This window comes from Ylistrum balloti, unplaced genomic scaffold (genome assembly GCF_031769215.1).
Source record: "Ylistrum balloti isolate Yb309-2 unplaced genomic scaffold, AGI_CSIRO_Ybal_v1 Utg370948, whole genome shotgun sequence".
Classification (NCBI taxonomy): Eukaryota; Metazoa; Mollusca; class Bivalvia; order Pectinida; family Pectinidae; genus Ylistrum; species Ylistrum balloti.
The window spans coordinates 402,472-546,650 of record NW_026782534.1 but is presented as its reverse complement, the minus strand read 5'-3'; the positions used below and the strand labels follow the sequence as shown (position 1 = coordinate 546,650).

Below are 144,179 nucleotides of genomic sequence, written 5' to 3'. Positions count from 1 at the left end.
TCAAAAACTTCGCCTGTAAGATTCCGTACCTACATTTTAAAAAATCGGCTGTAAGATTCCGTACCTACATTTTAAAAAATCGGCTGTAAGATTCCGTATCTTCATCAAAAACCTCGGCTGTAAGATTCTGTACCTGCATCTAAAACTTCGTCTGTAAGATTCTGTACCTACATCAAACACCACGGCTGTAAGATTCTGTACCTACATCAAACACCTCGCTTGTCCATAACAAAGCGATACGTAGCTCCGCCTTCAATAAACACTCACTCACTTAAAATTATTAATCCGAACGCAGAAATGTCGTTTTTCGAAACGTGTTTACAATTTACACAGTTCAACATTTGCGTGTTCACGGACGATATCGTCACAATGAAAAAAAAAAAAAAAACACCAGAGGCTTTGATATATAATCGTGCTGGAACTGAACATATGTAAGATTTTATACAAATTAGTCTGAATTCCAGATGGTACTCTAAATTCTCTGATGAAATCTCAGGTGATGAGTCTAAAAAACGAGGCGTCAGAGCATGGTGTTTAAATATTCCGGACGATTAATGTAATTATTTCGATTAATCAAACTAATTCTCTCTGACGTGTAGTCAAGTAAATGTTTATCGTCAAAAAATTAAAAGATGAACTTTTTCCTCAAGTCTCAATATTACACTAAGACCAAAAATACCTACAGCTGATCTGATATGGTTTTCTCAAATTTGATTGCAATGGAACATTAATTTAATATACAGCCACAAGAGAAGTCACTTTTGAAGATAGCGATGTTAGAGATACAGAAATAGAGTTTGAAATGGAGAATGAAAAATTGAAAAGGCCAAATAGAATATATTGTATATTCTCATCCAGAGGCATTCTCAGTCAGGAAGTTTGTAACGGTCAGCCTTTTAGGGCAATGTACGAGTAACGGTCTACCGCCTTCTAGGGCAATGTACGAGTAACGGTCAGCCGCCTTCTAGGGCAATGTACGTGTAACGGTCAGCCGCCTTCTAGGGCAATGTACGAGAAACGGTCAGCCGCCTTCTAGGGCAATGTACGTGTAACGGTCCACCGCCTTCTAGGGCAATGTACGTGTAACGGTCAGCCACCTACTGGGGCAATGTACGTGTAACGGTCAGCCACCTACTGGGGCAATGTACGTGTAACGGTCAGCCACCTACTGGGGCAATGTACGTGTAACGGTCCACCGCCTTCTAGGGCAATGTACGTGTAACAGTCAGCCACCTACTGGGGCAATGTACGTGTAACGGTCAGCCACCTACTGGGGCAATGTACGTGTAACGGTCAGCCACCTACTGGGGCAATGTACGTGTAACGGCCAGCCACCTACTAGGGCAATGTACGTGTAACGGTCAGCCGCCTTCTAGGGCAATGTACGTGTAACGGTCAGCCACCTACTAGGGCAATGTACGTGTAACGGTCAGCCGCCTTCTAGGGCAATGTACGTGTAACGGTCAGCCACCTATTAGGGCAATGTACGTGTAACGGTCAGCCACCTACTAGGGCAATGTACGTGTAACGGTCAGCCACCTACTAGGGCAATGTACGTGTAACGGTCAGCCACCTACTAGGGCAATGTACGTGTAACGGTCAGCCGCCTTCTAGGAAAATGTACGTGTAACGGTCAGCCACCTACTAGGGCAATGTACGTGTAACGGTCAGACACCTACTAGGGCAATGTATGTGCAGTTGCTATATAAAATTTATGATGATTATGTGATATTAACATGGCATTCTTAACTGAAATGTATTGACTTATGTTTGAAGGGATACTTCCTGTACATATTATTCAAAAAGTGGGGAAAACGTTGGAGAGAGAAAAGAAAAAACATATTTATATGCAACTGCATGCATATGATGTACTTTTACAACATGAAATGTCAACATGACCAACTCCAACTAACAAATGAATATTTTAGACCTGTTTATAAACCTGGTTATAGAGCCGCTAACTATCGGACTTCTGGGTCAGCTGACCTGTATTTCTGAGAGTGCAACTCCACAGTCCATAACTGAACAAACAAAGCTTTTAAACTACAGAATCCAGGTTTATTAATCCTTATCGGCCTGATATATAGCCGGAAGTAAAGAATATGTTACTAGTACACGAAAGTTTGACAAACATGACGATTTGCTTGTGTCAATAGCTGAAAAGGTAAAACATTAGAGATTTCCAGGTGACCAGTGCATATGTTGAGAGTTTAGAATATTTTTTTAAAAAAGTGTTTGACTTATGAGTTAAAGAGGGTGTGTATTGTGGTGAACAAGAATTCTATATTTGCTGAATATTATGAAGATTACGCAGAGACGATGAGACGATTCATTATTGAGGAAAATCACCACTGGAAACTTGTTATAGCAACATTTGTGATAGGGTTAAATGTACCAAGAAAATTCGGAACACCTCGCTATCAGCACTGTCCAGATACCGACATCTAAAGACTAAAAACAGCGAGTTCGAGCCAATTAATATATAGCTTTGTCATGTTGTCATAAAATATTGGTTCAGATATCAATATCTGTCGCATGAAATCTAATCAGTTTGAAATAATATTTACCGCCGGAAGATAAAAATCTTAAAAATATGGCCTCATCTATTTTACACATTTTCGCTAAAGAATAGGACATTAAAAGGTGATTAAGTTATTTATAGAATATACAGAGACGTACACCAAACCGTATACGGATTTAGAATCCCAAAAAGCCGGCTATAATGCAAGTAAATTGATTAGATATCTACGGTTCAGAAGTTCTTTTCGTGGATTTTTCTGTTATTCTCTCAGTATGTTAGCTACTACCATCAGGCTTCTATTTTCTTCACCAATACATATTAATTGTAAAATGTTTGACTCCATCCAAACCGTCCCTCCTCCTTAATATAACCTCTACGAGTGTCTGGCGACAATATTGTCTATTAAAAATATTTAACGCTCTAATCTGACATTTTTTATCGTAAAAGAATAAACTCATCAACTTTGAAAAATACATTTGTAGCATTACTCGTCATAACTGACCCCCCCTCTTCTCCCTCCCATTCTCCCAACCCCCACATAAAAAAGGAAAAAGAAACCTGACAAATTAGCTCGTCATTGTCCTGTTAAAACGTACACCCCAACAAGGAGATCACTGAAGGATATTGACATTATTATAAAAAACAATTCTTGTTGCAGACGATGTGATATTTGTTTTTCTAAACCGGATGTAGATTCCCTTCCATTATTTCCTACCGGAAGTCATACAATGGGATACGTCAATGTAATTTTATTAAGTTGGTGCATGTTCTAGTCTTGCAGATCATTGATTATCGGCAGATAGAACCGAGCAAACGTGCTTGTTAAAAGACTCCAGGCCGGGAACGAACCGGAAATAGCTTTTGTTAATTACTGACACTGGATCAGAATAATTTGTAATCATGTTTGCCTGAGGAAAAATTTGTAACTGGACTGTAAAAGTGTCTAAATATTCATATTTTCAAGAAATGGCGATATATATGTATAAATGTATATATAGATATATTAGTTTCGTGATTTACATTTACATAATCACACATTTTAAAGAAATACTTTTTATTCAACTGAAATTGCGCATTTAGTATGGTACCATGGATGTCCTTCGGTTAGACCACATTACGATGACTTTAAAGACAAATAAACTAAAAGCTCATCACTAAGTATATGTCTTTTATTTCACATATCTACTTAAAAAGACAAACCCGTTAGCGCTAATGGAACCGACTGTGTGTGAGACACGTACCACTGCATGTTTTACGAGGCACAGCATGGGGATGGAGCTAATCTCGAGTCCCTGGCTCCTGTTTATCACGACAGGTGAAGAAGTTTATTTTCACCAGACAACAGTGTAATGTGTTTTTAAGAAAATTCCATATCTGGGAAAGCATTACTCTCCCCTAGAGACTCGAAAATCGCGAAAATCTCCAAGAATTGTGGCGAGAACGTGATAGTTTATAAAGATATGAAACGCGATGCCATTTATTTCTGTAGAATTGGATACCACTGTTTTCTCTCTGACGTGCGGGTTCCGGGACACGGAGTATAGCGCGTGATTCTGCTGACCTGTCGGCAAGTCTGTATTATGCGGGCTTAGTATTTGTTGCGGAATGAAATCAACATTTCCATGTTTTTTTTTTAAATATTAGTACTAGTTTCCTCTTTATTGTGATAATTATAGAACGTTTTGATGTAAGGCATGTCAATAAGGCATGTGATGGAGACACAGACCGAGATTTGTCCGAGACCGTGGAGGAGACATCTCCAGACCGAGACTTGTCCGAGACCGTGAAGGAGACATCTCCAGACCGAGATTTGTCCGAGACCATGGAAGAGACAACTTTGAGGTATATTTGATGGAGACACAGACCGAGATATGTCCTAGTCCGTGGAGGAGACAGCTTTGAGGTATATTTGATGGAGACACAGATCGAGATTTGTCCGAGACCGTGGAGGAGACAAGTCTGTTTTACATGGATATATAAAACATTATCACTTGCTATAAAAATTCCAAACCTGAGGTAATACTTGTAATCACGGAGAGCAGTAAAACTCCGACAGATACGGTAATGTTATATCTATATATCATTTGATACCAACACGCTATCGGCAGTTGACTTTATTGTCGAGCAAGTAACCAGATTTAGCAGGGTTATTATCACAAATAGCAGCATGTTGCCCTCAGCGCTACTAAAACAAATTTTAAAACTGAACAGACGTTAGACTTTCCGTCAATAAAACTAAAACTGATGAGTAGCTATTTAACGTAACAGAACATGCAGGAGATTTTTTTTTAAAAAAGGCACAAAAATCGATTCAACACCAAATCAAAGACAGCACCAACACAATATATCAATATCAGACGGAACCTCCACATAGACAAAGATGTTTATCATCTTAGGAATTTTTGAAAATATTTGATTGATAGTTCAACTCACAGGTCAACTGTGAATAAGATCAGATATAGTCGGTAGTTTTAAATATCCGAGCTGATAGAAAGTATCAAGTCATATATACTGTACGATGTATAGAGAATGATGTCTGTCATCACGGTGTGTTGTACTGTACGATGTATAGAGACTGATGTCTGACATCACGGAGTGTTGTACTGTGCGATGTCTGACATCACGGTGTGTTGTACTGTACGATGTATAGAGACTGATGTCTGACATCACTGTGTGTTGTACTGTACGATATCTGACATCACGGTGTGTTGTACTGTACGATGTATAGAGAATGATGTCTGACATCACTGTGTGTTGTACTGTACGATGTATAGAGACTGATGTCTGACATCACTGTGTGTGTTGTGTGTTGTACTGTACGGTGTGTTGTACTGTACGATGTATAGAGAATGATGTCTGACATCACGGTGTGTTGTACTGTACGATGTCTGACATCACGGTGTGTTGTACTGTACGATGTATAGAGAATGATGTCTGACATCACGGTGTGTTGTACTGAACGATGTCTGACATCACGGTGTGTTATACTGTGCGATGTCTGACATCACGGTGTGTTGTACTGTATGATGTATAGAGAATGATGTCTGACATCACGATGTGTTGTACTGTACGATGTCTGACATCACTGTGTGTTGTACTGTACGATGTATAGAGAATGATGTCTGAAATCATGTTGTGCTGTACTGTACGATGTCTGACATCACGATGTGTTGCACTGTACGATGTCTGACATCACGGTGTGTTGTACTGTACGGTGTCTGACATCACGGTGTGTTGTACTGTACGATGTATAGAATGAAGTGTAAATGTATTGGACGAGATTACTTGAGACTGTCGATACAAACCCCGGTAATAATAATATTGAAAGCAGAAAACTAATGTTTAAGTCGTCATCCATGTAGATTTACATGATGTGTACATTGTCAGCGGTTTGTACTCGTTAGTTTGGTATTCATGCACGCCAGTCATATCCAAAGTGATATCCTTAATCACCAGAAAGGCATTCATGCATGCAATGTACTCAGGCGCAAAATTACACGTGTAACAAAAGACCACTAGCTAATAACTTCTCTCCCGAATATTAAACCAACTTTACAATAGAGAAGCTAGCGATGCAATTTCAGTGCAACACTCACAAACGATTTACGGCGATAAAAAACAATCACTTGACAAATAATTTCTCAATGTTGCAATTTCCATCATGGACAAACGGTCGATAACTCCCGAGGGTTTCCTTTTATCCAAGCTTTTCTTAGAGACCTCCCGATGGTAGCTCTATCAAATAACTAACTAGGGAGATTAAGTCTAGCGTTAATTCGGTATGATTAGATATATTGAGATGGGATTAGAACCACGCCCTCCCGTCGTGTACGGTTGTCATGACAAGTGTTGCTGTGTAATCATATTAATTCTTGGATATCCTTGTGACGTCAAAGAACGATTACATATTTTCATAAAAACATCTATATTTTAAAAAATAATACTAAGCAGACATAAATATGTATTGACTTTACGTTGTCCTTAACATACTCTTGTGAGGATTTAAAAACTTATTTTGTGCATGTTCAATTTTAGTATGACATTATGTGAGTTTTCAAAAAAAGATATGAACTAATCACGGGGTAAAATACAGTCCCTACTGACATGACGTGACGGTTCTGAGATCCAGTGATGTTTTTACGTTCGTTTACAGTTAATATCACCATTTCGAACAAGACAAACATTTTCAATGTAAAGTTAATCAGAACGCCCTCTTGTTCCAACATATCCAAAGGTCGACACCAAGAGTAGCGAAAAGATGAACACTTTATAGGAAAAAAATAAAAATTAAAGTCTCACTTTACTCCCGAGTATATGTTGATTTGTCTGGGAAGACAACCGAAGCGATCCCTTCCAAAAACATCCACAGCCCCGTCACGACAACTGCCGAATGTATGTTGATTTGTGTGGAAAAGCTCGCACTTCCGAGGACACCCTCAGTCACTACCCCCGTACTCCCAAGTGTGTGTTGGTCTGCCTGGGAAGACAACCAAAGAACATCCTTCCGAGGACATTTTCAGGTCCCTCAACCCAGCTTCCGAATAAATGTTAAATTGGCTGGAAAGACAAGCAAAGTGAGACCTTCCGAGGACACTCACCCACAGTTTCCACGAGTATAAGGAAAAGTGAATTGGGAAATAATAGGGAAAGTGATGACCATTACACACACTAGCTTCAATAATTTGAGAATACGGAAGAAGATATACAACGACCCCGTATCCATCACAAAACATGTTTCATAAACAAGTAACGTCGAAACTTTGTCCCCACAACCCATATAGTGACGCCACAATAATCGCACCACCAATACACACCGAGTAACGTCGAAACTTTGTCCCCACCACCCATATAGTGACGTCACACTCATCGCACTACCAATACACACCAAGTAATGTCGAAACTTTGTCCCCACAACCCATATAGTGACGCCACAATAATCGCACCACCAATACACACCGAGTAACGTCGAAACTTTGTCCCCACCACCCATATAGTGACGTCACACTCATCGCACTACCAATACACACCAAGTAATGTCGAAACTTTGTTCACACAACCCATATACAGATGCCACACCAATCGCACCACCAATACACGCCGAGTAATGTCGAAACTTTGTCCCCACCACCCATATAGTGACGTCACACTCATCGCACCACCAATACACACCAAGTAATGTCGAAACTTTGTCCCCACCACCGATATAGTGACGTCACACCCATCGCATCACCAATACACACCAAGAAACGTCGAAACTTTGTTCCTACAACACATATAGTGACGTCACACCCATCGTACCACGTACACACAACAAGTAACGTCGAAACTTTGTCCCCACAATTCATATAGTGACGTCACACCCATCGCATCACCAATATACATCGAATAACGTCGAAATTTTGTCCCCGCAACCCACATAATGACGCCACACCCATCGCAAAACTATAAACATTTAAATTGACGCTGAATTTTTGTTCGTTGGAACCTTGAACCCATATAACCAGTAACGCCGAACCATTTTCCACCCCATACTGTCGTACATACTGTGAATGCGCCATTGTAGTTGTTTACCTTCCGTTAGAGACCTCAGAACAACGTTATTGATATCTGTCTAATCAAATACCATCAAAGTTCTTAGTTGATTGAAAAGAAACATAAGCACTAAAAATGGAGAGTCTTAATTGTTTGGTTATCGTAAAACATTATAAATACTGGCGTTTCATTAGCAATATAAGCCGAGCAGTTAAAGGTTTCTTCAGAACCAGGCACGCTTAACCTATCGAGTGCTTTATTCTATTGTAAAAAACAGTGTGTATCAAGAAAATATCGTCTTACATGGTAGAATGAAAAAATCCAATTCCACGACCCGACAAGCAGAACAACGTCCAAGTGGTAGTAATCTTAGCAACCGGCTGGAAATTAATTATCGCACAATGACTACCATTTCTACTGGAGAAAGCAATTTCCTTTGGTCGTGTAGACTGATTAGAGTGCTATACAACAGGTTTATTCCGTAGCAGGAAGAACTTAAACTTCCATCTCATTCAACATAATATTCGGAAAATTAGAAATTGATTAGAATAGAATTAATTATCTCAAAATATGAACCTGCAGTTGTACTTATCTGACAAGCCGTGGCCTATTCACTGTCGTGAAGGCGTGGATACAATCAGACAACCAGGGGCCGTAACTCTGATCAATGGTGTTACGTAAACTATACTAAGAGCTACCGGGTTTAGTTTCATAATCACCGCATAACACACTTCAGACCGTTGCGTCCTTCACGTTATTAAGTTCCGCTGTCAAATTGGTCGACCAGCGTTCTCAGGGTTAAGATGAAATGAGAACGACTTCTTACGCTATACAACTGTGTGAGAGTAGCAAAGCCTATACAGGAAGGTTTCTGGAGGGATGAAATAGCTGTATAATCAGTTTAATTAATTCATTATTTGGCTACACTGTACCCAATAATTTGGTATAAGCCACTGAGAGCGCTCTTCCCCGTTTTTGACTTGCTCTAACGTATTTATAAATATCAGAGGTATTAAATTTATCGCTTTGTTTTATTTTACACACTGAAAGGATTCTTAACAATGTTGTTCCTCTGTGTGTGATTAAAAAAACAACATGCTTAAGGATATTATTTTTTTAAATCAAGGGTTCAGTTTTGTAAAATGGTAATTAGAAAAACGATGTAAGAATCTCATATTTCGAAAAGTATTAAGTTCATAACGAAAGTCAAAGTAACCTTATGTAACAGTGTAATATTTTGTAAATCACCTATTACATTGTAGGTAAAAAATTATGATTTAATAAAAAAAAATCTGTATATAACTGAATAAACTAGATATAGGTATCCCTGTAATATCCTTTGCTTCTTCAAATCAAAGGATAAATTTCCATGTGCAAGGTGACGGCCAAACATGCATACGTATTATACCAACGGCTATAAATTAACGACCACTTCGCTGAATGACAGCTAACAACGTTACCGTCAACATCAGGGACTAATAATCTACCAGTTTCAATGTTACGGTCAACTACAAGGATACGACCAACAAGGAAGGTGACATTCACCAAGCTACATTGTTACGGCCAACCTCGGGGACTGATAGTCCACCAGCTACATTGTTACGGCCAACATCGAGGACTGATAGTCCATTAGCTACAAGGTTACGACAAACCTCGAGGACTGAGAGTCCACCAGCTACCAGGTCACGGCCAACCGCGGAGACTGATAGTCCACCAGCTACAAGGTCACGGCCAACCTCGGGGACTGATAGTTCACCAGCTACAAGGTCACGGCCAACCTCGGGGACTGATAGTCCATTAGCTACAAGGTTACAACAAACCTCGGGGACTGATAGTCCATTAGCTACAAGGTTACGACAAACCTCGGGGACTGATAGTCCATTAACTACAAGGTTACGGCCAACCTCGGGGACTGATAGTCCATTAGCTACAAGGTTACGGCCAACCTCGGGGACTGATAGTCCATTAGCTACAAGGTTACGACAAACCTCGGGGACTGATAGTCCACCAGATACAAGGTTACGATCAACCTCCTTGACTGAAAGTCCATTAACTATAATGTTATGGCCAACATCGAGGACTGATAGTCCACCAGCTACATTGTTACGGCCAACCTCGGGGACTGATAGATAGTCCTACAGCTACATTGTTACGGCCAACCTCGGGGACTGATAGTCCTTTAGCTACAAGGTTATGGACAATCTCGTGGACTTCAAGTCCACCAACTAAATGTGTGTATTAACTGATACTCTGCTAACTACAATGCCACTAGCTATCAACAACTTGGGGAACGGATTGCCTTACAGCTACAAGTGATGAACAACTACGGGTATTGAAAGTTCACCTGCTTCAAAGTCACAGCCAGCCTTATTGACCATTATACACTGTAAAACGTATTCGTTGATTTCTATGGCAAGACCGCACTTAACGACTAACATAGTAAAAGGTCGTTTTCATCCTTTTCTATAAATATAATTACATTTCCTTAATACAAAATAAATAGAACTGGACTTACCCGTATGCATTTCTGTGCATTATAAAATCTATTCGAAGACGGACTTCAATAAGAAAATAATTCGGATCGCTGGTAAAGATACGGACCTTCCTCATTTACATTAGATTTATATACTTCCCAAAAAGCCATATCAACAGCATTTTATTGCTCACTCGTCTAGTTGTTCACATAAGCCTTTATCCATTCAATAATTACCGTTTAATATGCTTAAATCAGGTTTACGGTCTTACTGTAATAATGTTCCTTCGAGAGTAGAATTAGAGGAATATTGGCTTTAAAGAACGCTCAGGAACTTCCTACCAATTTTGGACATATTTTCTTTCAAATCAATTTTTTAAATGATTTATTCCCGGCTTTGTCACTAACATATCCGATTCCAAATGGAACGTCTTCATTTTCTGGTTGTGAGAATAGTCTTCGTTTAACAAAGGTATACAGAGGTGTACAGTTGTGAACTATACCGAAACTGGAGCACAGTGTATCTAGTTGTGAAATAAACCGGGACTTATTTCGTGAAAAGTTCATGTGTCTAAAGCCAAGAAGAAATAGATTGGAGATGAAATCGTGAAAATGAGCGATTTCTGCTTGACAATATTTTCATTGGGTTTGGTGGTAGGATCTTCTAGCAAAGTATTGGCATAACAATTGGAAGAAACTGTGCTCCTCTCTTGTTCAAATTTTCACATAAGACTGATTTTTAGAAAAAGTTTTCAAAACAAATACCTCACCAAGTCTGAACTTTTAGATATCTCGATGATGATTTGTTTTGAAATAACAACGAAAACATTTATTGGCTATGTCCATCGTGCACGCCTACCAGAATTAGAAATCAAGTTCACGATAGACTTTTCATCATCCACCGCTTACCTATAGACCTTTATCAACAAACCGCGAGTTACAGCTTTCTACCGAGCTGTATAACACAAGGATTCGAGAGCTGCAGGTTGATAAAAACTATCGATAATGATATATTTTTATTTCTTTCTTAGATTTGTTTTAGGTCCATAAGTATACTTCCTTCGTTGTTGTTAAGTTTGAGCTCATTTGAGAACGTAACATTGCAGAAAGAAAATGTGTTTAGATTGATTTACATGATGGGTGACGTCAATGAAGAAAGAAAACATTTACTCTTCCGCAATATCTAATTTTCTCTGCCTGTACTTTCCAAGTGTCGCCTATTGGATATTTGTTGTGTTCGTATAATGACAGCCTGGTATCGATTTTGAGTTCACACTTGAAATACCAGAGGTTACAATCATCGTTAGTAATCATAACAATCCTCGGAATTTTGAGGATACTTCGATGGACGACATCTTTATGACTGGAAGAAGGGAGACAACTCTCACGGATTTTATTTCAGTTGAAACATCATATCCGCTTTCGTTTATCTGGTCATAACGGCACGCAGGTGGCACGGTTTCGTTTCGCATAAAAGAATATGCTCGAACCGCCTATTCATTCCAATATAGCGACCAATGACAAACTCTACCAGACATTTCACTTTAGATATTTATATTTTGGAAGATTCCTAGTCTCTGATACACTGTCTTTAAACATCGACAATAATGATGACTTTGTAACAACATCACTTTGTTATGAACTACAAAAAGACACTAAATCTATTGCAGATTTTACACATTTTCATCAAGTGATAAAAATGTTCATTTGCAGACTGTTTTCTATATCATAAACTCGCCTGCAAATTTAAAACAAGGTGAGGAAATTTGATAAAGTAAATAATAGATAAGGATAAAAGGCCAGTATTCATATTCTGATTCAGTTATAAATCATCATAGTGTGCAAATGTTTTTATTTTAGTTAATTATCAACTAATGATTTAAATATTAAAACAAACCATTCCAATGTTCATTGAAAAATTCATATTCTGCAAATACTTCGAGGAATTTGTCAGTTAATTTTAAAATTATTTGTTAATCATGCAAATACCTAAATCAACGACCATGATTTTTTTTTGAGTTTGATATAAGAAACTTGTGTATTACATTTTCAATCTTTCGATTTTTCATAGTGTATGACAAAACAGATAATAGTAGTAAAATAGCAAAGATGAAAATGCTTACATTTTTTCAGTTTTTCAGAAAAATTATTGAAAAATGATGTTTCCAATTAATGCAAGAACATGTTACTTTTGGTAGACAAGATTCTATCAATTGATAATCATGTATTTTATATGAAGCCAAGATTATTTATTTTATAAAATTTGTTCTTATTGTTATTTCTACATTTATTTGTTTTATATCAGAAATATTTTTTCTATTTAACTAACCTCTTTTATCTGTGTCCTATTCTATTTTCTTTTCTCCTGACCATAATAGTATGTCATATGAATTGTGGTTGATGGAAGACATCACTAATGAGAAATGAAAAATTGAATTCAATTTTATAAAAAAAAATCTTATTAAGTGGTATATAATCACAATGTGTGTTTTGGTAAAATGCTGTAATTTCTATTAATTTTGTTAATTATTTTCATTCGTTTATGAAATAAGTTTCTTTAATATATACAGTACACAGCTTCTACTTCTACCAAAGTGTATAATCTATTTATCAGAGAAAATGCCTAACCTCTCAGTTTCCATTTCCTTCATCTCACTTTACGCTAAAAACGTGATTGAGATACTTTTTTCATTTCACAGCATAAAATTAAAGAGAAGTTTTGTATCAATCATTTATGAGTGTAGCTGAATTAATGGTTAAATTACTCTTTAAAAATAGATGCTGCAGGAACCATCATTTCTTGTCCAAGCTCTATAAGAATATGGCCAAGCATATCATTATGATTTACTCAACTTAATACAACATAGTACTCGACAAAACTGGCTGGTTCCTTTATTGGTTCAACCGGTTTGTCCGTTACAACTGCATAAATGAAAGGACCCAATGTATTCTTGTTGGTGGTTGGATCTGTTCATCTGCTCGAGCTTCATACCTACTGACTTACAGATAAAGGTTATGTAGTACGTGATCAACTGATTGTTAGATTCACAGACCATCATTCTCCATAGTCTTGATGATGAAGACATAATTATATCTAAGAAGAATATTCAAACTTCATTTATAAGAGAGCAAATACAATGAAAACGAAAGGAAAAAAACAAGTTTTTGAAAACCTGATGAAGATCAACCAATGGAGGGCGCCAAGATCCCTTGGGAATCTGTCCCGCCCCCTTTGAAAATGGATTTCAATTGTTTTGTAACATAAGAATTTAAATGTTGTAAATAGATATTACCCTACCCTTCTGGCTCACGGGTGTATCGAGTTGGTACAAATGTATATTAAGACTGTTGGGAAGAAATAGATGACATTTCATAGCCTACATGATAATGACAGTTTGTCTTACAAGTGCACGCAATTAAGAACTGTAAATAGGTTTGGTAAATATATTACAGGATACCTAAAATCCGATCAAATGGAGAGCAATTTGAACGCTGTCCCCACTGAATACTTACTTCCTGTCACGCACTGATGATATCCTCGTCATAGAAACATCAAAACACAGATCTTCTGCTATTGAATTACACTATCTAATCTTGTCTCGTTCACAATGCCACAGATAACACCACAAAAAATGGCGAATCATGTGATTCCCTTCTGGAAATAAAATTTTTATTTGATATTGAAATTACATATGTAATCCTTCATTGAAAAACCATAATATTTCGCTCATCTAAACAACCGGTTGTCATCTTTAATAAATTTAGCGGTAAATGTCACCAATGGCTGACCATTTCCTGTTAAATATTTGAATTAAAAACATAGGTTATGATATTCTTCAGTCTTGTTTTCCAATCATCATAACATGTGTTTGTGAATGAATTTGTAAAGTTTAAAACTCATTAGTGTGACGTGTTACATGGTAGGCAATAAATCCAATCGACAGGATTACGCGAGGACTAAGATGTCTGCGCACTGCCGGAAGACGATAGGAATGGTGTTAGTGTTGTAGACGACCTCTAGGACGAAGACGGGGCTCTCACTGAGCTGAAGGTCACTGGGGATGAAAATATCCGCCGTGTACAAGGACAGAGAGGGCGCATCAGTGTCAGGTATGGTCGCCAATGTTCGGGTATAAAAGGAGATGTCGGTGTTATGGTGGAGGGATACAACGAAGGACCCGGGGTCGGTACTGTTATGATGGTCCAAGTTCTTTTGTAGGACAACTGTGTAGTTCATTCCACGTTTGAAGAAAGCCATGTTGTTAGAATCGCTCATTCTGCCGCCACACTCGCCCGTTGTCAGGTAGCAGTCGTCGGCAGCCGCTTTGTTGTACCCAGTCAGAGAGCCTCGTTGTCGAGGATTCAGAAGACACAAATGGGCAGAACAGATACCCACTAAACATATCGAAAGTCCGAGAAACAACGAAGTCTTCATGACTGCTACCTAACCCGGGACCGTTGAATAAACGAGTGTCATAGATGTTACCTCTGTGATTGGTTATATAGGACATGGGGTCTGTCTACGGATAAGGAATCCTGTTGGAGAGATATGGCATGCCGAACTTGGGCAAAATATCCACGTAATATAGGCAGGCTGGGTGTGAATTCTGCAGATTAGTCCACGTCAGGATATGAAGCGACTAAATTAATTGGCAAGTGTTTGGAACGACGAATATAATGAGAAATAAATTCAGATCAAAGACAAGAAAATACCGACACGTCAAAAGACTCTTTATTCAAAGGAGGCGAAAATGTTTTGATGACTTTTTTTTCAGGGGTATTGGTATAAAAATAACACGGATGTTATTTTGCTATAGTCAGTCATTTTATGTAAGTTCAGATGCATATTGCACATTTGACAGCTACATCGGAAACCAGGTGAAAACTCATAGGAGCCTGAATAAAAATGTATTTCCGTCAAAGAATGACCGTGCGTACGGATCGCAAATAATGAAACGCAACTACGGCTATTTCGTATGTACTGAAACGCGAGTAGTTCTCTGCTGAAATTTCTGCAAAGTTATATTGGTATATAATATTTACTTTGTTCAGAAACGATATTAACAGATGATAAGCCCTGAACAAATGAAACTTGAGTACTATAACGTTATACTGAAACACGAGGAGTTCCGGCGGAGATTTCTTCGGTGTTATGTAAAATCCATTATGATCACTTTGTTTGGTAGTATTATCGGCATGATGCTGAACTGTGAAACAAACAACTTAAAAAGTCTAGCATACACTAACATTTTAAACGAAATTCTTCTTAAATGTGTGAGACTCGTGTAACTCGCGTCCTATAACAATGTATTTAGTTTTTGGCTGTATAATACATAGATAGCGGATGATTCTCAGGGTTAGTTTATGATACAAAAGTGGATATCCTTCATTACATAACTATCAAATAGTGACGTAGCTTGATTTACAAAGTGATGTCGAAATTGGTATCGAGTGTGACTTGGTTCCATATAAAGGTCTCTCACGACCTTCCCATGACAGGTTAACACATACACAAGTGTAGAGGTTCATTACAGACCGTTAAGAGGACCATATGAATGGTCACACGAAACAAGAATGCTTAATCATGTAGATAGAAGGTCGTGAACTTCTCTAACGTGATATAACTTGTCCACTATCAATCCTATGTAAAACAAATTAAGCTATTTTCCCGTTAGGTTTCTTAAACAGGTTTTGTATCTTATCGCGATAATCGGTTGCACGTTTTGGAGAAAATTGCGATGATTTTATGAAAGTATTGTGATGGTCTGTCGTTAGTCACCGAGAGTTGACAATAACTGCTGATTAGTAGGGTTACATCTTTTTCTGAGTGCACGTACACCAGCCAATCTCTCTATACCTTTATGATTGAGTTCTCCTAACATAGCCTGAACCCCCCATTTAATATCTCAAGTGACGACTTTTCTAATTGCAAACATCTCCCGACTCGGATATTTATTACATTAAAACTTATTCATATGTCAGCATACCAACACAAACATCCGCTTAATATACAAGATGTCAGCATATCAACACAGACGTCTGCTTAATATACAAAATATCAGCACACCAACACAAACGTCCGCTTAATATACAAAATATCAGCACACCAACACAAACGTCCGCTTAATATACAAAATATCAGCATACCAACACAAACGTCCGCTTAATATACAAGATATCAGCATACCAACACAAACATCCGCTTAATATACAAGATATCAGCATACCAACACAAACATCCGCTTAATATACAAGATATTAGCATACCAACACAAACATCCGCTTAATATTCAAGATATTAGCATACCAACACAAACATCCGCTTAATATACAAAATATCAGCACACCAACACAAATGTCCGCTTAATATACAAAATATCAGCATACCAACACAAACGTCCGCTTTATATCAAGTTTTTTTTTTTTTTTTTTTTACTGTTCCGATTTTGTATAGACATTGTGAATAGTTAATTGTGTATACAAAAAAAGATGCCACTCGGGGTGGTCGGATGGCGCACCGCCTTTCACCTAGCCGTCGGGGGTTCGATTCCCCGAACGGACATGAAAAGGTATAGGGTCACCTGCCCGACAACGTGGGTTTTTTCCGTGTATTCCGATTTCCTGCCACAATAAGACCCCTCAAGCGCTTACATCCAGGTCAAAAAGAGTGATTAGTATAAGATGAAATAACATGTTTTGCAATTGTTGTAAAATGAATAAAGTTTATATTATATCGTATTATGATAGAAAATAACCATTAATGATAACTTTTAAATTAGACGCAGTGAAGTTTATGTCGACCTAATCAAGTGTTATATAAAAAGGGCACTGTCAAACTCTCATTCCGATACACCATAACGACATCACTAACTTTCCCCAGGTTTGGTCGAATGGAGTCTATAAGTTATGAGCAGGCAGCCGCGCTGTGGAAGGTTTTAGCCACGTTGACTAACAGGTATGTGATGATACCGCCCGACAATGAGCCAACCTGTGTCATAGCTCCACACCAAAGAAGGGCTCTTTTCCCTTGTTTCCTAAAGAGCGTTGCCAGGGAGACCTTGGAGAACACCATAAGGAAAGTCATCAAAATCCACGTCGTTACCTGGAATCGATATAATGGTTTGTGTGTTGAGTATAGCTATATTCATTGTCAATCAAGAATATGGAAGTCTGTCCGAGACTCGCATTTAAGAGGACGCGAATCATTTCAAATTAGCGCGTGATGTTAAATTAGCACGTGACATTTTCTTGATTGATGTAACTGTTAATTAATGAGTGAATAAAAGTTTGAAAACAGTACGTCTGGATTATTCTATAGATCTCATTATTGGTTCACTCGTATCAAATATACAAGGATATGTATGGATGCTGCTGGAGTTTTCTTTAGCAAAACAAGTCTGGAATACATACGTGACGTTTTGAACATTTTGTCAGTTTCTTCAGAAAATTGATCGGCAAAGTGTTAAGATGATAAAACGACCAATGTCGCGGCAATAGAGGAGAGATGCTGAACACGTTAAGTATAACCAAGGAACAAATCTGATCTGGCCTAGAAAAAAGAGGATATTCCAGAGAATGAGCCACGAAACCGCACAAATGCAAGGACAATTTCTATGGGAGAAAGTGGAGGAATTAGACATCCGAATTGGATAACCTGGGATATGTATATATTGGAGAGACTGGATGCGGCGATTTGGAGTCATACTTTGCAAACATCAGAAATAGGTGGACATAGCCGAAAATAAATCGTTGGAGAATGTTTCTGGGTCGAGATTATAGAATCCATCGACTCTCGGTGGTATCAAACAAAGCGAAGCCAAATAAAACCTCCGAAACATAACGAATAAAGTACTTACTGGTTGTGCTTTGTGGAACTCTACTCAAAGATATACTTCCTGAAGGGAATGTATCGCAATTAACATTGGAGAAATAGGATACATTATACACTTACCACAATATACGGTCCTGCCGGGTCATCATACATCAGGATACATTATACACTTACAACAATATACGGTCCTGCCGGGTCGTCATACATCAGGATACATTATACACTTACAACAATATACGGTCCTGCCGGGTCGTCATACATAACAGGAAACGGACTTTGGACAGCAGTGGTCACTATGAAGATCGACAAACATGTTCCAACTAAGGTAAGTAAGCTGATAACGAGGCTGGTAGGAACCGGAAGTATTAAAGCCACAATACACGCCGAAGGATTGGCAATGTTAGCAAGTGTCATTGCCAAATGGTAGGCATCGTAGCCATACGGGAGACACGAGTAGGTCTGAAGGGACGGGAGGACGCCATTTGTGAGGGCATTGATCCACACTACCAGACACAACAAGTACACGAATGTTTTGGTACTCAGCGAACCCTGCGCTGACGACACCTTCAACTTTACAAAGCTTTCTTTGTCATGTAGAAGCGATTCCACGGTTTCGTAGTTATTGACTTTTTGCTGGTTCTGCAGTTCCAAGTTTCCTTTGTTGCATTTTCTGCTCCGCTCATCCGAATTATTCAATGTGACGTGTTCCTTTTTAAAATACGGTAAGTAATTCAATAAAGAAAATGCCGTTCCACATAATACCATCATCGCACACAGGAATAAAAAGAAGTGCTCTACCGGGAAATAGGGATCTTTGTAGACAGTTTGGATTTCAAACGAGGAAAGATTTGTAGATGTGTCTAAAACAGAGACATTTTCACATGATATCTTACCTACACCTTGTCCCAGGGCGACCAAGCTCGGGATCAGCCCACTCATCCCTTCTCCTATAAAATAGCCAGTCATATACTCAACTTTGAACAACGACATGAACGGCAAGAAAAGCACGGATGATGTGCAGTCTACAATAGACAGGAAGAAATGTAATGTCAACAGAGCCGTGCTGCGTTCCTCGCCAGCCACGAATGAGGTGTTCTTCCAGAAGAGCGACAGCAGCAGACACGCGAGTGTTCCAATGGTGAGAATAATGTATATAACAACCTTCTCGTTTAGAGTGTCCTTGGTACGGACGTACGCCAGCGTGACGACAATGGGTCCGATATTCGCCGGTTGTATTATCATGATTAGGTAGGAGGGCAGTGTCCAGCCCTCGGGCAGGTGTGGAACTATCACAGGTAGCTCTATCAGTAAACCGTTGACCGCTACCCATGAACCAATTCCAAATATAATAACTGTTATATACAGCAAGATGTTGATTTCTCCATACCGACACCATCTCTCTCGGATCATGATGGCAGACTGGTGTGCAGTTCGGGTTGGCTTTAAAATGTAGAAAAAATCTGTTCAAAAACCTTCAATAATAAGCAGCTAAAAATACAAACATAAAACATCAGGTCCTATTTATCTTTGCTGTATCTTACATGTCCTGTCCCACAGATCACATCATTCCCCCCATACTTACAGCCGGTGCCATTTTGCTTTGCTGTATCTTATATGTCCTGTCCCACTGATCACATCATTTCCCACCATACTTACAACCGGTGCCATTTTTCTTTGCTGTATCTTATATGTCCTGTCCCTCTGATCACATCATTTCCCACCATACTTACAGCAGGCCTATTTCTCTTTGCTGTATCTTACATGTCCTGTCCCACAGATCACATCATTTCCCACCATACTTACAGCAGGCCTATTTCTCTTTGCTGTATCTTATATGTCCTGTCCCACTGATCACATCATTTCCCACCATACTTACAGCAGGCCTATTTCTCTTTGCTGTATCTTACATGTCCTGTCCCACAGATCACATCATTCCCCCCATACTTACAGCCGGTGCCATTTTGCTTTGCTGTATCTTATATGTCCTGTCCCACTGATCACATCATTTCCCCCATACTTACAACCGGTGCCATTTTTCTTTGCTGTATCTTATATGTCCTGTCCCTCTGATCACATCATTTCCCCCATACTTACAGCCGGTCCCATTTCTCTTTGCTGTATCTTATATGTCCTGTCCCACTGATCACATCATTTCCCACCATACTTACAGCAGGCCTATTTCTCTTTGCTGTATCTTATATGTCCTGTCCTACTGATCACATCATTTTCCCCATACTTACAGACGGTCCCATTTCTCTTTGCTGTATCTTATATGTCCTGTCCAACTGATCACATCCTTTCCCCCATACTTACAGCCGGTCCTATTTATCTTTACTGTATCTTATATGTCCTGTCCCTCTGATCACATCATTCCCCAATACTTACAGCAGGTCCCATTTCTCTTTCCTGTATCTTACATGTCATGTCCAACTGATCACATCATTTCCCCCATACTTACAGCCGGTCCTATTTCTCTTTGCTGTATCTTACATGTCCTGTCCCACTGATCACATCATTTCCCCCATACTTACAGCCGGTCCTATTTCTCTTTGCTGTATCTTACATGTCCTGTCCCACTGATCACATCATTTCCCCCATACTTACAGCCGGTGCCATTTCTCTTTGCTGTATCTTATATGTCCTATCCCTCTGATCACATCATTTCCCCCATACTTACAGCCGGTGTCATTTCTCTTTGCTGTATCTTATATGTCCTGTCCTACTGATCACATCATTTTCCCCCATACTTACAGCCGGTGCCATTTCTCTTTGCTGTATCTTACATGTCCTGTCCCACTGATCACATCCTTTCCCCCATACTTACAGCAGGTCCCATTTCCCTTTGCTGTATCTTATATGTCCTGTCCCACTGATCACATCATTCCCCACCATACTTACAGCCGGTCCCATTTCTCTTTGCTGTATCTTATATGTCCTGTCCGACTGATCACATAATTTTCCCCCATACTTACAGCCGGTCCTATTTCTCTTTGCTGTATCTTACATGTCCTGTCCCACTGATCTAATCATTTCCCCCATAATTACAGCCGGTCCTATTTCTCTTTGCTGTATCTTATATGTCCTGTCCCTCTGATCACATCATTTCCCCCCATACTTACAGCCGGTGCCATTTCTCTTTGCTGATCACATCATTCCCCAATGCTTAAACCCGGCCCGAATTATCTTTGCTGTATCTTACATGTCCTGTCCTACTGATCACATCATTCCATCATACTTACAGCCGGTGCCATTACTCACTTATCGATATCAGTATTTTATCTATTTGCGAGCGTTTGGCAAATTCAAATGTAAATGTTTGTGACATAATTTATCACATTATCAGAAAAAAACACGGCAATAATGTTATAAGGTGTTGGTAAGGGGTACATTGTAATATTCTGTTTGATATATCCTGGCGTAGAAAATGTATAGTATGTCATAAAGCAACATTTAACTAGTGTAGTTAATGTAATGGCTAATGTAGTTAACATTGTAATAACTAATGTAGTTAACGTTGTAATAACTAATGTAGTTAGTGCTGTAATAACTAATGTAGTTAGTGTTGTAATAACTGATGTAGTTAGTGTTGTAATAACTAATGTAGTTAGTGCTGTAATAACTAATGTAGTTAGCGTTGTAATAACTGATGTAGTTAGTGTTGTAATAACTGATGTAGTTAGTGTTGTAATAACTGATGTAGTTAGTGTTGTAATAACTAATATAGTTAGTGTTGTAGTAACTAATGTAGTTAGCGTTGTAATAACTAATGTAGTTAGTGTTGTAATAACTAATGTAGTTAGTGCTGTAATAACTAATGTAGTTAGTGTTGTAATAACTGATGTAGTTAGTGTTGTAATAACTAATGTAATTTATGTTGTAATAACTAGGGTAGTTAGAGTTGTAATAATTAATGTAGTTTATGTTGTAATAACTAATGAAGATTATCTTGTAATAACTAATGCAGTTAGCGTTGTACTAACTAATTACATTTATCTTGTAGTAAATTATGAAGGTGATGAACATACAAGAGAATAATCAATTATACAAATCCCAAATAAGGAATTAAACCACATCATAAAGGTGTCTCGTCCTTCTAGGACTAGTGTCTGGTGCTAAGGGTATAAATTTTGAAGAAGCCTATGAGGCATGTAGTTAACGTTATAATAACTGATATAAGCGATGTTGTAATAAACAATGTAATTAATGTAATGATAGTTTATGAAGTAAACATCAATAAACAATGACTTAGTGGTGAGGTGTGATATAAAAGTTTCTTACCTGTCACGTACGTAAACAGTACTTTCTTTGACAGTCGTTATTCTAGCTACCAGATGCCAGTCGAGTCTAATCACGTGAACAAATGGAATAAGTAAATGTCAATAAAAAATGTTTTTTACGATCCAGCTGTTCTACGGGTCCTTTTTAATGTCTCCACGCACTTTAATTATTATTTGTTTTTCGTTTTGATTTGTTTTCCTCTATTTTCTGTTGTTAAAGATCTCCACTGTTCTTTTCATTTCTGTGTTTCCCGTCCTCATTTTTCTTTCAGTTTCTGTATCAGCACGATTTCCTGATGTAAAGTCCCTCCACTAATCTTTACTGTTGGTTGTGGAGTTCTTACTGTTTGTATCAGTGTCTCCTTGATTTATGTTGCTTGTTTGTTGTGTCTGGAGTTCTTACTGTTTGTGTCAGTGTCTCCTTGGTTTATGTTGCTTGGTGCCTCCTAATTTCGTATCGTCTGGTATCTCCTCAGTTCGTGTAGTTTGGTTGTCTCCTCGACTTGTGTTGTTCTCTTTCTCGTCAGTTCGTGTTGTTTGGCGTCTCCTCAGTTCGTGTTGTTTGGTTGTCTCCTCGACTTATATAAATATAAACCTTATTTATTTTACAACAATTGCAAAACATGTTATTTCATCTTATACTAATCACTCTTGTTGGCCCGGATGTAAGCGCGCGAGGGGTCTTATTGTGGCAGGAAACCGGAGTACCCGGGGAAAACCCACGTGGTCGGGTAGGTGACCCCTTACCTTTTCACGTCCGTTCCGGGATTCGAACCCCGGTCGGCTAGGTGAAAGGCGAGTGCGTTACCACTGCGCCACCCGACCACCCTCGACTTGTGTTGTTTGGTTTCTCGTCATTTCATGTTGTGTGGCGTCTCCTCAGTTCGCGTTGTTGAGTGTCTTTTCAGTTCGTGTTGTTTGGTGTCTCATCGGTTTTATGTTGTTTGGTATCTCCTCAGTTCTCGTTGTTGAGGGTATCCTTGGGTTGTTTGGTGTGTCTTTAGTTCGTGTTGTTTGGTGTGTCCTTAGTTCGTGTTGTTTGGAACTCCTCAGTTTATGTTGTTTGGTATCTCCTCAGTTCTCGTTGTTGAGGGTCTCCTTGGGTTGTTTGGTGTGTCTTTAGTTCATGTTGTTTGTTGTCTCCTCAGTTCGTGTTGTTTGATGTGTCCTTAGTTCGTGTTGTTTGGAACTCCTCAGTTCGTGTTGTTTGTTGTCTCGTCAGTTCGTGTTGTTTGGCGTGTCCTCAGTTTGTGTTGTTTGGTGTGTCCTTAGTTCGTGTTATTTGTTGTCTCGTCAGTTCGTGTTGTTTGTTGTCTCGTCAGTTCGTGTTGTTTGTTGTCTCCTCAGTTCGTGTTGTTTGGCGTCTCCTCAGTTTGTGTTGTTTGGTGTGTCCTTAGTTCGTGTTGTTTGGCGTCTCCTCAGTTCGTGTTGTTTGGTGTGTCCTTAGTTTGTGTTGTTTGTTGTCTCCTTAGTTCGTGTTGTTTGTTGTCTCCTCAGTTCGTGTTGTTTGGTGTGTCTTTAGTTCATGTTGTTTGTTGTCTCCTCAGTTCGTGTTGTTTGGTGTGTCCTTAGTTTGTGTTGTTTGTTGTCTCCTCAGTTCGTGTTGTTTGGCGTCTCCTCAGTTTGTGTTGTTTGGTGTGTCTTTAGTTCATGTTGTTTGTTGTCTCCTCAGTTCGTGATGTTTGTTGTCTCCTCAGTTCGTGTTGTTTGTTGTCTCCTCAGTTTGTGTTGTTTGTTGTCTCCTCAGTTCGTGTTGTCTCCTCAGTTTGTGTTGTTTGTTGTCTCCTTAGTTCGTGTTGTTTGTTGTCTCCTTAGTTCGTGTTGTTTGTTGTCTCCTCAGTTCGTGTTGTTTGGCGTGTCCTTAGTTCGTGTTGTTTGGCGTCTCTTCAGTTTGTGTTGTTGGGTGTCTCCACAGTTCATGTTACTTGATTTCTCTTCAGTTTGTGAGGTTTGGTGTCTCTTCAATTTGTGTTGCTTCTATATCATATTATTGGTGTCTCCCTGGTTCTTCCCGTCTCACTCTTTTGAATTGTTTCTGTGTATCGTCATCATTTTAGAGCTTGTTTCATTACTTCTTTGACATTATGCGTTTTTTACTATCAAACGTTAGAATATTTGTTCATAATGCTAAACTTCAACATTCCAAACGAATAATAAGTAGCTACATATTTATTCTGAAAAATCAGTTGTTTCTAATGTTGATAACAGGTATTTTCCATCTGTTCACATGTCCATAAAGTGCACTTATCAAAGGCAAATGAAATATACAATGATGTGGTTTTACTCTCAGTCAAACGGAATGGGATGAAACGAAATCTCGAAATCGTATATAAATTCGATAGAGAAATTGGTTGTCGATTTCATCACACTCGTCAAATATCATACCTCCATTTTCCTCCAGGCTTTGGTAAAACGGTGTGAATTTAAACTTAAAACATCAACAACATTTAAAGGCTTCACACTTATGTTCAAGTGAAACACACACTTGCGATTCTAATTTCACTCTATTTAAGTTTTCTACCAGGACATCAGAAGAGATATATTTAAGCCCTTTACCGGTATATCAGACGAGACCTATTAAAAATCTCTATCGGAATATCAGACGGGATTTATCAAAGTCATCTACCGGAACATCAGACAGGGTCTATCACAGTCATCTACCGGAACATCAGATAGGGTCTATCAAAGTCCTCTACCGGAACATCAGACATGGTCTATCAAAGTCATCTACCAGAACATCAGACAGGGTCTATCAAAGTCCTCTTCCGGAACATCAGACATGGTCTATCAAAGTCATCTACCAGAACATCAGACGGGATTTATCAAAGTCATCTACCGGAACATCAGACGGGGTCTATCAAAGTCCTCTACCAGAACATCAGACAGGGTCTATCAAAGTCCTCTACCGGAACACTAGACGGGGTATATCAAAGTCATCTACCGGATCATCAGACGGGGTCTATCAAAGTCATCTACCGGAACATCAGAAGGGTCTAACAAAGTCATCTACCGGAACATCAGACGGGGTCTATCAAAGTCATCTACCGGAACATCAGACGGGGTCTATCAAAGTCATTTACCGAAACATCAGATAGGGTCTATCAAAGTCCTCTACCGGAACTTCAGACGGGGTATATCAAAGTCATCTACCGGATCATCAGACGGGGTCTATCAAAGTCATCTACCGGAACATCAGGTGGGGTAATATCAAAGTCCTCTACCGGAACATCAGACGAGGTCTATCAAAGTCCTCTACCGGAACATCAGGCGGGGTCTATCAAAGTCATCTACCGGAACATTAGATAGGGTCTATCAAAGTCCTCTACCGGAACATCAGGCGGGGTCTATCAAAGTCCTCTACCAGAACATCAGATAGGGTCTATCAAAGTCCTCTACCGGAACATCAGACAGGGTCTATCAAAGTCCTCTACCGGAACACTAGACGGGGTATATCAAAGTCATATACCGGAACATCAGACATGGTCTAACAAAGTCTTCTACCGGAACAACAGACGGGGTATATCAAAGTCATCTACCGGAACATCAGATGGGGTAATATCAAAGTCCTCTACCGGAACATCAGATAGGGTCTATCAAAGTCCTCTACCGGAACATCAGGTGGGGTATATCAAAGTCCTCTACCGGAACATCAGATAGGGTCTATCAAAGTCATCTACCGGAACATCAGGTGTGGTATATCAAAGTCATCTACCGGAACATCAGACAGGGTCTATCAAAGTCCTCTACCGGAACATCAGACGGGGTCTATCAAAGTCATCTACCGGAACATCAGATAGGGTCTATCAAAGTCCTCTACCGGAACATCAGACGGGGTCTATCAAAGTCCTCTACCAGAACAGCAGATAGGGTCTATCTAAGTCCTCTACCGGAACAACAGATTGGGTCTATCAAAGTCATCTACCGGAACTTCAGACGGGGTCTATCAAAGTCATCTACCGGAACAGCAGACAGGGTCTCAAAGTCATCTACCAGAACATCAGACGGGATTTATCAAAGTCATCTACCGGAACATCAGACGGGGTCTATCAAAGTCATCTACTGGAACATCAGACGGGGTCTATCAAAGTCATCTACCGGAACATCAGAAGGGGTCTATCAAAGTCCTCTACGAGAACATCAGACGGGGTCTAACAAAGTCCTCTACCGGAACACCAGACGGGGTTTATCAAAGTCATCTACCGGATCATCAGATAGGGTCTATCAAAGTCCTCTACCGGAACATCAGAAGGGGTCTATCAAAGTCATCTACCGGAACATCAGACAGGGTATATCAAAGTCCTCTACCGGAACATCAGATTGGTCTAACAAAGTCCTCTACCGGAACATCAGACGGGGTATATCAAAGTCATCTACCGGAACATCAAGTGGGGTCTATCAAAGTCATCTACCGGAACATCAGAAGGGGTCTATCAAAGTCCTCTACCGGAACATCAGATTGGTCTAACAAAGTCCGCTACCGGAACATCAGGTGGGGTATATCAAAGTCCTCTACCGGAACATCAGACAGGGTCTACCAAAGTGATTTACCGGAACATTCGACATGGTCTATCAAAGTCATCTACCGGAACGTCAGACGGGGTATACCAAAGTCCTCTACCGGAACATCAGACGGGGTATATCAAAGTCATCTACCGGAACATCAGGTGGGGTACATCAAAGTCCTCTACCGGAACATCAGATAGGGTCTATCAAAGTCCTCTACCGGAACATCAGATAGGGTTTATCAAAGTCCTCTACCGGAACATCAGATAGGGTTTATCAAAGTCCTCTACCGGAACATCAGGCGGGGTACATCAAAGTCCTCTACCGGAACATCAGATAGGGTCTATCAAAGTCCTCTACCGGAACATCAGATAGGGTTTATCAAAGTCCTCTACCGGAACATCAGGCATGGTTTATCAAAGTCCTCTACCGGAACATCAGGCATGGTTTATCAAAGTCCTCTACCGGAACATCAGGCATGGTCTATCAAAGTCATCTACCGGAACATCAGACGGGGTATATCAAAGTCATCTACCGGAACATCAGACAGGGTATATCAAAGTCCTCTACCGGAACATCAGACTGGGTCTCAAAGTCATCTACCAGAACATCAGACGGGATTTATCAAAGTCATCTACCGGAACATCAGACAGGGTATATCAAAGTCCTCTACCGGAACATCAGATTGGTCTAACAAAGTCCTCTACCGGAACATCAGGTGGGGTATATCAAAGTCATCTACCGGAATATCAGACAGGGTCTACCAAAGTGATTTACCGGAACATTCGACATGGTCTATCAAAGTCATCTACCGGAACGTCAGACGGGGTATACCAAAGTCCTCTACCGGAACATCAGACGGGGTATATCAAAGTCATCTACCGGAACATCAGGTGGGGTACATCAAAGTCCTCTACCGGAACATCAGATAGGGTCTATCAAAGTCCTCTACCGGAACATCAGATAGGGTATATCAAAGTCCTCTACCGGAACATCAGATAGGGTTTATCAAAGTCCTCTACCGGAACATCAGGCGGGGTCTATCAAAGTGATTTACCGGAACATTCGACATGGTTTATCAAAGTCATCTACCGGAACACTAGACGGGGTATACCAAAGTCATCTACCGGAACATCAGACGGGGTATATAAAGTCATCTACCGGAACATCAGACAAGGTCTATCAAAGTCAACTACCGGAACGTCAGACGGGGTCTATCAAAGTTATCTTCCGGAACATCAGACGGGGTCTATCAAAGTCATCTACCAGAACATCAGACGGGGTCTATCAAAGTCATCTACTGGAACATCAGACGGGGTCTATCAAAGTCATTTACCGGAACATCAGACGAGGTCTATCAAAGTCATCTACCAGAAATCAGACGGGATTTATCAAAGTCATCTAACGGAACATCTAAAATGGTCTATTAAAGTCATCTACCGGAACATCAGACGAGGTCTATCAAAGTCCTCTACCAGGACATCGGGCGGGGTCTATCAAAGTCATCTACCGGAACATCAGATAGGGTCTATCAAAGTCATCTACCGGAACATCAGACATGGTCTATCAAAGTCATCTACCGGAACATCAGACAGGGTCTATCAAAGTCATCTACCATCTATCTGGGGTTTATCAAAGTCAAAATCCTATCGAAATCGAAAATCAATTCATTCATGGCAACTATGTGAGGTGTGATAATTTTTGCACTTTTCAAATTTAGAATCTGTCAGTCATGAAATGATTTATCCTCCTTATACGTACCATCATTTTATATTTAAAAAATCTCATTCACGTCCACAAGTATCTGTGTTCTTCCATCTTATCAACCATTCATCACCAAAGTTCACTCCCGCCATTGTTTATATCTCTATTTTGATCTACTATATGACTCGGGTTGACAATGACATATCACGTGACTCACGGAAGATTGGACCAATAGGACAGTATAAAAACTTAAACATAACTTGCTTCCATTTGTATCGTGACAAGCAATCGGCATGGAAGTTCTGGCGTTTCTTCTCCTCTTTGGGTGCGTTGCGAACGTCGCTGCTCATCTATGCCTTTTGAACCCAAGACAGCGTGGTTCTATGACCGGTATCAACAGCCCTAATGCGACTGACTGTCGTTTATTCACACGCATGGGTGAATGTGGAGGTAGGGTGAAATCATCTAACCACGTGTCAATCTTAAGGCGAGGAATGAACTACACTGTAATATTTCAGAAGAACTTGGATCATCACAATACCACACATCTTGGATCGTACGACGTCTCCCTGTACCTGGAGAATACTGGTGGACACTTCAGAATTGTCCTGGCATCAGTTATGGACACGGCTGCCCCCTCCCTTACATTGTACCAGGTCGACGTACTTATCCCACTGTTCCTGACTGTCGACATAAGTCCCGAGTATGTCTTGGAAGTCACCTACAACTCCAACACAGTTCCTGTCACATTCATTCAGTGTGCTGATATTCTACTCATCTAAAGCGTGACACACGTAGGTTAATTAAGTGTTAACTGGCATATTAATGAGTAGTATACAGCTGTTTTAAACAATCCTAAATTCTCTCCAAAGACCAGAATATCTTATTTTTTGCGGTACGTGTGTGAGAGAGGACATAACGATGGATGTCATCACAGTCAAGTTTGAATTTTAATTGCCATCATCATTGAAATCAGAAAGTGTACATAGAGACATAAAGAGCTTCAAATGTGTGATGTGTGTAAACTTACTGAAAAACGAGATCCGAGACAAGAGCATCAGCAGTCCTATACTACTATCTTATTGAGTGTTCGACGGATCCTGAAGATGTACTACACTTTTGACATATGTAACTGCACCAAAAAATTTGGAATTGTTTTGTTCACGTGTAAAAAATGATATAAGTCATTCTAACATGATAGCATCTACACAGGATATCATACATCGGGGTTATATTTGATGTTTGTACTAATATGTAAAGTTTTCAGTAATAAAACATGTAATTAATACACGTACGAACAAAGCTGTATCCTGTTATTGTCCTCATTCCGTGCAATATGACATTGATAACAGCAGGTAGTTGTGGGATGCTGTTAAGTGTAAATAAGGCAGGAGAAGTGGGGTGCCAACAATTCAGTTTAGATATACTGCTAACGTATGCCATCCAATCGACGACCGGAAGCTATATTGCTGAAGAGCCGAAAGTCTTTAGCAGGAAATTCACTCAAAGGAAAATGAGAACACGGGCTTCGTATTCCTTGGTGATATGAAAAGGATGTATCTTTTTTATCTTGACAAGTTAGTTTATAAATACAACTTTTACAATATACGTCTTCCTTATTTTCTTCTTTGTTAACATGTATTGTTTAGTTGTTCGTTACCGGCATATCATGCTTTGTTGTTCTTGGTCATTATGTCTACTTTGTTGTTCTTGGTCAATAAAACTTGCTTTGCCTTTTTTGGTCAGTATGTCGTTCTTTGTTGTTCTTTTTCAGTATGTCTTTCTTTGTTGTTCTTTGTCAGTATGTCGTTCTTTGTTGTTCTTTGTCAATATGTCTTTCTTTGTTGTTCTTTGTCAATATGTCTTTCTTTGTTGTTCTTTGTCAATATGTCTTTCTTTGTTGTTCTTTCTCAATATGTCTTTCTTTGTTGTTCTTTGTCAATATGTCTTTCTTTGTTGTTCTTTGTCAATATGTCTTTCTTTGTTGTTCTTGGTCAATATGTCTTTCTTTGTTGTTCTTTGTCAGTATGTCGTTCTTTGTTGTTCTTTGTCAGTATGTCGTTCTTTGTTGTTCTTTATCAATATGTCTTTCTTTGTTATTCTTTATCAATATGTCGTTCTTTGTTGCTCTTGGTCAATATGTCTTTCTTTGTTGTTCTTTGTCAGTATGTCTTTCTTTGTTGTTCTTTGTCAGTATGTCGTTCTTTGTTGCTCTTTGTCAGTATGTCGTTATTTGTTATTCTTTATCAATATGTCTTTCTTTGTTGTTCTTTGTCAATATGTCTTTCTTTGTTGTTCTTTGTCAGTATGTCGTTCTTTGTTATTCTTTGTCAGTATGTCGTTCTTTGTTATTCTTTATCAATATGTCTTTCTTTGTTGTTCTTTGTCAATATGTCTTTCTTTGTTGTTCTTTGTCAGTATGTCGTTCTTTGTTGTTCTTTGTCAGTATGTCGTTCTTTGTTGTTCTTTATCAATATGTCGTTCTTTGTTGTTCTTTATCAATATGTCGTTCTTTGTTGTTCTTGGTCAATATGTCTTTCTTTGTTGTTCTTTGTCAGTATGTCGTTCTTTGTTGTTCTTTGTCAGTATGTCTTTCTTTGTTGGTCTTGGTCAGTATGTCGTTCTTTGTTATTCTTTGTCAGTATGTCTTTCTTTGTTGTTCTTTGTCAGTATGTCGTTCTTTGTTGTTCTTTATCAATATGTCGTTCTTTGTTGTTCTTTGTCAGTATGTCGTTCTTTGTTATTCTTTATCAATATGTCTTTCTTTGCTGTTCTTTGTCAGTATGTCTTTCTTTGTTGTTCTAGGTCAATATGTCTTTCTTTGTTGTTCTTTGTCAGTATGTCGTTCTTTGTTGTTCTTGGTCAATATGTCTTTCTTTGTTATTCTTTATCAATATGTCTTTCTTTGTTGTTCTTTGTCAGTATGTCTTTCTTTGTTGTTCTTTATCAATATGTCTTTCTTTGCTGTTCTTTGTCAGTATGTCTTTCTTTGTTGTTCTAGGTCAATATGTGTTTCTTTGTTGTTCTTTGTCAGTATGTCGTTCTTTGTTATTCTTTATCAATATGTCTTTCTTTGTTGTTCTTTGTAAGTATGTCTTTCTTTGTTGTTCTTTGTCAGTATGTCTTTCTTTGTTGTTCTTTGTCAGTATGTCTTTCTTTGTTGTTCTTTGTCAGTATGTCTTTCTTTGTTGTTCTTTGTCAGTATGTCGTTCTTTGTTGTTCTTTGTCAATATGTCTTTCTTTGTTGTTCTTTGTCAGTATGTCTTTCTTTGTTGTTTTTGTCAGTATGTCTTTGTTGTTCTTTATCAGTATGTCTTTCTTTGTTGTTCTTTGTCAGTATGTCTTTCTTTGTTGTTCTTTGTCAGTATGTCTTTCTTTGTTGTTCTTTGTCAGTATGTCTTTCTTTGTTGTTCTTGGTCAGTATGTCTTTCTTTGTTGTTCTTTGTCAGTATGTCTTTCTTTGTTGTTCTTGGTCAGTATGTCTTTCTTTGTTGTTCTTTGTCAGTATGTCTTTCTTTGTTGTTCTTTGTCAATATGTCTTTCTTTGTTGTTCTTTATCAATATGTCGTTCTTTGTTGTTCTTGGTCAGTATGTCGTTCTTTGTTGCTCTTTGTCAGTATGTCTTTCGTTGTTGTTCTTTATCAATATGTCGTTCCTTGTTGTTCTTGGTCAATATGTCGTTCTTTGTTGTTCTTGGTCAGTATGTCTTTCTTTGTTGTTCTTTGTCAGTATGTCTTTCTTTGTTGTTCTTTGTCAGTATGTCTTTCTTTGTTGTTCTTTGTCAGTATGTCTTTCTTTGTTGTTCTTTGTCAGTATGTCTTTCTTTGTTGTTCTTTGTCAGTATGTCTTTCTTTGTTGTTCTTTATCAGTATGTCTTTCTTTGTTGTTCTTTGTCAGTATGTCGTTCTTTGTTGTTCTTTGTCAGTATGTCGTTCTTTGTTGTTCTTTATCAATATGTCTTTCTTTGTTGTTCTTTATCAGTATGTCTTTCTTTGTTGTTCTTTGTCAGTATGTCGTTCTTTGTTGTTCTTTATCAATATGTCTTTCTTTGTTGTTCTTTATCAGTATGTCTTTCTTTGTTGTTCTTTATCAGTATGTCTTTCTTTGTTGTTCTTTGTCAGTATGTCTTTCTTTGTTGTTCTTTATCAGTATGTCTTTCTTTGTTGTTCTTTGTCAGTATGTCTTTCTTTGTTGTTCTTTGTCAGTATGTCGTTCTTTGTTGTTCTTTGTCAGTATGTCTTTCTTTGTTGTTCTTTGTCAGTATGTCTTTCTTTGTTGTTCTTTGTCAGTATGTCTTTCTTTGTTGTTCTTTGTCAGTATGTCGTTCTTTGTTGTTCTTTGTCAATATGTCTTTCTTTGTTGTTCTTTGTCAGTATGTCTTTCTTTGTTGTTCTTTGTCAGTATGTCGTTCTTTGTTGTTCTTTGTCAATATGTCTTTCTTTGTTGTTCTTATATTTTGGAGACTGTAGATTTCACAAAATATATGTACTATACCTGGGAGACAGTAGATTTCACAAAATATCTGCACTATGTCTGGGAGACTGTAGATTTCACAAAATATATGTACTTTACCTGGGAGACTAGATTTCACAAAATCTCAGTACTATACCTGGGAGACTGTAGATATCACAAAATATCTGTACTATATCTGGGAGACATTAGATATTACAAAATGACTGCAAAAACATGAGTATTCTTTGAACAGATCAGTTTTGCTGAAGTGCAATATAAAAAGACAAAAGATAGAAAAAGCAAAACTGTATGAAATATTCGGGTCTCAAGTTTAATGTGAGCAAATTAAATAGGGTTTGTAATGATTAAATGTGTCTCTTTCATACACCAACTATACAACCTAATGTTAAATATTTAATTTCAATTTGTTTACTACAAAACTCTTTTTACTCATTCTTCCCTGTGTGCCTAGAATTCATGGTAGTAAACAAACAGCTGTGTAATTTAATTTGGCATTACTGGGACAGAAACATACATATAACATAATTATACTTGTAAATACATACGTGTAAAAATACATTCAGATCCATAAATATGATATCATTAGTATGCCTTGTTAGCATTTATATTTCATAGTAAATACTTTGGAGAGATCAAACACAAAACAGGCAATAAACCTCCACATCTGTTTCACTGTAACAACATTTGAAGTATGAAGTCAATTCTACCTCAAAACAAACAAATGTTTTACTATTTGAACGTTGATGTCAGATGTGATGAGGTGATGAGAGATCTTGGTGATCACCATTGATTTTATCATTATATGTTCTTTGAAAGTTAGATCTTTTCGTTTTTTCCTCTTCTGGTTTTGATTTTAATTATAAGAAATTTGAATATTCTTTTGAAGATATAGTGATGATGATCTTTAACTGACAAGTTTAGGATGGTAATCTGAAAACCATTTTTTCCTCATCAGTCCAAAAACGGGCACAACTAGATATCAAAGGGACCTACACATCAATGTTTGAGAGAGATCATCAATCAGTACTTTATAAGAAATAAGGATAACAATCTTTACTAGGCGAAATCCAAGAAGATTGCCTGTCGGCCATTTCATTTTTTTTTTATCAACCCCGAAATCAAACAGGCACAACTAGGGACCAAGAGGAACCAATACAAGAAATTTGAGAAGGATCTATGCAGTATTTCTCAAGAAATAGCGATAACAAACTTTTAAAGTCAAAATCCAAGATGGCCACCGGTAAGCCATTTATTTTTGTGATCAGTCCCAAAATTCAAAAAGGCACAACTAGGGACATACATATGAAATATGCAAGATCTATTGAGTACTTCTCAAGAAAAAGTGATAACAATCTTTCAAAGTCAAAATCAAAGATGGCCTTCTGTCGGCCATTTTGTTTTTCTGATTAGTCCCAAAATTGAATGTGAACAACTAGAGACCAAGCGGAACCTACATATAAAATTTGAGAAAGATTCCTCTCTTTTGAAGAAATAGCAATAACAAACTTCATTGAAAAAATCCAAGATGTCCACCTGTCAGCCATTTTGTCTTCTGATCAGTCCCGAAAACATACGTCCACAACCAGGGACCAATAGGAACCTACGCATGAAATTTGAGAAAATACATCCAGCACTTCTCAATTAAAAAAGCCCACCATCTGATGATGGTTGGCTAAAAATGTCACTCAACACTACCGATGTATGTCAATAGGTATTTTTTAAATGAAATTGTTATGTAATTTGACAATAATTGTAGAGAAAATACAAGTGATCTCAGAAGGATCTTGGAATCCACCATTGTTTCTTTATTTCTTCTTTAAAATACACCATATGTTTCTCAAGAAATAGTGATGAATATTTTTATTGAAATTAATTCAGCCATCTTGTCAAGTTCTTTTTTTTTTTGACTGATCATCCCAAAATAAAATGGGCTCAACTCGGGACTAAGGTGAATCTATATATGAATTTTGAGCAAGATATATCTAGTGCTTCTAAAGAAATAGTGAAAACAATCTTTCGTTGTTGAAATCCAATATGGCTGCCTGTAGGCCATTTTGTTTTACTGATCAGTCTCAAAACCGAAAAGATACAACTAGCACCCAAGTTTTTTCTAGAAATTTTATTGTGAACTTGTACTCCTCTTCTAATAACTTATCCTGTTTGTAAACACTTCTAGAATGTTAAAGGAATGTGAAAATTTCCCCTTTTTGGTCCCAAAACCTAGCCCTAATTGGGCCATATACTAAATTTGGTCATCAGGGAATCCACCTTGCCAAAGCCATAAAATAAAACATTAAACATTATGTTTATAAACGTGGAAGATATCAAGTTATTTGTTCAGTAGCAATACAAACTACATTAAATTTAATCTCCTCCAACAGGAAACCCATGCAAATGAACTGATATTTAATCCTTATCATCTAATTGACATGTCATTACTTCTATCATTTTTCATAATGGCAAGAGAAGAATATGAAAAGTTCCTCGATAAAGCAGTTTGAGCTTCAACACCTAAAGGAATCAGAACATTGATTAAACAATTTTGTTTCCTTTCCCTGAATATATCAGGTAAAGTATGCTTCAATTTCATTCAGTGGCTATTTACATCGTGTAAACACTCTCCAAAAGGCTGAAATTATGTATTGTCTCTAGCAAAGTAACAACAAATATCAATCACATTCTTATAACATTTACAAGGTTGCACCCCTTGATGTTAATCTCCTGTGTGGCTGATAATTTCATGAAATTCATACCCAGTGTACTGGTGGATATGGGAAACAATATCATTTTAGGCATGATTTGTCAAAGGTCAAGATTGTGGATGAAACTAATAATAAGAAAAAATTGTTTTGGCTTAAATTCCTGAGTGAAAAGCTTGGATCATAATCACACAAAATCCAAAATTAGTATTTGGATTGCTATACACCACACACATGATGGCCTGAAAGTTCAAGTTATTATTTCTTTCTTTGAAATTAAGTCTGGATGTCATATATAAATAAAACAGTAAACAAAATTCAGACTAAATGGATAAGTTCCTTAAGGAGCCTACAGTAAAATCATGGATTGGGTAAATCAGTCGTCACATTCTGATTTATCAGAGTTTCGTTAGTACTAAATATTTACAGAAATAAAACGAACCCACAATGTATTTCCATATTTTTATTTTAGACATTGAATGTTCCATCATGTTTCTATATTTCTCACACATAAAACCTGTGAATGGTACATGAATACATGACTTTACAGTTCAGTGCAACTTCTCCAAACAGATCCTTCTCAGGACTGATCACCCCTTGAAAATGAACAAAAAGGTGATGTTTGGAATTATTTTTATTACATAAATAAAATTCCCAATACATATCCCTCTAAATTCTGATTACAGAAATGGTTTTGTAGCCGATATGTGTGAAATATACTGAAAATTACTTCTGTAAACTGGCCTCACCTGAGAGATCAAGACCAAAGGTCCGACCAGCGGACTGTGAAATCAAACCTGTGACCACAGTCATAAGCTTTGAGCCCAATGCATATCGGTCTTAGGTAGGCTTTGTACATAATACCTATCCTGATCAGGAGAATTATAATAAACATTATACATTATTATCACAAATGACAAAATGAAGGAGTTGTTTCCCCAAATCAGAGCTACATAAAAAAGCAAATAAATAATTAAACAGAGCTAGACACCAGTTTGGCATCTTATTTACAGGTGATGGAATATGTTACCAGGTACGTTAATATGTACAAAATGGAAACAATGGAATGGAATATTGTTTTAAAACACAATATTGCTACACTGGTTAATGAAACACCTATTCATTAAATATTTTGGTTGTAAACACTTTCAGACAAACCAACCAAGATAAGTTGATTCTGGACATGTGTTTTGCTTAGTTTAAGTTAGGCCAAGTTCTGTGCAATGCCAGGAAATATGCAGCTTTTTTATGAATGAAAGTCATATATTCTACACAAGTATCATTGTTTATTTTTCACTTCATCAAAATATCTTTATACTATGAAGTTTTTTAACCTTTAAATAGACATGTACTGAAATGTTCTGAGCTATATTTAGAGTCCAGAACGGTATATTTTGTTCAATGCTGCAAGCCGAACCCTCCTAAACCAGCCAAACATTCATGTCCTATGTATGAACAGTTTGGAGAAATTGCACTATACAAAAACAGTTCCAAACACAGTGAAAATGATCTTACTTTTGTACTAAAACAGTTCCAAACACTGAAAATGATCTTCTTGTCAAACTAAAACAGTTCTAACATGACAAACACTGTGAAAATTATCTTCCTGTCATAAAATCTACCAAAGTACAAATTCTAATGAAGAATTTACAATTGATATTTACCAAAGGTTGCATCTAGGTTACTGTATGGTATTTACATGAAATAGTTTTGTTGTATACATCACGAGGTTAATCAATAACCAGAATGTCTTTACAGGACATCTGCATTTCTATATTTTTTTGTCAAAAGAAAACAGATTTTCATTAAAACAGAGTAAAACTAAACATAAATTTTTCTATCAGAATTTCTATGACACAGTATTAAGATTAATATTGTAAGTTTTTAATTGGTAGAAAGAACTTTTTCACCTCTACACTCAATTTCAGAAAATTGTTTTGAATGAAGTCTTCATTTTTCATATCTTAAAACAATGATTTCTAACAAAGAAACCAATAACTTGTTAATAGACTGTTTTTGTGCATGTTAACTTAAATAAAGATGACTTTGTTCATCTGTGACTTACACTGCTGACAAGTACACTAGATACAGTGTATTACTGATCTACATCCGTCACCTATCTGATATATGTAGTGATGACAATAAACAGTTACCATTATAACATCATAATGAACCAACATTTCACATGCATTCATCAAGCTCCATCTTAAACTGCCAACTTAATTAAAGTGAGAAAAACATGGAACAGTCCTCAAACAGCTTATATGACATCATCAGTTTTCCTATAGAGTATGTGATCCCATCAAACCGCCAGCACATCTGTTTGAATTTCATGACTTAGCTGTGTTTGTAAGTCACTGAGCTTCTTCTTTAACACACCAAGTCCTGAGAACACAATGTTTTCTGGTCGTAATGACCCACAAGCCTCCACATTTAAGAAGAATTTGTTTGGTTTTCCAGTCTGATTGAAGGGAGCTTCATCTACATAAATGAAAGAGATTCTATTTCAGACAATGGTCCAATAATAATAGCTGGGATGTGGCTAAGCTAACCACAAGTAATGACTCAGTTTTTTCATCATTCCTGAACATATCTCCTTTTTTCTCGAATATATTCTTATGAAAGTATAGAATTCTTACAACTCTTACAATTACAATCAAGAATGATCAAGTTGGTGTAAACAATTTGTTTCTAATTAAATGTGCCTTTTTATTAAATGAAACAGTTTGAACAGTAGTAGTAGTAGTAATAGTAGTAGAAGAAAGAATAGGAGGAGGAGACTTACGTGTGTCTTCATCTAGTTCTGAGAATTCACTCTTGGGCCTGCAATATTCAAAAGATACATATGTATTTGATATTTAAATTGAAAGTGAAAATTGTTTAGAAAGCCATTTAACATCCCAAAATGGTGATCATACAAAACCATTAAATACAGCAGTTTTTACTCCACAATAACCATCCAAAATTTTCCTCTTAACAGCGGAGTTCATGTCCAAAATGCTCATCCTCAGTACAACCAGTTAACACTTCAAGTTTGACTCCCAACCTTAAACCATATCCAAAGAGACTTCCAACTGCAAACACCACCAAATAGACTCCCAGAACTAAACACAATAAACAGATTTCCCAACTACAAACACCATCAAATAGACTCGCAAATCTCAACACAATAGAACAGATTCCCAATTACAAACACCATCAAATAGACTCGCAAATCTCAACACAATAAACAGATGTCCAACTACAAACACCATCAAATAGACTTCCAAAACTAACCACAATAAACAGATGTCCAACTACAAACACCATCAAATAGACTCCCAAATCTAAACACAACAAAACAGACTTCCAACTGCAAATACCTTCGAATAGACTCCCAACTTTAAATACCACCAAATAGACTCCAAACTTCAAACACCATCAAATACACTTCAAACATTAAACACTATGGGGTTATTACAAATTAAGGACAAATCACTAAAGTATAAAGAAATGTTTTCATTATCTAAAAACTCTGTAATGCAATATAAATTATGATTTACCATTCTTCTGGTTTGGGGAAAGTTGTGTGGCGCAATGAATTGTCTGGATCATATTCGAAGGAAACTCCAGCAGTGGGGTTCCATTTAGCATGCTCTTTGGCAAATCCTTTTCTCGCAAATGCTTTCACTTTCAGTTCCTGGCCTTTCCTCAGTTTGACAATCAGAATATCTACAAAAAAATGCATTGAAGCCGTTTCAGAACAAGAAAGCTTGTCTATTGATGACAGTTTCAATCATGTGGATACCAACTGATATTAACAGATGCATATACTGGTACACCTATCAAAATTCTTATCACTCAACACCATGAAGATTTGATCATATATAACTTCACCTGAAAAAATAAAGATCTAATGTTTAAATAGAAAAAAAAATGAAAATTTCACTTTTTGAATGAACATTTCCCAATTTCACTCTGCTTATTGGTGCATGTAACCAATATCTACTCTCATATGCTAACTATCAACATCCTAGTATACATACTTAATATATACATGTACTTGCATTTTATCACTTGCAACAGAAAGTTTACCTCCAAAAATATGCCAAAATTCTAATTTCAAAAACAAGTGTTCCCATTTTTATATGCTTCCAAGTATCAGCATCTTTGTTCACTATTCAGTTATAAACTTGACCATTTCCTTGCAACAAAACTTTAAACTAAATGACAACATAGATGTCAGGCTGATTCTATAAGCCGCTGATTTCTTTACAACACATTTGCACCTGCCAACTAAATATGGCTACTCAATCCATTTGAGTTATATCATGCAGCTACAAGTGATTTTTCACACATCTATTTATTGTACAGATATGAAGTATATAAATTCCAGATAAATCAACTGAGAGTAATTGGCTTCTTTCCAGTTCACTTACAATGGTACTACTGCTTTGATCAGACAAAACTTCTAATTTCGTTTTCAAAATCATCATGTGATAAATGTGCTATTCACTGTATTAACACAAGCTAATTTCGAACTGGCTAAGAGTATTTCCATCAATTTTGTTTGTCCAAACTGACCACAGGAAGATATTTTGGTGCTGGCTTGGTACAGAACATCCAGACATCTGGCATTTGTCTGAAATATCCCTTGTAGAAATTATATTCCTTGAAATAGTTACAAACATTTTTTACTTGTTAATTTTTGAAGATAAAACACATGTTTGGAAATAAAGTACAATAACATTCTGATGTTCAATACCTTTGCTGGTAATCATTCTGTATGAAAGGCTTTGTTCAGTCAAGACCTGAAATATGTCAACATGATAATGGACTTACCGTCTGTGTCTTCATATTCACTGGCTTCTTCTTTATGTCTCGATGTCACCTGAAAATGATATTACCAGGTCTTAACAACAGAGAATAACATGTCAATAGATTATCTACTGGTCTCAATATCAAAGAATTCTAAAACCTTGTTTCTAAAAATAGTTCATATATGGGCAACAAAGGAGAGTAACTTTTTACTGACAATAGCATCAACAGGACTTGACAAATATCAGACAGTAGTGAGCCATGTTACTTACTGGAACAACTTTGGGGTTACTTGAAATCAGATCAGCACTGGTCACATGACATGTTCGGTCATCTGTACATTTTACCTCCAAGTTAAACTCCACAGAACAATCAGGACAAAATTCCTCACAGGTACAGTCCTGCAATAATGATTCAAACCTACTTAGTAATATAATTATCTCTCAATATTCATACATGTATGCTATATCAACCACACCATTCCCATTCCATCCTTATTCATTATTATTGATAACAGTGATCTATTACATCAAATATTTTTCTCTCTTGATCAAGGTACACAACATTGAAATATAAATCGTGTTTTGATATAAATGTGTTTCAGTACTACAATAGCTGACTCTTGTAATAGTCTAGATATACTGCATATCACTTGGACACTAAATTGGTTCTGTCATCAATGTAGTTACCCTAGAGTACTGCATTCTGTCAACCATCTCATCACTGGTCAGTGGGATAAGACCAATACGATGGGCAATGAACTCATCAAACAGGACTGTAGAGTTGGCTTCTATCTGTACCCAGTCTATGGCTGTAACAGACAATGGACATGATTAACTTCATCAAATGATTAGCTTCATCAATAAGAGGACTGGTGGACATGATTCATAAATGAACTAGGTCAAAAAGAGGCCCAATAGACATGTTTCACACATTCACTAGGTCAACAAGAGGCCTTATGGACATGTATCACATGTTAATTAACTTTGAAAACAGGAGATCTGATGGACCTATATCACACATTACCTCAGTATACAGGAGGCCCAATGGACCTGTATTACATTGTGGTCTCTGAAAGAGGTATCAATACCCTCTCCAGTATTGTGTTTTGGTTTTTTTGTTTACTACTTTCCAGATGATAAATGCAGGTGATCATTCATCAGTGTTACATGTTTCACATGTGTAGTACCAGACCAGAGAAACATTCTCTTATGGCAGTTCTTCTGTTTGGAAACAGACTTACATTTAGATGAACATAAATAAAGAGAATATTAAATAAAAAAATATAATGGTGAATTCTTTTAATATCACTTTGTTTCTGATACAGATCACATCAGCATACCCAATATAATTAATCACTTTTCCACTATTTGTGGAAATCATTACATTGTGTTTAGGTCATTTGTGATCATTCAAAGGTAAAAGAAACAAAGAATAATTAAGGTTTTGATAAAACAAGTGAAAAAATATAATTTCTATATCAATGTTTGTTAACAGTTAACAATATAAAACAAACAAAAGAAAAGCCTACAGAGAAGTCTCAATCAATGGTTGGTAGTTTCAACACATCAAACATCAAATGTCTGTATAATCACATCACCAGTACTCAAGATAGAATTCCCTGTATTTACAGATTGTTTTCTATCACAAAACAAGAGTATTTATCTATAGTGCCCTCAACTATGGATGCTCTGGATAAAAGAAAAAGAAAATACAGAGACTTGTAACATAGTTCAGGGTTAAATAAAGTTTGGGTTTCATCTTTGATCTGGTGACCTTCACCTGAAGTCAGGCAAGTTCTTATTTGATTCCAACTAATCATTATTTAGTATTTCTATACTAAAATACAGTCTGAAGTTTTCTATACAAACCTATTGTGGGTACCTCTGCTATGCATACTCTTCTTATACCATTGCAAACACTGAAACAAAAAGAGCAATGAAATTAATATTGTCTAAGAAATTTTTTATCTGTAGCTTGGAAGCACTATAGTACAATCGAGTATACCCTGGTAGAACAACACATATCTTTGGTCTATTTAAAGAACAACTTCATGAGCTATGTCAGACGTACATGCCACTCGCATTAAGTACAGGATATACATGTATCCTTCACATACATCTCTATTCTAACCTCCCAGTGATGTTCCAAACTGCGGGTTCACATCTATAGATTATTTAGCTCTACATTAACATTTCTATATCAAGTAATCATTTGAAAACTTTCAGGATTTCATTGAAATAAGTTGTAATGTATTTCTGAAAATGTGCATAGAGAATAATAAATGGGAAGGATCAGAAGGAGAAACAAATAGGTTTCAAATTTGGGAAATAGGTTGCTTAGCTTGAAGAACCTACAATAAGAGATCCTACAACAAGAGTTAATTCATCTTGCTATTTAGTCATTAAATAAAGAATTTTTAAAGGAAGAATAATATCTGAAATAATTTCCTTAATAGAACCTTGGCTGGTGATCAGTTCCATTGTTTATACAAAATTGAGTCTCATTCTACAAGAAACTTGGGCAATATCCTTATACAGAAGAAGAATTTCTAAGCACTTGCTACATTTCCCTTATTCTGCCAAACACTTCTTGGGACTCCTGGATTACACAAAATTGTGTTTCTTTCATCCAGATATGCTTCTGATCAAATTGTGACAGTATCCTGGCATTCCAACAAAAGGAGAAGGAATTTAACAAATTTTCTCTATTTCACCTATATAGCCCTGACCCTCTTGTCCAAAGGGATCAAACCCATTGATTATTCAAAACTGATTACCCTTCAAACAAGGATGCATCAGACCAAATTGAGACAGAATCCTGAAAATTCTACAGAAGAATTTCAAATAATTTGAAGAATTTACTCTATTTCCTGTATTGTGCCCCACTTTTCAAGGACCCATGGGGGCTGAGACCCATCATTTATACAAAATTGAGCACTTACACACCTGTCGATCCATGTGCACTATGCATGTGAAATTCTTTCAACAATTCTCTTTTGATTGCTAACCCTAAAGGGAGTTTCTTATTCACCTTATTCTAAATAGAAACAGAATTCTCACATTCTCAAGTTATTTTTGTTCTTTTGAAGAACAGCAGATATCTATTAAAACTTAATTAGTTTGGAGACAACAAAAGTAGCATATTGATAGCCACATTCATTCAATATATTGATTTTCAGTCTTTTCATCATCTTGCTAATCTGAAAGTTTGTTGTATTGGCTTTTCAGGAATAATGCATTGAAATGAAACCAGAGAAAATCCTTAAGAATCAACATTATTGAGTTGATTCAATGAAATTTTACCAGATATATATTGGTACCTGACATATATACCAGAAGGTTATTCCAGAGCACCACTATCATATCACAATGTTTTCTCGACTGAAAGTGAAAATAGGATGTCAGCACATGGTCGTATTTATCAGTATATACAAAGAAAAATAATTGGCATAGACTGAATACATGTGTTAACATATTCAACCTGAGATCTGTATCTTCTATGACAAATTTGATATTCTCATCCGTTAGTTGAGATATCTGCACAGTGGGCTGATTTGCGTAAGGCATATTTCAGCGTTCTCCTTGTTTCGAATCTTGCACAAGTCTGCATTACACGGCTTCCGCTTGACACCAGATGGCGTTATTTGGATTATTGTAATATTTACTCTAGGAAGAACAGGCTAGATCGAGTGGTAAAGTTTCTAATTTTTAATGAGAACTTGGAGCAATATCATCTAGGTAATGTTTGTAAAGTCGTTTGTCTTCAGCGTTATTGAAAAGATAACAAATTCCTTTTTTATAATTGAAAAAAAGAAAACATTTGATATTGTGAACCCCCATAATACGACTTAGAATTGTCCGTGACATATCCGGTTGGGAGAAGTTAGTTTTCAACACAATCATAACATATGGAAAGATGTCGTCCTTTTCGGATAGCAGCCTTAGCAAGAAGTTAAACGAACTAAACAACACTCAACAGAGTATCCAGACGTTGTCACTGTGGCTGATTCATCACAGGAAGCATTCAAAAACCATTGTGCAAGTATGGCAAAGAGAAATGCAAAAAGGTTCGTACACTTTTACACCTGTCTGCTCACCACTGTACATGAAACAGGTGCAAGTTCACTATTAGTGTATAACATGTACAACTACCGTTCACTGAACAGGTCAAGTACATTTTAAGCCGTGACATACATTGTGTATATATAACAATAATCATAAGCCTAAGTCTCTTGCTGCCGAATGTTAACATATGTAAAATATTTAGAAACAACATGTAACAAAATAACATGCAAACAAAAACAAAACTAGTTTGGTACTGGTAAATTAAATCGAAAACAAAAATCAAACATATCAGTGACTACACACAATGCAACACAGACTGATAACGGCAGTGATGATATAAAACATCAGACATACATAAACCTTGGTTAGTTGAAATACATGCATAACTCAAATAACATCAGTAGAATAAATATCAGCAATAATATTACAGGTGTTACTAATCTACTAAATACAGTAAGGGAAAGGATGGTGCATCAACAGCATGGGTTCTGTTATGATGAAATCTAATGAATGAAGCAATATCGTGCAATTGTAATTATTTAAAATAAAACTTACATAAGGCATGAGATAAAGTAAGCATGAATGAGATCACATCATTGGGAGGCTACATATCTGCATTAAAGTTTTTCCATTCTGCTGTCTGATCATAGTTCATCAAAAGAGTAATTTTGCACATGAGGTAAAGTATGGAATTCCAAACACTTGCATCAAATAAATAAGCCTTAAGAGATAATTCATAGAATGCTGACTTTCTGTCAATAAAAATATGATACTAAATAGGCAAAGCCTGAGAAAAGTATATCTTTATATTTTCCTAAACTGATGAATCAGACTTACACAAGGCTTATTAACAGCAAATGTATAGGCATATATAGTGTACTGTATCTATCAAAATTCATTTGTGAATATATATGCAACTATAAAGCAGAAGCAATGCTGTGTTCATAATAATCTAAAAGTTGTTTTTAGTATGGATTTTTATATTGTGTTTTCATCTGCATTATTTTGTTGTGGTGTTTGTGTAGTTCTAGTGACATAAAATCATGTGCCAAATTCCTCCTCTGATAATAGAATATTTGCATGGTCAAATCATTTCACAACAAATTATAATTTTTTTCTGCAAAATATACTAAAATATTCTTTGAATGAATAAAGTATGTATTCTTGCATCAGTGAATGAAATTGTAAAATGCTGTAATCAAGTAGAAGTGGAATGCTGCGTTCATCACAGCACCATTTGTGGTACAGTCATACAAGAAAGGAGACTCTTAATTTCATTCACCCAGCCACTAGATCACTTTTTATAAAATTTTCAAGTGATGGTTTCAGCAAGACTGTTTCTGTACTGGAGCACTGTTTCAGGTTTAAGGGCCAACAATTATCATTTGTAACACATATAGGAAGGTAGGCAACTCTATTTAGTATACCTTTTCCCAGACGTTAGAGCTAAATGTATACTTGGCTGGCATACGATAGCTGAGCTCTTTTAATAATACCTGTAAAAATAGATACTACATTCCCATTGATAGAATGTCAAACTCCTGTTGATAAATAAGCTATTCAATACTGTAAATATGTAAATGCTGAAAATTTTGTTGCTTGCAGATCTTCTCAGTGGCAAACTTTTGATTTTACAATCTTGTCACAACTCACTGAAATTTTGCAAAATTATGCTAATGATACCTTATACCAAAGCAGGTCAGTTAAACATATATATACCAGGAATGTAATTGTGGTGACTGTTAATGAGCTCTGCATGAATTCATTAAAGTGTTAATAAAACAAAGTAAGGTAAGCTGGCAAACATATTAAAAAGGTCCTCACATTGTTATATCTTTTCTAAATGTGGAAGAGCTTGCATGTAGATAAGTCCTCATTACAATAAGAACAGGGAAGGGAGCAATACCAGGAACACATCTGTAGCAAACACACACCCAAACACTGGCCAGATAACACATTTGTATAACAATGCCAGGAACACACATGTAGCAAACCCTCACACCCAAACACTGGCCAGGTAATACATTTATGTTACAATACCTGGAACACATCTGTAGCAAACACACATTCAAACACTGGCCAGGTAACACATTTGTATAACAATGCCAGGAACACACATGTAGCAAACCCTCACACCCAAACACTGACCAGGTAATATATTTGTAAAACAATGCCAGGAACACACTTGTTACAAACCCTCACACCCAAACACTGGCCAGGTAATACATTTGTATAACAATGCCAGGAACACATCTGTAGCAAACCCTCACACCCAAACACTGACCAGGTAATACATTTGTATAACAATGCCAGGAACACACATGTAGCAAACCCTCACACCCAAACACTGACCAGGTAATACATTTGTATAACAATGCCAGGAACACATCTGTAGCAAACCCTCACACCCAAACACTGACCAGGTAATACATTTGTATAACAATGCCAGGAACACACCTGTAGCAAACCCTCACACCAAAACACTGACCAGGTAATACATTTATGTTACAATACCAGGAACACACCTGTAGCAAACCCTCACACCAAAACACTGACCAGGTAATACATTTTTATATCAATAAGAGGAACACACCTGTAGCAAATACACACTCAAACACTGACCAGGTAACACATTTTTATAACAATAACAAGAACACCTGTTGTTTATCTCATCTTATTAATCCTACTACATTTTGTAATTGTGAACATATACAAGTCACAGATGACAAAGTTAATTCCTCTCAGACTGTTAGTACAAGGAAGTATAGTTGTATGGCTATATCAAATTGTTGTTTAACTGCTAGTCAGTAGGTCAAGATGTTACAACATCTCACCTTCAGGGCTGATTAATAGGCATCATAAAGCATGCACCAGGTATGTACTGGTATGAGCCAAAATTTGGCAAAATGGCTCACAGGTGTAGAACAAACAAATTACTATACAGTACTCTACTTTTGTTGACATTCTGTATGGGAGTGAAACATTTGCTAGTGTTTTTTTTCCACTTTTTTTTGGTAAACATTTTACTCTCACCCAATCTTAAAGCCCCAATATACGTAAAAATCACTATAAAAAAGCAAACTCTATCTTATTTTCCCCGTAATATATGTAACAAAACAAATACTTTTCTTTGATTAAAGAAAATAAAACTGACTGTTTTCAATTTAAATAAAAATTGAAAAAATCGGAAAATAAACAATGTGGGACCCACAATAATTCATACATTATCGCTCGTAGTGATGACATTGCACATTTGCATATTCTGCGTGTGTAAACATGGCAGACACAGTACAGACGTTCACCAGTCGCTTCCTTTTTTTCCGATCATACATCAGGCCAGTTCTGAATTCTTACGTTATAATTGTGCGTTGTATCGTTTCTAAACTAATTATTCCTTCTAATAATTTCCCAAAAACTGAATGTTTATCACAGGAATACCTCAAGTCTACGACAAGACTTTGCAAACAATGTTTGTAAACAAAAACTTACCGTAGACATATCTGCATTTGCTTCCTCTATAAGTAGAAACCTCAACTCTCGCGAGATCAGGTCATGAACTTTCCGACGTGGTTTGGCAACAATCGTAATTTTGATGGTGGTGTGTTTAAAATGGAGGTGTGTTTACAAATAGCGAGTTTCAACTGCTCATATATCAATTTTTTATGCACAAAGTCATGGTAACTATTGTTTGAATAACTTAATTTTAACTACATCTTAGAGAATATCTCAATAATTATGTGTGATTCTACACTAAATTCTTGGTGAATGTTACGTATATTGGGGCTTTAAGTAACTATTTCAGACTGCTTTCTACTGAGTGACCTTTAGTCTAAGTGGATAGGTTAATAAGATTACCTGTGGCCTAAGTGGATTGGTGAATGAGGAGGTGACCTGTAGCCTAAGAGTGTGTGTTGATGTTACCTGTGACATGAGTGAATTGGTTTTCAGTATTTGTCAATTGCATTTGTATTTTTTCCATCTGCAGTGAAGTCCGCTGTGCGATTGACCTTTATGTACCTGGCAAATGACGTCATACAGAATAGCAAGAAGAAAGGTCCAGAACTGACCCGGGACTTTGCTACAGTGTTACCAGATGCATACGCAGTGGCAGCAAAGTTAGTCTTAATATCAAGTATCTTTACTTAAACCTTATAAAATATGACCTACATTTAAAGATGAGATACCTAGTGTCTTATTGTTTTAAAGTAATGAAAACATTAGTCCAATCAGTCTTGGGAAATTTCAATGTAGCATTGGTTAAATCTAAAAAAAAAAAACTTTATTTAATCCATGACACTAGGGTAAAATGAATTCTAGGAATGAAGTATACACATGAACTAATCTTCATTGTATTTAGTGAATTTAGTTACAGTATTTTATCTATAAATCTACTCTCTGATGGTCATTAAAGAAAAATCTTCGATGGGAGCTTCAAGAATTCTCCAAGAACCAACATCCAATAAGCATATGTGTATGTTGTAGTTCATATACTAGGTTTCAGGAGTGTTATGTAGAGCTTTCTTCAAAGGAATAGATAAAGTAGAAAAGTAGAAGAGTAACACCTGAAGCTGGTTTCCATACAGCATCTTCTATTATCTACTGTAAAACCTGTCTCAGAGGCCACTTATACAAAGGCAACCTGTCCATAAAGACCACTCTTTTGGTTTCATATGGAATGCTATTCATAGGAATTGAACCGGTATATAAAGGTCACCTGTGTATGAAGGCCACTTTTTTAATCTCCCTTGATTGGCCTCTATAGACAGATTTGACTTCACTGTGCCTGCATCCTGGAAATTCTAGGGATTATGATCACTATTGATCCTGAGGTCGAAAGTGATTATATATAAAATGATTACCCCTGAAAGTTTCAAGGATGCTGTGCCAGTAGCCAACATGTTTCTGTAATATATAAATTTGAAGATATAAAATGTATAATGTTTTTTCTTTATCTTTACAGAGATTCAGATGAAAAGACCAAGAAGTCATTAGAAAGAATTTTAAATATTTGGCAAGAAAGAGGAGTATATGACAAGACTTTTGTGTCCAAAATAAAACAAGAAACAGGCAAGTAATATGTGATGAATGACTATTAATTTTCCTAGAATTTCAGTTTTGTCCATACCTTATTCTAGAATTGATGGATAACTGCCTTAGAAAAAAGATTACAATGGTAATCAGTGACCCTGGTATTGAGTTACAATGATTTATATTTACTGTGGCAAAAGATAACCCTGATAATTGGTATCCTAGAAATATACCAGTGATTAAGCAACAGGTATATATATAATTATGTATGACGTCATAATGTCGTTACTAAGACATCATAATAAATGTATCGCCTGAAGATGGCCGTTAGGCCCGAAAACCTTAGTGGAATACATTTGTCGTGTTGATTAGATTTTTTTCAACTATTTATATACATATCAATGCTGGATAAGAATTTACTCTGATAATGAGATGATAAAGAGTTATTATGATACAGGAATACCCTATAAAAAGTTGTCCATATGAAATTTTTATCCTGAAAACAGAGAATTAACTTATATCAGATGCCTCACTGACAAACATGAGTACAAGCACTTGTTGGATGTATTTTTGTGGGAGTGATTCCAGGGTCCTGTGATCAAAAGCTAAAGTCATTTACTATCAGCAGAAAATTGGTTTCTACAAATATCTTCTGTTCTGTGTGGATGATTCTTCACAGGAAGTCAATTGCTTCAGAGGTCAAATGTCAGGGTCACCATTACCATGAATAGAAATGGGAATATACTGCAAAATTTATATCATATATGAATGCTCCTGGTAAATATTTACTTAGGACATAATGAATCATAATTGATTGAAATCACATGAGAAGTCATTAGACCATAGGTCATTGTCATCAGGTCAAAGTTCTAGGTCAGGGTTGGTGTCCTTAAACATGTGTTAAAGTTGCTATTAAAGTGTATTTTTTTATTCAGAGCACATAATTATGTCAGTGCTCTAGTTTCAATATTTAACTTTTATCTTAATTTTGATGTTGTGCTTTTTCTATTATTATATTTGTGATTTAAATTTCTATTCTTTAGATTTAGGAAAGAGTAATTCTCAGACAACTGAAAAGACGAAAAAGAGAGTTGATGAATATGTTGCAACCAAACCTAAACATCATAAGTCTAAGAGTAAACAACGGGAGCGGGAAGCTGGTAAGCTACATCAGTAAATCTGTCTCTTTATATCATATCTAGATCCTGTCTCATTAATACAGTAGTAACAGGAGACAGGGGAGCTACATCAGTAAATCTGTCTACTGATATCATGTCTAGATCCTGTGTCATGAATACAGTAGTAACGTGAGACAGGTAAGCTACATCAGTAATTCTGTCTACTGATATCATGTCTAGCTCCTGTCTCATGAATACAGTAGTAACAGGAGACAGGGGAGCTACATCAGTAAATCTGTCTACTGATATCATATCTAGATCCTGTCTCATAAATACAGTAGTAACGAAAGACAGGTAAGCTACATCAGTAAACCTGTAAATTTTGTATGAGGGTTCCCCTTGGTACCTACTTGTGCTCTTTTGATTATGACTAAAAGAGAAACAATATGCCTGACCAGCGATCATCGTGGATTTTGACACTGAAAATTTGTCATCCCTATTCCATAGAAAGTACGGGAGATATTTTTCACAGATTTTGCATATAGATTCCCCTTGACCACATGTCATCCCATTTTTCTTTTTTAGGGGGGACTGATTAAAAGAACAAAATCTTGGATTTGACCAATTATATCACTAATTCTTTAGAGGAACATTAAAATTTCATATAATTAAGAGGAAAAACAGAGGGAAGAAGAGAAAAGATTTAAATCTTTTCTTTTAAAGAAGATCAAATTATGGTGGGTCCAAGATCTCTTTGGGATCTGATGGATATTTGATACAAGTATAAGTTCAAAGAGAGTTACTTCAGATGTTTCATACAAGCATACAAGAAATAATTAAAAACTTATCTCTAATAATCTTTTCTATTTTTAGTTAAGCATGTATCGGAACCAGTGGCACCCGTTGCTGTTGTACCAGCCAAAAAGAAAAAGAAAGAAGATGATCTTAGCCTTATAGAGGAAATAGAAGCGATGCCTAACGATCCCTCAAGTAATGCTGGTGATGTAAGTTCGATGAAGCTTTTTGTTACACTGGTAATGTGAGTTCTTATAATGCCTGTGTTCTAATTTTGATGTAATGTCTAGTAAAGTACTGTAATGCTGGTGATGTAAGTACCTTCAGGAATGTAAATGCCTGATAACCTCCCCTGCTAATAGAAGGTTACCTAGCCGAAATTTTAACTTCTATCATGTTGTTCTTATATTGTTTCCTGTGAAAAATAAACAAATTTTTATCTATACCATTTACTCCAAGTATTCTAATTTCCAACTGCCTTATATCAAGGTTTATAGAACAACAAAAGAATAATATAATAAAAAAAACATATTATACACCTATCTGTTTCAGTCAGAGGCATTGGTCAAGAGGCTGGCTGATCTAGAACACTCTGCATCCAGTGATGCTGCAGTACGAGAGAAGATAGCTGCACTTCCACCAGAGGTGTCAGACATACAGCACTTGTCTAAGGTTCAAGGTTTGTACCATATCTATGTAACATAAAGTAGGACAAATGGCCATAGAAATAATGTTTTGATGTTCCACTCAGTTCCATGGAGAGTCAAATTGAGATAGTAACAGCAGTAAACAACCAATAATGTTTTTCTTCTCTGTACAATCGCTAGGTGATTGAAAAAGGATTAACAGCGGTAGTAAACAAACCATGTTTTTCTTCTCCAACCATCACTTTGAGAGTCAGTATTTGCAATTAACCATCAAAATTGTTTTTCTTCTCCGTGCCATTACTAGGAGAGATAAATTTGATAAATAGACCTGATGGAATGAATGGTTGCAGTAAATGGCATTTCTTTTAATTACAAAAAATACACAAGCTTTAGTGAGTGTTTTCATAACTTTTGAGAAATATTTAATAAGGTTGAAAGAAATACTCATATGACTACCACAAGTTCACCTAGTTCTACCACAGTGATAAAGCTATTCTAAAGGTTAACTGACCTGTTCAGTACCTTCGGATGTATTGTTTATGTTGTCAGTTGAAGAAAGACTTTCAGTTAAATGACACTAACCAGTATCCAAAACTGATAATTTCAGAAATACATGAGATATTGTTACTTAGTACAAAATATAACCAGAAATGCATCGGTTTGTTATCTTCATAGCAAAAGAGGAAGAAAGTCAAACCAAAAATAGTAAAACAATTGTGTACTACTTATTATGCAGTCTAATTTCCATGAGTAGGTGAAGTGCCCTTTCAGTCAGAGTTCATCTTCTCATCCAATAAAAACCTACTGAAGTGTTGCAACAAATGTGGTATAACATTTATGTTTATACAGTAACTGGTTGTAGTAGCAATTGACAATCAGTTAAAATAATGTTCTTTGTGGGATAGGGGGTATATAATGATGAGAAATAGAGGGCTTTTCTACATGAACCCATATGTCATTTGCTGATGGTTAGGGATGAGGGAGTTTATGTGTGTGTGAGCTCCATTAAGTTAAAGGTAATGAATGAGTGTGGTGGTGGGCAAGTCCACACAAACCCAAATGTTGCTTGCTAATAATGAGGGATGGGGAAGTTTATCTGCATTACCCCCATTGTCATTTGCTAATGGTGAGAGATGGATATGAGAGGGTGTGTATCTATATAAGCCACTGCTCACTTTGTTTTTATCCTTCAGATAAGGAAGCTGCAGTAAAATTAGCTAGTCAAGTGGAGGAGGCCTGTATTCTGTTGTCAGAGTACAACTTCAGACTTAATGCTGAGTTAGAGGAGAGGAAAGCAGTGGGCAAGATGTTACGGGACTTTATTGTGTGTCAGAGGGAACAGCTCAGGGAAGCGGAAAGTAAAGTGGAGGTAAAAGAAAGTGGTGTACTGTAGTGAAAAGACACATTTTTTCTGAAAATGCAAAAAGAACTGTCTCCCCTTGTCTATGGTGAATAGGTCTCTATGCCTTTTTTTAAAAATCAATATTAAAAGTTTGTTGAATATTTCTTTCCCTTTTAAAAATTGATGCACATGTTTAGTACCATTGGGATTATAAATCACAAAGATTTCATGGATACTTTATTTTGTGAACACTTGTCGAGAAATTACTTAGAATTCATGAATGATAAACTATTACAGATATGAAATGATAAAACAGATATTTTGCATGTTCTAAACTCTGTTATTGTAAATATTCTAACACCTTTCCAACACAAAAATAATATCAGAGATTTACAATTATATGTATTTTTGCACACTTGCTTGACCTTTAACCTCTGAACTACACTTGTTTATTTGGATAACACCATTTTGTGAAGTTCTGCATTCAACACCAAGGGGATGCTATTTGTTAGTACAGAGTTCTAAGGATGTTTGATTTGAAAGTAATATATGTCTAGCAGATTTTTTTCTGATGATGTGATAAGTTATGTGTAAATACAATAGAAGTGTAAACATAAGTAAAAGTAAGTTGATGACAGAATAACAACGATGTCATCAATAGATTGGTACAAATAATTGCAAGAGATTTCAATTGGTGATTTGATCTCCTTTTGTATTAATGAGAAAATAAATACCATGCAAAATAAAAATGATAAACAGTAGCTAATTTGTGATTTATATCTCAGATATATTCAGCATAGATTGGTACAAATAATTGCAAGAGATTTCAATTGGTGATTTGATCTCCTTTTGTATTAATGAGAAAATAAATACCATGCAAAATAAAAATGATAAACAGTAGCTAATTTGTGATTTATATCTCAGATATATTCAGCAAACTGTTTTACACTGGCAATTTATGTTTTAGGATTACAAATCCCGACTTGAGAAAGTTACCAGTGTGCGAACAGAACTTTCCTCACACATCCAAAACCTGCCAGATCTAACTTTGCTACCTGATGTCACGGGAGGGTTAGCTCCCCTTCCATCGGCTGGAGATCTTTTTTCACTGGATCAGAGACATTGATATTGGTGTGTATGTAATGTTTAGAATACTCTGTCAAATGTAGCCCTTTCCTAGACAGTTTTCCTGTTCTCTGTCTTAATCAGCTTTCTTACCTAACTCAGATTACTCTTTATAAGTTTCTTAGGGCCATGTCACAACACTGATAGATACCCGATATGCTAAGGCTGTAATCTAACACTTAATTAGTTTATGGTCTACTGGAGAATTCTGTTTGATATACAAGATATACTGACCATGAACTATTGCTTATATTTATGATCCTTCACATTTTTGGGTCATAACATTAGCCATCTTTAATTAAGTTTTTTAATGCTGATGTAAGTTCATCATATTTGACTTAGCTGGAACAATATTTCTAATGCTAAATATTAACATAAGAGTTTGTGTTTCTTTTTAGGGTCATTCCAGAATGTTTGTGATGGTATAATTCTGCATGGATGAGTAAATGTGTGATGACTAGAACCTTATGAATATTTTGAAAGTGTGTGGTGACTGTGAAATTCTAGATGCCAAGCAACCAGTGCTATTAGACTGGACCAGTCACAAGTCCAGGACAACCCTGATGTTGGACATTTCATCTGTCCTGGACAACCTGGATACTGGACAATGCATTGGTTCAGGAAAAGTCTGATGCTGGAAAGTCTGTTTAGGAAGTTGGATACTGAACAACTCCTATGTCCAGGACAACTTGGATACTGCACAATTCACCAGTCCAGGGCGACCCTGATGCTGGACTCTTGAGCTGTCCAGGACAACTTGGATACTGCACAATTCACCAGTCCAGGGTGACCCTGATGCTGAACTCTTGAGCTGTCCAGGACAACTTGGATACTGCACAATTCACCAGTCCAGGGTGACCCTGATGCTGGACTCTTGAGCTGTCCAGGACAACTTGGATACTGCACAATTCACCAGTTCAGGGTGACCCTGATGCTGGACTCTTGAGCTGTCCAGGACAACTTGGATACTGCACAATTCACCAGTCCAGGGTGACGCTGATGCTGGACTCTTGAGCTGTCCAGGACAACTTGGATACTGCACAATTCACCAGTGCAAAACGACTCTGACGCTGGACTCTAACGCTGGGCAGGACAATTTGAATGCATTATTTCTATATTTCTTCTGTAACTGTTGATCAGTATGAAATTGTTCACTTCTCTATCCAAATGGTATTCAGAGCTCATACTATCTTAATCTGATAATTTCATTTTGAATTTATATTGAATATATAAATGTCTTGGCTAAGATTGGACATGATAAAATATTGTAGCAGGTGATAGAGATCTAAAACAATAATGAACACTGCTTATTATTATAGAATACTTACATTGCATTGCTGTTGAAAAGTACCAAATCCCAATAGTAAGCCTTCAAAAAAGTTCATTAGTATTTTAAAACAAGAGCCTAGATAAAGTTGGTACCATTTTTGTGGTGACAAAATAATAATATATTGTTCTGTCAAAGTTGGGTATTAATTTTTTCGGGATTAAAATTAATTTACTGTCCATTTTATTAATTTCTTACTAGAAGACTTTGAATGAATTACTGAGATGATGAGTGTTTTACATTTTTTAAATCCTGAATTCCAGATGCCAAACAGATAATATGTAGTGAATATGATTAACATACTGGATAATTACAGATTAAAAAATCTGGATATTCTTTTGACACGACCAATAAAATCAAACTTACTGAGGTAAGAGGTCTTAACAAGTTTGATAGACAAATTGATAAAGCCTCATCCTTGTCTTTTGGTTGTATTGAAGATTTCACTTACTGTGGACTACCATTATTTTCAAATTTTTTTAAAATTTAGTTGCAGTAGCTTCTTTACTTGCCAGTTGTTTCTTACCTTTTCATCATTTTGAAATTTTCTAGGCATTACCTGTGGGATATTAGCTTAAACCACACAATTTAATTGTTATTTATCTTTGCTAACCAGAGCTTAAGCACTTGTACATTGTTGTTGTCTCAATCAAGAATCTGTTTGGACGTTTTTCCTGATGTATTGGCCAAACTTTACTGTAATGGTTATGTTTGACAAAGGCTTATAGTTCATTTGTGGTGATTTAAATTTGTTTATATAGAAACTTATAAACATAAATTGGGCAACTTGTAGAGATCATATTCAACTAAAGTAATTTCCAGTTGCAGCTTTCAGAATTCTGAATTAATTTATATACCAGTACATGAAAATTCTGATTAATTTTCTTTAATGAGCTGGATCTATCACAGAGATGATAACATTGAACTCTGGTGACTCAGAAGAACCATATTCTCACTATATTAATCTCCTGTGAGTGATATTTGACCCCATTGTACTTGTTGAATATTTCATCACATTAACAAACCTACGTCTCATTAGAATAATAAATGTGACTAAAATTTTATACAATAACTTTGGAAACTTTTCTTCACGTAACCAGAAAATTAGTGTGACATTGTAATGATTTACACTGTTACTTTCATCAGACAAATCACATGTATGAATCAGATTTGCTCGGAGGTATACAGTGCATGAGTTGGTAATATATTTAAGGGACTTTTTGATTGTATGACACTAAGATAATTATGATCATCTATACCTCCTTCCATTTAATCATGTAAAAATATTTAAAAAACTTTCAGAGCTTTGAAATGATAGGTTCCAGTGCTAATTTTGTGTGGATCAGAAGCTCAATTTTGTAATTACATGTTATGTTATATTTGGGATAAGCAGTTTTTAACTTGTCATTTTATTCTAATGAAATATTTCACTTTGTAAGCATTGTGGGTATTTTGTTTGAAAAGATCAGTGTTTTTGTCCTATAATTTTAGTAAGTTGTAATGAACTTTACTTTCGTCTCATACTTATTTCATCAGATTTGTTAAAAAACAAGTTTTCTCAGTGTTTTGTTTTCATTGTAAGCAATGATATAGTTGTTTTACTTTGCCTGTCACCTTTTGTACAATAGCAGCCTAATTTTCTCTCTTGTGTCTGTATACATTGGCAATAAAACACTTTAAATGAATCCTTGGTCAGTGTGGTAACGTACCGGACATACACCATACTTCACAATGCATCTTATCCAAGAAAATTAAATTAGTGTTAGAGACCTTTTTTTTTTAAAAAAAGTATGCTGCTGTCTGGTTTGAAATTATGTTTCATAAATTTTGATATCAGATGTTTGCATGGGTTGTTCATCTGCAATGTAAAAGTAATACATTTTAACTTAATCAAATGATTTATTTTTTTCATTTGAATGTGCTATTTCATCTGAAAATATGTCTCATAAAGCATTTGTAAACACCAGTTATACATATGGCCTAGGCTGTACATATTTGTCCTGTGTAAAAAACCAAGTTGCCTATGGGTAATATAAGCAATTAATCATAAAAAATAGTAATATGAATATGAATGAGAATTTATTAGTGATTTATGTTTTTATGTTTGATGAATGATAAATAGACCTGATAATCAGACATCTCTGATGATGAACCAGAAATAGACGTGATAGTCAAATATCTCTGATGATGAACCAGGAATAGACCTGATAGTCCGATATCCCTCTTCATGAAATAGGAATAGACCTGATAGTCAGACATCTCTGATGATGAACCAGAAATAGACCTGACAGTCAGATATCTCTGATGATGAACCAGGAATAGACCTGATAGTCAAATATCTCTGATGATGAACCAGGAATAGACCTGATAGTCCGATATCCCTCTTCATGAAATAGGAATAGACCTGATAGTCAGACATCTCTGATGATGAACCAGAAATAGACCTGACAGTCAGATATCTCTGATGATGAACCAGGAATAGACCTGATAGTCAAATATCTCTGATGATGAACCAGGAATAGACCTGATAGTCCGATATCCCTCTTCATGAAATAGGAATAGACCTGATAGTCAGACATCTCTGATGATGAACCAGAAATAGACCTGATAATCAGACATCACTGATGATGAACCAGAAATAGACCTGATAGTCAGATATCTCTGATGATGAACCAGAAATAGACCTGATAATCAGACATCACTTATGATGAACCAGAAATAGACCTGATAGTAAGATATCTCTGATGATGAACCAGAATTAGACCTGATAGTAAGATATCTCCGATGATGAACCAGAAATAGACCTGATAATCAGACATCCCTGATGATGAACCAGAAACAGACCTGATAGTCAGATATCTCTGATGATGAACCAGAAATAGACCTGATAATCAGACATCACTGATGATGAACCAGAAATAGACCTGATAGTCAGACATCTCTGATGATGAACCAGAAATAGACCTGATAGTCAGACATCACTGATGATGAACCAGAAATATACCTGATAGTAAGATATTTCCGATGATGAACCAGAAATAGACCTGATAGTAAGATATTTCCGATGATGTACCAGAAATAGACCTGATAGTCAGATATCTGTAATGATAAACCAGAAATAGACCTGATAGTCAGATATCACTGATGATACTCTTACAAGTATAAGGTGCACAAGTGATCGTTGGTTTTTAAAATCTATTTGAGGTGGTCACCAACCACTTAATTTTAATGCAGGCAAACTTTCAATTTTCCCATAGAAATAAGTAGACCTGTATTACTGGTTTTTTTTAGTGTATTGTACAATTGAGTGCCCAGCTTAAACAGGAAAATGTTTTTCTATAAATAGTCATTCTCAAGCTTTATTTGTAACAGCGATAATTGGTATGGCAAAAGAGGCTACATCAACAAAACAAATTGTGGAACAGTAGTGACAGTGTGAGTTTGATTCAAACATTATCATAAATATCTGCTTACAACCTTGATAGCAAGATGTTTCTTATAAGTATAAATCTGCAGGGTAGATTTGAAGTAATTGGGACTATTTTATCATACAAAGATAATCTAGATTCTTTTCTTTGTCGCAGATTCCGTTGTTTTCTTTTGGCCATGTTGTCTTCATCATTACATGTGTTATGCACAAAGCTGTATGGGATTCACAGGCTAGACATAGTTGCCTAATATAGATTTTATCTAGTCAGGTTGACAAGTTTGGTTGGATAAGGATTTCCATCATTAGATATGTAATTATGCATTGTCAGAACTCAGTGGAATATAGTATTGTATTAGGGATATAGACAGGGAAAAGTACAGAAGCATACAGGTTCTTGGTTAAGGTTTTTAATGAAATAAGACAAGAAGCACCTGTTTTAATGAATCTTATCACCTGAGACTTGTTTAGGTAGTACATTTTGGTTGTATTGTAGCATTCCCTACTGTATTATCTACTCTGTAATAGTATTATCAGCTTCCATGGTGACTGATGACACTTGGTCACAGAAACACTGTGTACACAATTCATTTGTACATGAAGAAGAATCAATAATCAAATATTTGAACTGATTCAGATACATTGTGTATAGTATTTAATTTGTAAATACAGAGGAATTAGCTAAGATATTTTAAAGGGACATTGGAAGATTGATCTTGTTGATGTGCTGGAAAGAATCTATGCTCTTGTGTGGATTACCTAAGCTACAAGTTCTGGAATTCAGCGACTTGTGAATTTGTTGAATTTTACATTTTCTGTTAGCCAGCCTAATATATCATTTCAGTGTTTCGTTTTAATGGTGTAAATACAAGAAAATCATTGGGTAGATATGGATAAGCAGTAATTAATGTGTTTGAAATATTTAAATCATAGTCAGAGTACATGTTTTAACAGTATGTTTACATAATTGATAATCATTTAATAATACTTACAGTTGCTCAAGTAAAGACTGTTCCAAATTAAATTGACTGTGAAAAAAATTGTTTGGGAGAGTGTACAATATTCTAAGGTACAGAATAAAAATTGTTGCAAATTTTCAAAAGTGTGATGTTTTAATGTTGTCAGTAATTGTTTGTTGTTTGTTGTTATTATTCTATTGGGTTTATAGACCTGTGTTGCGTCCATCGTTATCCACCGTGTGCCGTCTGTCGTTCATAAACTTTTGACATTTCAAACATCTTATCAAGTTCCATCAGTGGGATTGAGCTCAAACTTGCTTGAAATGATCCTGATATGAACCTGACAAAGTGTTGTTATTTTTTGGGTATTTCTGAAATCCAAGATGGCCGCCATGACCACCATCTTGAAAAACATATTTTAAACTTCCTCTCCAGTTCCAATGCTGCCATTGAGCTAACAATTGGTGGGAATGTTAAGGAAAGTAGCCAACAAAGTGTTGTTATTTTCTGACCTTGTCAAAACCTTGATATGGCAGCCAGGGAGACCATTTTGTAACAGGATTGCTCAATCATAGTTTTCTTGTGCAACACCTATTTTAGACTTCTTCTCAAGTTTCAACAGTGGGATTGAGATCCAACTTTATTGTCAAAAAATATGCAACACTTGTTACAGTTACATACTCCTCACTAAAACTACCATCTGCATCATGTAAAAGAGCTTCTTAGTAAGATTTCATTCAAAGTAGAAAAAATACCCTCCTCCCTGCTGGAAGTTTTTGTGGTCAGATGACCGTTAAGGCCCATGGGCCTCTTATTTTATCAATACCTGTAACATCTTGTATAGTAGCTTCACCACTGTTTAAAAATGCATAGCCAGACCTGGGTTTTGAACTGGGGACCCTCTGAACTCTTGAGACGTATGCTCTATTAATTAACTAAATGCTCATTGTTGATAAAGTTTACATCCTCCTTCCATTTTCGAAGTTTTTGCCTCAAAAGATACCACTTTTGCTAACTTCAAGCAGAGTCAATAATAATTTCAAGCATCAATATTAATTATTGTAATAGGAGCAGAAAAAATGCAGGGCCAGACCAGGGATGGAACAGTTGTACTTCTGCCAGCTACCTCATCACCAACTGTTGACCAAGTACAGTTTGCACTTCACCACAAATGAGTGTTCTGGCACTAAGATAGAAAATGCCATGTAGAATTATGGAGATATTTTCCTGAGATACACGAATATTTATAATTTCAAAATGTTATATGCATGGAATTAATCATTAGAAATGCTTGTCACCATAGATAGCGAATTGCATATGAAAATTGTAGAGGTGCAAGCTACCCATTACAATTTATTTTTATTAAAAATAAGAATTTAAATGATTTAAGATAGTATAAATGCTCGACTGACCTATGGTTTTATTTACAAAATGTGAGGTTTGATGGAAATCTGGTATAGTTTTATCCCTATTTTTTTTTTAAATTGTAACTTTTCTTATTTCTATGGCATTGTGATATGAAGATAGCTGCATGGTGTACATGAATATGTGTGCTTATTTATAGCTACATTTACTTTATGATAATAACATTTATTATAAATGTTTCCTTTTTATGTAAAAAAACAGTTGTTTGAAGAATTTTTTAGAAACAAAACAGTAAATGAAATACAGAACCATCTAAGAACTTTTACTGTGTCGCTACCTTTAATTATGGTTGTAAACATCCATGTGATGAAGATCGATCACCATTGCGCAAGCGTGTTGAACCTCGACCTTTCACTCCCACGAAAGAGAAAGAAAGATGGATTTGACAGGGTAAGTACTGTGAGCGCTAATGATTGCATCCTATTTATTTATATTAGTTGATTAACCAATCATCAAAAACAAAATTGGATGCGGACATTCATTTACCACATTGAGTGAAATGGGGGTAAAACTGGCTAGTGATAGTATGAGAGGTAACGTCGATAGTTGACAGCACCGGTTTTCAGTCTCCAGCCAAGATTGTAAAATTTGAAGTTGTAAGGTTTGGTGTGTGTATTTCGGTATAAAATATGTTAACCAGGTATTCTTTTACTGGAAAACATTCCAACAAGTGGATATTGAAAACATAGTGTTCTGATCGGACGAATTTTTTGTTGAAATACCTTAATTATCTCTTGTCGATATGTACGGGTTTGAAATATGACAAATAGTTAATTACGTTTTATTTTGTTAGACCTGTTGATGAAGCAGAGATTAACAACACAGTTAATATTATATTTGTCTTTCAGTTGAGTATTGGTTCTTTCATATACATTTTTTTTTCAAATTTATCATGCCTAAATAATAATTATGAAGATTTTGATGCAAACTTCTGTTGTTAAAAATTAGAATGCTGGATCAAAATTTTGTGTCCAGATATATTCTGGTCGCTAAATAACTAATTTAGACACTGTAAAAACTTTGGTATTAACTAAGCACTAACTAACTAACAAAACAAAAAAAACAAAACAAAAAAAAACAAAAAAACAAAAAACAGACATCTTAAATAAATCTCTTCAATAATATTGCACCAATACTTAAAACTAAACAAATAAATGTAAAACACCATCTGCTTCAAAATGTGATAGATATTGTACATAGAGCTTGAGTGATAGATGGTCAGCTGGTATTTGGTTCTCTGTACTGCATGTATGTGCCATACCAATAAAATATTAGTGCCACATGATAAACAAATGTATGGGACACAATAGAAACCATGTATACTATTCCCCAAAGTAACAGACATATTTATACATAGATAATATAGTGTTGGCTGACTTTGATGGAATAGATACTAGCACTGAATATTTATTTATACTTTACACTGTGTAACTGCCATGATACACTTGAGAGAAGTGCTCTGTATAACTAGCTACTGTCCAACTGTGTGTATATCATGTGTTTGTACTGACAGAGAAGGTGAAGCCATATCACCTGTAGCTTCGCTGATAAGTATCACTTTTTGTTTCCATTACCTTAACTCCTAAATGATGACTAAGATTGTGAATAGAAAGGATATTTATAGATTTATTCTGTACTAGATTTTGATTTCTTAGGAAAAGAACAATTTAACATAGTAGAAATAAAGAAAAAAAAAGGACTTATCTGATACAAATTTACAATTATATTACACTGGCAGGAATAGGTATAACAGCGAAAACAGCTTCATGTATTTTTTTCAGACTGTTGATCAACAGAAAACTTACAATATAAATTAGGTTGTTAGCAACTCATAATACAAGGGATTTATGCTTCTAGAAGGTTGATAAAATTTTCGCTTTGTATCGGAAATAATTGAAATGGTTTAGAACCTTTTTTGAACTTGCCATGTATTAGATATTGCCCAGTTGTGGACTCCCCTTTCCCCAGGAGTACTGTACATGGAAGCAGAACTTGCCATATATTAGACATTGCCCTGTTATGAACTTCCTCCCCCATCCCCTGGAGTACCCTACACAGTAGCAGGCATTGACCTTCCTTCCACTCAATGCCCAGGACAGTGGTATACCAAGTACTGTAGGGAGAGTGAACAGCACCCTGCCATTATCACCCTAACAACATGGGTCATGTTACCTTTGACATCTGGTGTCAGGTTAACCCATCAAAATACCACACCAGGAGATTGATGTATAACATTTCTTGCTTACGTCTAATAATACCAACCACCTAAATGTTTTCACAGTATATTCATGAATCAGATAAAAAATGAAAATGTTAGACTAAGAAAATATGATGTGAATGTTTGCTGTTTGAATTCTACCCTTTATTTGTACTGTTCAACTCTTGTGAATACTTTATAGTAGATACTTATTACTGACTTTTTGATCAGTGTGAAAAAAAGAAAAACAAGTCTGAAAGACTTACAATTATCTAATAAGGGGCTATAAATGATTTGGATCTTACTTATGATGTCATTTGTTTATAGGTTTTGGGACATGAATTGATGTTTCTATATGTCATACCATTGTATATTAGACTTGCCTTTAAAATCTGAATTGAGGAAGTCAATTTTGTTTACTAGTCTCAATTTTAGGCATGAATTGATGGTTCTAGTTCTAAAGTCATTCTTTTGTTTATTTGTTTATTAGAATCAATGTTGGGATGTTATTAAGCCATACTCTTGTTTACTTGACTTTATTTTAGGGTCTAGATTTGTTTCTAGTTTTGTCAAACTCTTGTTTACTGTATGCGGTTTTAGGGCCTGTGTTGATGACTGTACTATAATGATGTCATATACTTGTTGACGATACTCAGTTTTAAGGTCTGAGTTGATTTTAGATATGATGTCACACTCTTGTTTACAAGACACCATTTTAGGACCTGAATTGATGATTCTAGTAAAGGTGTCATGCCCTTGAACTATATATAGACACTTCATAGATCTTCAAGTTTCAGATTGTTGGTAGTAGATTTACTGAGTTATGAGGTCGCTGGTGAGTGATCTCATTTATCATCAGAATTGTGTTATTTATAGAGAAAATGAAACATTTCACATACTTTGATTGAAAAGAAAGCAGTATGTAACACATTATGATTAAAAACAATGTACATTCTTACCATGTGTATCTGGGTACACAAAAATTAATATCCTGGTTCAGAGTGGACCTTAAGTAATTTTATCGGACCTATAAAGCTAGTGCACTACAGTTTGTAAACAGGTGCATATTGTTCTTTTAAAAATATTGTAGCCAGAAATTATTAAAATGTAAGGTATCAAGGACAAGATCATTTTAAGCTGCTTTATGTCAGTACATTGCTGGTCAATGCCAAAATCTATGTATACATATCAATTAATTTTTGATTTACAGAAAGTATTGATTAAATCAAAAGTACTATACAGGTATTTATGTTCTTGTTATTGCATGACAGCATTAAACACAGTCTGGAAATGCCAAGGATTAATTTTATTGTTCTCTCTGCACCAAACTATATTATTGATAGCTTCAACATGATAGAGCTATCTCAATAGAATTCCAAGTTTATTGATATACCAGATATATATATATATACACAGATGTGTGAGCAGATAAGTGAATGGTAGATGTAAATGTGTTAGGGAGTAAATTTAGTAGCTGTGGGTGTGAATATCTGAGTAAGTATATATAGTAACTTTGGATTTAAATATGTGTTGGGAAATGTAGTAACTGTGATTGTAAATGTGTGAGTGGGTAAGTGTAATAAAGTGTGGTAGGTGTAAATACACAAGTGGGTAAGTAACCCTAACAACATAAGTCATGTTACTTTTGACATCTGGTGTCAGGTTAACCAATTAAAATACCACACCAATAGATTGGTGTATTACACTTTTTACTTATATTTTATAATACCAACCACCTAAATGTTTTCACAGCATATTCATGAATCAGATAAAAAATGAAAATGTTAGACTAAGGTAATATGATGTGAATGTTTGCTGTTTGAATTCTACCCTTTATTTGTACTGTTCAGCTCTTGTGAATACTTTATAAAGATACTTATTAAGTGTGGGTATGTGTAGTAAGTGTTGTTGTAAATGTAGAAGTGGATAACTGTAATAACTGGGGGTTCAGGGTATGTAGTTGGTGGAGTTTTCTTTTTGAGGATGACAACATGATTAGTCATCAGTTATAACAGACGTTACAGTCCACCCACCTGTAGTGGAATGCTAAGTTTTATCTGTTTACCTCACAAAGGTGATACTTTTCATCATAGCTGTGATTTGTCCCAGGTTTCAGGTGAAAAACTTGGATTTTGATGGTGAATATAATACAATATCTATACTATACTTTATCACCAGGTTGATACATGAACCATGTTGTTTATTTTTGTATATTTATCATGTTACTTACTTCTGTAAATTTCTTGTGAACAAATTAAATGAACATTTTTTTGAGATTTAAATACACCTACATATATAAATTATCATAAAATCTTAAGTTTATATGTGTAACACAGCATGATGAATAATATTATGAACAAAAGTTGTATAAGGATATAATACATTTTTATCATTGATACAATGCGATAAGAAATGTTAAAGATTACATGATACCTGTGTAATGGAGATCACATACAAACAGTTTCATAATACACTATTGGTGACTTGCATGTAATATATAACTACCTCCCATTAGTTTGGGACTTATGATATTGAATTTAGTTATAATAAAGGTGATCTTTTTTCACTTCAGTTTAAAGACTACTGAAATTTTGAAGAAAACAATGGTGTACGTACAGTTTCTTTCTGTGTGTATGTGTAGACTAGAGTAACCTCCTATATTAGCTTGGTCTGTTCCCTATTAAGATTGGTATTAAGATCCTTATGGTTTGTCAAGCTTGTATGTGTGTAGGCAGATGAATGGATGCTGGAGATAGTCTTGTGTTTGTTATCTTGGACTTTGAAAAGTGGTGCTCGGCTGTGAGGGTCCAAACCTCAAGCATGTCTCTCGTTCTGTACAGTACACAGTTAAGTGTAAGGTCATTACTTACCTCTTTGACTGTTTCTAGGACATGTTGTTTTCCTGTCTATTTGTGTTGCTGTATTTTAGACTTAACTTTGTTGTGGTTTAAAATAATTGATTTCACATGAGTTACAACTCTGAGCATGTTACATCATATTAACATCATATCAACTCATTCAAGTTTGAGGAAGTCTATATTTGAGAATCCTAGAATTTGTTGAAGTCAGCACCAGAGAATCACTCCAGTGTTGAGGCATATGTACTTTAAACTATGGAGAATTAGATCTGTTAATAGTGTGCTGAAGTATTTAATACACATCCATATATAACAATTCAGAAATTGTTAGAGTGGTTATATTCTAGTATAAAGCAAAACAACACTTGGATGAGAGGTATGTTTACTCCTTTAATAGTTTAATGTGTATGATAAATATACAAGCTGAAGTGCCTTGATCCCTTTAACCACTTCAGTGACTAATTCTGTTTGGGTATATGTACATACAGACTAGCTAATTGTATAACCACTCCTAAATACTGCATCTTTTGAATGTTTTATTGGAATTCTAGGATGTTTCAGGAGTTACTGTCTAGTTACAAACATGTCTCATGGTCACATGTAAGACACACTGGTCTTCTGTAGGAATTACTGTATAGTTACAAACATGTCTCATGGTCACATGTAAGACACACAGGTCTTCTGTAGGAGTTACTGTATAGTTACAAGCATGTCACATGGTCACATGTAAGACACACAGGTCTTTTGTAGGAGTTACTGTATAGTTACAAACATGTCTCATGGTCACATGTAAGACACACAGGTCTTCTGTAGGAGTTACTGTATAGTTACAAGCATGTCACATGGTCACATGTAAGACACACAGGTCTTCTGTAGGAGTTACTGTATAGTTACAAGCATGTCACATGGTCACATGTAAGACACACAGGTCTTCTGTAGGAGTTACTGTATAGTTACAAGCATGTCACATGGTCACATGTAAGACACACAGGTCTTCTGTAGGAGTTACTGTATTAGTTGCAAGCATGTCTCATGGTAACAGGTAAGATAGATTATATGCATAAAAGTTCAGGTTTGGTGTAGTTTTGACCTCCAGTAAAAACAACTAGCATTACAGGTACATATTTATACTAAAAGAAACTGAAAAGTTTCTGATAAGTCATAGATGACAGAACATACATAAGAATTGTATACTGTATGTAATTATAGCCTCTACCTGTAACTCTACTGTTACTATTAATGGAGGTCAATGTATACCAGATATAATTGTCATAAATAAGAAAAAAAACATGCTGACATGTTTACTAGTAATAGGTACTGTATATATACAGCTTCTTTTCTCATAACACAGTACTACTAGTGGTAGTTATCTATAAGCTCCATGTCTGAGGTGTGTTGCTCTAGGCCTTTAATGTGCATGTCTGAGGTGTGTTGCTCTAGGCCTTTAATGTGCATGTGTCAATATTTATGTAGCTGCTATATTGCTTGTTTATTTGGTACATATAGAAACAATAAAAATAACAAGCTTCTTTTCCAAAGCAGATGTGTAACTGTTGATTGGATTAAGATCTTTCTTGTCATCAGCCGACCTTGTAACTCCTGATCATGATCTGTTTTGTATCTTTACACAGGTATGTCAATGTAAGCTGGCCTTGAGGAGCACAGACTGTTGAATCATTGACCCAAGAGGACACTGAGAGTGACCTAATTACTTACCCAGCATTGATCTGTAGACATAATCCGCTGGTATAAGCCCCAATACACAGGGATTAACTCAGACAACTGAACCCGGGCAGGAAAAGCTGGGGTAGAATGATAAGTAGACATGCTGAACAACAACAAATAAATGTAACAATATGGAGGATATGTATGAATGGGTAAATCTGTTGAGGGTGTAAGCGAACACAGTAATCACGACAACCGGCCGCAGTCTGCACTGAGAGGACAGAATGACAGACATGTCTTTAACATAATATGGACATCTATCCTATCTATCGTCATGTATGGAAATGTATTTCTTTTCATAAATTAGATACGTTTATATCCAAATAGATTACAATGCCTGTGTTTAACAAATTGTTATCCTAACTGGTTTTAATCCCTACACATTTCTCTGTGTTTATATTGACTAAGATGGGTGCTGTGAACAGTTGTTGCATCCCTCACCACACAGGGAGTGACTGTGGTGAAAACCATACCAAGACACCAAAGGGTAAAGGTCACAGGCGCAATTTAAGTGCGACCTTCAACCTGAGCTTGGTAGAAGAAGATCCACTTCAAACTCTGATCAATATTAATTTCGCTACAGAGGAAGAGCTTATGACACTGCCTGGAATTAATAGGACAACATCACAGAGTATTATAGAGTATCGAAGGCAAATTGGAGGCTTTAAAAAAGTAGAAGATTTAGCTCTGGTGTCTGGAGTAGGTGCTACAAAATTAAATGTCATCAGGAATGAAATTTGTGTGTCAAAAAAATCAACAAATACAAGTGGAACAAGTTCATCACGTGGAAGTTCACTGAGCAGCAGTAAACAGGACCTGTCAGTAGCACATTTAAACAAGGAACAACCAAAAAAGGCAACAGGTGTTCTTACCCAAGTAAATATCAATTCTTCCAATGTTTTCCAATTAATGAAAATAAAAGGTGTTGGACAATCCTTAGCTGAGAATATTGTGGCTTACCGTGACAAAAAAGGTCCGTTTTCAACAGTCGAGGATCTAGTCAAGGTCAAGGGTATTGGCCCATCATTGTTAAGTGCAATAAGGTATCTAGTAACTGTTGAAGATAACTCCCTTCCTTCAGAGGAGCGGTATGAACCTGTGTCAGAATTAAATGGGGATTTGGCAAATAGAGTCTCTCCCCCTGAAACACGAGGTACAGGGTTAGACAATAGTCAACCACGGCTATTGACTGCTTCGGTAGAAAACATCTTGGATATTATAAAGCCAATTGTGAAAAATTCTAAAAGGCCAAATGTAACACCATTTTTATTCAAGAGAAAAAAGCGGCATGCTGTGCGATTAGCATCTTGGAATATTGAACGATTTTCATCAGAAAAAGCAGATAACATTGGTGTGAAAGAAGTTGTTTGTCTGACAATTTTGGAGAATGGGTAAGTATTAAAAACAACACATTGCATTAGATATAAAATTTCATTCAGAATTCCTGGACAAGTACATACAGATTTTGCTTTGATTGCAGTTGCATGTGTTTCTGGATTGCCATGTTTGTGTAGTAAGTCAACAGTTAGACATCAATAGCAAAATGTCAGTGTGTTAACATAGAGAGCTAAAAAGGTTTTGAACAAAATTAAAGACATAAGTTCTTAGTATGAGTTAAATGGTAGAAGATTTAGATTGCTGAAAAATTTGTTTTTAAAAATGGGGGAAAAATATATACCTGGGGTAAGTTCTGCTGAGATCAAACACCATTTAATAGAAAAAGAAACTTGAGAATGCAAGGGTTAAAAAAACAAAAACACATTAAATGTAGGAATTAATTTCAACAAATTTTCTATATAACTTAGGCTTGCATAGTCGTCCTCTCAGTTAACTCAGCTGGTATTTTGAAAAAGCAGATAACATTGGTTTTCCCTTATTTAGTATATAAAAACAGTTTTGTAAACAAAGTTCTTACCAGATAATGACCTAAATTCTAAACTGGAAGAAAATAATGAAGAGCAGCTTATACAAAATGGCATTATCTTGTTGTTAGGGTGTCATTGACAGAATATGCCATTTCTCTAATTTTTGCTAACACTGTTTTATTTTATGTTTTGTTTGTATTTTTTCTTTATTTGTTTTTACTTTAATAATATAATGAAAAGGAAATGTAATTGTTTCCTGTGGCAGAATAAATCTATTGTTTACTTATACTCTGCATTTGTGAAAAATATAGATATACTGTATATTGTCTTGTAAAAAATATTTATGACATTTAACGGGAAAACATTAAATTTCCTCTATATAATAATCATTACGTAATAAGGATACAGTTAAAGAAGGTTTTATTTCTGGTAACTTCTTCCTGGCTCTAACAGGTATGCAGCACATACTAGCTAAAATAACACTTTAATGTCCTGAAGTCTAGCCTTGCTAAGTTTGATCACGTGTTACACAATACACCCATGTTTATGTTGATAGTGTTTAATAGATAATCTATATTAGGTATATATATATTCCTCAGTTAATTGACTGACATGCCTTTCAGGATAACTATTGAACTCAGTAACACTTTACAAAAAAATTAATACCACATGTTAAGGACATGCACAATGGTAAACAGAAGTTTAAAGTAGACATCTTTGTCTGTTGATTCTATCCAACATGTCATCACATTGACTATGCTTTGTAGGTGGTACAGTAGTATGTTTACATCTAGCCTTCGGGTAGTACAAGGTTCAATATTAACCAAACATCCTCTGTAAAAGCTGGTGATGGAGTAACTGTATCAAAGAGGGTATGCTCACAAAGACTGGGCTATTACACTTCAAAATTTTAAACTAACCATAATTTGAGAGTGTCATTAGAGGCCAACAGAAATGTAATTGCCTGTGACCAAGGTTACAGAAGTGTTGTCGCTTGTGACAGAGGTTATAGAAGTGTAGTAGTTGCCTATGCTGGAGGTGACTGAAATGTTGTTGCCTGTGACAGAAATATGATTGCATGTGACTTAGATGAATAAGATATTGCCTGTGACAGATGTGACGGAAATTATATTGCCTGTGACAGACGTGACAGAAATGCTGTAAATAGTGGTTACAGCTGTGACAGAGTTAACATTAGAAGTTGTAAATGTTGTTTTCTGACACAGGCCTACATCAACACATATATTTATCAATTAAAACCTTGTACATGTTATCGGTTAGGTTTAACAGATGAACCAGAATCTGTATGGTGTTTGATACAGGTCATCACTGCTTGGTACAAGGTTCAGAATACAATACTAGTTATCACCTGATTCAGCATCTGTTATGTATACAAACATTATAACCCCAAACATGGATGTTGAATTTGCACTGTGCAATACCATTCTAATAGGCCATGGTCCTGTTTCCCATCTTAATAAACTGACTATACAGTGGTAAACTGTACAAATAATTTGAACCATTTGACCAGTTGGAATTAGGTTGAAATTATTTTCTTTTATGTTATGCGTTGCCAATAGGTGGCATGATGGTCTGAGATTTGCATATGCAAACTCATACGACAAGTTTACCTGTACATGCCATTCAGGCGACACAGGTAGCAGCAGACAGACGTTTCCCATCTTAATAAACTTGGGCTATATCATGGTAAATTGTTAATGCTTCTACATACTTCTTATTATGCATCTTTGCTAAACGTTTCACCTTAGATTGCCGTGAATAATAGCATGTGTATCAAACTTTTCCTTCCATGCTTCAGTGACTTAACATGCATCAGTTATTACAACATATTATATTGTTCTTATCTGGGTAATGTTTGAAAGTTATCATTGTTGAACTGGATAAACGGTTTTTCCTGTTTTAATCAATACTAGAATTTGATGAGTAATTTTCCTGTTTTTATCATTGTTGGAACTTTATGAATATTTTCCTGTCAACTCTTTTTTTTGTCCAATGACCTATTTTGAATTGGAGGGGTGTCTCAGTAACGGGCTGCAGGATTTTCTATCAATAACATGTAACAGGAAGGTTATAATATTCCTTACCAAGTCTACTAACAGATTGCATGGTCTGTATAATGCAAGAAATAGGGTGGGAAAAATGTGTTCAAATTAAGTGAGTGTATGTCCACATTCAACGTCACAGGGTTAATTGTAACCTATTTACTTTTAGACAAGAATTAAAAATAATATACTAAAGGGGGAAAGGACGGATTTTCCTTAGAAAAACTTACCAATATTTGAAAGGCCTTTTTAAGCATTCAAAGGGTATGAAGAAATGGGATACATTTTAAGCCAAGGGACCCTTTTTTAAGTCTGAAGTGTTGAATAGGTAATCTGAGTGACTTACCATCATAAAGCATTCATAGGGTATAAAGGGATTGGATGTATTTTGAGCCAAGTGACTTGGTGTTAAGTCTACAGTGTTGAATAGGTGATCTGAGTGATATAGTATCATTATTGTTATCCTAGATTTTACTGAGAGTTTTAGTGTAATAAAGCTTTGTCAGTGGACACATGCATGTGTAGAATATAAAACAAGAAAGAAAAACTGACATGTGAACAGAAGGTAAATTGTACCACAAACTGGCAAAATAAAAACAAAAGAAAGATTGGCACAGAGAAAAAGTACAAGGATAATAAGACCAGGTGATCTGTCTTCTCCTTCATACAACAATAGAAATGTAAATGTTGTCAATACTAATGTTAGTCATGTTCCCAACTTAGAACAAGGTAGAAAGTCATAACTGCCAGGCATACTTAACACTTAGATAGGCAATGCTTTTGTGAAGAATAGTACCCTTTAAGTGCTGGATGGTGACCTCACACATCTAATAAATCTCAGTGCTATGGTGTGATTGCCCAATAAATACGTACATCTATATATTATTAAAGCTGGTGTTAGACATGAAACAAATACTATTGATGGACAAATACCGGACTGTCCTACCTAGAGCACTGTCATAAATTTGCTGAAGATTGTGTATGGTTTAGTACACCTGTGTTCTGTTTGTTAAAAGTACAGGTGAGAATGTACATGTTTAGAGCTGGTGTCTCAGTCATCACAGCTAGGACATAAGTACTGATTTCAGGAAGAAGAAAGATTTTTTTTTATAATTTTGCCAAAAACTGATCAGTTTTGGTATCTTCCATGGCCATCTTGTGTAATTTCTGTAGCTTCCATATCCGTGAATCAAGTATGTAAGCTGGCAGTCTGAATACATGATAATTAGATCTGTTTGTCCAGCCGAAAAATCCCAGTGGGCCTATTGTTTGGATGAGGTCATTCCATTCAGTAATTAATATTCTGCTCTCTGATGTAGAAAATTATTCTTACTGCTGATGAAATGTCAGGTCTTATAGGTCTGAATTTCCTACAAGTTTTAACAGGCAACATATACCAAAAATATTCATGTTTCTTAGAAACCTCTTTGGCAGTATCTCTGTTAGAGCATCTGTTTGAAATTAGATGGTTCTTGGTATGTTTGGTTCTTTCTCTTGTCACTTTTTGAAAAGAACTAGAATTCTAACTTACTGGTTAGGAGACCTGCACACAATACAACAAAGAGTTCCACTATTTGGTTCATGTCTTCTAATACATAGATAGACATACTATACAAATGATTAGTGATTGTTTAGGATGGTATTGAGGGAAGGATACCTGCAGATCTTTTTTAGGTATAAATGGTTACTCTGTACAAGTAATCTGTATACAGCTATAATTCTTTGTCAATACTGTTGCAGGTATATACACTTAAAAACCTTCATTAGTCACAATTGAAATTGTTTTAAGTAAACACTTTAATCAATCACCTCTTGACCTTTGAACTTTAACTGTAGATATAAATAATGAATTGTCCTAATTTTATAATAGAATATTTAATCAGAAAATGTCGGCCTTATCATAATCAGCTGACCACTATTACAAATGTTTTAATTGGTACTATATATGTGATGTAGGTTATCTGAGGTAAAATGCTAAGGGACTCCAGGCCTAACACATGTCTGTAACCAGAGTAGTATTTCTCACTAAACAGTACTAGGTTTGATGGTCATGGGTGGACTATCACAGAACAGGTTTAATGGTCATGGGTGGACTATCACATATTTAGGTCTTTTTGTCGTATAGATATACCATACAAATAATGCAGTTTGCAAATATCATCTAAATGTGCTGATAATTAATGTTAATTATGTATAAGTACAGGAGTATATAATCATGTTGTACATGTATGATTTCTGTAGCATGTCATAGATTGTTCATTTTATGTATGACAGGATCCAGATTTTTGATATATGAATTATGTACAATTCTAATTTTGAGAGAAGCTTTTGGTCTGACATTTAACATGCACGTTGTACACATTAATTAAGAAACAACTTCAGACAGAGGATTTGGCGTCTGTATATTGATTCCACTGCATTTCTCCAGCCATTACTTTTTCAACCTCAATTTTGTTGGGTGATGTGATTGATTTGAGTCTGATAAATAATCACCATGGTAATCTAAGTCACCCTGGTATCCTGACTGTTTAGGGTTGTGATTCTGACTAAATAATCACCATGGTAATCTAAGTCACCCTGGTATCCTGACTGTTTAGGGTTGTGATTCTGACTAAATAATCACCATGGTAATCTAAGTCACCCTGGTATCCTGACTGTTTAGGGTTGTGATTCTGACTAAATAATCACCATGGTAATCTAAGTCACCCTGGTATCCTGACTGTTTAGGGTTGTGATTCTGACTAAATAATCACCATGGTAATATAAGTGACCTTAGTAACATGACTGTATCACCATGGTAATCTAAGTCACACTGGTCACATGACTGTATCACCATGGTAATCTGTCACACTGGTCACATGACTGTATCACCATGGTAATCTAAGTGACACTGGTATTCAGACTGTTGTGGGTTGTGAGTCTGTGAGTCTGTTTAAAAAAGATGAATTAGGTTTAGTTTTCATGTGATGGTTTTGCCACCAGAGGTATTTCATTATAGTTCTGGATTGTCTGTGTGTAATTTAGTATGATTATTTACTTAACCCAATGTACTATGGTTTACCTCAACACCAATGTGTTAGAATTGAGAGGAGTTTTATCCTCTGATATGAGACAGAGAATGTGTTGGGAGTTGAGAGGAGTTTTATCCTCTGATATGAGACAGAGAATGTGTTGGGAGTTGAGAGGAGTTTTATCCTTTGAGATGAGACAGAGAATGTGTTGGGAGTTGAGAGGAGTTTTATCCTTTGAGATGAGACAGAGAATGTGTTGGGAGTTGAGAGGAGTTTTATCCTTTGAGATGAGACAGAGAATGTGTTGGGAGTTGAGAGGAGTTTTATCCTTTGAGATGAGACAGAGAATGTGTTGGGAGTTGAGAGGAGTTTTATCCTTTGAGATGAGACAGAGGATGTGTTGGGAGTTGAGAGGAGTTTTATCCTTTGAGATGAGACAGAGGATGTGTTGGGAGTTGAGAGGAGTTTTATCCTTTGAGATGAGACAGAGGATGTGTTGGGAGTTGAGAGGAGTTTTATCCTCTGAGATGAGACAGAGGATGTGTTGGGAGTTGAGAGGAGTTTTATCCTCTAAGCTGAGACAGAGGATGTGTTGGAGTTGAGAGGTGTTTTATTCTCTAAGCTTAGACAGAGGATGTGTTGTGAGTTGAGAGGAGTTTTATCCTCTAAGCTGAGACAGAGGATGTGTTGGGAGTTGAGAGGAGTTTCGCCCTCTTATCTGAGACAGAGGATGTGTTGGAGTTGAGAGGAGTTTTATCCTCTAAGCTGAGATAGAGGATGTGTTGGGAGTTGAGAGGAGTTTCGCCCTCTTATCTGAGACAGAGGATGTGTTGGGAGTTGAGAGGAGTTTTATCCTCTGATATGAGACAGAGAATGTGTTGGGAGTTGAGAGGAGTTTTATCCTTTGAGATGAGACAGAGAATGTGTTGGGAGTTGAGAGGAGTTTTATCCTCTGAGATGAGACAGAGAATGTGTTGGGAGTTGAGAGGAGTTTTATCCTTTGAGATGAGACAGAGAATGTGTTGGGAGTTGAGAGGAGTTTTATCCTTTGAGATGAGACAGAGAATGTGTTGGGAGTTGAGAGGAGTTTTATCCTTTGTGATGAGACAGAGAATGTGTTGGGAGTTGAGAGGTGTTTTATCCTTTGAGATGAGACAGAGAATGTGTTGGGAGTTGTTGGGAGAGGAGTTTTATCCTTTGAGATGAGACAGAGAATGTGTTGGGAGTTGAGAGGAGTTTTATCCTTTGAGATGAGACAGAGAATGTGTTGGGAGTTGAGAGGAGTTTTATCCTTTGAGATGAGACAGAGAATGTGTTGGGAGTTGAGAGGAGTTTTATCCTTTGAGATGAGACAGAGAATGTGTTGGGAGTTGAGAGGAGTTTTATCCTCTGAGATGAGACAGAGGATGTGTTGGGAGTTGAGAGGAGTTTTATCCTCTAAGCTGAGACAGAGGATGTGTTGGAGTTGAGAGGTGTTTTATTCTCTAAGCTTAGACAGAGGATGTGTTGTGAGTTGAGAGGAGTTTTATCCTCTAAGCTGAGACAGAGGATGTGTTGGGAGTTGAGAGGAGTTTCGCCCTCTTATCTGAGACAGAGGATGTGTTGGAGTTGAGAGGAGTTTTATCCTCTAAGCTGAGATAGAGGATGTGTTGGGAGTTGAGAGGAGTTTCGCCCTCTTATCTGAGACAGAGGATGTGTTGGGAGTTGAGAGGAGTTTCGCCCTCTTATCTGAGACAGAGGATGTGTTGGGAGTTGAGAGGAGTTTTATCCTCTGATATGAGACAGAGAATGTGTTGGGAGTTGAGAGGAGTTTTATCCTTTGAGATGAGACAGAGAATGTGTTGGGAGTTGAGAGGAGTTTTATCCTCTGAGATGAGACAGAGAATGTGTTGGGAGTTGAGAGGAGTTTTATCCTTTGAGATGAGACAGAGAATGTGTTGGGAGTTGAGAGGAGTTTTATCCTTTGAGATGAGACAGAGAATGTGTTGGGAGTTGAGAGGAGTTTTATCCTTTGTGATGAGACAGAGAATGTGTTGGGAGTTGAGAGGTGTTTTATCCTTTGAGATGAGACAGAGAATGTGTTGGGAGTTGAGAGGAGTTTTATCCTTTGAGATGAGACAGAGAATGTGTTGGGAGTTGAGAGGAGTTTTATCCTTTGAGATGAGACAGAGAATGTGTTGGGAGTTGAGAGGAGTTTTATCCTTTGAGATGAGACAGAGAATGTGTTGGGAGTTGAGAGGAGTTTTATCCTTTGAGATGAGACAGAGAATGTGTTGGGAGTTGAGAGGAGTTTTATCCTCTGAGATGAGACAGAGGATGTGTTGGGAGTTGAGAGGAGTTTTATCCTCTAAGCTGAGACAGAGGATGTGTTGGAGTTGAGAGGTGTTTTATTCTCTAAGCTTAGACAGAGGATGTGTTGTGAGTTGAGAGGAGTTTTATCCTCTAAGCTGAGACAGAGGATGTGTTGGGAGTTGAGAGGAGTTTCGCCCTCTTATCTGAGACAGAGGATGTGTTGGAGTTGAGAGGAGTTTTATCCTCTAAGCTGAGATAGAGGATGTGTTGGGAGTTGAGAGGAGTTTCGCCCTCTTATCTGAGACAGAGGATGTGTTGGGAGTTGAGAGGAGTTTCGCCCTCTTATCTGAGACAGAGGATGTGTTGGAGTTGAGAGGAGTTTTATCCTCTAAGCTGAGATAGAGGATGTGTTGGGAGTTGAGAGGAGTTTCGCCCTCTTATCTGAGACAGAGGATGTGTTGGGAGTTGAGAGGAGTTTTATCCTCTGATATGAGACAGAGAATGTGTTGGGAGTTGAGAGGAGTTTTATCCTTTAGATGAGACAGAGAATGTGTTGGGAGTTGAGAGGAGTTTATCCTCTGAGATGAGACAGAGAATGTGTTGGGAGTTGAGAGGAGTTTTAATCCTGTGTTAGTTGAGAGGAGTTTTATCCTTTGAATGTGTTGGGTGTTGAGAGGAGTTTTATCCTTTGTGATGATACAGAGAATGTGTTGGGAGTTGAGAGGAGTTTTATCCTCTTGTGTTGGGATAGAGACAGATGAGAAGAGAATGTGTTGGGGGTTGAGAGGAGTTTTATCCTTTGAGATTGATATAAATGTGTTGGGAGTTGAGAGGAGTTTTATCCTTTGAGATGAGACAGAGAATGTGTTGGGAGTTGAGAGGAGTTTTATCCTTTGAATGAACAGAGAATGTGTTGGGATTCTTTTATCCTTTGAGATGAGACAGAGAATGTGTTGTAGAGGAGTTTTATCCATAATAGACTTCATTACTTGTTTTCTTGATCCCTTTTATGTAAGCTGACTTCCAGATAGTGAAATAAGTTATGTAGCATATTCAGAGGATGTGTTGTGAGTTGAGTATATTTCAATCTCTAACAGTTTTCTGCCTCTTTTTTGTTATGAATAAGACTGCAGTCAGATTCTGTGCACAGACTGTGGACGTACAGTCAGACACGTCAATTAACATTGTTTCTTCAATTTTGGTTGCTATTTTCTTTCCATTTTCCCCATTGACTGATGATTCTGATTAAGATATTTTGTTTGAGTCGTTCTCTCCTCCATTATAACTGTTTCTCATTGTTTTTCAGTCTGAGTTTGGTAGCATTCCAAGAACTGGCTGACGAAGAGGCGCTTACAAAGGTGAGTATGGCCACGGCAATCAGTAGCCATGACAACAAGGAGTCAGTGATCGTTATTGGTGCTCACACGATGGCAGTGTGTAGTGGGCTGTTATTGTGTTTATACCTGAGTGGAGGTACAAAGGTGGGAGGATATAGCTTTTAAAATGTTTTCATTACTTATCCCAACTGTTCATTCCTATCACAACACCAGTACAACTTCTCAGTCAAGTCTTTTATGTGTGTATGTATGGTTGTTTAGCATCTACAGTTTGATGAAGTGATTGTCTATTGTGAAAGTTTCTGTTGGTGATGTACATAACCAGAGAATGCTGAAATCTTAATTGTGTTAAGGGTAGAGGAGCAGTTTTGATTGTCTGAAGGGCAGGGAAGCACTCTTGATTGTCATTGTTTTTCTCTTAAGGTTTCAAATTGTTTTTTTTATTTCCCAGTAGAAAATCATAATTGTTTAAGAGAAGTACTCTTAATCGTCTAAAGTGTAGCATAGCATTCTTAATTAATTATCTTAAGTGTAGGGTATCACTCTTAATTGTCTTAAGAGTAGGGAAGCACTCTTAATTGTCTGAAGGGTAGGGTATAGCGAAGCCTCTCTCAATCCATCTTATGGGTAGCTTTGATTATTTGTTGTAATTGATATAACCATCCCGTCCGTAGGCATTAACTCAATGAATATTTAATCCTATTTAAAAAATGTAAACATTCTTTATAACATGATGTGTAAAGGCTTAAACCTTATTCTCATAAACAACATAATAAAATTCATTACTTGTTTTTTTATGATCCCTTTTACCTGGTACTTCCAGATAGTGAAATAAGTTATGTAGCATATTCCAGTATATTTCAATCTCTAACAGTTTTCTGCCTCTTTTTTGTTATGAATAAGACTGCAGTCAGATTCTGTGCACAGACTGTGGGTATCACGTCAATTAACATTGTTTCTTCAATTTTGGTTGCTATTTTCTTTCCATTTTCCCCATTGACTGATGATTCTGATTAAGATATTTTGTTTGAGACGTTCTCTCCTCCATTATAACTGTTTCTCATTGTTTTTTCAGTAGTTTGGTAGCATTCAAGAACTGGCTGATTACAAAGGTGAGTATGGCCACGGCAATCAGTAGCCATGACAACAAGGAGTCAGTGATCGTTATTGGTGCTCACACGTGGCAGTGTGTAGTGGGCTGTTATTGTGTTTATACCTGAAGGTGGGAGGATATAGCTTTTAAAATGTTTTCACTTATCTGTTCATTCCTATTGTCTCAGTCAAGTCTTTTATGTGTGTATGTATGGTTGTTTAGGTTTGATGAAGTGATTGTCTATTGTGAAAGTTTCTGTTGGTGATGTACATAACCAGAGAATGCTGAAATCTTAATTGTGTTAAGGGTAGAGGAGCAGTTTTGATTGTCTGAAGGGCAGGGAAGCACTCTTAATTGTCTGAAGGGTAGGGTATCACTCTTAATTGTCTGAAGGGTAGGGTATCACTCTTAATTGTCTGAAGGGTAGGGTATCACTCTTAATTGTCTGAAGGGTAGGGTATCACTCTTAATTGTCTGAAGGGTAGGGTATCACTCTTAATTGTCTGAAGGGTAGGGTATCACTCTTAATTGTCTGAAGAGTAGGGAAGCACTCTTAATTGTCTGAAGGGTAGGGTATCACTCTTAATTGTCTGAAGAGTAGGGAAGCACTCTTAATTGTCTGAAGGGTAGGGTATCACTCTTAATTGTCTGAAGAGTAGGGAAGCACTCTTAATTGTCTGAAGGGTAGGGTATCACTCTTAATTGTCTGAAAGGTAGGGTATCACTCTTAATTGTCTGGTAGTAGGGAAGCACTCTTAATTGTCTGAAGGGTAGGGTATCACTCTTAATTGTCTGAAGAGTAGGGTATCACTCTTAATTGTCTGAAGAGTAGGGAAGCACTCTTAATTGTCTGAAAGGTAGGGTATCACTCTTAATTGTCTTAAGGGTAGGGTATCACTCTTAATTGTCTGAAGGGTAGGGTATCACTCTTAATTGTCTGAAGGGTAGGGTATCACTCTTAATTGTCTGAAAGGTAGGGTATCACTCTTAATTGTCTGAAGGGTAGGGTATCACTCTTAATTGTCTGAAGGGTAGGGTATCACTCTTAATTGTCTGAAGGGTAGGGTATCACTCTTAAATGTCTGAAGGGTAGGGTATCACTCTTAATTGTCTGAAGGGTAGGGTATCACTCTTAAATGTCTTCAGAGTAGGGTATCACTCTTAAATGTCTTCAGAGTAGGGTATCACTCTTAAATGTCTAAAATGTAGGGTATCACTCTTAAATGTCTAAAGTGTAGGGTATCACTCTTAAATGTCTAAAGTGTAGGGTATCACTCTTAATTGTCTGAAGGGTAGGGAAGCACTCTTAATTGTCTGAAGGGTAGGGAAGCACTCTTAATTGTCTGAAGGGTAGGGAAGCACTCTTAATTGTCTGAAAGGTAGGGTATCACTCTTAATTGTCTTAAGGGTAGGAAACCACTTGTCTAAAGTGTAGGGAAGCAATCTTCATTTTCTAAAGTGTAGGGTAGCACTCTTAATTGTTTTAGGGAAGCACTCTTAACAGAGATGCAACCTTTCGCAAATTGTCAAGATGACTTTGACAGATGACCTTCTCATATTTGTGAATAGGTTTTAGTCTTGGCTAAATGATTTAAATACTATACCACAGTACAAAAGAGCCTTTACCTCACCTGTACCAAGTGAACCTTAAGCACTGGCCCATCATTTATTCAGCCTGATCTATCACTGTCCTCAAACTTTCCTGTAAAACGAAAGGCCCTAGAAAGGTTGAACTACCAAATTGTTGATAATATATGTTAGTACCATTGTGTGTGAAATATTCCTGGAACAAGTTTCATGGGTATTGAAGTGAATGAATTTACCTGGGTACCCATAGATTGAGAGTGGCCATATATCACTTGCTGAAAATTCCCACTGCTAGTCATAGATAATCATTCAAGTTTGGCTCAATTAAATTGATAATTTTTTTTAGTACAGAAATTCAGAGAAAAATTTTTTTTTTTAATTCATTTGTTTCAATATTGATACTTCGGTTCATCAAATGAAAAAAAAAATTGATTGATTTAACAGATTATAAATAGATTTTTGGTGGTATAGATTGATGAATGTACGGAATTGATTTATTCTTCCTCCAGTTTTGAGATATTTATGAGTCGGTGGCCATGCAGTGGTTAGGGGTCATTAGGATGCTATAGGGCACACTTGGGAGGCAAACAGAGGATTATTGTAGGAGAGGAAAACAAAACAGGTAGTGATAAGGCTTCCAGTAGGGATACTTTTGATGATCTGATGGCTAGACAAGATAGCTTTCCTACGTATACTTTATAGGTGTATCGTTAGTGTTTGTTTAGTCTGGTTTATGTTGACAAATTAACGGTAGTGTGGACTTCTTCATTAAAGAAAAATCCATGTACTACTCTGATGAAATTCAGAAGTGGAAATAAGGGGTGGGGATTAGAAGAGAAGCAGGAATAGGAGGTGTGATGATGGGAAGGTAGAGGGTGAAGGTATAAGGAAAGGAAAGGCAATGAGGGACAAAGTGGGAAGGGAGAGGAGGGGAACAGAGGGTGTGATGATGGGAAGGTAGAGGGTGAAGGTATAAGGAAAGGAAAGGCAATGAGGGACAAAGTGGGAAGGGAGAGGAGGGGAACAGAGGGTGTGATGATGGGAAGGTAGAGGGTGAAGGTATAAGGAAAGGAAAGGCAATGAGGGACAAAGTGGGAAGGGAGAGGAGGGGAACAGAGGGTGTGATGATGGGAAGGTAGAGGGTGAAGGTATAAGGAAAGGAAAGGCAATGAGGGACAAAGTGGGAAGGGAGAGGAGGGGAACAGAGGGTGTGATGATGGGAAGGTAGAGGGTGAAGGTATAAGGAAAGGAAAGGCAATGAGGGACAAAGTGGGAAGGGAGAGGAGGGGAACAGAGGGTGTGATGATGGGAAGGTAGAGGGTGAAGGTATAAGGAAAGGAAAGGCAATGAGGGACAAAGTGGGAAGGGAGAGGAGGGGAACAGAGGGTGTGATGATGGGAAGGTAGAGGGTGAAGGTATAAGGAAAGGAAAGGCAATGAGGGACAAAGTGGGAAGGGAGAGGAGGGGAACAGAGGGTGTGATGATGGGAAGGTAGAGGGTGAAGGTATAAGGAAAGGAAAGGCAATGAGGGACAAAGTGGGAAGGGAGAGGAGGGGAACAGAGGGTGTGATGATGGGGAGGTGGAGGGTGAAGGTATAAGGAAAGGAAAGGCAATGAGGGACAAAGTGGGAAGGGAGAGGAGGGGAACAGAGGGTGTGATGATGGGAAGGTAGAGGGTGAAGGTATAAGGAAAGGAAAGGCAATGAGGGACAAAGTGGAAAGGGAGAGGAGGGGAACAGAGGGTGTGATGATGGGAAGGTGGAGGGTGAAGGTATAAGGAAAGGAAAGGCAATGAGGGACAAAGTGGGAAGGGAGAGGAGGGGAACAGAGGGTGTGAAAATGGGGAGGTGGAGGGTGAAGGTATAAGGAAAGGAAAGGCAATGAGGGACAAAGTGGGAAGGGAGAGGAGGGGAACAGAGGGTGTGATGAAGGGAAGGTAGAGGGTGAAGGTATAAGGAAAGGAAAGGCAATGAGGGACAAAGTGGGAAGGGAGAGGAAGGGAACAGAGGGTGTGAAAATGGGGAGGTGGAGGGTGAAGGTATGAGGAAAGGGAATGAGGGACAAAGTGGGAAGGGAGAGGAGGGGAACAGAGGGTGTGAAAATGGGGAGGTGGAGGGTGAAGGTATGAGGAAAGGGAATGAGGGACAAAGTGGGAAGGGAGAGGAGGGGAACAGAGGGGGTGAAAATGGGGAGGTGGAGGGTGAAGGTATGAGGAAAGGAAAGGCAATGAGGGACAAATTGGGAAGGGAGAGGAGGGGAACAGAGGGTGTGAAAATGGGGAGGTGGAGGGTGAAGGTATGAGGAAAGAAAAGGGAATGAGGGACAAAGTGGGAAGGGAGAAAAGGGGAACAGAGGGTGTGATGATAGGGATGTAGAGGGAGATGGTAAAGGGAGATTATGGGACAGGAAGGGAAGAAGTATATGAAAGTAGTTAAGAGGGAGGTCTGTAGGGAAGTTATGTACAATATTTACCACTTACACCAGCCTTTGGTAACTATGATTCATAACAGCTGCTGATGACTGTGTGTAACAGGTGCTACTGAACTACGGGTGTAGTCTCCATAGGAGGGGCCCATCATTTTTGTGTTATTGTTGTATTGTGTTGGTGTGAATCCAGGTCAGGTTCGACTTCAAGGTGTTACCAACTTTTTAGTCACTGCTGGTTTTCACCAACATGACCACACAGCACTGAATTACACACTTCCAGGTCCCATGATACCTTGTAGTTGATGGTGGTGGCGATGATGGTTGTAAAACAATTTAAGTAAAGAGAAAAAAAAATGAGATTGCTGCAACTGGTTGTCTGCAGATGTTTATCAAAACAACAACACTGTCTGCTATATTTAACATGCATGTTTTGGTGCCCTAACCCAGACTTGTGGCGTTTGCTCCAGACACTGTGATTTATTTCTGAGTTTCTTTGTGGCAGTAAGCCTCAGTATAACTGTACTTGGATTATCTGATTATGTAAAAGAAAAACAGCATTTCATGTTTCACTTTGTTATAATAAGGAACAAATAGACACATGCTACTTGTTTAAGTAATTTTTGTTCTGTTTAGAAGAATCAACCACATTGAAGAATAGACTTGAATGTACATAAGAAGTTTTTAAATGTACATTGTTCCTGTCGAATAGGAGCAGTATAAACTAAGTGTTGGTCTGGAGAGGTTGAAAATGTGGCTAATCTATAGATAAGATTTATAGTCAATGTGTATTTTCTTATTCCTATCAATAACTCAATCTTTTTCCAACACCTATTTCTTTCATCAAGGGAGCAGTACATTTAGGAAATATCTTACATAATGACTAGGGCTCATGGCATAGTGAAATTGTAAACTCCCTGTCATCAACTGCTTGTCTTCTACGCAAGGTATTCAGCAGTCCAGAGAAAGCAAGTTAACATGAATATGAAATGATAACAAAAGGCTGTAAAATAAGGATGGTTCTTCTGGGATTTCATCTCCTCTGGTCATGTTATTGATTAATATGAGACTAATGAAATGCGAACTTGTAAGGGTGTTTTGGGTCAGGACAGAAGGGAGAAGTAGTAGTGCTGTCATAAGGTTAACTGATAGTGGACGATGATTATAGTAGTCTCACTAATCAAGGTGTGTGTGTTCCTACAGTTCCTCAGGGACTGTGCTGGGTAAGGGAAAGGCAGATGGGGTTCCTATACCTCCTCAGGGACTGTGCTGGGTAAGGGAAAGGCAGATGGGGTTCATATACCTCCTCAGGGACTGTGCTGGGTAAGGGAAAGGCAGATGGGGTTCATATACCTCCTCAGGGACTGTGCTGGGTAAGGGAAAGGCAGATGGGGTTCATATACCTCCTCAGGGACTGTGCTGGGTAAGGGAAAGGCAGATGGGGTTCCTATACCTCCTCAGGGACTGTGCTGGGTAAGGGAAAGGCAGATGGGGTTCCTATACCTCCTCAGGGACTGTGCTGGGTAAGGGGCAGAGGGATAGGGTTCCTATACCTCCTCAGGGACTGTGCTGGGTAAGGGAAAGGCAGATGGGGTTCATATACCTCCTCAGGGACTGTGCTGGGTAAGGGAAAGGCAGATGGGGTTCCTATACCTCCTCAGGGACTGTGCTGGGTAAGGGAAAGGCAGATGGGGTTCATATACCTCCTCAGGGACTGTGCTGGGTAAGGGAAAGGCAGATGGGGTTCCTATACCTCCTCAGGGACTGTGCTGGGTAAGGGAAAGGCAGATGGGGTTCCTATACCTCCTCAGGGACTGTGCTGGGTAAGGGAAAGGCAGATGGGGTTCCTATACCTCCTCAGGGACTGTGCTGGGTAAGGGAAAGGCAGATGGTGTTCATATACCTCCTCAGGGACTGTGCTGGGTAAGGGAAAGGCAGATGGGGTTCCTATACCTCCTCAGGGACTGTGCTGGGTAAGGGAAAGGCAGATGGGGTTCATATACCTCCTCAGGGACTGTGCTGGGTAAGGGAAAGGCAGATGGGGTTCATATACCTCCTCAGGGACTGTGCTGGGTAAGGGAAAGGCAGATGGGGTTCCTATACCTCCTCAGGGACTGTGTGGGGTAGGGGGCAGAGGGATAGGGTTCCTATACCTCCTCAGGGACTGTGCTGGGTAAGGGAAAGGCAGATGGGGTTCCTATACCTCCTCAGGGACTGTGCTGGGTAAGGGGCAGAGGGATAGGGTTCCTATACCTCCTCAGGGACTGTGCGGGGTAGGGGGCAGAGGGATGGGGTTCCTATACCTCCTCAGGGACTGTGCTGGGTAAGGGAAAGGCAGATGGGGTTCCTTCACCTCCTCAGGGACTGTGCGGGGTAGGGGGCAGAGGGATAGGGTTCCTACACCTCCTCAGGGACTGTGCGTGGTAGGGAAATGGCAGATGGGATTTTTACACCTCAGGGACTGTGCTGAATCATTTTAAATATTGTACACACAGAGCCATAAAATAAATCAAATATTGTGTATGCCTTGACCTATACAAAGGTTTAAGTCTACCTTACTATTATCATATAATGATCAGTCATTTCGGTTTATCAGTCAACTTCAAAATTCTAACAATTCAGATAACAAATCATTTGTAATTTATCGTTGATCTAATTTCATTTAGAACAAAATTGAAGTTCTTCCATTGAAGGAACTCGCAGGTAAAGAAGTTTCCAGATGTGATAGTTTATATCGTTGAACAAATTTATTCTCTAATAGCCATTGTACATACTCACTATTTTCTTGCTATTATGTGTCAGACCTCAAAATGCTTTAAGATCTTTTTTGATTATTCATTTTTGTTTTATATCGCATTGCTTTTGATGTACAAATGTTTATCTTGTCTTGTTTTGCACTTTAAGTTTTGAAAGTAATATGGACTTAATGAGCTTAGTGACATAGATTTTTTTATCTCTTTTTATGAATTTCAGATTTGTAAAGAATTAAACAATCCTAGCATTCCAGGGGTGAAAAAGTTTCAAGGTCATCGAGGTGTTTGGAAATGTGTAGTATCCAAGGCAGCTGGCCGAATGTACCAGGTAAGTATCAAAGGGAAGTAACTGATGAATCTTCCAAGTAAGTGTGTGTCAAAGGCAGATTACAGAAAAATCTACTTGGCCAATTATTTCAGGGGGGAAGTATTGAGGAACATACCAGACAAGAGGTTCAGTTAAGGTGAAAAAGGAAGAAAGTGCTAGGTAAGTGGGTATATAAGGGAGGTAACTGAGGGCAGAACGTACAAGTAAGTTAGTATTCAGGGGAGTTAACTGATATTGGAAAGTAACACGTAAGTAGGTATTCAAAAACTGATAGTGAAAAGTCCAATGTAAGTGAGTACATTGTAGTTTTGTAGTGTTGAGAGATTGTAAGAAACACTTTGCATGAATTGGATGATATTATTTGTATCAATCTGAGGTCATATGATTATGGTATTGTTTGTGTGTTAACAGCATGAGAGATGTGGTTGACAGTGTCAAGATGGTGTTAACAGAAGAGATAGGAAAATATAGCAGAAACAGCATTCTAAAATTTTCATTAAAAGTAGATACCTTAAATGTTAAATATTAAGGGTTCATATTTACCAGGACATAAACTGTACTTCTTCCTTCATTTCAGAAGGCAGTTGCAGAAAAAATATCATTAATATGTTAAATTTATAATGATTTGAGATTTAAAGAATTTAATGTTTGTTTCCATGGGAACAGTTTAATTAATGCTTCGTTGTGACTCATTTCTGTAGTCCAGTTCTGATTGTTTAATTACAATGGTTCCATGTGACAGTTTTAAATCTAATTAGTACTCTTGTCGCTAATGATTTGCTATTAAATCAGTGTTTATTGGTTCAGGCATCCTCTCCTTCTTGTTATATCACTGTCTGTACAAATCTACTTCTGATCAGACTAACATCCTCTCCTTCTTGTTATATCACTGTCTGTACAAATCTACTTCTGATCAGACTAACATCCTCTCCTCCTTGTTATATCACTGTCTGTACAAATCTACTTCAGAACAGACTAACATCCTCTCCTTGTTATACCACTGTCTGTACAAATCTACTTCAGAACAGACTAACATCCTCTCCTTGTTATACCACTGTCTGTACAAATCTACTTCTGATCAGACTAACATCCTCTCCTTCTTGTTATATCACTGTCTGTACAAATCTACTTCAGATCAGACTAACATCCTCTCCTCCTTGTTATATCACTGTCTGTACAAATCTACTTCAGATCAGACTAACATCCTCTCCTCCTTGTTATATCACTGTCTGTACAAATCTACTTCAGAACAGACTAACATCCTCTCCTTGTTATATCACTGTCTGTACAAATCTACTTCAGAACAGACTAACATCCTCTCCTTGTTATACCACTGTCTGTACAAATCTACTTCTGATCAGACTAACATCCTCTCCTTGTTATATCACTGTCTGTACAAATCTACTTCAGAACAGACTAACATCCTCTCCTCCTTGTTATATCACTGTCTGTACAAGTCTACTTCAGATCAGACTAACATCCTCTCCTCCTTGTTATATCACTGTCTGTACAAATCTACTTCAGAACAGACTAACATCCTCTCCTCCTTGTTATATCACTGTCTGTACAAGTCTACTTCAGATCAGACTAACATCCTCTCCTCCTTGTTATATCACTGTCTGTACAAGTCTACTTCAGATCAGACTAACATCCTCTCCTTGTTATACCACTGTCTGTACAAGTCTACTTCAGATCAGACTAACATCCTCTCCTTGTTATACCACTGTCTGTACAAGTCTACTTCAGATCAGACTAACATCCTCTCCTTGTTATACCACTGTCTGTACAAATCTACTTCAGATCAGACTAACATCCTCTCCTTGTTATATCACTCTCTGTACAAATCTACTTCAGATCAGACTAACATCCTCTCCTTGTTATATCACTGTCTGTACAAGTCTACTTCTGATCAGACTAACTTTGTAGATAGAATCTCACAGGAGTTTTCATTTGATTTTGTAATTTAATAAAACAAGTCTTCAGAGTTTTTCATTTTAATGAGCCTTGGGCTTTTATATTGTTGAGGCATTGGACATTGTAACTTAGTATACAGAGTGACACATAGACAGGTAGAACATGTAGGAAATACCTTTGGAGGACTTGGTGACACATTAGATTGTGTAACTTAGTATACAGAGTGACACATAGACAGGAAGAACATGTAGGAAATACCTTTGGAGGACTTGGTGACACATTAGATTGTGTAACTTAGTATACAGAGTGACACATAGACAGGAAGAACATGTAGGAAATACCTTTGGAGGACTTGGTGACACATTAGATTGTGTAACTTAGTGTACAGAGTGACACATAGACAGGTAGAACATGTAGGAAATACCTTTGGAGGACTTGGTGACACATTAGATTGTGTAACTTAGTATACAGAGTGACACATAGACAGGAAGAACATGTAGGAAATACCTTTGGAGGACTTGGTGACACATTAGATTGTGTAACTTAGTGTACAGAGTGACACATAGACAGGAAGAACATGTAGGAAATACCTTTGGAGGACTTGGTGACACATTAGATTGTGTAACTTAGTGTACAGAGTGACACATAGACAGGTAGAACATGTAGGAAATACCTTTGGAGGACTTGGTGACACATTAGATTGTGTAACTTAGTATACAGAGTGACACATAGACAGGAAGAACATGTAGGAAATACCTTTGGAGGACTTGGTGACACATTAGATTGTGTAACTTAGTATACAGAGTGACACATAGACAGGAAGAACATGTAGGAAATACCTTTGGAGGACTTGGTGACACATTAGATTGTGTAACTTAGTGTACAGAGTGACACATAGACAGGAAGAACATGTAGGAAATACCTTTGGAGGACTTGGTGACACATTAGATTGTGTAACTTAGTGTACAGAGTGACACATAGACAGGAAGAACATGTAGGAAATACCTTTGGAGGACTTGGTGACACATTAGATTGTGTAACTTAGTATACAGAGTGACACATAGACAGGAAGAACATGTAGGAAATACCTTTGGAGGACTTGGTGACACATTAGATTGTGTAACTTAGTGTACAGAGTGACACATAGACAGGAAGAACATGTAGGAAATACCTTTGGAGGACTTGGTGACACATTAGATTGTGTAACTTAGTATACAGAGTGACACATAGACAGGAAGAACATGTAGGAAATACCTTTGGAGGACTTGGTGACACATTAGATTGTGTAACTTAGTATACAGAGTGACACATAGACAGGAAGAACATGTAGGAAATACCTTTGGAGGACTTGGTGACACATTAGATTGTGTAACTTAGTGTACAGAGTGACACATAGACAGGAAGAACATGTAGGAAATACCTTTGGAGGACTTGGTGACACATTAGATTGTGTAACTTAGTGTACAGAGTGACACATAGACAGGTAGAACATGTAGGAAATACCTTTGGAGGACTTGGTGACACATTAGATTGTGTAACTTAGTATACAGAGTGACACATAGACAGGAAGAACATGTAGGAAATACCTTTGGAGGACTTGGTGACACATTAGATTGTGTAACTTAGTGTACAGAGTGACACATAGACAGGAAGAACATGTAGGAAATACCTTTGGAGGACTTGGTGACACATTAGATTGTGTAACTTAGTATACAGAGTGACACATAGACAGGAAGAACATGTAGGAAATACCTTTGGAGGACTTGGTGACACATTAGATTGTGTAACTTAGTATACAGAGTGACACATAGACAGGAAGAACATGTAGGAAATACCTTTGGAGGACTTGGTGACACATTAGATTGTGTAACTTAGTGTACAGAGTGACACATAGACAGGTAGAACATGTAGGAAATACCTTTGGAGGACTTGGTGACACATTAGATTGTGTAACTTAGTGTACAGAATGACACATAGACAGGTAAAACATGTAGGAAATACCTTTGGAGGACTTGGTGACACATTAGATTGTGTAGCTTAGTGTACAGAATGACACATAGACAGGTAGAACATGTAGGAAATACCTTTGGAGGACTTGGTGACACATTAGATTGTGTAACTTAGTGTACAGAGTGACACATAGACAGGTAGAACATGTAGGAAATACCTTTGGAGGACTTGGTGACACATTAGATTGTGTAGCTTAGTATACAGAATGACACATAGACAGGTAAAACATGTAGGAAATACCTTTGGAGGACTTGGTGACACATTAGATTGTGTAGCTTAGTATACAGAATGACACATAGACAGGTAGAACATGTAGGAACAACCTAGGGGGGACTTGGTAATGCAGGGTGACACATCAACTGGTTTGACTTCCCAAATTTGTTATTATATTGTTTAGCTTTTTTTCAGAGGGTTTAAATGTTCATTAATAGCATTTTCTTGGAGAACATTAAATAGATAACACTAACCCAGGAGTAATATAAATAGTGGTACTGGTGTTTATGTATAGGTATACATATAATATTCATCAGCACAGAAATACAGTGTGTCTAGCTATTACTTGGTGCATCAGAGTGCTTGTAATATATGTAACAATAGTGTCTTGTAATATGTTCTGTCTCTGTTCTTCTGTTGGTGAGACTTATATGTGGGTTACTTAAACTCTTCAAAGTGAACCAGGGCATTTATATTTACAAACTTTTTTGTTTTGATTTATTTAGTATTGTCTAATCTGTTATGAAAAGTCTGGAAGGCGAAATTGTGAGGTTACTTTTCTGCTGTCAACACTGGCTAAAGCAGTGTCTGCATCAACATTGATATTTTAAATGAAGGTTTTGCACTTAGATCTCTTGCTGAAAAAAATATAAGTTCTACTTTAACTAAACTTGATGTATAGCTGGATCACCTACTGAGCCCCTAAACACATCCATCACTTACAAAATAGCTTTCAGATTTTGAGTCTCAGCTACTCTGGAAAATTAGGTACATGTATGCTAAGAACATGGATTTGCATGAAGACATCTTAGCAATGACTACAAAGTCCGTAAGACTTATTCTATTTAATTCAGATTTAGGTGAGATACATAAAATTATAGTAAAACTATTCGTACAAATGAACTATAAGCTAAATATTCCTTTCAATCCTCAGGAAGAGTGATATTTCAGGGATATAAAATTCACAAAATTTCCATTTCATGTTTTACAATACATTAATATTATATAGGAGAATTACACATTTGTGGTGTTTACATATATTATTAGATCAAATTATTGACTTGGACATTTGAGGGATAGGATGTGTGGGAGTATTCTGGAATTCGCTTAGAAATTACCTCACTAAACAGGTTTGGACAGAATGGCAAAAAATTGTGAAAAATTGCCATAGATTAAAGACTGTAAAGGTGATTATTTTAAGCAGGTATTTTACATAGTGTAACATCCTAAGGTGGAAGTCATTATGTACTAAAACCACAAGAAAGGTCACCCTGGTATTAGCAGATCTATACATAAATCCTATCTCATTGCTGACTTGCACATCAACAAGTAAATTTGAGAAATGAATTTGTTTGCCCTCTTGGAATTTTGGTAGGTTTATCTCTGACTTTATTAAATTCCTGGAGTATTAATTTCAATACTAGGGCTGTCAGATCTCTCTGATTATATCAGAGGTAGGGAGAGATAGATAGGATTAGTAGAGGTGGGGGAGGGGGACTGTATAGGGAGGGAAAAGGAGGGAAGTGTTTGGTAAATGGGAAGTGGAGGGAGTGGGAGGGGTGACAATTAGAGGGTGAAATCTAGACGCTGCACACATAAAATGCTTACCATAACATTTTACAGGTGAGGTCAGTGTAATATACCTGTACAGGTGTTTATGTAACCTTGTCAGGTAATACATCAACATAAACAGGTAACTTAGTGTCTATCAGGTACTTAACTAGTGATTGACCTATCATTGTCCTATATACCGATGCCTGTACATTCTTTAACCTTTGTAACCACAGTGTGTAAACTGACCACCAAGCGTATGTTCATCCTTATTAAAAATGTTTTGTATATTTTTACTGTGCCTACATCATTAAGAATATTCCTGACTTTGTCTTGATAAGGTGTTAATACCTTAGTGCAACATCTATTTCTAATTGTGAAAAAGGTCTTACAGTCACTGATAAATTGTCAGGCGTCGTGAGTTTGACTCTACCAATATTCTGTTATCTCAGGGTTCTGATATATAAGGTGGGAGACCTTGAAATGATTAGAGACTTATAAGGAAACTGCTGACATTTCTATCATTTCTTAACATATCTGTCATTGACTTACATTACAGGATGGAATATACAAGGACCTCACTATTATAGCCTCATACATCCAAAACCATTGTCCAATAAATAAACTCTCACAACTACACTGATATGGTCTCATACATACATAGCCTTCACATCTACAGTCTGATACATACACAGCCCTCACATCTACAGTCTTATACATACACAGCCCTCACATCTACAGTCTGATACATACACAACCCTCACATCTACAGTCTGATACATACACAGCCCTCACATCTACAGTCTGATACATACACAGTCCTCACATCTACAGTCTGATACATACACAACCCTCACATCTACAGTCTGATACATACACAGCCCTCCCATCTACAGTGTGATACATACACAGCCCTCACATCTACAGTGTGATACATACACAGCCCTCACATCTACAGTCTGATGCATACACAGCCCTCACATCTACAGTCTGATACATACACAGTCCTCACATCTACAGTCTGATACATACACAACCCTCACATCTGCAGTCTGATGCATACACAGCCCTCACATCTATAGTCTGATACATACACAGCCCTCCCATCTACAGTGTGATACATACACAGCCCTCACATCTACAGTCTGATATATACACAGCCCTCACATCTACAGTCTGATACATACACAACCCTCACATCTACAGTCTGATGCATACACAGCCCTCACATCTACAGTGTGATACATACACAGCCCTCACATCTACAGTCTGATACATACACAGCCCTCACATCTACAGTCTGATGCATACACAGCCCTCACATCTACAGTCTGATGCATACACAGCCCTCACATCTACAGTGTGATACATACACAGCCCTCACATCTACAGTCTGATACATACACAGCCCTCACATCTACAGTCTGATACATACACAGCCCTCACATCTACAGTCTGATACATACACAGCCCTCACATCTACAGTCTGATACATACACAGCCCTCACATCTACAGTCTGATACATACACAGCCCTCACATCTACAGTCTGATACATACACAGCCTTTACATCTACAGTCTCATACATACACAACCCTCACAACTGAAGCCAGATACATACAAAACCCTCACAATTACAATCGCATACATAATAAAGTTATTCAGCTTAGTGATACTTAATACATCAATTATACATAAACCTAATAGAAAACAAGTCTTTTTTATGTTGTAAGAGATAGAATTTTGAAGTGTTTTGATATGTCAAATGGAAAGTTCTATAGAAGCAATTTTACAGATTTAATTAGGTCCTGTTGTTGTTTATCAGTGAAAACAAAGATAAAATATAGTGTGATTAGCTCCGTGGTCTCTGACCGGTAACTAAATAGTGCATAGTCTGATTCACTAGTGACTAGGGCAAGGTTCAAAGTTACCTGGGGTCTGTAACAACTTTTCTGGGGGATGAGGGTATGGTATACTATAATTTAGTCTTTCCCCAGAAACATTGTTCCAGATCGCTGTGGTTACCTGGAGTGAAATTTGGGCCAAAGTAATATTCAAGCTGTCTTGACAATTTATCTCTACTGATTGGAACGACTGAAAGATTTTTGATTTTCATTCATAAATTGAACATATGTATTTACAGATTTAAATGTAGATAAAATGACATTGGATAATAGAGGTGTCTATGTTAAACCTGTTACAGTATCTTCTTATTAGTCTGCATTGTTTAAACTCTTTTATGACCAGAAGAGCGTCTCTTTTCTTTAATTCAGAGTATATAACCATTTCTGTGTGTTACGAGTAATTCAGATGGTGTTATTGTAGTGTAGATTACACAGAAGTGATATGATTGTCATCGGGTAAAAATAAAACAAACAGGATGTCATTGATTCAACTGAAATGTAATTCATATTAAAACTGTTGTAGGAAACTGTTTAATGTTAGTTGTTTTAAACGGAAATTCTCTTCATTTAGCTTCATTGTAATAGCAGTAGCAAGAAGTTTGAATTATTGATAACAGGACAATAAATGTGTTGTTATCTGTAATCCTTTATAGCTGCAGCCAGGAAGTTCTCTGAGGAGTGCTCGAAACATACAGCTATAGTTATATTGTAACTGTAGTAACACAGTCAGTGGTTACTGATGACAATAACATAATCACTGGTTACTATTTATAGTAACACAGTCAGTGGTTTCTATTGATAGTAACAGTCAGTGGTTACTATTGATAGTAACAGTCAGTGGTTACTATTTATAGTAACATTGTCAGTGGTTAGTATTGATAGTAAAATAATCAGTGGTTACTATAAATAGTAACAGTCAGTGGTTACTAGTGATAGTATCATAGTCAGTGGTTACTATTAATAATAACATAGCCAGTGGTTACTATAACACAGTCGGTGGTTACTATAAATACTAAAACATAGTCAATGGTTACTAATGATAGTAATATAATCAGTGGTTACTAATGATAGTAACATAGTCAGTGGTTACTAATGATAGTAACATAGTCAGTGGTTACTATTGATAGTAACATAGTCAGTGGTCACTAATGATAGTAACATAGTCAGTGGTTACTATTGATAGTAATATAATCAGTGGTTACTAATGATAGTAACATAGTCAGTGGTTACTAATGATAGTAACATAGTCAGTGGTTACTATTGATAGTAACATAGTCAGTGGTTACTATTGATAGTAACATAGTCAGTGGTTACTATTGATAGTAACATAGTCAGTGGTTACTATTGATAGTAACATAGTCAGTGGTTACTATTTATAGTAGCATAGTCAGTGGTTATTATTGATAGCAACATAGTCAGTGGTTACTATTGATAGTAAATCATTCAATTTCCACTCGTTAATCACTACATGTCTAGTTAAAATACTATAGTAACATTTTAACTGGTCACTGTAATAAAAAACATAAAACATTGTAACTGGTCACTGTAGTAAAGCAGTAACTTTGTAACTTGTCACTATAGTAAATTGTAACTAGATACTATAGTAGTAGTAACTGTAGTATCACTGTATAACTGTAGTAACTTGGCCTCTGATCATTCTAGTTATATTTGCAATGTTTATGGAGATAGAAGCCCTGACGACTATTGTGATGTCCATGTTTTAGCCACGGTCAGAGATAAAAGTCCAGTCTAACACAGTCATGTATGATTTCCACCATAATCCTGACAGTTATTATGTGAGTAGATCATATTTATTGTCTTCTTTTTCAGGCCACAGAATACAATGGCTTCCTGTTTGACACTTCACAGCAAATTGAAATGAAGAGTTCTGCACTCCTAGAGAAAGCCAAGAATGTGTCCAAGCCTTTTGTGAGGAAGCCATTTATTGGTGTATTTAAGGTAATCAGTTGACAGCTGCCTTTTACAGTCGAACTTCATTAATTTAAACTCAGTCAAGTCGAATAACTTGCTTAACTCACTCAAAGTACTTGTTGGTCTTAGCCTTGTTCTCTTTTTATGGTAGTAAGAAAGACTTGGGAAACCTCAAAGAATTGAAAAACTCTGATAATTTAAAGTTAAAATTGGTCCTGGAAATCAAATCCTACTTAAAAGTATCTCTTCACCTGAAGTTCTAAACTTAAACCATGAACAATCGATTGAACTTCTGATAAAGTGTTACAACAGACCGTGTTGCAGTACATTGTTATCATACAACATTCAATGTCGCTGCTTCAATTTAGTGAAGAAAAAATCTGTCTGGCTATTGTTACGATAAAAAAATATATTCATGATGAGAATCTGATTTCATTAATTTTGATTAACAGTAAAAATGGTTCTCACAGAAAGCCATTTATTGACACTCTTAAGCTCATGAAAATGTAACACAGAAACATTAGTCACAGTTTATGGCAAGGTGGAACTTACCTGCAAAGTTGAAATCATAATCTTAGCCTGTATTTCTATAGAATTGATATGGATTTGACATCAAAGGAGAATGCTGAAGTTACTATTGATTAGGTGATATCGAGGAGATGGCAAGTGTCACATTTTCAAGTGTCACACTCTGTCAATGCTATTTATTGCTTTTGTGTGACCTGTACTGCTCATTAAGTATCATCAACTACATCAACAGCAGTTTTTTTGTATCAAGTGTGTTTTGGCACATGTTTATTTCTGATCTGAAACTTCCATTTGTCTAAGCTAACTCTTGTACTAAGGGGTTGTTGTTATAGTATTTGTTAATTTCATGTAATATATCATATTTCATGTAATATATCATATTTCATGTAATATATCATATATTACCCTTATAAAGCTTCATATAATTTTTGAATAAATTACTGAAATTTTGTGTCATTAGATTAATGACCCAAATAGCATCATTTCTTGTTTACTTCCAATGGCGATATATCATAAAAAATCTTATACCAATGTTGAAACTCATTTAACTTAAAGATTTTCATGACCCCCAACAACTTCGAATTAATGAAATTTACTGTTATTTGTATCTATATATGTTGTAGAAATGTTTTGTTATTACATAAACTTTAAAATCTGTCTTCATTTAGTGAGGATATCCAGCCTTAAACAGGCTGTAACAAACCACATGGTTACAATGTTAATGTTTTGTTTCAGATCCGTAAGTTTGATTGTGTAGTTGTGAGTGTACACCTGAAGGCTACTGGACTGAACAACCAGGACCTTCCCCAGCTACAGAAGGAAATAGATCGTGTACCGCATGTGGTGGAGGCAATAGAAGACCACTATCCAGGTAGGCACCACGACATCAAAACCTTAATCTCATTCATGATTTTATATATATTCCGTATCCACTATATTATGGTATAAAATTCTTCAGATGTATTTTCCAGCCAGAACACGAGGGAAATAAGGCGTTACACTGTTGCAGTGTATTTCTTTTATTATCTGCAGTAACTTATACAACTCATTTCTTTCCTCAGGAGAGAAGGATATTATCATGCTGGGAGATTTCAACCTCGCACCTGACAAGGACGGTAAGAAACAACATAAACAACAGGCACTGTACACTTAAAACATGTACAATGTAGAAGTATTAACTTCATCTATTTTGCAATAATTGCAAAACAAGTAAGCAGATTAAATTATTGAGTGGTGGTACTGAAGTGTGAAAGAAGGATGTCCTGTGAAAGAAAACCACAGTAATTGGGGAAAACTCACACAGGTGACCTTGTTTCACATCCATTCTGGAAATTAAAATCAGGTCAGTAAGGTGCTTTGTCACTGCACCACCTGACCCTGTCCAACATCAGAGGTCAAATCTAGCTGAATATAATCATTTCACAGTACTAAAAATTGTCATTGTAATGAAAATATCATGTAAATGCTTACAGTACATCTATATTTTGTTGTGGATTTTTTAATCTAATTTGTGATGCATCATTTGGTAAACCTAAGGTTAAACTGTTGTGTCCATTTTCCCTATGTAACTTTTGTCTCTTGGTTCTCCAGATTTCACTTGCTTGCGTGACAGACACTATTCCAATTGTATCCCTAATGGCCATTTCACTAACATCAGCAATAACAACCTGAAGGGCTCACAGACCTATGACCATATCTGGATCTCTGAGCAGTCCAAGGAGATATTCACAGGTAAACAGCACGGAGAGGATTCCCATCTGTGACGTGATGTCATAAGACATAAGTCATAATGTCAAGGGACTTTCTCTGTAGGGAGATGAGATTTAAAGTCATGATGTCATAGGACCTTCTCTGTAGGGAGATTAGATTTTAAGTTGTAAGGACATAGGGCCTTCTCTGTAGGGAGATGAGATTTTAAGTTGTAAGGACATAGGACCTTATCTGTAGGGAGATGAGATTTTAAGTTGTAATCTCGAAGGGCCTTCTCTGTAGGGAGATTAGATTTTAAGTCATGATGTCATAGGACCTTCTCTGTAGGGAGATTAGATTTTAAGTCGTAAGGACATAGGACCTTATCTGTAGGATGATTAGATTTAAAGTGACTTAATTATATGTTAGTATGTGTATCATTCTTGAACTCAATTCAAAATGAATCATTCTTGAAAATATATTGGCCTGTTATTAAGATATTCTATCTGAAGTGTTTTGCAAATGGTAAATGGAAGGGAAGTAACTCTATAAGTTAGATATTGATTCTTCTTAAAATAAACATCTTACCTGTAATTTAGGTAATTTTCTCTTCTTATTTTCCACCCATAAATGGAAACATGGCAGTGCAGCATTAACACATATCTACAAGATACCATCTAAATTATTTTCTTACTTTCCGCCATTTTATATAATTGATTTTCTTAAAATGTTATTCGGAAAAACTTTTTTCCCCCATGCAATTTTGAGTAATGTTGGTCTAAGTATGAAGTTTATTACTTATTGATTTTCATGTATATTCAGTATTCTGTTTTAAGTTATCAATATTCTATTATGAAGTTGTATTCTATATGATGCTGTCAGTATTCTATATGAAGTTGTCAGTATTCTGTATGAAGTTGCCTGTATTCTATATGATGTTTTCTGTATTCTATTGCGAAGTTGCCTGTATTCTATATGATGTTTTCTGTATTCTATTGTGAAGTTGCCTGTATTCTATATGATGTTTTCTGTATTCTATTTTGAAGTTGCCTGTATTCTATATGATGTTTTCTGTATTCTATTGTGAAGTTGCCTGTATTCTATATGATGTTTTCTGTATTCTATATGAAGTTGTCAGTATTCTATATGAAGTTGTCAGTATCTGTATGAAGTTATCAGTATTCTATAAGAAGTTATCAATATACTGTATGATTTGTTTATAGGGTACTCGGGGGTGGTCAGAGAAGGACTCAGCAGTCCCTGGATCCCAAATGGCTGGTCGTGGGGAGGACTAATTAGTGACCACTGTCCAGTCTGGGCCGAATTCTACTCCAACAAAGACTTAGACACAGCAGACCTAAGTCTCAGTGCAGAAACCATTAAATTTGCAGTCGGAGCTGATTGAAGTTAATGAAATCATGAATCTAGCCAATCAGAAAGGATGTAACAATGACTGTTAAATAATAGGTGTAAGGGGGTTCAGGATTGGACCAAGTTGACTTGTAATTGATTGGAATACACAAAAATCTGTATTTTCGTGACTACAAAGACATTTCTCCGTGTGTAATACAAAATCAGATTATTTATATATGCAGTGGCTCATTCTAGGAACTGACAGAATGTGGCAGCTAATATGTAAAGATTTTCTGTGGTATGTGTTGCCTGTATCAGAAGGAAAAGGTAGAAGCTACAGAATTGTTACTACTTCCTATATTTATTACCTACTCAGTAAAGGAATGTATTATGTATAACCTACTGTTAGAGTTATCTCCCACTTTATAAAGGAAGTAGATTTGAAGCCAAAGTTTCTGTGATCGAGACAGACTACTTCACTCAAGACATAACTAAGACGAAGCAATTGAAACTTTACCATAGAGAGTATGATGTTTGAATGAGATTGAGTGACGACATACAGTAACACTCTCTGTGTTAGGTATATCCAACATGAAACTGAATAAGTGCTGTTTAATTCACTTACACAGTTTTTGATTGGGACACAAGATTCTTGCCATTTATTATGTTTCAAAGCTTTAAAATTTAAGAATCTTGCCATGTTTAATAGTTAAAGTAGGCCAATTTTTGGTAACCATTTGATACTGTCAGACTTAACATAACAAGCAGCTGATGTGATTGAGCCTGACCTTGTATAATACATATAATTACCACCTGTAGATGTAAGTGTCCAGCCATGCCTGTCCAAATGACTTCCTAATTTTATGGTTTCCCCATAGAACTAAGTCTATACATGTATATGTAAGGAACTACTTTAAAATTAGTACCTGAGAAAAGACACAACTTTTTTAACTGCTTTTTTTATTTTATAGTAGAATTTGTATTATACACTTTGAGCCTGATATATCATCACAAGTCTGATACAAGAATACTGATAATAAAATTTTGCTGTATTTCCTGGGATGTTTTAAACAGGTTGTAAGTAACTACAGATATACTAGGACATAATTACCAGGTTAAAAGTAACTACAGATATACTAGGACATTATTACCAGGTTAAAAGTAACTACAGATATACTAGGACATTATTACCAGGTTAAAAGTAACTACAGATATACTAGGACATTATTACCAGGTTAAAAGTAACTACAGATATACTAGGACATCATTACCAGGTTGTAAGTAACTACAGATATACTAGGACATCATTACCAGGTTGTAAGTAACTACAGATATACTAGGACATCATTACCAGGTTAAAAGTAACAACAGATATACAAGGACATCATTACCAGGTTATAAATAACTACAGATATACTAGGACATCATTACCAGGTTAAAAGTAACAACAGATATACAAGGACATCATTATCAGGTTTTAAGTTACTACAGATATACTAAGACATTATTACCAGGTTAAAAGTAACTACAGATATACTAGGACATTACCAGGTTAAAAGTAACTATAGATATACTAGGACATCATTACCAGGTTAAAAGTAACTGCAGTTGTCTGGGGTTGTTATAACCATATGATGAAAACAGCATATATCCTTGGATTAGATAACCAGGTTAGTGTAACTATAAATATCCTGGACTGTTATTTCTAGGTTCTCAGTACCTGTATATGTTACAGCCCATTATAACCAGGTAATAAGTAACTACAGATATTCAATAACCTTATAACCAGGTTAGTGTAACTATATATATCCTGGACTGTTATTTCTAGGTTCTCCGTACCTGTATATGTCACAGCCCATTATAACCAGGTAATAAGTAACTACAGATATTCAATAACCTTATAACCAGGTTAGTGTAACTATATATATATCCTGGACTGTTATTCCCAGTTTCTCAGCATCTCTGTGTCCTGCCCAGTTATAACCAGGTTATAAATACCGGGTAATTACAGGTATTGATTATAAATGTGACATGTACGCGGGAAGCAATTTTGTTTGTATTTTAAGATGATTATCTTGTGATGGTCATTACAGTTTTCTTAAAAGCTTTTTTTTGATGGATTAATCCAGAAGGTTAATTTCTCCATTACAACAATATCCATCTAGTCCAAACTATTTAGGCAAGGGATGATAAATATAGTCAAAGGAATCTGCAGAACCATTGGGGAAATCCATGTAAGACTAATGTCATGTATGTAACAAACACTGTGGTGATATATATACCAGTATATAAAGAGAGGTATTTGATATTTATTTAAGGAGCCCTCATTCATCAACTCTTCAAATGTTCTTAATCAAAACATTGTATTCATTGTTATGAATGTATGTGTTTATATGTTTTTATGATTTGTTACAAAGCTTTGCTATTTTCATGTTTCATCCCACTGTTCTTATTCTCTTCTGTGTTCAACATCAGCTTCCCTATTAACTGACTTCATAAAGTCCAGTTTGTGTATTATATAGCTGTACACACCAGGTGGTCTTTGTTATAGCCTGGCTTTATACAGACCAGCACTGGTATGATACAGCCATACTTTTTAGACCAGTTGATGTATGTTACAGCCAGGCTTTGTAGACCAGTTGATGTATGATACAGCCAGGCTTTGTAGACCAGCTGATGTATGTTACAGCCAGGTTTTGTAAACCAGTCGATGTATGTTACAGCCAGGCTTGGTAGACCAGCTGATGTATGTTACAGCCAGGTTTTGTAAACCAGTCGATGTATGTTACAGCCAGGCTTGGTAGACCAGCGAGTGTATGATACAGCTAGGTTTTGTAGACCAGCTGATGTATGTTAAATCCAGGATTTGTAGACTAGCAGGTGCATGATTTAGCCTGGCTTTGTAAACCAGCTGATGTAATATACAGCTAGGTCTTGTAGACCAGCTGGTGTATGATACAGCTAGGTCTTGTAGACCAGCTGATGTATGATACAGCTAGGTTTTGTAGACCAGTGGGTGTATAATATAGCCTGGCTTTGTAGACCAGCTGATGTATGTTACAGCCAGGCTTTGTAGATCAGCGGGTGTATGTTGCAGCCAGGCTTTGTAGACCAGCTGATGTATAATACAGCCATGTTTTGTAGACCAGCTGATGTATGTTACAGCCAGGCTTTGTAGACCAGCGGGTGTATGTTACAGCCAGGATTTGTAGACCAGCGGGTGTATGATACAGCCATGTTTTGAAGACCAGCTGGTGTATGTCATCATGTGTTGTAAACCAGCTGGTGTATGTTACAGCCTGGCTTTAATTATTGCCTCTGTAATATATTAAATTATAGATGTAGTTACTGATCAAAACTTAGTAGTGTTTGAGGTTTTGTGACTAATCCTATTTATTACTGATGTTTGATTTCAGGTTGTTTATTTGTTATACTTCTGTTTATTATGAAACTTTATTGATTTTTTTTGCCTTTAAATAAAACATTTGGACCAAGTTTTAATTTCATCCCAAACATAATAAAAACTTGTGTTAGTTTTAATTTTAAACATTAAGCATTTTTGTTTTGTTTGGCAACCAAGCGAAAAAGGCAGAAATTAAACAACATTGAAAGTTTCCTTGGAACAGTATACCTTCTTGATTGCGATATCAAATTCTCTGTGATAGTGTGTAGGATAATCTCATACATTACATATCTGTTAAATTTCAATTTTCCATGTCAATGTTTCCTTCAAATACTCATGGTTATTGACTACCAGGCTACTGTACAATGATTTGTAACTTTGGTTTAATCATCTTTTACAGTAGAAGCAATATAGTTTTTATATGTTGTAGATAGGGTAGCAAACACAATGCAATTGGTTTATTTTTGAAGTGCTCTATTCGCATGTTCATACCTTGTTTTATATATAGATGGATTATTGTTTTTAACTTCAATGCAATAACTTATCTGTCAGTTAAATTATTCAAAAACTGTTTTAACATTCAGATTTTTCACAGGTACAAAGAGTCACCATTATTTAAGTGCAGCAACTTTGTGGAGGACTTCAGACATGAACCTAAATGTATCTGTGAAGTTGTTTGTCATGATATCAATAAAATGTTGGAATATTGTTATATCATTTCAAAATATATCATCAAAAAGAACAAATGTAGTAGGAGTGATGTACCCTTTCTTACATGTTACAACTTTCTAAACATAATTCAACTGATCAAACACCCATACAGCGAGATTTTTAACTGCTCAGTAGCAATTCAGTATTAATTTTTTGCATACATATTTATCAATATTAATATAATTTATAGATGCATTACATTGTTGACTGCTCACATCTGCCTAGCTGTATGGATGGGTAGTGATGACATACATTGTCCTCAATCTGTCCTATGATTTTTCACCTCTGATTCTATGTGAATTTTAGCTGATCAGAGATACTGCATATGCATGTCCAATGATAAACAGAGGGCAAATACAGACCGACATTTGACTTTGTCTTCCGAGCAGTATATAACACTGATGTATTTTCCTAGTTTTATCAATTATAAGGAAAGAAATTGTAATTGCCGGACGAACAAAGTTTTTTTTTTGTATTTATTACCTGCACTTATTGACAATATGGGTCAAAGTAGCATTTTTCTTGTCTTTATTTTGGCCAAAGTTGACTTAGCTTTGTCATACTATTATGTTGACTTTGTATTAAATGTTAAAGATATTTGATGTAAATGTTGAGAAATAGTCGTAATAAATGTTGAAAAATAGTCTTAATAAGACCATGTAGCAGGAAGAAGAAAGATATGAATTTGATAATTCTTATTTAAGTTGTAAGACAGTTTTTTCCTAAGACATGTGTTTCAGAGCTGCTAATGGTGATATTTTAGAGGATGGATTGTTCAAGTTACAGCATGCTTCAATATTATAATCCCATTATTGTTGTTGTCATCAACATTGTAATCATCGTCAACATCATGATTCATCTCAACATTTGTTACCATTTCAATTCTCATCATCTTCAGTCATCATTATTATCATCATCATCATCAACAATAATAATCAGTGTCAGCTTTATCTTCGTCATCATCACCATTGTCGTCATCATCATTGTTGTCATCATCGTTGTCGTCATCATCATCATTGTCATCATCATCGTTGTCATCATCATTGTCATCATCATCGTTGTCATCATCATCGTTGTCATCATCGTTGTCATCGTCGTTGTCATCATCATTGTCGTCATTGTCATGAATTGCCATCATAACCCTTGCCTTTGTATTAGTCCTGTAGAAACCACACGCTGGCCAGTTTTCTTTCAAGCTTGATCTTTACTTGTGGTGAACATAAAGCAACAGTAACATCATATGACGAGATGTCCACAAAATGCTAAGATGTTTACTGTATATAGGGTAGACACTTTTATATTACAACTTGTTCTTTTAATTTGTATATCAAGATGTCATCATCAATTCGTATGAATATTTAAAGTTTTTAATTTCTTGACGGTTTATTGTTTACCTTGTCATTTTTTGTTTTTGAACCAAAAATGTTACTTCACACGTTGATAAGAAATACAATATTTTAAGCCTGTAATAACTGTTGGTGTTTTGATTTAATGGACACTGTGTAATCAACCATCGCTGTGTTGACTCGTGTATTCAGTGAATTAGGGAGCATTGATACCCAAGACTAGGGAGTATTGAGCTTTGTAACCTCTAGTGAAGGGTATACAGTTCAACAATCTGTACTGACTGATCTTTGTAACCTCTAATGAAGATCCAAGGTCTACAGTTCAATGATCTATCGACCTTCTGGTGATCATTTCAGCTATATGTATATGATACCAGATTATAATGTTCGATTTATCATCCAAGATGTTTACATTCTTGTCACCAGAGATACAAATAGAATTACTTAAAAAACACAAAAACGACAATCATTATTAAAAGTGTCAGTTTATTGGTCCTCAAGGATATCACATTTCACAGTGGATTTTTTCAGTAATGGTAGACAGGAGAGCAAGCTCGAAAACATCTTAGTGGACAACATAAATCTTAAAACTTCAATAAAACAAAAACAAAATTCATCTGAAAACCTAGTCTGAAAACTCTAACGTTTGTCTATACATAAGTCGTCATCCATATCACTTACATTGAAAATCTATTCAATACTTATTATACATTAAAAATTCAAACATGTTTTTTTTTTTTTTAATTTGCTTGGTACAAACAAGGGGACAATTTAATACTGACTTGATTTTGATATTACTTATATCTGGTGTATATCTATAGCGTTAATAAGTGAGATATAAGTGTGCTATCAGACATAACTCTGTGAATGTGTAATCGAGTCATTCTTTTACAAATATTTACCAAACAAATTATTGAAAAATTCCCACGTATGTACAACAAAAAATTATATATGTAAACAAAGAGAAAAGATGGTTCAGAAATGTTTTGATTGTATTCTCAATATCCTTGCCATCAATTAAACTAAATAGCAACATTTCAAGGGAATTTACTAAACTCTTATCAGTGTTACAAATGTTGACACTTATACCCCACATCAACCTTACACATGAGAAATTTTATAGGTGGAAACAAATGGTGAAAGACAAGTTTAAGAGAAGAGGGGATTCAGAAAAAGTATGTAACGTGAACATCAAAAAACAAAAATGTGAATTCACTTTTGGTGTGAAAGTACGAGACTGAACTTCAATGGTGGAGGTCTTAGGTACTGTGATTCAGTTGGGATAACAAACATTTCATTCATTCTGGAAAATGATATGACAAGTAAATAAACAAATTCTCATATAAAAACTACTAATAAAATTTATAACTAATAATATGACTAGAATACCGGACTGCAAGTGATATGATACTTATTATCAACAGTTAATAGGGTATTAACAAGTCTCCTGATATTGTATAGGAAAGAGAGCACAGAGTCTATTATCAACACCGTCCCACCAATAGATAACACTTATCCCATGTTCATCAACAGGAACTGGCTCATCATGATGAAATACTTTCCCAAATGAGGAAAGCTTCAAAACATTCTTTTCAGGATAAAAACTGTTTGACAGGTTGAAACTGTGAGGTATAATATCATTATAATATTTTTGCTACAGCTCATGTTAAACTCAACGTAAGAAAGATTCATACCAAAACAAAAATCAAACATTAGCTCACATACTCGATATCACAAACGCCTGGTACTATCATCAGACACAACAGGTTTTTTTATCATTCAAACTGAAAACCGGGAAAAGCACAGGAATAAAGACCAGAACGACATGTTTTATACTTTGTCCATCTGGATGGGATTTTGTAGAAAATTCACAGGTAAACAGGGTTGACTTTCACATGGACATCAGGCAACGTATTAGAGATCAGCGACAAGGACCAGTAATGTCTTCTATTGGTTGAGGTATCTGGGCTATCAAGCCCAGTGATGTCTCTACAATATTTCACCTCGGTTACCACACAATCACTCACAAGGTATTCATTACATTTTACCTACGACATTATCACAGGGTATTCCGACTCGCCTGCCACTAGAAGTAAGAAAATATCCCTCATCAGTCTGTGTTTCAGTTCTTAACTTACATACTGTGTTATTTAATTAATCAGCACTTCCTGAAGCTTTTGTATATTATTATAATGATAAATATTACAGCAATATTATGTTCTCTTTACCAAGGAAAATCTACTGGAGGTCATTACAAGGTCACCTTGAAAATCTATTGAAGGTTACTACAAGGTCAAATCCATGGTGAATTTGGTGTTTGTTAATGTTATCTTTTTCACTGCTAAAGTTTTCTCCAAATATGGAGATAGAACAGCAAAATCTCAATAATACAAATCTAGTTAACAATGTTATTAACATAGTACTGATCAATATTCTATATATCACAAACACAATCCGACACATCAAATCATATATAATAACAAATAAAGCAAAACACAGAATGTACAGGGCAAGGGGCGAAACCACAACAGTTGTGTAAAAACAAAACAGACATTCTGTAAACCATGTTTCACTACAGTAGTTAAGAGGTCTTAAATACAATATTCTATAAATTGTGCACCATTAAAGTAGTAAAGAGAATCTCAGATACAACATTCTGTAAACTTTGCTTCATTACAGCAGTATAAAGGTTTTAGACACAATATTCTATAAATTGTCTACCATTAAAGAAGTAGAGAAGTCTACAACACAATAAAACAACAAGTAACCTATGAATCATCATTAGAACACGTGTGACATGTCTGAGTAGAGTCAATCTTTGTGTCACTTTAGAAGTCTTCTTGACTATCCTAAAAGACCTCCACATTTTATTTAGATAATATTTATTTGAAACAAATCTTTGGGTAAGATATTCACACCTGGATTACAGATAAAATTATTAAGACGACAACACCTAATTCTCCCAGAAGATATCATTAAAGGGATGTAACTCCTCAGCATATTATTTAAAAAGAGGGAGGTGAATCTAACTTCAATTCTAAGTTTTAAAAAAGAACTAGTTGAAAAAGCGAGAGTATAAATTGCATAACAGCTCATATAATATCTTTCAAAGATTAAGTAATAGCAAGTTCACAGCTACAGATTGCGGGTTTCAAATTTCAGTACAAAAATGATGAAGAAAGTCAGCAACCTTAGCTCTGGACAAACTTCCATTTACAGACAGATGGACGGACATCCGAATTCCAGTATATCCCAGACCTTCTGACTTTGAGCTGAACATATATATACTTTGTTAAACAATATTTCACTGGAATAAATTTGGAATCAGGTAGATTACTATACAATAGTTCCATCCAAAACACTACAAGATATGTGAATGAACAAATTAGAATCACAGTAAGATACAAGTCACATGAAACCTGACCAATTAGAATGAGGGTAACAAACAAACCAGACATATAACAAATTTGAAATCTAAATTTGATTATAACACAATATAGTAAAAGACAGTTAACCTTTTTAAACTGACCTAAGTACACACTGCTAGGAAACATCGGCCAGTGTACATTTCATTCTATAATTAAAAACATGCACATCACTCATAGCAAAAATATGGCTTCCTTTGTAAACTAATAGTATGTATTAGCAAAAATACTACATCTTCACATTAATGATAATCTAAAACCATGAGAAATCAAAAATGGAAAAAACACAATGAAGCATGACTATTCAATGAATTAGTCTCTCAGTGAATATGTACAGATGATGAGTTGGTACTAAGTCTAGACACTAGATGTTGGATAGAACCACCATATTCAATAAGGAATAGTGCTGGTGTTACTATAGTAAATTATATAACTACACAGTCAATGACCATCACAATGCTGGTAGTGACTCTTGGATCTTGGTCTACAACCAAGCTTGCAATGTAATAATGTAATAATAAGTTTAAGCTTGTCAATGCAATGTGAAAAATTACATACATTTAAGTTTGCCAAGCCCTGTGGATAATAATTTAAGTTTAAACTTGTCAAGCCCCTGTGGACAATTACATAAGTTTAAACTTGCCAAGGCTTTATGGATAATTTTACAAGTTTAAACTTGCCAAGGCCTTGTGGACAATTACATAAGTTTAAACTTGTCAAGGTCCTGTGGACAATTACATAAGTTTAAACTTGTCAAGGCCTTGTGAACAAATATACAAGTTTAAACATGTCAAGGCCCTGTAAACAATTACATAAGTTTAAACTTGTCAAGGCCCTGTGGACAAATACATAAGTTTAAATATGTCAAGGCCCTGTAAACAATTACATAAGTTTAAACTTGTCAAGGCCTTGTGAACAAATATACAAGTTTAAACATGTCAAGGCCCTGTGGACAATTACATATGTTTAAACTTGTCAAGGCCTTGTGGACAATTATACAAGTTTAAACATGTCAAGGCCCTGTGGACAATTACATATGTTTAAACTTGTCAAGGCCTTGTGGACAATTATACAAGTTTAAACTTGTCAAGGCCCTGTGGACAATTATACAAGTTTAAACATGTCAAGGCCCTGTGGACAATTACATATGTTTAAACTTGTCAAGGCCCTGGGGACAATAACATTAGTTTAAACTTGTCAAGGCCTTGTGGACAATTATACAAGTTTAAACTTGTCAAGGCTCTGTGGACAAATACATAAGTTTAAACTTGTCACATTCCTGAAGATCAAAAAGCTAAGCTTAAGCTAGCCAAGACAGAGTCGACTTCTGACCTATGCCTATCATGTTTATGTGGATATGTGATATTGGGTATTATGGAGAAAAGGACAACCTAAACCAAGTCTTGGAAATACTATAAGTATCTTAGTGCTGTGTATCTTAGAGGCACGATTTAGGTGATCTTAGCCTTAGGATACAGTATCTGCTATATACATCATGAAAAACAAATCAATTTGTACACTTAAATAGTGCTTTCTTTTTATATTTTGTGTCAAATATATACAACCCATTCATCACTCATTATGTTAAGTGTACAATTTTCCCAAACAAACATTACATTATACTATTGCAATCAAAATATTGCCCCTAATAAACCAGCACCTCCTCATGGTTGATGCCACAACCTAATCATGCAGCACCTCCTGACAGCTGATGCCACTACATAATGATGCAGCACCTCCTGACAGCTGATGTATAGTGATGCAGCACTTTGTGATAATACCATGACATATTCATGCAGCATCCCTGATGATTGATGCCACTACATAATGATGCAGCACCTCCTAATGGTTGATGCCACTACATAATGATGTAGCAGCCCTGATGGCAGATGCCACTACATAATGATGCAGCACCTCCTAATGGTTGATGCCACTTCATAATGATGTAGCACCCCTGATGGCAGATGCCACTACATAATGATGCAGCACCTCCTGATGGTTGATGCCTCTCCTCATGGTAGATACCTTTCCCTTACGATATATCTCCTGGCTTCCACCACTAATGATGCAGCACCTCACGGTTGATAAGACTTGTCTCCACCTCGTCGTCCGAGTCAGACTCGGACGGTGCTGCCCGGACATCTTTAGACCATTGATTAGTGAGGTAGTCCATCTGTGTTCGACCCTCACGAACTTCCTGTAAAAAATAATTAAATAGAGTTCGTTCCTCACAATCTGGCCATCAATCAGTGACAGACCACTGTCCTGATGGACTGAACTTTCCTTAAAAGATTTGTGTTAGTTTGGATCAGGTACATTGACCTTCCCTATAGTGTTGTGTTGGTTGGGACCTGGAGGATTGACCTTCCCTATATAGTGTTGTGTTAGTTTGAGACCTGGAGGATTGACCTTCTCTATATAGTGTTGTGTTAGTTTGAGACCTGGAGGATTGACCTTCTCTATATAGTGTTGTGTTGGCTGGGACCTGGAGGATTGACCTTCCCTATATAGTGTTGTGTTAGTTTGAGACCTGGAGGATTGACCTTCTCTATATAGTGTTGTGTTAGTTTGAGACCTGGAGGATTGACCTTCTCTATATAGTGTTGTGTTGGCTGGGACCTGGAGGATTGACCTTCCCTATATAGTGTTGTGTTAGTTTGAGACCTGGACGATTGACCTTTCCTATATAGTGTTGTGTTAGTTTGAGACCTGGAGGATTGACCTTCCCTATATAGTGTTGTGTTGGTTGAGACCTGGAGGATTGACCTTCCCTATATAGTGGTGTGTTGGTTGGGACCTGGAGGATTGACCTTCCCTATAAAGTGTTGTGTTGGTTGAGACCTGGAGGATTGACCTTCCCTATATAGTGGTGTGTTGGTTGGGACCTGGAGGATTGACCTTCCCTATATAGTGTTGTGCTGGTTGAGACCTGGAGAATTGACCTCCCTATATAGTGTTGTGTTGGTTGGGACCTGGAGGATTGACCTTCCCTATATAGTGTTGTGTTGGTTGAGACCAGGAGGATTGACCTTCCCTATATAGTGGTGGGTTTATTTGTGCCTGACATTCCCTATATAGTGGTGTGTTGGGTGAGACCTGGAGGATTGGCCTTCCCTATATAGTGGTGTGTTGGTTGAGACCTGGAGGATTGACCTTCCCTATACATTGGTGTGTTGCCTGGGACCTGGAGGATTGACCTTCCTATATAGTGTTGTGTTAGTTTGAGACCTGGAGGATAGACCTTCCCTATATAGTGTTGTGTTAGTTTGAGACCTGGAGGATTGACCTTCCCTATATATTGGTGTGTTGGCTGGGACCTGGAGGATTGACTTTTCCTATATAGTGTTGTGTTGGTTGAGACCTGGAGGATTGACCTTCCCTATATAGTAGTGTGTTAGTTTGAGACCTGGAGGATTGACCTTCTCTATATAGTGTTGTGTTGGCTGGGACCTGGAGGATTGACCTTCCTATAAAGTGTTGTGTTGGTTGAGACCTGGAGGACTGACCTTCCCTATATAGTGTTGTGTTGGTTGAGACCAGGAGGATTGACCTTCCCTATATAGTGGTGGGTTTATTTGTGCCTGGTGGATTGACATTCCCTATATAGTGGTGTGTTGGGTGAGACCTGGAGGATTGGCCTTCCCTATATAGTGGTGTGTTGGTTGAGACCTGGAGGATTGACCTTCCCTATATAGTGTTGTGTTGGCTGGGACCTCGAGGATTGACCTTCCTATATAGTGTAATGTTGGTTGAGGCCTGGAGGACTGACCTTCCCTATATAGTGTTGTGTTAGTTTGAGACCTGAAGGATTGACCTTCCCTATATAGTGTTGTGTTAGTTTGAGACCTGGAGGATTGACCTTCCCTATATAGTGTTGTGTTGGTTGAGACCTGGAGGATTGACCTTCCCTATATAGTGGTGTGTTGGTTGAGACCTGGAGAATTGACCTTCACTATATAGTGTTGTGTTGGTTGAGACCTGGATGATTGACCTTCCCTATATAGCGTTGTGTTGGTTGAGACCTGGAGGATTGACCTTCCCTATATAGTGGTGTGTTGGTTGGGACCTGGAGGATTGACCTTCCCTATATAGTGTTGTGTTGGTTGAGACCTGGAGAAATGACCTCCCTATATAGTGTTGTGTTGGTTGGGACCTGGAGGATTGACCGTCCTATATAGTGTTGTGTTGGTTGGGACCTGGAGGATTGACCTTCCCTATATAGTGGTGTGTTGGTTGGGACCTGGAGGATTGACCTTCCCTATATAGTGGTTTGATAGTTTGAGACCTGGAGGACTGACCGTCTTATATAGTGTTATGTTAGTTTGAGACCTGGAGGATTGACCTTCCCTATATAGTAGTGTGTTAGTTAGAGACCTGGAGGATTGACCTTCTCTATATAGTGTTGTGTTGGCTGGGACCTGGAGGATTGACCTTCCTATATAGTGTTGTGTTGGTTGAGACCTCGAGGACTGACCTTCCCTATATAGTGTTGTGTTGGTTGAGACCTGGAGGATTGACCTTCCCTATATAGTGGTGGGTTTATTTGTGCCTTGTGGATTGACATTCCCTATATAGTGGTGTGTTGGGTGAGACCTGGAGGATTGGCCTTCCCTATATAGTGGTGTGTTGGTTGAGACCTGGAGGACTGACCTTCCCTATATAGTGTTGTGTTGGTTGAGACCTGGAGGATTGACCTTCCCTATATAGTGGTGGGTTTATTTGTGCCTTGTGGATTGACATTCCCTATATAGTGGTGTGTTGGGTGAGACCTGGAGGATTGGCCTTCCCTATATAGTGGTGTGTTGGTTGAGACCTGGAGGATTGACCTTCCCTATATAGTATTGTGTTGGCTGGGACCTGGAGGATTGACCTTCCTATATAGTGGTGTGTTGGTTGAGGCCTGGAGGACTGACCTTCCCTATATAGTGTTGTGTTAGTATAGACCTTGTGAATTGACCTTACTATATAGTGTTGATTTTATTTGTGCCTGTTGGATTGACATTCCCTATACATGAATATGACCAGGCAATAGGAGCTACATATTCTGTGAAAAAGCAATGGAAAATGGATAGGTGTAATTACTTCAGCAGAAACTGATTTTCTATTTAAAGTGTCTGTGACCTTGGCATCTGACCTCAGGAAATATAACTAGATATAATATCCAACATATGTTGGTACTCTACCTGTTGTGTGAAACGTCTAGTGAAGAAAGGCATTAGGTATTTAGCATCAATTTTAAGGAATCCCTTCAGGTGAGGTTTGCTGGTGAAGCTGATTTCATATTCCTCCTCTGTCAATTCTGACAAAAGTTCAGAATCCACAGCATCGCCCTGAAATGGAAAAATAACACCATAAGTGACTGCAACATGTTTGCTAGCATAGCTGATATCTGCTGAAGTGGTTGATGTCTTTATTTCATAAAGCTTAATTCTAATGTTCAGCTGTATGTCAGTGTTTTAACAGTATGTCTTTTACATTACATATGAGTATATAAAGTAACTTGACAAGGAACATATTGATTATTAGTTAGGAGTCTGTCTTATTGAATCTGTTTCTATCTTATACATGTATGTGTAAACCTGTTTGACAGACTATTTATCACCAGTACAATAGAGTAATGCCAATTAACAAGAGATCCTAGGGGGTTCTTAGTACCCATCACTGTTTGATCTTTATTTGTTCTTTAAAGCTGGATCTTTTTCCCTTACTTTCTATTCTTTCCTCTGTTTTCGTTCTTCATAATATGAAATTTGATTTCTTTCAATAATATTTAATTGTCAAATCCAAGATGGCCACCGGTCAGTGACCAATCAGTCTCAAAAATCAAACAACTAGGGGCCAATGATCCATTCAATACTTCTCAAGAAATAGCTGTTACAAACATTTGCAGTCATAATCAAAGATGGCTGTATGTCAGTCATTTTCTGATCAGTAATTCTTCAGACAAAGTGAAAAAAATTGTTTACAGATGGATTACCAGCAACTGTCAAAGGATAATTTCAGGCTAATCATACAGTATGTGGATAACTGTTTTACTTACCACAAGTGATTTTAGTGTGTGGAATACTGTATTACTTATCACAAGTACAATACAGTAGGAATAAGTGAATATATTGTGTGGATTACGGTATTACTTATCAGAAGTACAATATGGAAGCAATAAGTGAATATATTGTGTGGATTACTGTATTACTTATCACAAGTACAATACAGTAGGAATAAGTGAATATAGTGTGTAGATTACTGTATTACTTATCACAAGTACAATATGATAAAAAGAAGTGAATGTATTATGTAGATTACTGTATTACTTATCACAAGTACAATACAGTAGGAATAAGTGAATATATTGTGTGGATTACGGTATTACTTATCAGAAGTACAATATGGAAGCAATAAGTGAATATATTGTGTGGATTACTGTATTACTTATCACAAGTACAATATGATAAAAATAAGTGAATGTATTATGTAGATTACTGTATTACTTATCACAAGTACAATACAGTAGGAATAAGTGAATATATTGTGTGGATTACGGTATTACTTATCAGAAGTACAATATGGAAGCAATAAGTGAATATAGTGTGTGGATTACTGTATTACTTATCACAAGTACAATATGATAAAAATAAGTGAATGTATTATGTAGATTACTGTATTACTTATCACAAGTACAATACGGTAGGAATAAGTGAATATAGTGTGTGGATTACTGTATTACTTATCAGAAGTACAATATGGAAGCAATAAGTGAATATATTGTGTGGATTACTGTATTACTTATCACAAGTACAATACAGTAGGAATAAGTGAATATAGTGTGTGGATTACTGCATTACTTATCACAAGTACAATATGATAAAAATAAGTGAATGTATTATGTAGATTACTGTATTACTTATCACAAGTACAATACGGTAGGAATAAGTGAATATAGTGTGTGGATTACTGTATTACTTATCAGAAGTACAATACGGTAGGAATAAGTGAATATAGTGTGTGGATTACTGTATTACTTATCACAAGTACAATACTTTAGGAATAAGTGAATATAGTGTGTGGATTACTGTATTACTTATCACAAGTACAATACCGTAGGAATAAGTGAATATAGTGTGTGGATTACAGTATTATATCACAAGTACAATACGGTAGGAATTATTAATTACAGAGTGTAAACTAATGTATCACTATAACAAGTTCACTAATGATAGAGCAATAATAATGAAATAGTTTGAGAAATACTACTTGACAAAGGTAGAACCAAACAAAATTATGTGAGAAACAATATATATTATCAATCATTTTATACTTTATATTCTAATACATTGTAGTGTAAAGTACAACAATAGCTCAGTAAAAACTTACCATTTCTCTGGTCTTACTTAAGGATACCTCCACACCAGTTTTACTTTTCTTTTTCTTTGTTTTATTAGCATTAAGTAACTGCAATAGAAAAACAATATTTAAAACAAACTTGTTAATATGATTTATATAACAGAAAGAATAAGCAAATGATATTTTTTCTGTAAAATGTATACAGACAATATCCTGATAGAGAAAACTAGTTTATCAGATAATTCAGAGCCAAAACAAAAGAGTTGTACTGTATTTTCATGGTATCTATATAAATGCTACACATTCGTGACAGGACAACAGTTCTGGCAGACAGACGACCGAATTATTTACACACCAGAAATTATAAAAATGTAACAAAGAGATTGTTTCCTGTTTCTGCCATGAGTAAATACCCCCTGAGCCTTAAAACCTATACAACATCTTTGCTTTTATTCTTTTTCAATGACATCACATTAAAACATGTAGTAGTAAAGGCAGTCGTGACATTTATATACACTACAGTAGGATCAGTGTATACAAACCTTCATCATGGGCATAGTGGCGCCCCCTAGGAACATGACAGTGAACAGAACGATGATTAACGTAGCAGTGACCACAACAAAACGCTTCTCAGGAGAAAAATCCAAGTGCAGACTCAAGGCAAAAGCAATTGCACCTCGTAACCCTGTCAATACAGTTTATACAAATATCATCACACAATAGTGCCTCGTTACCCTGTCAATAAAGTTTATACAAATATCATCACACAATGGTGCCTCGTAACCGTGTCAATACAGTTTATACAAATATCATCACACAATGGTGCCTCGTTACCCTGTCAATATAGTTTATACAAATATCATCACACAATGGTGCCTCATTACCCTGTCAATACAGTTTATACAAATATCATCACACAATGGTGCCTCGTTACCCTGTCAATAAAGTTTATACAAACATCATCACACAATGGTGCATTGTTACCCTGTCAATACAGTTTATATAGATATCATCACACAATGGTGCCTCGTTACCCTGTCAATACAGTTTATACAAATATCATCACACAATGGTGCATTGTTACCCTGTCAATACAGTTTATAAAATATCATCACACAATGGTGCATTGATACCCTGTCAATACATTTTATACAAATACCATCACACAATGGTGCATTGTTACCCTGTCAATACAGTTTATATAGATATCATCACACAATGGTGCATTGTTACCCTGTCAATACAGTTTATATAAATATCATCACACAATGGTGCCTTGTAGCCCTGTCAATACAGTTTATACAAATATCATCACACAATGGTGCCTTGTAGCCCTGTCAATACAGTTTATACAAATATCATCACACAATGGTGCCTCGTTACCCTGTCAATACAGTTTATACAAATATCATCACACAATGGTGCCTCGTTACCCTGTCAATAAAGTTTATACAAACATCATCACACAATGGTGCCTCGTTACCCTGTCAATACAGTTTATACAAATATCATCACACAATGGTGCATTGTTACCCTGTCAATACAGTTTATATAGATATCATCACACAATGGTGCCTCGTTACCCTGTCAATACAGTTTATACAAATATCATCACACAATGGTGCATTGTTACCCTGTCAATACAGTTTATACAAATATCATCACACAATGGTGCATTGATACCCTGTCAATACATTTTATACAAATACCATCACACAATGGTGCATTGTTACCCTGTCAATAAAGTTTATACAAACATCATCACACAATGGTGCATTGTTACCCTGTCAATACAGTTTATATAGATATCATCACACAATGGTGCCTCGTTACCCTGTCAATACAGTTTATACAAATATCATCACACAATGGTGCATTGTTACCCTGTCAATACATTTTATACAAATACCATCACACAATGGTGCATTGTTACCCTGTCAATACAGTTTATATAGATATCATCACACAATGGTGCATTGTTACCCTGTCAATACAGTTTATATAAATATCATCACACAATGGTGCCTTGTAGCCCTGTCAATACAGTTTATACAAATATCATCACACAATGGTGCCTTGTAGCCCTGTCAATACAGTTTATACAAATATCATCACACAATGGTGCCTCGTTACCCTGTCAATACAGTTTATACAAATATCATCACACACTGGTGCATTGTTACCCTGTCAATATTATTCATATGAAAGTGACACTCAATGATCCTATGTAAAAATGTCAATGGATATTAATGAGGGCAGATTATACACTACTGACAGGGATGTTAAGCCATTTGATTAATCGAGAAGAGAAAGGAAGGAGATTTGTTTTGCCTGAGATACAATCCTGCAGTAATATACATACCACTAAACCACATGATAAATTGCATCTTTCGTGTTATCTTGTGTTCTCGAAAGTAATTGAGCAGGAAGGACAAAGGAAATATATTCAGAGCTCGACCAATCAATATCAAAACCTGAAACAGAAACACAGAATATTAACAAGAGGCCCAATGGGCCTGCATTGCGCACCTGGTATACAATGGCTTTCACAATTTCATTTCAAATGATTGAAATATATCCTAGAAACCTACCAGCTAAATATAATATTCTAGGTCTTTTGGTTAAACAGAAAAATTCGACAAATTTGACCCCTGTTACATTGATTATAGGTCAAGGTAATTTCTTTTCACAAATGTTGTTGGCATTCTTTCCACGAACCTTCCAACCCAATATCATCATTCTAGACCCTTTGTTTAGTCAGAAGAAATTGTTTAATGGTTTTGACAAATTTCACACCAGTGATCTTGATTGTATGTCAAGGTCATTTCCTTTTCACTTTGTTGACCTTCATCCAAGAAACCTTCCAGCCAAATATCATCATGATTCTAGGCTTTTTGGTCAATGAGAAGAAGTCATTTGAAAATTTTTGAACAAATTTGACACTGTGAGGTTGATAACGGGTATAAGTAATTTCTTTTTCCATTTTTGTCAGCCTTAAGCACAGAAAACTACCTACCAAATATCAAGATTCCAGGCCTTTTGGTTAATAAGAAGTCATTTGACAGCTTTTTTACACAAATCTGCCCCTGTGAGCTTGAACATGGGTAAAGGTGATTTCCTTTCATATACTTAATTTGCCTTTATCTAAGAAACTTGACAGCCAAATATCATGATTCTAGGCTTTTTGGTTACTGAGAAGAAGTCATTTAAACAAAAAATCTGACATCAGACAGACAAGGACAATGAACCACAGGCCAGATGAGATAAACAGAAACCTTGATACTTTAACTATCTTTATCATACATCTGTATATTATTGACCTGTTTAAACTTAAATTGCAGTTTTTGGGGCAATAACATTGACGAAATAGAAATGTAAATACAATCTTATTTAATAAACATGAAATTCTAATTTCCAAACAGCGATGAGATGAGACATTTTATGTTAAAAAACAGACAATCCTGTGGCTACTTACAATGCTCCAGATTATAAAGGCAGGTTTCACTATCAGCTTGAAACTAAAAAATGCCAGACCTAGGTAGGCAAACACACAGGTCTCTGAAATCAACAAAGCACACCATAAACTTCACTTACATAAAATGAGAGTTTAATACACATTGATTAAGTTATGTTAACTTTGTGAGAAAACATTGAAAATATTCTGCAAGTATCCTGGTGTATTTCTATGAAGAGATAAGCAGTAAACAAAAGGAAATATATATTGTTAACAATTATATCTTCTTTTTTACCGACCAGTATCAGCAGAATAATAATATAAACACAATGTATAGAGGGACTGATTCTGAATATCTAATCTAACTCACCTGTCATAAAGGTAATGGTTCTGAATATCTGTTATGTGTCACCTGTCATAAAGGTAACAGTTCTGAATATCTGTTATGTGTCACCTGTCATAAAGTTAACAGTTCTGAATATCTGTTATGTGTCACCTGTCATAAAGGTAATGGTTCTGAATATCTGTTATGACTCACCTGTCATAAAGGTAATGGTTCTGAATATCTGTTATGACTCACCTGTCATAAAGGTAATGGTTCTGAATATCTGTTATGACTCACCTGTCATAAAGGTAATGGTTCTGAATATCTGTTATGACTCACCTGTCATAAAGGTAATGGTTCTGAATATCTGTTATGACTCACCTGTCATAAAGGTAATGGTTCTGAATATCTGTTATGACTCACCTGTCATAAAGGTAATGGTTCTGAATATCTGTTATGACTCACCTGTCATAAAGGTAATGGTTCTGAATATCTGTTATGTGTCACCTGTCATAAAGGTTTTGGTTCTGAATATCTGTTATGACTCACCTGTCATAAAGGTTATGGCACTGAATATCTGTTATGACTCACCTGTCATAAAGGTTTTGGTTCTGAATATCTGTTATGACTCACCTGTCATAAAGGTTATGACACTGAATATCTGTTATGACTCACCTGTCATAAAGGTTATGGCACTGAATATCTGTTATGAGTCACCTGTCATAAAGGTTATGGCACTGAATATCTGTTATGAGTCACCTGCCATAAAGGTTATGGTTCTGAATATCTGTTATGCGTTACCTGTCATAAAGGTTATGGCACTGAATAACTGTTATGAGTCACTTGCCATAAAGGTTATGGTTCTGAATATCTGTTATGAGTCACCTGTCATAAAGGTAACAGTTCTGAATATCTGTTATATGTCACCTGTCATAAAGGTAACAGTTCTGAATATCTGTTATGACTTACCTGTCATAAAGGTAACAGTTCTGAATATCTGTTATGTGTCACCTGTCATAAAGTTAACAGTTCTGAATATCTGTTATGTGTCACCTGTCATAAAGGTAATGGTTCTGAATATCTGTTATGACTCACCTGTCATAAAGGTAATGGTTCTGAATATCTGTTATGACTCACCTGTCATAAAGGTAATGGTTCTGAATATCTGTTATGACTCACCTGTCATAAAGGTAATGGTTCTGAATATCTGTTATGACTCACCTTTCATAAAGGTTATGGCACTGAATATCTGTTATGAGTCACCTGCCATAAAGGTTATGGTTCTGAATATCTTTGTGAGAAAACATTGAAAATATTCTGCAAGTATCCTGGTGTATTTCTATGAAGAGATACGCAGTAAACAAAAGGAAATATATATTGTTAACAATTATATCTTCTTTTTTACCGACCAGTATCAGCAGAATAATAATATAAATACAATGTATAGAGGGACTGATTCTGAATATCTAATCTAACTCACCTGTCATAAAGGTAACAGTTCTGAATATCTGTTATATGTCACCTGTCATAAAGGTAACAGTTCTGAATATCTGTTATGACTTACCTGTCATAAAGGTAACAGTTCTGAATATCTGTTATGTGTCACCTGTCATAAAGGTAACAGTTCTGAATATCTGTTATGTGTCACCTGTCATAAAGTTAACAGTTCTGAATATCTGTTATGTGTCACCTGTCATAAAGGTAATGGTTCTGAATATCTGTTATGACTCACCTGTCATAAAGGTAATGGTTCTGAATATCTGTTATGACTCACCTATCATAAAGGTAATGGTTCTGAATATCTGTTATGACTCACCTGTCATAAAGGTAATGGTTCTGAATATCTGTTATGACTCACCTGTCATAAAGGTAATGGTTCTGAATATCTGTTATGACTCACCTGTCATAAAGGTAATGGTTCTGAATATCTGTTATGACTCACCTGTCATAAAGGTAATGGTTCTGAATATCTGTTATGACTCACCTGTCATAAAGGTAATGGTTCTGAATATCTGTTATGTGTCACCTGTCATAAAGGTTTTGGTTCTGAATATCTGTTATGACTCACCTGTCATAAAGGTTATGGCACTGAATATCTGTTATGACTCACCTGTCATAAAGGTAATGGTTCTGAATATCTGTTATGAGTCACCTGTCATAAAGGTTATGGCACTGAATATCTGTTATGACTCACCTGTCATAAAGGTTATGGCACTGAATATCTGTTATGACTCACCTGTCATAAAGGTTATGGCACTGAATATCTGTTATGAGTCACCTGCCATAAAGGTTATGGTTCTGAATATCTGTTATGCGTTACCTGTCATAAAGGTTATGGCACTGAATATCTGTTATGAGTCACCTGCCATAAAGGTAATGGTTCTGAATATCTGTTATGAGTCACCTGTCATAAAGGTAACAGTTCTGAATATCTGTTATGTGTCACCTGTCATAAAGGTAACAGTTCTGAATATCTGTTATGACTCACCTGTCATAAAGGTAATGGTTCTGAATATCTGTTATGTGTCACCTGTCATAAAGTTAACAGTTCTGAATATCTGTTATGTGTCACCTGTCAATATCTGAATATCTGTTATGACTCACCTGTCATAAAGGTAATGGTTCTGAATATCTGTTATGACTCACCTGTCATAAAGGTAATGGTTCTGAATATCTGTTATGACTCACCTGTCATAAAGGTAATGGTTCTGAATATCTGTTATGACTCACCTTTCTGTTATGCGTTACCTGTCATAAAGGTTATGGCACTGAATATCTGTTATGAGTCACCTGCCATAAAGGTAATGGTTCTGAATATCTGTTATGAGTCACCTGTCATAAAGGTTATGGCACTGAATATCTGTTATGACTCACCTGTCATAAAGGTAATGGTTCTGAATATCTGTTATGACTCACCTGTCATAAAGGTAATGGTTCTGAATATCTGTTATGTGTCACCTGTCATAAAGGTTTTGGTTCTGAATATCTGTTATGTGTCACCTGTCATAAAGGTAATGGTTCTGAATATCTGTTATGACTCACCTGTCATAAAGGTAATGGTTCTGAATATCTGTTATGACTCACCTGTCATAAAGGTAATGGTTCTGAATATCTGTTATGACTCACCTGTCATAAAGGTAATGGTTCTGAATATCTGTTATGACTCACCTGTCATAAAGGTTATGGTTCTGAATATCTGTTATGCGTTACCTGTCATAAAGGTTATGGCACTGAATATCTGTTATGAGTCACCTGCCATAAAGGTTATGGTTCTGAATATCTGTTATGAGTCACCTGTCATAAAGGTTATGGCACTGAATATCTGTTATGACTCACCTGTCATAAAGGTAATGGTTCTGAATATCTGTTATGACTCACCTGTCATAAAGGTAATGGTTCTGAATATCTGTTATGACTCACCTTTCATAAAGGTTATGGCACTGAATATCTGTTATGAGTCACCTGTCATAAAGGTTATGGTTCTGAATATCTGTTGTGACTCACCTGTCATAAAGGTTATGGCACTGAATATCTGTTATGAGTCACCTGTCATAAAGGTTATGGTTCTGAATATCTGTTGTGACTCACCTGTCATAAAGGTTATGGCACTGAATATCTGTTATGAGTCACCTGCCATAAAAGTTATGGTTCTGAATATCTGTTATGAGTCACCTGTCATAAAGGTTATGGCACTGAATATCTGTTATGAGTCACCTGTCATAAAGGTTATGACACTGAAAATCTGTTTAGACTCACCTGCCATGAAGGCAATGGTTCTGAATGTCTGTTGGGTAGTGATCTGTGTCACTGGTGACAGGTTCAAATGGGTGTAATGGGACATAACTATACCACACATAAGAATTGCCATGATCCCTGAAATAGTGACATTCCACATATCAAATCAGATTACAGGTTAGTGTCAATGTTGTTGTGATAATAAGGATGGATTATACTGTTTGATTTCAGGAGTCCACATTCTGTACATACAAGTTGTTATTTCAATGGGATCAGTGTCACTGTGCAAAGCAATAACTTTAAATTAAATGTATATATATATATCAGGTTTACAACACACACATGGTAGCGTAGAAAGACTAGTAAAACAAATCTTAAATACCAGGAAAGTGGTACATACCTGACAGATGGATCCCCTCTGCCAGGACGTATGGAAGATAGGAAAATGATAGCATCAAGCCAAACTCCAGAGATGGTGTCTTCCTCAAATCTATAAACTTTAACAGCTGAGATTGGTCAAGGGCGATAACTGTGTTATGGTTAATAAGATAGTAAAAGAGAAAAGACAATTTTATTATATATATATTTAAAGCTGTTACCTCCAATGCAAATAATTTACTCAATACAAATATAAATAGTTATTTTTGCCCTTTTTATACATATTCTTTGTTTTATTATTTCTAATACTGTCATTTCTATATATATTCTGTATATTTTATTATTTTTATATACTGTTATTTTTATATACACTCTGTATGTTTTATCATTTTTTATCCTGTTATTTTTATATATATTATACAGGTTTTATCATATTTTAACACTAAGTTGTTGCAATCAGAATACAAAAAAAAAATACTCAAGTTTATGTCTACTAGTCACATTTTGTACAGTTTACCTTGACATCTTGTGTACAAAGTTCTACTAGTCACATTTTGTACAGTTTACCTTGACATCTTGTGTACAAAGTTCTACTAGTCACATTTTGTACAGTTTACCTTGACATCTTGTGTACAAAGTTCTACTAGTCACATTTTGTACAGTTTACCTTGACATCTTGTGTACAAAGTTCTACTAGTCACATTTTGTACAGTTTACCTTGACATCTTGTGTACAAAGTTCTACTAGTCACATTTTGTACAGTTTACCTTGACATCTTGTGTACAAAGTTCTACTAGTCACATTTTGTACAGTTTACCTTGACATCTTGTGTACAAAGTTCTACTAGTCACATTTTGTACAGTTTACCCTGACATCTTGTGTACAAAGTTCTACTAGTCACATTTTGTACAGTTTACCCTGACATCTTGTGTACAAAGTTCTACTAGTCACATTTTGTACAGTTTACCTTGACATCTTGTGTACAAAGTTCTACTAGTCACATTTTGTACAGTTTACCTTGACAACTTGTGTATAAATTTCTACTAGTCACATTTTGTACAGTTTACCTTGACATCTTGTGTACAAGGCTTTGTCTACTGTACTCTCAATTTTTGACTGATGAACAAAGGATACCATAGCACTAACAATACCAAAGGCCAGGCCAATGGCTGAGGAGGCAAGGAACATCACACAGAATCGTCCAACAGCTGAGAAAAAGGCATTTATCCCACTAGTCACTACAACACCAGGCTGACTGAACTCCAATATTGTCCTACAATTTGAAAGCAATCTTCAATACTGACCACAAGGTAAAACAATATATGCCCATCAAATGACAAAGTGACCTACTTTTGTGTATCAGATTAAAGAGAAATATGAAAATGTAACAAGAATGAGTGTCAAAATCAAAATGCAGCTTATAAAATCAGGAATAAATGTTATCATTTAAAACAGAGTAAGACCAGTGGACAAGGTTAAAATTGCTGACAGAAACAATGTGTAATACATATTTTTCAAAACCAGACAAATCATTATGCTGGTTCAGAAACACTATTGCATTTCATTCCCTCATGTTATCATTTTGATGAATGTTTGAGTTATTTCCCCTGAAACTTTATCAATTGTATGTAATTTGACCTTACTTTGTGAGTACAATAGAAACTGCATCATTGAGAACACTCTCCCCAAACACCAACATATACAGGATAGGGTCAGCATCCAGAGCGTGGAAGATAGCTAGAGTGGCAACAGGATCCACTGCTGAGATCAGAGAACCAAATGCAAAACTCTCCACCAAGTCCAATTCGTAGGCTATCTTAGCCTGTAGCAATACATAATCACATACATAGAAATCTAATATATTTTATGTTGAAAATGATTAATCTAGCAACTGCAAGTCTATGGAATTACAGTGGGTCAGTCAGATTTACTGAGGTGAGACAAAGAGTGTGAGTCAGATTTACTGAGGAGAGACAAAGAGTGTGAGTCAGATTTACTGAGGTGAGACAAAGAGTGTGAGTCAGATTTACTGAGGAGGGACAAAGAGTGTGAGTCAGATTTACTGAGGAGGGACAAAGAGTGTGAGTCAGATTTATGAAGGAGAGACAAAGAGTGTGAGTCAGATTTATGAAGGAGAGACAAAGAGTGTGAGTCAGATTTACTGAGGAGGGACAAAGAGTGTGAGTCAGATTTACTGAGGAGGGACAAAGAGTGAGATTCAGATTTACTGAGGAGGGACAAAGAGTGTGAGTCAGATTTATGAAGGAGAGACAAAGAGTGTGAGTCAGATTTACTGAGGAGGGACAAAGAGTGTGAGTCAGATTTACTGAGGAGAGACAAAGAGTGTGAGTCAGATTTACTGAGGAGGGACAAAGAGTGTGAGTCAGATTTATGGAGGAGGGACAAAGAGTGTGAGTCAGATTTACTGAGGAGGGACAAAGAGTGTGAGTCAGATTTACTGAGGAGGGACAAAGAGTGAGAGTCAGATTTATGGAGGAAAGACAAAGAGTGAGAGTCAGATTTACTGAAGTGAGACAAAGAGTGTGAGTCAGATTTACTGAGGAGGGACAAAGAGTGTGAGTCAGATTTACTGAGGAGGGACAAAGAGTGTGAATCAGATTTACTGAGGAGAGACAAAGAGTGTGAGTCAGATTTACTGAGGAGAGACAAAGAGTGTGAGTCAGATTTACTGAGGAGGGACAAAGAGTGTGAGTCAGATTTACTGAGTGTGAGTCAGATTTACTGAGGAGAGACAAAGAGTGTGAGTCAGATTTACTGAGGAGAGACAAAGAGTGTGAGTCAGATTTACTGAGGAGGGACAAAGAGTGTGAGTCAGATTTACTGAGGAGGGACAAAGAGTGTGAGTCAGATTTACTGAGGAGAGACAAAGAGTGTGAGTCAGATTTATGAAGGAGAGACAAAGAGTGTGAGTCAGATTTACTGAGGTGAGACAAAGAGTGAGATTCAGATTTATGGAGGAGAGACAAAGAGTGTGAGTCAGATTTACTGAGGTGAGACAAAGAGTGTTTTACTGAAAGTTAAAGAGTGTGATCAGATTTACTGAGGAGGGACAAAGATTGTGAGTGTGAGTCAGATTTACTGAGGAGTGACAAAGAGTGAGATTCAGATTTACTGAGGAGGGACAAAGAGTGAGATTCAGATTTATGGAGGAGAGACAAAGAGTGTGAGTCAGATTTATTTAAGAGGATTTAATATTTATGGTAATAAAAAGTATATAGTAATGTGTTACAGACCCGACCAAGTAGGAAAATGCCGCCTCCCACAATCAGTGCTGATATCACAGTTCCAAAAATAGCAAATATCAAGATGGAACCTATGTTCTGAAAAAAGTTTCCCTGTACAAAAAAAATAAAAAAAATTGGTAAGATAAATGTTTAATGAAAACCGTCTTTTATTTGTTAATCAAAATATATCAGCTGTGAGATAGAAGACCTTGATTTTTATGGGTTTTTTTCTATTTTTAAAACAACTTTTTATTAAATGATATCTGAATAGTTTATCTGATTTTGCCAGCTGGTTAATAAACGTGACACAGCAGAACAAAATGTATGGCAACAGATCAGCCTACAGCCTGAATGGCATTGTTTTATTACACAGATGATACTGGTGTATTTATAAACTATAAAAATTCTTTTACCTTGTGTAAGTTATATCCTGATTCAAATATAATTGGTGGCAACAAAACAATGAAAAATATGGTCGGGCTGAAGGCTTCTTCATTCTGAAAACACAAAACAATATAAATTACCCAGAAACAAAACACAAAACAATGAAAAATATGGTCGGGCTGAAGGCTTCTTCATTCTGAAAACAAAGAACAATATAAATTACCCACAAAGGCAACCAAACACAAAACAATATAAATTACCCAGAAACAAAACACACAAAACAATGAAAAATATGGTCGGGCTGAAGGCTTCTTCATTCTGAAAACACAAAACAATACAAATTACCCAGAACAGAAACAAAATACAAAACAATATAAATTACCCCGAAACAAAACAAAACACAAAACAATATAAATTACCCAGAATGGAAACAAAACACAAAACAATATAAATTACCCAGAAACAAAACAAAACACAAAGCAATATAAATTACCCAGAATGGAAACAAAACACAAAACAATATAAATTACCCAGAAACAAAACACAAAACAATATAAATAACCCAGAAACAAAACCAAACACAAAACAATATAAATTACCAAGAAACAAAACACAAAACAAGACATTACAAATTACCCACAAAGGCAACAAAACACAAAACAATATAAATTACCCACAAAGGCAACCAAACACAAAACAATATAAATTACCCAAAAACAAAACACAAAACAATATAAATTACCCAAAAACAAAACACAAAACAATATAAATTACCCACAAAGGCAACCAAACACAAAACAATATAAATTACCCAAAAACAAAACACAAAACAATATAAATTACCCACAAACAAAACACAAAACAATATAAATTACCCAGAAACAAAACACAAAACAAAGCAATACAAATTACCCACAAAGGCAACCAAACACAAAACAATATAAATTACCCACAAAGGCAACCAAACACAAAACAATATAAATTACCCACAAACAAAACACAAAACAAAGCAATACAAATTACCCACAAAGGCAACCAAACACAAAACAATATAAATTACCCACAAAGGCAACCAAACACAAAACAATATAAATTACCCACAAAGGCAACCAAACACAAAACAATATAAATTACCCAGAACAGAAACAAAACACAAAACAATATAAATTACCCACAAAGGCAACAAAACACAAAACAATATAAATTACCAAGAAATGAACAAAACACAAAACAATATAAATTACCCAGAAACAAAACAAAACACAAAGCAATAAAAATTACCAAGAAATGAACAAAACACAAAACAATATAAATTACCCAGAAACAAAACAAAACACAAAACAATATAAATTACCCAGAAACAAAACACAAAACAATATAAATTACCCACAAAGGCAACAAAACACAAAACAATATAAATTACCAAGAAATGAACAAAACACAAAACAATATAAATTACCCAGAAACAAAACAAAACACAAAGCAATAAAAATTACCAAGAAATGAACAAAACACAAAACAATATAAATTACCCAGAAACAAAACAAAACACAAAACAATATAAATTACCCAGAATGGAAACAAAACACAAAACAATATAAATTACCCAGAAACAAAACACAAAACAATATAAATAACCCAGAAACAAAACCAAACACAAAACAATATAAATTACCAAGAAACAAAACACAAAACAAGACATTACAAATTACCCACAAAGGCAACAAAACACAAAACAATATAAATTACCCACAAAGGCAACCAAACACAAAACAATATAAATTACCCAAAAACAAAACACAAAACAATATAAATTACCCAAAAACAAAACACAAAACAATATAAATTACCCACAAAGGCAACCAAACACAAAACAATATAAATTACCCAAAAACAAAACACAAAACAATATAAATTACCCAGAAACAAAACACAAAACAATATAAATTACCCAGAAACAAAACACAAAACAAAGCAATACAAATTACCCACAAAGGCAACCAAACACAAAACAATATAAATTACCCACAAAGGCAACCAAACACAAAACAATATAAATTACCCACAAACAAAACACAAAACAAAGCAATACAAATTACCCACAAAGGCAACCAAACACAAAACAATATAAATTACCCACAAAGGCAACCAAACACAAAACAATATAAATTACCCACAAAGGCAACCAAACACAAAACAATATAAATTACCCAGAACAGAAACAAAACACAAAACAATATAAATTACCCACAAAGGCAACAAAACACAAAACAATATAAATTACCAAGAAATGAACAAAACACAAAACAATATAAATTACCCAGAAACAAAACAAAACACAAAACAATATAAATTACCCAGAATGGAAACAAAACACAAAACAATATAAATTACCCAGAAACAAAACAAAACACAGAACAACTTAAATTACCCAGAAACAAAACAAAACACAAAACAATAAAAATTACCCAGAATGGTAATAAAACACAGAACAACTTAAATTACCCAGAAACAAAACAAAACACAAAACAATATAAATTACCCAGAATGGTAATAAAACACAGAACAACTTAAATTACCCAGAAACAAAACAAAACACAAAACAATATAAATTACCCAGAATGGTAATAAAACACAGAACAACTTAAATTACCCAGAAACAAAACAAAACACAAAACAATATAAATTACCCAGAATGGTAATAAAACACAGAACAACTTAAATTACCCAGAAACAAAACAAAACACAAAACAATATAAATTACCCAGAATGGTAATAAAACACAGAACAACTTAAATTACCCAGAAACAAAACAAAACACAAAACAATATAAATTAATCAAAAATGAACAAAACAACATAAATTACCCAGAAACAAAACAAAACACAAAACAATATAAATTACCCAGAAACAAAACAAAACACAAAACAATATAAATTACCCAGAATGGTAATAAAACACAGAACAACTTAAATTACCCAGAAACAAAACAAAACACAAAACAATATAAATTACCCAGAATGGTAATAAAACACAGAACAACTTAAATTACCCAGAAACAAAACAAAACACAAAACAATATAAATTAATCAAAAATGAACAAAACAATATAAATTACCCAGAATGGTAATAAAACACAGAACAACTTAAATTACCCAGAAACAAAACAAAACACAAAACAATATAAATTACCCAGAATGGTAATAAAACACAGAACAACTTAAATTACCCAGAAACAAAACAAAACACAAAACAATATAAATTAATCAAAAATGAACAAAACAATATAAATTACCCAGAAACAAAACAAAACACAAAACAATATAAATTAATCAAAAATGAACAAAACAATATAAATTACCCAGAAACAAAACAAAACACAAAACAATATAAATTACCCAGAATGGTAATAAAACACAGAACAACTTAAATTACCCAGAAACAAAACAAAACACAAAACAATATAAATTAATCAAAAATGAACAAAACAATATAAATTACCCAGAAACAAAACAAAATAAATTACACAAAACAATATAAATTACCCAAAAATAAAACACAGAACAACTTAAATTACCCAGAAACAAAACAAAACACAAAACAATATAAATTACCCACAAACAAAACACAAAACAATAGAATTTAACCAAAAACAAAACACAAAACAATATAAATTACCCAGAAAATAAAACACAGAACAACTTAAATTACCCAGAAACAAAACAAAACACAAAACAATATAAATTACCCAGAATGGTAATAAAATTACACAGAAACAAAACAAAACACAAAACAATATAAATTAATCAAAAATGAACAAAACAATATAAATTACCCAGAAACAAAACAAAACACAAAACAATATAAATTACCCAGAATGGTAATAAAACACAGAACAACTTAAATTACCCAGAAACAAAACAAAACACAAAACAATATAAATTAATCAAAAATGAACAAAACAATATAAATTACCCAGAATGGTAATAAAACACAGAACAACTTAAATTACCCAGAAACAAAACAAAACACAAAACAATATAAATTAATCAAAAATGAACAAAACAATATAAATTACCCAGAATGGTAATAAAACACAGAACAACTTAAATTACCCAGAAACAAAACAAAACACAAAACAATATAAATTACCCAAAAATAAAACACAAACAACATAAATTACCCAGAAACAAAACAAAACACAAAGCAATATAAATTACCCAGAAACAAAACAAAACACAAAGCAATATAAATTACCCAGAAACAAAACAAAACACAAAGCAATATAAATTACCCAGAAACAAAACAAAACACAAAGCAATATAAATTACCCAGAAACAAAACAAAACACAAAGCAATATAAATTACCCAGAAACAAAACAAAACACAAAACAATATAAATTACCCAGAAACAAAACAAAACACAAAACAATATAAATTACCCAGAAACAAAACAAAACACAAAGCAATATAAATTACCCAGAAACAAAACACACAAAGCAATATAAATTACCCAGAAACAAAACAAAACACAAAACAATATAAATTACCCAGAAACAAAACAAAACACAAAGCAATATAAATTACCCAGAAACAAAACAAAACACAAAACAATATAAATTACCCAGAAACAAAACAAAACACAAAGCAATATAAATTACCCAGAAACAAAACAAAACACAAAACAATATAATATTACCCAGAAACAAAACAAAACACAAAACAATATAAATTACCCAGAAACAAAACACAAAGCAATATAAATTACCCAGAAACAAAACACAAAGCAATATAAATTACCCAGAAACAAAACACAAAACAATATAAATTACCCAGAAACAAAACAAAACACAAAACAATATAAATTACCCAGAAACAAAACAAAACACAAAACAATATAAATTAATCAAAAATGAACAAAACACAAAACAATATAAATTACCCAGAAACAAAACAAAACACAAAGCAATATAAATTACCCAGAAACAAAACAAAACACAAAGCAATATAAATTACCCAGAAACAAAACAAAACACAAAACAATATAAATTACCCAGAAACAAAACAAAACACAAAGCAATATAAATTACCCAGAAACAAAACACAAAACAATATAAATTACCCAGAAACAAAACAAAACACAAAACAATATAAATTACCCAGAAACAAAACACAAAACAATATAAATTACCCAGAAACAAAACAAAACACAAAGCAATATAAATTACCCAGAAACAAAACACAAAACAATATAAATTACCCAGAAACAAAACAAAACACAAAACAATATAAATTACCCAGAAACAAAACACAAAACAATATAAATTACCCAGAAACAAAACAGAACACAAAACAATATAAATTACCCAGAAACAAAACAAAACACAAATCAATATAAATTACCCAGAAACAAAACAAAACACAAAGCAATATAAATTACCCAGAAACAAAACAAAACACAAAACAATATAAATTACCCAGAAACAAAACAAAACACAAAGCAATATAAATTACCCAGAAACAAAACACAAAACAATATAAATTACCCAGAAACAAAACAAAACACAAAACAATATAAATTACCCAGAAACAAAACACAAAACAATATAAATTACCCAGAAACAAAACAGAACACAAAACAATATAAATTACCCAGAAACAAAACAAAACACAAAACAATATAAATTACCCAGAAACAAAACAGAACACAAAACAATATAAATTACCCAGAAACAAAACAAAACAATATAAATTACCCAGAAACAAAACAAAACACAAAACAATAGATATTACCAAGAAAGGAAACACAAATCAAAACAACAGGTATTACCTTGAAACGAAACCAAAACACTATATATTACCCAATGTCAGAAAGGTAAGAACAACAAAACCCACAAGTATATGTAATAGAGTTTACATGGAAAGGTAACAGAATCCATATCAAAATTTATATAATTCTCATTTAACAAAACAAAACCAGTCACAGAACAAAATGAAAAAAAAATCTTTAAAGCTTTTTTTATTTGGTCAGTGCTACAGTTCAATCCGTCTGAGAACTAGCTAACAGGCATTGACTCTATATGCTTACTACCCAGTACCGTATTTTCTGGGTTATAAGCCGCAGCCTTTTCCCTCTGTGGTCAGGCATGCAAGTTATGTACTAGTGCAGCTTACATGTGGATGAAAAAAAATATATGGTGGAATTAAAAAAAAAAAAGAAAGGGAATAGTAACATCTGGGCATCAGTTCCAGACCTTTAAGTATTTCAGAACGGACATTTTGTTGAGGCGTATCACATGCACTTATTTGACCTGTGTGACCTCCCACTCTGATAATTGTAGATGCTGTAACATGTCACACTTCCAGAAAGAATGAAAAATCGTGATTTAAACCAAGGATACCAGAACACCAGTATGAGATGTCAGTACCAAGTTTTTTACGATTACCTGTCCATCATGTGTTAGTGACTGAAACAGATCATCTAGAACCATCATTTGCAACTGTTTACAGGATGATTTCAAAATTGAAATAAAAATAACATGAATCACAATAATATCTTTTGAATTTTCATGGTTGCTTCGGAAGCCATAGTAGAAGTTTACAATAGCCTGTTGTATCCTGGGATCGATAGGTCATCAGATCAAATTAAAAAATGACTAACATGCTTGTTTACAGTAAGAATGGCTTCATCTAACTTACAAGAAATAATATGGAACTACCGTATTTATTCCAATAAACGCCCCGGGGGCGTGAAATTTTTCAGACAGGGGGCGATTAATAGAACACAAAATTTCATAATTTGTTGGTCGTGACATGCCATGGCTGCCACTTAAAAACATTGTTTAACAAACTAACGAATTACTCAACAAAGAATGCATTTGAAAATTGCAGTAATTCCAACATTGTTGTAGCTTTAAACATTGTTGTCAATTGCATTCTGATAACCTGAATTCTTGTATGAAATGACACGATTGACATCGTGTCAGCTTCAGTCAAAAACGTACAATGTTCATCATCGCTTGTAGGCCTAGTTTGCATAACAAAATAAAAAAACACAGCGGTATATAAGCCAGTCTGTTTCTTAATAAATCCCACATACCTGATAACAAATGTCTGAGACAAAATGAAATTACGACACTGCTTTCAAGCTTAAAGTTATCGCCTTCGCAGAGGAGAAGGGTTAACATGCCATCGCGAAAGTGTTTCGTGTTGACAGAAAACGAGTGCGGGACTGGTGTCAAAACAAAGAAAAATTTAAAAATCTTTCTAAAACATCTAAACACTGTAAAGGAGGTGGGAGGCATGTCAGATATGAAGATAGTGACAAAAATCTGATGAGATGGCTACAGGACAGACGGGAGGCCTGAATACGAGTGACTGGGAAAGCATTGCAGTTTGAGGCCCTGCGTATGCATAAGGCAAATGGTAGTCGATCGTTCAAAGCCTCATATGGATGGTTTTATAAATTCAAAAAGAGACATAACATTTCGTTCAGGCAATCTACGCATGTGGCACAACATGAAGTTTCATTAATTGATGATCGTATTCACAGTTTTTTGAATTTCTTGTTAAGAATGCGTGAGGCTACGAGAATACCCCGATAGCCATATCGCTAACATGGACGAAACCCCGGTGTGGTTTGACATGCCTGGAAAATCGATATTGGCAATAAAGGGGGAAAAGGAGGTCAGTGTTTACAGTACTGGCCATGAAAAACAAAAAATAACGATGACACTGGCAGCATATGCCGATGGGACTAAAATCGCCCCCCTTGTGCACATGCAAGGCATTCGTCCCCTTCCAAAAGATGACATACCAAGTGGTATTGTGGTATACATGTGCAGGGCCGGACAAAAATCCTGGGCAAACGAGGAAAGTATAAAATTTTGGTTTTTTGTGAATAATACAGCTAGGCGGTTATTAGTATGGGACGCTTTCCGTGGTCCTTTTACTGAAGATGTAAAAAAACTGGTTCATCAAAAATATAATTCAGACATCTGTGTTATACCCCGAGGATGTACATGTAAGCTACAGCCAGCCGATGTGTCGTGGAATAAACACTTCAAACAAAAACTTGGAGAGTTGTATGACAAATGGTGTTTCAGTGGCCCCATTGAGAAAACCAAAGCAGGGAATCGTAAAGCCCCATCTAAAGCTGTAATGTTGTCTTGGGTCAAGACAGCATGGGATAGCATTAGCCCGGACACAATCGTTCAAAAAATGCGGTATCACAAATTCCCTGGACGGTTGCGAGGATCATATTTTCCAGCATGATTCTGACGATGAGGAATTCCAGGGGTTTAGTGAAAAGGATGTCCAAGCTGCAGATGACGTTTTGCAAAATTTAATGGGTGATGTGAACGTGCCTTCTATTCCACAAATAGAACTGAGTGAAAGCGAGACTGGCGAAAGTGAAAGTGAAGACAGTTGTTCGTATGGCAGTCCTGGCCGTTAGGCCTGCAGTATATTGAAATGAACCGTGGATTAAATTGATATTACTTGTGTACATGTTGTGACAGTGTAATTTTCTTGTGCCAAAATTCATTTGTTCATGTTAATGGATACCAGGAATTTAAAATTTATTAAAAGGTAAGCTTTGTAACCTGACTCCTGAGTTGTTGAAATTTACTGAGAAAACAGGTGGGGGGTGTTTATTAGAGACGGGGCGTTTATTGGAATAAATACGGTATACTAATTTTGTCAGCATGCAAGGAATGGCCTTCATTAATATTGAACAGTACAGACACCAATGGAGATATTGTTAAGTAAACTGTACATAATGTCAGGCCCTATATCTGTGTGTGGACAATTTTTGAAGGCTCCCAAGCCAAACAAGTTCGATAATTGCTGTTTTACATTTTTCAAACAAATCAATGAAATAAAACACTATCTCTGTATAATTCATTTGCAAACTTTTATTAAAGGTTTCACTGACAAACTTGATAAATTGCCTTCTGTTGTCCAGTTACCACATCGTAAGAAAGGGTGTGGCTTATATTCTGGTGTATCTTAAATGTGGAATAAATAAAAAAAAATTGCTGAAAACCAGTCCTGCTGCTTATACTTGAGTGCGGCATATAGCCCAGAAAATGTGTTATATGTCTTTCTCAGCTTGATTTCAAATCCTTAATTTGGTATCTAAACACTTACCCTCCAGTTTCCAGCATTGAATATCTTCAGCACAAGGCCTATTAGTGCACCTATGGAAATAGACAACATAACAAAATTTAAAAGTGACGAAAAACTAAGCAAGAGACCCAAAGCCTTAATAGTCATCTGACTATCAAAACTACTATACAGCTTACAAAGAAGACATTGTTAGTTCATAAAAACATTTTCTGCAAACTTAAAATGATATTCTTTATACATAGCACTACACAAGTGCCTTTACTTAGGCTTGTAGAAAAAGAAATTTTAAGATCTCAACTTACTTAACCCAAGAGATCTTGAATATAGGTCTAGGTCAATTATTTGAATAAGTCCGCAGCCCTTCATCTACTTATATTTAAGAACCAATATGAACAGCCACGACCTTTTTGTTATTGAGAAGAAATGGTTTTGAAGATTTTAACACATTTGACCCCTGTGATCTTTAAAAAGAGAAAAGGTCATTCACATGAATAAAATTGGAAACCCTTCATTCCAGATGCCACAGGCGCGATTTCAGCACCCTAAGCCTATAGGGAAGAAAGTTGTCTATAGAGTCTTGACATATTTGACTCCTGTGACCTTGAAAAATGGTTAAGGTCAATATGAACAAACTTTGTAGACCTTCATTCCAGCAGGCTACAGGTCAATTTAACAAAACTCTGGGCATTTTGGTTATTGAGAAGAAGTCTTGTGACCTTAAAAATTGGTCAAGGTCATTCATTTTAACGAACTTGGTAGCCCTTCATTCCAGCAGACTACAGGCTCAATATCAGCACCCTTGGCCTTTTGGTTAATGAGATGAAGTCATTTAAAAATTTAAATATATTTGACTCCTGAGACCTTGAAAGTGAGTCAAGGTCATTCACTTCTAACAAACTTGGTAGCCCTTCACCCCATCATGCTACTGGCCAAAAATCAGCACCCTGGGCTTTTTGTTTATTGAGAAGAAGTCATATGAATGGAAAGTTTATGCATGGTGTACAATGACAGATGAAACACAATGGCTATAGGTCATCCAGACCCAACTGAATATAACAGGTATATAGGTGGTTTAATTGTTTATAACAGCATATATATAGTTCACTTGTATGCAAAAAGTAGATTCACAGTTAACTTGTATATAAAGATAGATTTGTAATTTACCTACAGATATATATCAAATTCACACAGCTATGTACTTTACCTGTATAAAACTGACAGATTTTTTAAATAGATGTAGATAAACACCTGTGTGTAGCTGGCTATTTATTAGGATGAATATCACTTTTTAAATATTTATGCATACAATAAAAAATCCATTATACTGATGATGGTATCTGATAATAGTAAATTGTGTTTTTACAACCGTATAACAAAACCCTTGCATCATTAACAAAGAATCATTATTCCTTGCTTTTAAATGGTACAAACAAGTTTGACCAACATTTAACTGTCTATACCTACCAAGTAGAATAACGGCGATACTCTCAGGTAGGTAGTAAAACTTGGTTGCCAGTAACATATGCACAATCAATATGGCCAGTACTGTAACAAAAATCATCATTACAAGTTTGTATATCAGTATGGAAAATTTCAACAATAATGAGGAGCAAAGTACAGGAGTATACACAGATCAAAGAGTTATATCAATGTAATAGATATTTTATGCAAATTATGCTATGTGATAGCTTTAATCAGATCATTGGAAAAATGAAACGAAAATCAAAGGGCCTGTATCATTTACTGATACCAGGTATTAAAGCTACTACTGAAATACATTTGCTGTGGAGATTCTAGGAAAATTATTTTTGCCTTGTTGATATCTGTTAGACGTAACTGAGGTCTGTATCTGTTGAAATTACATATCATCATATAAGTATGACAGACAATGTAACAGTAAAGTGTCTGGATTAATCCCATCTCGAAGTTTGATCTTAACCATATATCAAAATCCTGAGAGAATTGAAGTCTGGAGGGCAATGGAGGATGTTACACAATTAAAAGTGACAAAACAGGAAAATTACACTGTTTTAGAAATGACAAGATGGACCTTAACACCATCTTTTAATCATATGGTCATCCCTAGATACTTCTGATATCAAGAACTTCTATAACCAAAGTGTTCCAAAAATTCAGCTTCATCAACAATAAGAATCAAGAGTTTCAATATTTGTATGTACATCCCTATTAACCCCCACTCCCTCTCCTACAAACATCACACCACCATCAACAACAATAACAACCCAAGGTTACAATATATGTATGTACATCCCTATTAACCCCCACTCCCTCTCCTACAAACATCACACCACCATCAACAATAACAACCCAGGGTTACAATATATGTATGTACATCCCTATCACACCACCATCAACAACAATAACAACCCAGACTATATGTATGTACAACTCCCTCTCCTACAAACATCACACCATCAACAACAATAACAACCCAGGGTTACAATATATGTATGTACATCCCTATTGACTCAACTCCCTCTCCTACAAACATCACACCATCAACAACAATAACAACCCAGGGTTACAATATATGTATGTACATCCCTATTAACCCCCACTCCCTCTCCTACAAACATCACACCACCATCAACAACAATAACAACCCAGGGTTACAATATATGTATGTACATCCCTATTAACCCCCACTCCCTCTCCTACAAACATCACACCACCATCAACAACAATAACAACCCAGGGTTACAATATATGTATGTACATCCCTATTAACCCCCACTCCCTCTCCTACAAACATCACACCACCATCAACAATAACAACCCAGGGTTACAATATATGTATGTACATCCCTATTGACTCAACTCCCTCTCCTACAAACATCACACCACCAACAAATAAAACAACAATCCTTGAGTTATAAATGCATTATCAATGTTTGTAGAATTCCTTCCCAATCAAATACTGGATAGTTTTAATTATTAGCAAAGTGAGCCTTAAGCTCTCATACAGCATATACAATGCTTTACTGTGCTATATTCATATGTATATTGTGAAGTGTGACTGTCAGTTACTTAGAAAAATCATCTACAGTTACAATATCTTCATTTACATTGTCTAGATAACATCTGTCTGAAGAGGAAGTGTTTAATTTAATTGAATGGCTTTTAAGTGACCTCGGAGTATCAGGTATATCAGACTTACAAAGCCTCAAGGCTAAAGCTATCATTACCTGTTCTACGCACACTGCACAGTTACAAAGCTGCTCATTATATCTGTTAACTCAACACAATGAAATTTCTAGGAAAGTGGAAAGATATGGGATCTGAAACTTAATTTCATTTAGTGTAACAATGTGTATACTTGCATGTAGATTCATGATGTCTTTTTGAGTTAAGGATCTATGGTACCTCAAACAAGAGAGTTTCCCATAATCATGTATATATCTTAAGATGACATGATACTTTTAGATACACCAGATATTTTTTAGTTTCTGAAAACCTCCACTTTCTTAATATTTGGTTAGAGCTTGGTTTGCAAAATTTTCATGTGTAAAGGATACATAACTGAGAATATAATTCACAAATCACAAATGTAAATTTTCTGTGAAAGCCACATTTTATTCATGGCAACAGCTGGGTTTGCTGCTAACCATTAGTTTGTCAACTCTTTCACTGACCAATCCTTCGCAATGGATATTTTAGCTAATCACCTTATCGTATGATTGATTGCCTGGCCACACAAGATATTTCAACTCTTGACCTCATGTCAAATGACAATTCATTCATACCTGATACTTTAGCTTTCAACCCAACATCAACCCAAATATTTCAGCTCTTGACCTGATGTCCATCCAGTATTATCATAAGGGATATGTTTACTTACCGACAACTATTATGATAAAAAACAAGGTGAGACTGCTGCTGTGCTCCTCCTCATCTGCCCCAGTCTCGGGCAGGAAGCCCAGCTCCTCGGGTGTGGTGGTGGTGCTCTGTGTGGTGGTTGAGCTGGCTGTTACATTAGCATTAGTATTGTTGGAATGACTACAAATTTAATAAATAACAAATATATTGATAAATTCGCGGTCATTAGTTCTTTAGTAATGGCAAAACAAACGAAAAAATAAAATTAACCTAGTCCTTTCCATTTTCAAAACAAGATAGACACCAAATACAGATGACAATAGCATATAATTTTCTTCAAAATTTGTACACTTCAAATACTCCAATTCTATGAATACTAAACATTGAAAAAAAAATTTGAGAATCATGCTGTTGTCATTCTGACGCACACTGATTTACAGATTACTGCTGCATGGGAGCACTTGTTTACTCTAACAGAAGACATTCATAGTCGTTACTTAATAGAGCTAGGGATTATCATTACCAGAATCCTTAGGTAGATTCCATCTGTCAGACAAGTTGTTATCAAGGTGTTTTCTCATATTCTTTCTGAGTTGAAATATCTCACAGATTTTAAAAGAAAATGTCTGATAAAATATGTAAACAAACCACAGAAGCTTACATCTCAACAAACTTTGATAAACATGGAGCTGTAACTTTGTTTAGTGCCATGTAAGGTAGGATTCAAAAAATAAAACATAATGCATTATCCCAGGAGGTACATAGGATTAAATACAATTTTGACAATTAAAATCAGGGAGCATGATACAGTAAAATATCTACATCAACCTATCCCACTGTGCATCATGGTACCCTGATAACACCTCTGAAAATGGATCACACATTTGTGTCTAAAAATAAAGTATTTCATTGTTTTCCTGTTTTGTTATTTGTACTATTACTTTGAAAATATATAGCTATTATGGATTTTGAGTAAACTGTCACTAACCATTATGTTGACGTTGACGTTTTTTACTTTCATTTTGCAGCTACCAACTTGTTCTTGAGATACATGTTTATATATTGCAATATTATGAACAGAGAGGTGCAATCACAACACGACCTGACGTACTCTGTTAACGATGCTTTATTACTGTATTTTAATGCCGACCGGTTTCGCCCTGGGGAGGGCTTCGTCAGGGCCTATTACTGTATTTTAATGCCGACCGGTTTCACCCGGGGGAGGGCTTCGTCAGGGCCCTGATGAAGCCCTCCCCCGTGCGAAACCAGTCGGCATTAAAATACAGTAATAAACCATCGTTAACAGAGTACGTCAGGCCAGGTTGTGACTGCACCTATGTCTTACTTATATGCAATCACCCTGCATACTTGAAGGTATCCACACCTAGACGACAAACCCGATACTTCCACACAAAGAACCTAGGCATTGGCTCCTCTCTTTCTTTTTCTTTTTTTTTTTATTGCAATATTAGTGATAACTGATGGTAATTTGGCTAAGTAATTGGCACATAACCTTCTCAAAAACAGCAAATGATCAATGGCCCTGATCCTGATAACGAGGTCAACTATTGGCAGTGGCAGTTTACAGAGGTGTATTAATTGTGACTGTTATGGAACGACAAGTCTGTCAGAGACTGTACTACATACCATCTGTGATGTTGAATTATACATTAATATATAACAAAAGATAGACAAGTAAGCCAAATGGTCAATAATTATCCTACATTATGGCATTATAATTTATTTATTAAATATGCAAAATTCTGTCTTTTTAAGAAGAAAATAAAAGCAAACTACTGTGATTGATTAATGTAACAGAGACTAGATTTCTCATATTGTAAACCTCTATTCCTTGTGTTCCTATTACAGGTTTTTTCCATCCAATTTATTTACTGACATCATTATATAACTATGATCACAGGTTATATGTAGCTGTCAAAATTATCTCTTAACAATTTTGATGAGCTTGTAGCTCTCTAAATCTGTTGATCAGGAATACAAGACTTTTTAATTCAAAGTCCAAACTAATATGTACATATACAATTCTATAATTATTATTACATTGTGATAATGAGTTCCTCGTAAAACTATACTACATCAGACTTCAAATATTAATTGCCATATTTGTTGTTGGATTTTTATGTATGGGAAAGATTAAACATGTAAATTTTCTATCAATCTTATTTTGAATAGTCTAAAGTAGATAAAAATGTTTTTCATATCTATTTTGAAACATTTTCAAGAATCAAATGGTCATAAAGTGTGTTGTTAATATGAGAAACCAAGAACATGCCTGTCATTAGAAGCTAGCATCTCTTCAATCTGTCTGCTGTCAACCGGGACAAACTTGTGATTCGGCTCATTGTCAGGCAGAGCTTGGCCTTCGAGTATTAAACCTGACGCGTAGAACACGATGATTGCTACACAAGCGGCCCAAAGAGGTTGGTATTCCATACTGAACGGGTAATCACTGACGAGATGTAAAATAAATTGCCGGTCTAAGTCATGAATCCCATTGTGGAAATACTGCACTCGTGTATGTTGACACGGGAAGTGACATTTATCTAACCGGAAATAGTAAGATTTAGCAGTAACACCGAGAAATTGGTAAGAGGGCAAAAAGAACACCAGCACCTAGCTCGATAAAGTTGAATACATGACAGATAGTAAATCGTGAAAAACATACCTATGATGACTTTGACGATGGTTAATTCAGTGTGTAGATGTCAATAATCTGAAAAACGACTAGGAATTCGGTAGAATCTAACC

General features: G+C 36.1%; 6 protein-coding genes across 6 annotated transcripts; 2 read left to right on the top strand and 4 right to left on the bottom strand.

Moving 5' to 3' along the window:
- Nucleotides 1–14,472: 14,472 nt before the first annotated feature.
- Nucleotides 14,473–14,961, bottom strand: LOC132559685 (uncharacterized). The gene has a single exon (XM_060224304.1). It carries the CDS (start codon nucleotides 14,959–14,961, stop codon nucleotides 14,473–14,475), a length of 489 nt encoding a protein of 162 aa, XP_060080287.1.
- Nucleotides 14,962–17,430: 2,469 nt separating this feature from the next.
- On the bottom strand, nucleotides 17,431–19,767 carry LOC132559652 (solute carrier family 52, riboflavin transporter, member 3-B-like). Its single transcript, XM_060224268.1, has 2 exons — nucleotides 18,586–19,767; nucleotides 17,431–17,628 (listed from the first exon to the last, which is right to left on the bottom strand). Exons 1-2 carry the CDS (start codon nucleotides 19,765–19,767, stop codon nucleotides 17,431–17,433), a joined length of 1,380 nt encoding a protein of 459 aa, XP_060080251.1.
- A 16,694-nt stretch (nucleotides 19,768–36,461) lies between these two features.
- LOC132559663 (DNA-directed RNA polymerase II subunit RPB3-like) lies at nucleotides 36,462–44,398 on the bottom strand. Its single transcript, XM_060224279.1, has 8 exons — nucleotides 44,294–44,398; nucleotides 42,682–42,731; nucleotides 41,500–41,621; nucleotides 41,083–41,211; nucleotides 40,835–40,883; nucleotides 39,556–39,724; nucleotides 38,799–38,836; nucleotides 36,462–38,494 (listed from the first exon to the last, which is right to left on the bottom strand). Exons 1-8 carry the CDS (start codon nucleotides 44,377–44,379, stop codon nucleotides 38,316–38,318), a joined length of 822 nt encoding a protein of 273 aa, XP_060080262.1. The 5' UTR covers nucleotides 44,380–44,398; the 3' UTR covers nucleotides 36,462–38,315.
- A 330-nt stretch (nucleotides 44,399–44,728) lies between these two features.
- On the top strand, nucleotides 44,729–57,944 carry LOC132559654 (regulation of nuclear pre-mRNA domain-containing protein 1B-like). The gene is made up of 9 exons (XM_060224270.1): nucleotides 44,729–44,879; nucleotides 48,863–48,992; nucleotides 49,838–49,944; nucleotides 50,949–51,065; nucleotides 51,897–52,027; nucleotides 52,371–52,497; nucleotides 53,659–53,834; nucleotides 54,775–54,938; nucleotides 55,331–57,944. The coding sequence occupies exons 1-8, from the start codon at nucleotides 44,729–44,731 to the stop codon at nucleotides 54,931–54,933; spliced, it is 1,098 nt and encodes a 365-aa protein (XP_060080253.1). The 3' UTR covers nucleotides 54,934–54,938; nucleotides 55,331–57,944.
- Nucleotides 57,945–68,789: 10,845 nt separating this feature from the next.
- LOC132559673 (endonuclease/exonuclease/phosphatase family domain-containing protein 1-like) lies at nucleotides 68,790–104,198 on the top strand. Its single transcript, XM_060224290.1, has 8 exons — nucleotides 68,790–70,241; nucleotides 79,388–79,439; nucleotides 87,496–87,603; nucleotides 97,026–97,154; nucleotides 98,391–98,526; nucleotides 98,717–98,770; nucleotides 99,246–99,386; nucleotides 100,568–104,198. The coding sequence occupies exons 1-8, from the start codon at nucleotides 69,259–69,261 to the stop codon at nucleotides 100,747–100,749; spliced, it is 1,785 nt and encodes a 594-aa protein (XP_060080273.1). The 5' UTR covers nucleotides 68,790–69,258; the 3' UTR covers nucleotides 100,750–104,198.
- A 7,134-nt stretch (nucleotides 104,199–111,332) lies between these two features.
- On the bottom strand, nucleotides 111,333–143,872 carry LOC132559679 (sodium/hydrogen exchanger 8-like). Its single transcript, XM_060224297.1, has 16 exons — nucleotides 143,704–143,872; nucleotides 141,433–141,590; nucleotides 139,038–139,118; nucleotides 137,595–137,644; nucleotides 128,474–128,557; nucleotides 128,070–128,171; nucleotides 126,459–126,637; nucleotides 125,950–126,088; nucleotides 124,838–124,943; nucleotides 124,459–124,575; nucleotides 120,399–120,481; nucleotides 119,286–119,397; nucleotides 117,466–117,608; nucleotides 116,954–117,031; nucleotides 114,766–114,912; nucleotides 111,333–111,779 (listed from the first exon to the last, which is right to left on the bottom strand). The coding sequence occupies exons 1-16, from the start codon at nucleotides 143,862–143,864 to the stop codon at nucleotides 111,642–111,644; spliced, it is 1,878 nt and encodes a 625-aa protein (XP_060080280.1). The 5' UTR covers nucleotides 143,865–143,872; the 3' UTR covers nucleotides 111,333–111,641.
- Nucleotides 143,873–144,179: the final 307 nt, after the last annotated feature.

Coding starts and splice junctions, on each gene's coding strand:
- LOC132559685 (XM_060224304.1), bottom strand. CDS start 14,961: ATGAAGACTTCGTTGTTTCTCGGACTTTCGATATGTTTAGTGGGTATC.
- LOC132559652 (XM_060224268.1), bottom strand. CDS start 19,767: ATGATCCGAGAGAGATGGTGTCGGTATGGAGAAATCAACATCTTGCTG. Junction 17,629..18,585: donor CGGCAGGACCGTATATTGTT/GTAAGTGTATAA, acceptor TATCGATTCCAG/GTAACGACGTGGATTTTGAT.
- LOC132559663 (XM_060224279.1), bottom strand. CDS start 44,379: ATGCCTTACGCAAATCAGCCCACTGTGCAGATATCTCAACTAACGGAT. Junction 42,732..44,293: donor ATAGAAGATACAGATCTCAG/GTTGAATATGTT, acceptor TTTTTGTTTCAG/TGTTTGCAATGGTATAAGAA. Junction 38,837..39,555: donor TTCCCCAAACCAGAAGAATG/GTAAATCATAAT, acceptor TGAATATTGCAG/GCCCAAGAGTGAATTCTCAG.
- LOC132559654 (XM_060224270.1), top strand. CDS start 44,729: ATGTCGTCCTTTTCGGATAGCAGCCTTAGCAAGAAGTTAAACGAACTA. Junction 49,945..50,948: donor CAAAATAAAACAAGAAACAG/GCAAGTAATATG, acceptor TCTATTCTTTAG/ATTTAGGAAAGAGTAATTCT. Junction 52,028..52,370: donor CCTCAAGTAATGCTGGTGAT/GTAAGTTCGATG, acceptor TATCTGTTTCAG/TCAGAGGCATTGGTCAAGAG.
- LOC132559673 (XM_060224290.1), top strand. CDS start 69,259: ATGGGTGCTGTGAACAGTTGTTGCATCCCTCACCACACAGGGAGTGAC. Junction 87,604..97,025: donor CAGCTGGCCGAATGTACCAG/GTAAGTATCAAA, acceptor CTTCTTTTTCAG/GCCACAGAATACAATGGCTT. Junction 98,771..99,245: donor CCTCGCACCTGACAAGGACG/GTAAGAAACAAC, acceptor TTGGTTCTCCAG/ATTTCACTTGCTTGCGTGAC.
- LOC132559679 (XM_060224297.1), bottom strand. CDS start 143,864: ATGGAATACCAACCTCTTTGGGCCGCTTGTGTAGCAATCATCGTGTTC. Junction 137,645..139,037: donor TATCGCCGTTATTCTACTTG/GTAGGTATAGAC, acceptor CTATTTCCATAG/GTGCACTAATAGGCCTTGTG. Junction 128,558..137,594: donor TCAATGCTGGAAACTGGAGG/GTAAGTGTTTAG, acceptor TTGTGTTTTCAG/AATGAAGAAGCCTTCAGCCC.